The sequence below is a fragment of the Alligator mississippiensis genome, chromosome 12, assembly GCF_030867095.1.
Source record: "Alligator mississippiensis isolate rAllMis1 chromosome 12, rAllMis1, whole genome shotgun sequence".
Classification (NCBI taxonomy): Eukaryota; Metazoa; Chordata; order Crocodylia; family Alligatoridae; genus Alligator; species Alligator mississippiensis.
This window is the reverse complement of record NC_081835.1, coordinates 25958680-26060673: the sequence shown is the minus strand read 5'-3', so window position 1 is coordinate 26060673 and position 101994 is coordinate 25958680. Positions and strand designations below refer to the sequence as shown.

The 101994-nt window shown below is 45.6% G+C and overlaps 1 protein-coding gene across 5 annotated transcripts; it reads right to left on the bottom strand.

Annotated features, from left to right (window-relative positions):
• Positions 1 to 30844: 30844 nt before the first annotated feature.
• Positions 30845 to 100054, bottom strand: CARD19 (caspase recruitment domain family member 19). 5 transcript variants are annotated; one of them, XM_014596582.3, is made up of 6 exons: positions 99884 to 100026; positions 66521 to 66663; positions 50190 to 50343; positions 42962 to 43021; positions 41158 to 41229; positions 30845 to 37404 (listed from the first exon to the last, which is right to left on the bottom strand). In XM_014596582.3, the coding sequence occupies exons 1-6, from the start codon at positions 99900 to 99902 to the stop codon at positions 37289 to 37291; spliced, it is 564 nt and encodes a 187-aa protein (XP_014452068.1). In that variant the 5' UTR covers positions 99903 to 100026; the 3' UTR covers positions 30845 to 37288. The 5 variants fall into 5 exon arrangements, with proteins under 5 accessions (XP_014452068.1, XP_014452069.1, XP_059571383.1 ...); XM_014596583.3 differs by lacking the exon at positions 99884 to 100026 and adding an exon at positions 86694 to 86890; XM_059715400.1 differs by lacking the exon at positions 42962 to 43021 and having other exon boundaries at positions 99884 to 100031.
• Positions 100055 to 101994: the final 1940 nt, after the last annotated feature.

Here is a 101994-nt window from a genome sequence, read left to right as displayed (position 1 = left end):
AGTTATGGCCTATCAGGTCCCAGACTATTCTAGCCCTCACCAGAGCACAGGCGTGGCCTATGGGGTGGCAGGGTGGTGGTGTGACCCCTCTAACAAACCGCCCCACCACCCCCAACCAATTGGCGGGGGTTTCAGAGGCCTCAGACTTCCAAAGAACGACGCTGAACCAATTGGAATGAGTAGAGGGGGTGGGCTTTAGGCAGCAAACCCCACCAGGTTTATCTGCTTTCCCAAATGACCCCTCTGTTTATCTGAGACTGTGCTAAGGCAAGCAGGGGCAGATATGGATTCTTTCACCACGCCTGTAGGCCCACTCACTACAACCCCAAGACAGCCTTATAGAAAGCGTTACTGTAGAAATAGTTTTGAGGAGGAGACCCGGCTCCTTGCCCAAAGACTCTTTGAGATGCCTGACCCTGTTCGGGAAGACCCAGTGAACAGGCAAATGGAGGAGGCTCAGGCCCTCAAAGCAGACGTTGAGAATTTGGAAGATGGTATCTTTGTGCCAGAGCCTGCATGTGAAGTAGAGGTCATCGCAGAGGAGAGACCGGTAAGAGACTTGGAGCATGATTGTGGGGGCACTTGGGGTTTTGAGGGTAGTGGTGTGGGTTCACTTCATGGCACACGTGTGTTTGGAAGTAGCTAAGGACTGATTAAACAGCAGCTAACTAAGTCCTTTATTTGAACTCCTTTGCAGCTAGATGAGGCCTTTTTAATGACACCAGAAAACCTACTCACCAGTACACAAGAAGGAAGTGTATGCTTCTGCAGAGAATAAAGACCAGATGAGGCCGAAGAGTTCAGAAGACAGCTAGGCATTGAATCAGCACGGGCTGTTACAAGTCATGAACGTAAAGTTTTCATGAAGTCTCTTGTTCGCGTTTCCTTTTATGGCATAATGAAATACTGTTTGAGGAAGAGATTTTTTGACCTATGCTGGGGGTGCACATTTGACCTAGCGGGTCAAGAAGCCCATGAATGTATTACTTGATTAGATGAAGACATAAATCAAATAATTCAGGAACTTTGTCAGGAAATATGTCTTGATAGCATTTTCAATGCTGTTATAGCCATTGGGTTTGCCAGGAATATTCTCAGAATTACTGAGAAACATTTAATTCAGGTTAGAGAGCTTCTAAACACTGTGTATTCTGCAGAAGATCCTAATGCTGCCCTTCATGATTTGATCACTGAGGAAGCTAAAACATTCAAAGCCCATATTGAACGCTTAATTGGTACTAGAGATTATAAAACCCTGTTTAAGAGAAGGGATTAGCAAAAACAGTTTAAAATGGGTGGGGCTTATATCTTTTGCTGATCTTGGTGGGAGGCTGGGGAATGTGAGGTTGTAAAGCACATCAACAGTTTTCTACATCTAATGTATTTTAGCAGTTGCTTTTAGTGTCTTGGATCTCTAATCACATACATATATTGTTTTTTGTAAAGATAAAACAACGAGACTTCATGGTCACTAGAAATGATAAAAAACCCTTCTTAGGAGAAAGGGTAACAAAATAAACTAGAAAATATTGTAAAAGTTTTTAATGGAAATAAAGACTGAATTTAAAAATATATATTCTCACAGCTTTTGTAAGGTATGGAGGGGTGGTGGGGGGGGGGGGGGGGGTGTTATAAAGATAAACCAGACCACAAAAAAAAAAAGATGACCATTGTGTTCAGAGCTCTTCTTGTTTTAGAGACTGAAGGAGTTATCTTTTACCAAAAAGCCTGCTGTAAAGATAAGGCTGACAAGGCATAATGGTCACAGGAAATGTTAAAAAACACTTCTTAGAAGATTTAACAAAATAAATCAGTAAATATTATACAAGTTTTTGATGGAAATAAAGACTGAATTAAAAAAAAATATATTTTCACAGATTGTGTATGGTATGGGGTGGTGGGTGCATATCATAAAAATAAACCAGATCAAAAAAAAAAAAAGCAAAAAGCTGAGCAGTGTGTCCAGATCTCCACATATTTTAACACTAAAGGGGTGGAGTTGTCTTTTAGTGGTGACTATTTTAATACAGTTATATTTTAATTTATACATACACCATTTTCCTTAATCTATTATTTAATTTTTAATACAAAGGACTTACTTATTGTATCATTTCATTTATATTACAGAGAGCTTAACAGGTGGGGGAGCCCCATGCAATTTTACCACAGCAAGGTAAAAATTATTTTAAAATGGTGGGTTATTTGTGGCTGTGTTACTATAATCACACTAAATTATAACAACAGTTTGTAACTGTTTGTTTTCAAACAGAACCTCTTCCTCTAAAATAGAAAAGCAGAACAAGCACATACAGTCTTGTTTTTATCCAGTAGTAAAAGGTAATTTTTCTGAAATCAGCTTCTAAAACTTTGTGAGTTTCTTGTGGGAGGGGAAGCTGTGTGTAGGGGTTAAGCAAATTTTAAATTTGTAGTGTGTGAGAAAAGTGAATTCTCAATGCTGAGATGTAAATTTTATATTTCCTAAGTGATCACACGCACCACTCCCGAAGAAAAGCGGGGGCCTGGGCAGAAACCTCAAAAAGCACAAGCAAAAAACCCTAGAAATGCTCAGCCTGCAGATCATAACACCCAAGGATCAGAAGACCATTGGGACAGAACAGAAGGGTATGATTCCTCAGAGGAAAACAAGGTACATACCTCTGAGAAAACCATAGGTAAAAAGACAAGGATTCACACCCCCAAAACAGGTGATCTGGACCCCGTGAATAAGAAACCCAGGACTGATTGCTCACACCATTTACAAAAAGAGGAGAGTCTTCCTCCTTTTTTGAAAGATCATGATTATTGTGAAAAAAAGAGGGGGGTTTGGGGTGATACTGGCAGACGTATATATCTCAGAAAGAGTGTGCTGAGCACTTTGAAAGATCATGATTATTGTGAAAAAAAGAGGGGGGTTTGGGGTGATACTGGCAGACAAATACATCTCAGAAAGAGTATGCAGAGCACTTTGAAAGATCATGATTACTACCAGAGCAAAAGGGTAAATTTTACTCAGAGAGGAGGTAGTCTGTGTAATTTGGACAGAAGTTGTGGCCTGTATCATAAGAGGGGGAGCCATGGTAAATGTGGGGGTAACAATGGGTGGCAAACCAGCAAGTGGCTCACAGGGCGAAAAGTAAGGGCCTGGTTAAAGAGGAGCATGGGGAAGGCTAAACACCGGTTGAGAAAAAAAAAAAGAGATCCCCCTAGGGATCCCTCAAACACTTCTCCTCCTTCCAGTCCTGACCCTCCACCAGGACCCCTGGAGCCAGAGAGAGGGAGTGAAGAATATGATTTAGGAAGCCTTTTAGAGGGTCCCTCAAATGTACCCCAACCTCCCAGACCTGACCTTTCACCAGGACCCATAGAGTCAGAGAGGGGAGATGGTGACTATGATTTAGGAAGCCCTTTAGAGGGCCTCCCAGGCCTCCCCCACCACCAAGACCTGAAGGGTCAGAGGGTTGGGATAATGAATCTGGTGTAGGAGACAGTTTAGAGGACCCCTCAAGCACCCCCTGGTCTCCTGAGTCAGCAGAGGATGTTTTACTGGACGTACATATGGTGCGGGTGAGAAGGCAAGAGTGGTCTGTAGCCAGGTTTGGGGGCACGAGGTACACTGAGGAGTTCCGTTTTGCGAATCTGGAGCATGTGCCATTACACGTGGCATACGAAGCCATAGCCCAAGGGGTGGAAGAAAACGTAGCAGCACTCTGCCAGAGATTCACTGGCAATAACTATGCCCAGTTATGTATTCAAGCAGATAGCATGGCAAACTGTTTATACTCTCGAGCTATTAATTTAAACCAGATGACCCCAGAGCTGTTTTTAGAGTAATTCAGTAACCTGTTACAAAGCCAGAGAGAAATATTGCTCGATTTGACATTTTGGCTGGTTGTGGTCATTGTGAGAGGCCAGGGAGGTGGGAGCCGTAGAGTTATAAGCTCTATCCCCTATTCCCAGATCATTACTAAAAACAGGAAGTATTTAATCGACTTGAATACCTATGATACTAGCCTGTGCTTTGCAGGCAGTCTATTGGCTGTTACAAAAAGTAGAAGGGCCAGAGATGTTGAACTGCTAGATGGTGCCAAAGAACTGCATAGGAAATTAGGCATGTCTATATATCAAAAGGTTATGCTCTATTAAGTACCTTTGTTTGAAGACCTTGAACAGATTAACATTCACATAGTGATGCATAAGGAAAAAATTGAGTGGAGTTTATTTAAAACACAGGATGCACCCAGATACCCCGACATCTGTTTTCTCCTGCTACATGGTGAACATTATGATGGTATTTTGGATGTGAAAAAGGTGGTTGGCATGAGAAATTATTGCGATCTTTGTCAGACATTGTACAGCCATAGCCACATGTGCAGGTTCCGATGTCATCTTTGCCTGAGCCCAAGCTGCTCTGAAAATGTGGGCAAGACACAGAGGTGCCCTAATTGTAAGCTGTTCTGTCATTCCAAAGAGTGCTTAGAAAGGCACGTGGCCCTGGCCTCTGAAAATCGGATTGAATGTCTGACTAAAACTCTGTGCGATAAGTGTAAATCTTACGTGGACAAAAAGCATGAATGCAAAGGGTGGCAGTGCAAAGTGTTATGGGAAAATCATGGATGTAAACAAACACTGGTGCTTTATGCGCCAGATTAAAGAGCCTGAAGAAGGCGAGGGGTACATTTTTTATGATTTTGAATGTGTGCAGGAGACGGGGATGCATGTGCCCAACTACATTTTTGCAATGGAGCTAAAGACAGGGGAAAAAAACCCTCAGAAGGCCACAGGCAAAAACCCCCAAAAGGCTTGTAAAGCTAAGGCCAAAAAGCCAGAAAGCACTTGGGAGTTTAAGGGCGAAGAGTGTCTGTCTGATTTTATTAAGGTCTTTATGGATAAAAAATTCAAGGACTACACCTTCATAGCTCACAACGCCAAAGGCTACGATGGTTACTTTATTGTCAGCCAGTTATTGAAGGAAAAAATGGGCATGAAACTAATCACTCAGGGCGGTAAACTCATGTGCACTGAAGTGACTGGGCTAGGCATCCATTTCATAGATTTTTTAAACTTTTTACCAATGAAACTTAGCAGACTTCCACAGGCGATGGGGTTTGAAGGATGCAAAGGTTATTTCCCACATTTTTTTAACACGGCAGAAAACCAAAATTTTGTGGGGCCTCTCCCAAAGATGGAGTACTACGGCATTGAAAATATGATGTCCGGTGAGAAAGGACAGTTTTTAGAATGGTATCAGAATAACCTTTGACATGCAGAAGGAGCTGACCTATTATTGCCAGCAGGACGTAAAAATTTTGAAAGAGGCCTGCTGCCTCTACAGGGATGAGATTATGAAAATGACATGGCAGATAGACCAAGTGAAGGTAAATGGTGAACTCCAAAACATAGTACACTGCATAGATCCTTTCCAATACATCACGCTGGCCTCTGTCTGCATGGCCATGTACAGGTTTATATTTTTGGAACCACAGACCATAGCGCTTCTCCCCCTGGACAACTATCACAGACAGAAAAAGAGGTTTTCTACCCCATCTATTCAGTGGCTAATGTACATTTTGGAGAAAGAAAATATTAAAATTCGACATGCCTTACAGGGTGGGGAATTTCAGGTAGGCCCCTATTTTTCAGACGGCTATGCCAACATTGATGGGGAACCTACGGTTTTGAATTTAACGGATGCTTTTTCCACGGTTGTGTCACTTGCTACGATGAGAAAGACTAGAACCCGTTGATGGGGACCACCTTCGGGTTTCTGAACGATCAGACATTGCATAAGACAGATTATCTCAAGAGAGAGGGGTTTACTGTTAGGACCATTTGGGAGCACGAGTGGAGGGCTCTGTTAGAAATGGATAGGGAGCTGGCAGATTTTTTAAGCAGAACCCTGCTACATTCTCCACTGGTGCCTAGGGATGCTCTTTTTGGGGGGAGAACTAATGCCATCTAGCTATGTTACTAAACTAAACCCAGCGAACAAATACACTATTACGATTTTACCAGTCTTTACCCCTTTATAAACAAAACGAAAGAATACCCAACAGGACACCCTGAAATCATTTATGACAATTTCCAACCCCTGTCGAGCTATTTTGGAATAGCCAGGGTGAAACTGTACCCACCGCGAAGCCTTTTTTTCCCTGTGCTACCCACTAGGGTGAATGGGAAACTTATGTTCACGCTGTGCTGCCTCTGCATGGAAACAAGACAGCAAAAGTGTGACCACACTGATGAAGAGAGGGCCATCCTGGGCACATGGTGCACACCAGAACTGAATAAAGCTATTACCAAGGGGTACAGAGTAGCTCAAATCTATGAAGTCTGGCATTTTGCCGAGAAGTCTAGCACCCTTTTTTCACAGTACATAAAAATGCTCCTCCGACAGAAGCAGGAAGCCTCAGGCTACCCCGCCTGGTGTACTGACCAAGAAAAATAAGAGAGATACGTGGCCAATTTCTTGCAAAAAGAAGGTGTGACCTTACACCCAGAGCATATCAAACCCAACCCTGCAAAGCGCCAAATAGAAAAATTGTTTCTAAGTTCTTTGTGGGGTAAATTTGGTCAGAGAACCAACTTGCCCAACACCAGCATTGTTAGAGACCCCGAAGAACTCTTTGGCTACCTCTTTTCTCCCACCTATGAAATTTCATCTTGCGACTTTATTGATGATGAGGCAGCCTGCACGTCTTGGAAACACGCCAAAGAGCGTTACACGCTCTCTGGTAACACAAACATCTTTATAGCCTGTTTCACCACCGCTTATGCACGCTTAGAGTTGTACGAGCTGTTAGACAGCTTGCAAGAACGGTGTCTGTACCACGACACAGATTCTGTGATATTTGTGAGCCGCGAGGGAGACTGGAACCCCCCGCTAGGTGATTATTTAGGTGAGCTCACCAGCAAAATCCCACCAGATGAACACATCATAGAGTTTGTGTCAGCCAGTCCAAAAACCTATAGGTACAAGTTGTCTGGGGGAAAGGTTTGCTTGAAGGTCAAAGGGATTACCCTGAATGTGGCCAACAGTGAAAAAGTCAATTTTGAAACCTTGAGAGATCTTGTTCTAGATTATGGCGTAAACCCCGCTGGGGACACCCCTAAAACAACGCTCTATCGTCAGGAACAAAAGCAAGTGGACAATAGAAACCAAAACCTTGAGAAAAATGCAGAAAGTCGTTTATGATAAAAGGGTCATCACAGAAAACTTTAACAGCCTCCCCTATGGTTTTTAAGATGGATATGCGATGGAAGCACCCCTTTTCTGTGATTTTGGCAGGCCCTAGCAACTGTGGTAAAAGTTACTTTATAAAAAGCCTTTTGGATCACGCTGATAAAATGTTGTCTGTTATGCCTGAGAATATTGTGCGGTGCTATAGCTGTTGGCAGCCTTTGTATAAAGAAGTGTTTGTAAATATCCTTTTATCAAGTTTGTGGAGGGTCTACCAGACAGTCTCAACAATGATTGCTTGTTTCCTCCTAATAAAATAAATATGGTTGTGGTAGATGATTTGATGGACTCTGCCTGTGACAGCGGTGAAATCGAGAAAGCCTTTACCAAGTACGGAATCGTAGCATTATGTATATAGTTCAAAACATTTTCTATCAAGGGAAAAGGAGCCGCGCCAATGCCCTTAACACAAAATACATGGTTTTGTTTAAAAACTTCAGGGTTAAGCTACAGATAGTGGCCCTGGTGCAGCAGATTTACCCAGGTAAGGCCCAGTTCTTTCTAGAAGCTTTTGAGGATGCCACTAAAACACCTTATGGGTATCTGGTGGTTGATTTAAACACTTCTACCCCAGATGCTTTTAGATTAAGAACCCGGCTTTTTCTTCCCAACCAACCAGCTGCTTACACTTTTGAAAAAAAAGCAGGTGGGAATAAAAAGAGATGATGTAGTGGTGGCCTCTTCTTAGCTCTCGAGACAGTGGAAGGGAAACATGTCTAACCGTGTAAAAAGAAATTTGGCTTTCTTAAAACTGCTTCTTCAATCCTCCCCACAGCAGAGAAAAGCTAGACTCTGCTTGACCGCTGATGATTTGGTAGCGGCCATTTCAGAAGTTGCTCTGAACACCTTAAAAGGAAACATCCCTTTGACACCGCATCAAATTTGCATGCTAAAAAAGAGATGCGGGATCATAAAAAACCTAGGTAACAAAAGATTACCTCTTAAAAAAAAGAAACAGCTGGTAAAACAGTCTGGAGGATTTATTGGACCTCTGTTAAGTTTTGCTTTTCCTCTGATTACGGGGCTTTTGGCTAGCCGGTGATGGAGCACGCAGAAAAAAATGTACCTGGTGCCCAAACCTGAGCTGGAACAAGTAAGGGCTTCCCCACCGCTTCAGGTAAATATCAGAACCGAGGCAACCCACTTATTGGATGCTGAAATGGGGATATTCTCCAAAGAGTGGGGTTAGCAGAATATGATAAGGCTAAACTGTATGCATCCGTGCTTCAGAAATATCTGACCTACATAAAGCAAGGTGATCTGGATGGAGGGAAATTAACTGTTTCTGCTGGAACAGACCCCCCTAGAAGCTGAATACCCCCTAGAAACCCCCACAAACCCCGACACAGTCGTTCAGGAAGTACTGGATAACGTGCATGCCTGATACAGGAAAAATGCTAAAGTACTGCTCACTAAGCTGAGCCAGCACAAGAATATTTCTTCTTGGGATGATCAAGGGGGTTTCGTCTACAAAGGGATGCTAGTCAAGGGTTCTAACATGCTCGACTTGGTCCGGAGAACCCTTCAGACTCACGCCGGGACTACTAAACGTCCGCTTAAAGGCTGGGACATCTTTATGAAAGCCACGGCTGAGCTGAACGTACCATCTTCTGTTATAGGCAACGTCGTGAATTGTGATCATCTGGAACACCTGAAAGTATCTGCCTCAGACCAAGAAACACCAACAACGCCACCTAAGAAACAAAAAACTGTCTCTAAAAGCCATTGGCTCTCCCTGTCAAGTTTTACACTTTGAAATAAACTATTCTATACTGCTATAAAGTTTTTGTCTACAGCGGATTTTTTTGAATGAAAACACACATGCACACATTTAAATAACAACAGCTTTATTTACACAACATCAACTGAGTGTTTTATTTAGACAAAGCATTTGTGAAAATCATAGCAAGAAATACATGTCCGGGCATGTTGAAACATGTTTTGAGCAGGCTCGGCCACACAGACATTTTTATATTTACTTTTTACAAAATGCATCGCCACCCTATCATTTTGTGCTAAATCATCGGAATAATACAATTTTAAAATCTGTTCAAACGATAGCCCCTTGCTATGGTGGTGTAGGAAAAACACACAATGGTATCCGCAGGCGACAGACTGGGGGTCTTGTAACTGTTTCATCTGAAAAACAGTGTTGGTGGTGTTCTTGTTTAAAAACAACATAATGCTTTGAGGAAAGAGAGCGCTGTTTGGGGGGCGACGGTACGAGTCGAAAAATTCTCCGCGGTTCCGATCCTCCAGGTAAACAGCCAACCAGTGTTCTCCGGGTTGATTATGTGGGTGCGTGTTGACCACCAAGCTCAGGGGCCTTTTAGACAGTCGAGTCTTAGGAAGCCAGTCGCAGGGGAAAATGTCTAAGAAAGTTTCTTTGGCATAAGGATCTGAGGATAAAACCCTGACGATCTGTTCGGTGTCCATCTTCACATGTAGTCAGACAGGACATTTCTCCTCTGATTTATTTCTATGACATTGTCAAAGACCCCGTACACGCTCATGTTAACCATGGTGGGCAAAGCCACAACAAAGCGTATTTCTGCTCTCAGGTTCCCAGTTTTAATCAGTGAATAATGATCAGCACACTCTTTGTCAGGAGACAGGTCAAAGGCAAATAAGGTGTACCCCAGAGCAAACTCCTCATGGTTGATTATCAGGGCCTGGTCTTTCATATGTTTACCGGTTGTCTGTATCAGCTGCATGTATTCTCTCACGCAGTTACCGTTCTCAAAATCTGGTTGTAGGGGCTTTGTTGGGGTTTGTTTTCCATCGACGTAGAGGGCCACAAAATTAATATTGTAATGTTTGAAGTTAAAGGGGTCTTAGCATAATTCCCGCTACAGGCACCATTATCCACGAACCCGATGACGATGAGTTTGGGCAACTGCCCCAGAAACAGATTCTCCTGGTTGCTGACTCGGCTGCCAGCAGGAATGTGAAACACTTTCATACACGCGTGGTCTACAGGGTATTTGGCTTTGGCTGTAAACAAGGCCTCTGCATGGGACCCCTGGGACTACCTCAGACGCCTGGGACTACCTTCACTTTTTTCACAAAAAGTGAGGCAGATGTGATTTTTAGTTTACAGGGGCCAGCCGCTGCGGTGCCCATCAAGCAGAAGGCATCTTTGCTGCGTGTCAGCTTAATTTTCACATCCACACCATTCAGCAACAGTTTTTCTTGAAAAAAATCACTATGGAGATGACCAAGCAGCTCTATCTTTTCGCTCCGGTCTGTCAGGTTTGCCCATCTCTGAAATCCCTGATTATCGCCATCCTGTGCAACTGTTTCATGATCCCCGGGGGAATCTTTGTAAAACAGGCTGGCAGAAAATTGGGTGGTGAGGGTGTCATCACTGTAGTTGAGAACCAATTCGATGAAGGCTCGGTAAGGGTAACAGTTGTTGCTCTCTGGCTTATGAGATGATCTCCCAGAGTGACATCCAGCTGACTGAAGACAGAGGCTAGTGAGTAATTCACCAGCCCCACCACTGCCCCGGCATCAAGATCAGTTCCATCACCTTTTACAATCTTGCAGCAAAGGTACAGTAGCGTATTGTTCAAATCCATGTAATCTTCGCCATCCCCAGCTATGAAAAAGTCAAGGGGGCTGGACTCAGTAATAGCCGAGAATGGAGGGAACTCAACATACAGACTTTTCTCAAGGCAGGTCTGCGTAGGGGCTATTTGAAACGCATCCAGTTTGGATTTGGCACATTCTTCAGACCTGCAATGAACAAAGGCCATGGCGGTTAAAATATATTTTTGTTTCCTCCAGGAGAGCGCCCCTTCTTTCTCCCAGACTGCTTCTTGGTTTTTCGTGTCTGGCTGCCCTGTCGACTTACCCTCTTCTTTTTAAGGAGTTGAGGAGGTCCTGCACATTCGGAGTCTGGTGCGTCTCTCTTTCTTTTAAGGCTCTTTCTTTGAATATACATGAGGCTGGACCCCTCCTGCTTTGCCGGCTTGACCACCTTATCTAGGACAGCTCGGGAGATGTGACCAATCACATCTTTGGCTATGTTTTGTGCCACATTTTTAGCGTGGGGCTTAATAATCTCCAGACCCCTTCTCAAAAGCAGAACGGCTTTTCTAAAGAGGCTGCGAAATATGCCTCCCACAACAGCCCCATACATCACAGGCACCCCGTGATATCCAGGAAGACCATACCCAGCCTGGGCTTTATAATAATTTCTGTACAAATTAGGGTCCACATAGTTTTTTACCATCACCATTGTACTTTTACTTATTTTAAAATTTCAAAGTCTTCCAGGGGCATAGGTAAAGCTTAATGATCACCTTACCAAAGCGAAATGAGACGTGTTTGTTCTGATCTGTCTTTATTTCAATGCTGATTGTGTCGATGTGGTGCTGACTGATGGGGACATAATGCGAGTTGTCATATGTGATGGTGACAAACTCGTTATTGCTCCCACGGACAAGGACGCAGCATAGCAAAGGTACTGAAAACTCCCCAACAAGCTGATGTTCCACAATGTCCGTGTAGACATACAGTGAATTGAACCCACCAGTAATATCAGCTGGGAAGGGTGGTTTTTAAACAGAGACTCCGGGTAGCATTCCCAAAATATAGGCTAGCTCACCGTGCATACAAAAACCATAAGAGTTATCTTTGGATTTAAGTCTCACTTTCCCAAATTCTTGGTCATAGTACATAACTAATTTGGGTGGAGCAGGATTGGTGGTAATTGTATTGTTCATAAGATCCAGTAACTCTGTGATGGTTGTACAATAACCCCCGAGGCAGGTCGTACCCCCATTTTTTAGTCCCAGAAATGATTTTGAAAGGGGCGTCTTCATTGATGTTGTTCCAGCTGTGCGGGTATTGTATTTCTGCTAAACCTATCTCCCAGTTCCCCAGTAAATCCAGAGGTTTAACCAGCTGTATGGTAAAGCTCGAGCTGGTGTTCTGTGGAAAAATGCTGGCGCAAGTGTTGCTGGGCAAAGTGATGTAAAAGTAGCCATCACACATCTTGGCCTTCTGACTGAGGTACCCCTATATGTTACAAACATGGGAGGTTTCCACCCAGCTGTTAAATTTAGATGACCACCCCAACCATTTCACCAACAACCGCTTCTTTCTTCCCTTTTCTTTCATTGCTAGAACTTTTTCAACCCTGTAAACTCTGTCCTGTTTGGGGCTCACTTTTTGTAGTTCTTCAGGGTAGAAAGAACCCTTGATAGATTCGTCTTCATAATCTTTTAGGCGGTATACAGGCATCTGCATGCGTCTAAGGACTTGATCCACTATGAAAATCTCATCGGTGAATGTTTGTTCATAACCTTTTTCAGACCTCCCTTTGGTCCTAGACACCCTCGCATGATCTCCTTTTCTAAACACAGGTGCTGCTGGTTTTATTTTGAAATAGTCCCCGTACACGGCTTTCCACACCTGTTGAGAGTTTGAGAAGTTCACGTCAACATGCCTGGTGCGGATAGTTTTGTGAAAACTGTGGTTGTAGCTCTTTATAAAACTCTGATAACACATCAGTGTAGCAAAAGGTGTTGCAGGCTGTAAAATACCTCCACATCTTTGATTTTAATGTTCTGTTGAACTTCTCTACGACCGCTGCTTTCACTTCACTATTCTTCACACAATGGTGAATATTATACTGTTTTAACATCTTGCTTAAAGATTTATTTAAAAATTATTTTCCCCAATCAGTCTATAATTTTCAAGGCACACGGCCCTCTGTAAAAACGGTTTTAAAGGCCTGGGCTATTTCACTACCTGACTTGTCTTTTAGACCCACGGCCCAGGCATACTTTGATAATATGTCTATCGCTGTTAAGATGAACTTAACCCCAGCATTGTGCTTGGAAAACTGCTGCATATCCACCAAATCTGCCTGCCATTGCACATCAATATCTGAAACAACAGTCCTGTTTCTTGTAAAACATCTTCTTGCCAGTTTGTGCAGGGTGTAAGCATCCTGATCTGAAAGCCAGGCGGCCACCCCGCTTCTGTTCAGAATCTTATTCTGCCTTTTGGTGGCTTCAAAAAGCGTGTTCACCCCGCCAAAACTGCCAGCTTCACCAGGAGAGTAATAAACTTCCTTTAACATAGCCTCCTGTGTAGACTTGTCTGGTAACTGCTTCCCCCACACCCACCCCACGCTAACACCCATGTGGTGCATTCAAATGCTTGAGGACAAATTTAAACCATGGCACAAAAATACCATCTTTCAAATTCTCAGTGTCTGCTTTGGGGACCTGGGCAATAGGCCATAACTGTACCATGTGATCTAGGACGGTTCTTGCAGCATGAGGGGTTGGGCTTCGGGGGTCTGCATGGGCTGTCCTTCTGATGTCATGGACCATGTGGTGTTGGTGTCACACGCCACGTGACTGGGGATGGGGGGCAGAGTTGCTGATGTCACACACCATACAAGGAGAAAGGGGGTGTGGCTAAAGGGGTGGGACTTCTGTTCCCACCCACCTGTCACATTTGCATTGAAGAGCGGTGAGCCTATATACTACTAGCAATTGACAGGGCGCACACACATCTAAAGACTCAAATCACCCCATAGTCTCAAACCAATCAAAATCCCCTGATGGGGCATTGTCAATCAGCTGTCACTCAAACACTTCTGAAACAAAGTCACATACTTCTTGCTCATCAATGGTGAGATCACCTCAGGAGGTGAGTGACACCCTTTTGTGCCAAACACCCACTCTACTGAGCATGTGCAGATCTGGGCAATTTGGGCATCTCATCCCACTGAGTATGTTTGGACTTACCACTTAGGTTTAATACCTAGTAAAGGATGAAGAGTTCTCACCCTTCCCAAATGTTCTTAGCCTGAGACAGTTACGTATGCTCAAACTCATAACTAAGAACTCAAACTGGGGGGAATAAAAAAACACCAAAACTTTACCTACTAACACATACCAGAGATGTTAGGGTTCGTGCACTAGAAGATCCCTGTTTAAACTCCGCTAGGATCACCCGCCTTAACGGTGTGTTTCTTACCTAATACTTGAGAGTGAGATTGTACGACTTCCAAGGCTTTGTGGGATGATCTAAATACAAAGTGCCCTTGGTTACATATTTCTTGGCTCACCTTGGTACAAAACAACTGCAGCATAAATCCCTTGAAGTCTCATAGTTACTCCAGTTACACAGATGATTTTAGCCAAAACAAATGAGGACAGCATCAGGCATTATTCCAGAGGAGTCAGCTTCTGGCCAGGAGACTTACAATTCAAACACAGCAGAAGACAAAGTAACACGTCCCTTAGAATATTGTCCTTTCTTATGAGTCCTGGCAAGAGGCATCCTTTAGTTTCCACGTATCCAGTACAGTGCTGTTCAGTATGAAGGGCAGGTAAAGGACAGAAAAGTCAATGCAGGAGATGATGGGGGAGTTTCTTTTCCACACACTTCCAGACACTTCATAACTAGCATTGTTTCACAGCTCTATTTGGGTGCTATTTCAAAGACAACACTGAGGGTAGACCATTGTGTCATGACCCAAAGGTCTGATTTTTTTTGTGTGTGCTTCAGCACTAAGAATTATCCCCGTGGGTATACCGCTTCGTTGCACGGAGGAGTTCTGCTGCGCAGAGAACCCGCGTGCAGGGAAGTGTTCCCGCCACTTTGCAGCGATCTTTGCAGGGTGCATTTCCTTTGCAACACAGAAATGCACGGTGCAAAGGTTTCCCGCTCGTCGTATGCAAATTCGTGCCTCGCAATTGGTTAGTGCTAAATTATTCACACATGGCTGCTAGCGATTGGCCTGCTAGCCGTATAAGAGGCTTGAGCAGTTTCCGCCCAAGCTGAAGAGGACTCCGCATCCATCTCGTGGGGACTCTGGGTGTGCGCGGCAGGGTAATAGAAACCCTGTGTGTCGCTCAGAGGAGTTTGGCGGCCTGATCCACCGCCCACCTCTTCCCGTCTTCGAACGGAGCCTACTATAAGACGTAACGACGAGTTTTATGCGTGCTTGTCCTGGACATCCGGAGTTTGTCTGCGTGGAGCCTAGCAACCTCCACGTGATTGTTCGTGTTCTGTCTGCGTGGAGCCTTGCAACCTCCACGTGTGTTCGTGTTTTCTGTTGTAACCGTAACTCAAGCAAGTTCTCAGCCTACACCACGACCATCTCGGTGTAAGTAAAATAATCTTAAAATCAACCGTTACGTGTCTGTGCCTAATTCTAGCTCGGCGCCCGCCCTCTCCGATCCGGCCTGCCTGGGCTGCTGGCCACAGCCCGCGTGCAGAGCGACGAAAGCGACCCGGGGTTAGACCCGGTGCGCACACATTGAAATAGAAAATGGCACTCATGTCAGTTCAGTGAACCCCTGCCATAGGCAACACATGGAGGGAACATGGCAGGGTACATGCCTCCCTAGATTTATATGGCAATGACGGGGCACAGGGCTGCAGCTGAGCCGGAGCAAGCACCAACAGCAGCTGGGGCAGGGGCACAGAATTGTCCCCCCCCACTGTTAACACTTATGCATGATCAATGGCCTCTGTACTGTTAACATGGGAGCCCCAGGCTGCACTGCTGCTCTCATAGGGGGCAAGAGATCAGAGCTGGCATACCACTTATTTCTCATAATTTAACTGCCCTGAACAACATGCAGCCTTCTCTCCCATTTTCCCTCCGAGCACTGCTGTCTTTGACCTTGATAGTGGGATGCTTACCTCTCAGATGCAGCCTTCTCTCCCTCTGATCACTGGCTTATGTCTCACTGTCAGGGTCTGCCTGTGCCTTGTTTTTCCTCCAGATCTTGGGGAGGGGAGCACCCTGAATTCTCCTTTCCCAGGGTAACAAAAAACCCAGACAAAAGCACAGTACAAATCTTCTCCTCTCCATGCAGAGGTAACACTAGGTTCTTTCACCCTCTTAGGACCAAACACCTCTCAACAGTGCCTGCAAAACTTCTCCCCTTTCACTTCATTTCTCCTTCTTGCATTTGCACTTACAAGGGAAATCAGGCTATGACCTCCAGGTGGAGCAGCTGAGAGGTAAATGTAGAAGAGCCTGTGTTTTCCATCTGTCACTGCCTTTAGTCCCACACCTCTAGCTACTGAAGCAGCCACTTGCTTCTGAGTCACAGGGACATTTCCTGTCCCCACTCCTTGTGTAGAAGAACATCCTACTATGGTTTGCCTACCACCCATAATGGCAGCTCCACTGGCAATATTTATAAACTCAGCAGCAAATCACTACAGAGATTGCTGATCAGATCAGTGTTAATTACCCCATCATGTCATTAAACCCATACACATGAGAGAAAAGAGCATGCAGCTGAAGGTACAGAGCCAAGGAAAACTGGCAAGTGGGCTGCAAGAAACTACATCAAATGTCCAGGTCTACCAGGCTAGCACAGTTAAGGCACACCAGCTTCTGTAGCCAACAGCATACGATTGAGTGATGCGATTAGCATCACATCTTGCTGTCTTAGATTTCCCAGCCTGAAGCTATGGACAAATGTACTTTTGACTTCCTTAAAAGGAGAGAAGGAGCTGGCACTCAGGAACACTCATCAGCTGCTACATCTGCAAGAGCCTGTGAACAAATGAATTAAATCATCTGTTCCCAGAATAATTAGATACACATTTACTGCTGGGATAGCCTTTGGCACAAGACTTGAATTCAGGCCTTTGTTCACTGTAATCAGACACCATGGCTAGGGACAGACATTACACATAAACCAGTTTAAGTGATCAGAAACTTGTTTAAACCTGTAACAGAACATAAGTTCAGTGCATATAAACCAGTTTCAAAATGGCAAAAACTGGTTTAATATAAACCTGGCTGAATGCAGTATCAGACTTAACTGATTTGGGTCAAACCAGTTTATGCAACTTCTGTCCCAGACCCCTTCCTGGTTTAAGTTAAACCAGAGTCCTTCAGCATCCCAGAATGCTCTCTGGGCTGGGTTGGGCTCTTGGCTCCAGAGAGCAGGGCTGGCCCCCCCCCCCCCCTGCTCTCTAGCCTGAGTAGGGTGGGCAGGGAGGGAGTTAATTCTTCCCTCTTTGCCCTCCCCCTCCCTCCCCACTGGGGTCTGCCTGTCTGCTGGGAGTGAAACAACCCCCTCCCTGCCATCTTCACCTGAACGGGGCCATGCTGGGAGGTGTCTGGCCATGTCCCATTGCTGGAGCAGCAAGGGGACGGGAAGTGGTAGCAGCCTCTGTGTCAGAGTGCCCAGGAGGGGGCTTATTCCTCCTTTCACTGTCCCACCAGCAGGGACCACAGCCATCACAGCATGGCTCTATTAAGGATAAGAGGTTGGAGTGGGGGTTAACTGTCCCTCCTCTTCCTCTCCCGCCACAGGGGTCTGGCCAGGCTTCCTCTTCCCCCACCCTCAGAACCCTTCAGGCCAACGTGGGGGTTTAAACCCCTTCTTAGTCTTACTCAGGCCTGTCAGGGCCTGGCCCCCTTAGCTCAACATACCTGTGAAAGGGAAGTGAGCGCTGCTCCAGCACCCCTGGGTTTCTGGCTTAAGCCACTGCAGGCATGTGTCTGCACTTCTGGAATGAAAAGGGAATGTCTGTCCACTTGCAAACCAGTTCAATCTTTGCAGGTTAGACTAACCTACAAAGATTGAGTCAATTTAGGCTTGGGCTTTTTGAATGTCTGCCCCTAGCCCCTAACTGCTGTACTCTGGCCTGAAGCTATGCAATGACTAAATCCACGAGTGTGGATTTGCATGGGTTCTGATGTCAATTTCCCAGGACTTCTGACTTTCTGGCCTGGGAGAAAAGAGCCTTCTTGCTTAGTTGAGGAATAGATGTATGTAAGACTGTAGTGAACCTCAAGTTGTTTTCTGGTGTATTTTCTTTTCTTTGGGTCATCTGGGCCACGCACGTGTCAGAGAGAGACACAAGCTGGCTTTGTTAGCCTGTCATTCACATCCCATTGCACACTTGCCAGCAGTGATTAATAGGAACCAAATGGATCATGGGTCACTGCACGACTGAGAAGTTAGACCTGGGGCAGTAACTATCAGAAGCAATGTTTATAGGGGCTACACAAGTCAGAAAGGTGTGGTCCACTTGACTTTTGTATCATGGAGCACTGCTTTATGGAGTGCTGTCCAGTCGTGTGTACAGCAAAAGAACTTAACTATACGTGTAAGTATTTAATCCTACTCATCTGAAGGAGGCACGTCACATGGAGCCTAAGGGCAGACATTTGAGGGTATTAGGGGGAGATTAAATTGATTAAAAATGGCCCCAATATCAGGGAAATTAGGATGGTGAGGGGCTACCTGGGGGTTGGGAGTGGGGTGGGGGGTCAGATGTGACCCATGGTGGGGTAGGGGGAGCAGGTGCTACCTGCGAGGGGTGGGGAGGACAGGCATGGCCCATGGCTGGGGTGGGAAGGCAGGCACAACCCACAGGTGGGGGGTCCCCTCTAGGGAAACTATACCCCCATCCCTCCCCCACTCCCCCCACTGGAATGTACTTGCTTGGCCCCAGCAGTGGCGATAGAAGCAGCTGCACCCGGAGCGGTTTATGGGATGGGGGTTGAGGGGGCTATCTGGAAGGGAGCAAGGAGCTAGGGGCAAAAAATAGACCAGTGTGGGGGAAGGGAAGAGTGAAAAGAGCAGCCCTGGGGCTGGGGCCAGTGGCTGGATTTTCCTAGCCCCCCAGCTGCGCAGGAGAAGTGGGCAAAAGTTTCATGCACCAGTTTCACTTAAATTGAATGAACCTTATACTACATAGATCTAGGTTTATCTTAAACTGGGTTCTGCAATTTTTAAACCAGTTTGTGTGTGTGTAACTTCTGTTCTCTTAACAGGTTTAGACTGATTGCTGGTCTCTGAGGTCTGAAAGTGTAAGGTTGGCACTGGGACGAGCTAAGTTTAAATCAGGCAGCCATTTTGAACCTAATTTAATCTTTCAGATGTCTGTATTTAACTGAAGCCAAGCATTGTAGTACAGTAGTGTAGTGCAAATTCTGAAGCAAATCTTTTCCAAATTAAAACAGAATAAAAGCTCTGGTACTTGGGCCTCTCTATTTTTAAAATGGATGCATTAGGTATTGCAGACCCTTTTTTGACTAGGCAAGGGTTTAGTTATGCAAAAAAGGGTATTAGTTCAAAATCTTGAAATATGGTTCAAGCTATGTAGTGCTACTTACATATTCATTCATACTGTAGTAAATAATGGATTACAGAGAGTATGGTACTTTCTTAGAACAAATGCAAAACAAAATGTAGCCACCCCCAACCTGCTGATGTCCAGAAATGATTAAAAAAAAAATTCCCTCCTTGTTGGAGGCAGTGTGCAAAGATCAGATATATGTTCCTCTTTGGAGCCCTCAGTTTATTCAGAAGACATGAAAAGACTCAAAGTTTAGTTCTGGATTCTTTCATAATGGCAATAGTTTATCAATCAAACCTCTGGTCTCTTCCCCAGGGAACAATAGTGAGAGTATTGCAATAGCAACAGTACTGTATATTTCCAGAGGTGTGTTAAGCACAAAAATCTCCTGTTGCTATCTTGTCTGGCTACAGCAAGTTTCTCACAAAGATTACAATTCTGCAATATAGCCAAGACTATTAAAGAAAAAAGTCCAAGTAACCAAATGTTTTATTGGAAGATTTGTTCCAGGAGACATAAATGAGGGCATTTTTTGTTCTACAGTTACTGAGACTATTTACTTCTACATTTCTGCTCATCAGGCAAAAACAAACTGTCAGGAAACATGAATCATCAGGCATGTCATGGAAAGTATCATCCAGCCAAGAAAATGATTATATTTAATCACAGTCCTCTCTCTCTGTCAGAATTTCAATTTCCATGAGCACTGATGTGATGATAATGAAATCAAATTGTATTAAATGCATCAAATAGGGCAGTATAAGGTCTAACACAAAAGTGCTTGTGTTGGTCAACATTTTTGACTGTGTCAATACATAGTTTATAAAAGGATAGTTCCATAATGATTCAAAAAATGTGTGTGAAAATCTTAATCAAGTGCAGACTGTGACCTAACATGTATTAGTAGGGACCTACTTAATTTGTAGTTTCACAGATTTCACAAAAATCCACCAAAAAAAACCCTTAATAAAAATAAATTCCTGGGTCCCCAGTGGGAGCCAGAGGTCCTTGCTGCCAGGAGGGTAAGGTGCCAGCTGGTGGGGCGGCATGATGGGCAGCAGACAAGACCCATCACCCCTCCTCCTCCCACTGGGGCCTCTCTTCCTATCAGTACCAAGGGGCAAGGCATCATGAAGGGCAGCCAGCAATTAAGATGGCAGCCAGCCTCTCCCTGCCCAGGGCCTTTCCGCCAATCAGTGCTGAGGGATGGGGCCACCACAAACTGCCTGCAAAATGGGCTCTATGTGCGACAAGTGGGTCACGAAAAACCCCTTGTCTCACTGCAATTTAGGTAGGTCCCTACTTGTTAGATTTCTTCATACGCTGTCTTTGAAAAAATACAGTTAATAAACCAAGACCTAAAGGTCACCAAATGAAGCTATGGTGCTCTTTCAACAAAACATCTGTAATTTGTAACTTTGCTTAATTTGTGTGCACCTCACCATGTTTGGTGTTAAATGTAGTGTGGTAATAAACACAAAGTCTTCTCTTCGTTGCCAACATTGCCTGTACTAGACTAAACTAGTTTCAAGCCTATGTTTGATTCAGTACTACAACAAATGGTCCCTGCCTACCAATCTGGTTGCTCTGATTACTCAGTACTAGTCAAGACAAATTGGTCTCCTGCTTCCTACTGCTCTTTGCTGTGCTGACAGCCACATTCAGAACTCACTATATTCTGGTTTAAAGCCAGCATTTCGTGATTCCACTGAATCTAAATGAATTGGTCTGGTGTGAAAGAGCTATGAATTTGATCTCAAGTTCCAAAGCAGCACTAGCTAGACTTCACTGCCTGAAGAACCAATCCCAGAAACATAGCTACATTTAAAAATTGCTACAGGCGACAAAGTTATTTGGGTAAATCTGCTCTCTTTTACTAGACCAACTCAAATAGTTGGAAAAATTCTTCTTTGCAAGCTTTTGGGTATAAATACCCTTTGTCAGGCTGAGGAAGCGCAGTTGGTGTGTGCTCTTCCTGGATGAAATGAATAGTAAAGGAGCCAGAGGCTGGTATGCATGCAAGAAAGTCAGTCAGTGAAGATGTAAATTGAGGAGTCAGTGGGTGAGAGACAGGCTGGTGGAGGGAAAGGGGGGGGAGAAGGAATGTAGCTGGTAAATAATAGAGACCTCTCCACTGGTAGAGACCAGCCACATTTACTCCCCTTCCCCACCCGCAAAGCCTCTCTCTCACCCACTGACTCCTCAGTTTATATCTTCACTGACTGACTTTCTTGCATGAATACCAGCCTCTGGCTCCTTTACTATTCATTCCATCCAGGAAGCACAAACCAACTGCAGATGCTTCCTCAGCCTGATGAAGGGTATTTATACCCAAAAGCTTGCAAAGAAGAATTTTTCCAACAATTTGAGTTGTTCTAATAAAAGATAGCAGATTTACCCAAAGAATCTTGTCTGCCTATGTCCTTAGACCAGGGATAGGCAACCCCTGGCATGTGTGCCAGTGTGGCATCCGAAGGCATTTTGCTTGGCAAGCATGCTTTGGGGAAGGGGCTGGGGCTGCACTGCCACAACAAAAATCGGGCCCCTCGCAGCTCTGCCCCTGGCATGCCAACATTTTATAAGTTATAAGTCAAGGCTAAGGTGTTTTTGTCACTCTACTCAAAAACATTGCTGACCCCTGCCTTAGACCAACATGGCTACAACCTATACCCCTGTAACATACAAGCTACAGGAGAATACTTGGTAAATGTGTCTGGAAAAGTACAGGTACCTGCCTAAAAAACTTCTCCACCAATGTCCCAAGAGCAAGTGCACTCAAATATATTCTGTGGTTAGGTACAGAAATTCAAAAAGCCTGAGACAGAATAGACTTAAGTTACACTATTTCCTGTATGCAGTATAGTTTATATCAGTAGTGAACAGAACACATATATTCGCCCTTCAGTGCAGGGAGCAAATCTTAGACTGGGTTTCGCCATTTTTAAACCAGTATATGTGTGCTGAACTTCAGTTCTGTTATGGGTATAGACCAGTTTCTGCTCACTTATACCAGTACAAGTGTAATATACCAGGCGTAAATCTCTTCAGGACCTTTCATCCACCAAAGCACAGCCAATTTGTATGGGAAGAAGTAGAGTGGTATGTAGAGAGCAAAGGCTGCAGCACTGCACTGGGAAATAAGCCTGTTTAACAGTCACTGGGCACATTCCTAAAAAAACAATTTAGCCTTTAAAATGGCTGATGCACATCTGTGATTAAAAAGCATAGTGTGTTTAGCCCCCCAGTGCATAGCACCAGTGCTTGAGAGTCGGGTTGTGTAGATTACACTCAGCAAAACCTCTTTTGCCTCCAGCTGGAGCAAATGAGTTTCTGGCATCTTTGCAGTTGAGACAAGGGTGATGACAGCTCTTCAGTGAACACATGTTTGGTACCAGCTCTGGTATATACAAATACCTTTTTGTATAGTAACTATATTGTCCCACTGGAATAATAGAGACTGGCCAGGTAATCAGCAGTGACTCTTGAGAACTTTTGCTAGTGATCAGTGTGCCTGTGCAAGACTGCCAGGGGAGTCCACAGACTCCAACTGAGGATGTATTGTGTGTATGTGGAATAAGAAAGGCAGGAGGATTTAGGGGTCAGGGCAGTTGCCTAGAGCCCAGAAGACACGGATTCAAGTCCTTGCTGCACCACAGATTTTCAGTGCCATATGGGTGAGTCATTTAGTTTCTTGGTATTTCCAGTTCCCCAGTGGTGCAATGTGGAGTGGACAATCAGGGCACAAGCCCCAGAGGCGACGCCCAAACAGCAGCTTTCAGGAAGTCTGGGCCACCCCTGCAGCAGCAGCCTGTGTTCAGGGAGCTTGCACCAGGCAGCAGCAGTCCTTGTGTGAGGAAATAAGTGCTCTCCCCTTCCCCCCACCATGCCCGGGAAGCCAACATTTCAAGTTATACCTCTGCAATACCCATCTGTAAAAAGGGACATCATAGCACTTCCGATCTCACGGGGTAAGGGGACGGTGGAGAGGGGGAGTCTGAGGGCAAGTATGCTAAATAACGTTAAGGGGCTCAGATACTTGGTAATGGGAGATATAGAAATAGCTAGGAGAGCAGGGAAAGTGGACCCAAGGATGACAGTTCTGTTTTGTGACAACTTCTGAGGTTTGGTTTCCTTTCACACCTCAAAAACAGAATTGTGTCAAAACCTCTGCTAGGGGATGAATGGGGAGTTTTTATTTTGTGCACTCGCTCTTGCTCTCCCTTTCTCTCTCTCTCTCAATGCTAAAAAGTCCACCTGGGACCTTGAAACTCTCCCCATGTCTCCATGGAATATTTTGGCTTCAAGGAAATGGCATATATAGTTGAGAAAACATATTTAGTCAAACAGGTTCCATCTGGCTCTGAGAGATTGTGAGGAGCGAGGCATCTCGCTGCTCATGCTGAAAAAAGCCTACTCTGAGTTATAAAAGACAAAAGCCTACTGATCTCACTCTCCAACTTTCCTCATCTGTGAAGTGGGGTTCATCCCTCCCACGCTCTCCTAGAGGAACACTGCAACAACCAAACTACAACAACACACCATTTACATTCACCAGACGGAGCTAGACTATCACTACAGCTGGGGATATGAGGGTCTAAAGTCTTCATGTTCTTTGTACCCATGTCCTTTTCAAGGTGGTTTTTATTTTACCAGCAGAAAGTGGCTGAGAGGATCTAAACTAGCAACAGCCTTTTATAGTCAGGTAGGGGAAAAAACAGACTGAGATTTTAAAAGGTGTTACAGGGATTTAGATGCTCATTGTTCGTTATTTTCACTGAATATTGTATGTTGAAATCCCCCTGGCAGTTTTGGAAGTCTCAGCTGATTTTCTTTCTCTGTCTCTTCAGGACAGAAGCACAACCAGCCTGTCTGGAGCAATTAATGGAGAAGAAGAATAAAGAGGCCTAGATATGCTTACGTCCCTTCTCTACCTCTGCCATTAGGTACTATCCTGAAGCAGCATGTGCAGAGCCCCTCACATGGATCTCCTTTCATCAACAGTGAGACCTGAACCATTTCACAGGTCTCCTCTCCTGTGAAAGGGAACGGTACAACAAACAGGCAGAGAGGGAGAATTTAAACTTAAGATCTTTGCCCACAGCAGCAGAACAAGTGTGTACAAAACATCCACAAGATGGCGCTGAATATCTTTGAAAGCAAACCAGCCTCACCATCCAGCAGAAAATGGTTACCAAGCCTACCACCGTATTAAAAAAGCTCTTGTAAAAAGTGGATCAAGGATGTGTGCTCTGCGGCATGGTTATCGCAGTGTGACCTCTCTGAGCCTCTCTCCAGGCAACCCCAAATCTGAATGTGCTGTCACAGAGATTCAGGGACAAGGTTTCCAATTACCTCCAACTTTTCTTTGGGGAAATACTTTACAACTAAGCATTTACAAACCCATTTGTAAGAAATGGGGGCCTCATTTCCTCCCCTTTGGATCCAGCCAAGACAAATCCCACACACACACTCCTCCTTGCTTGGAGGAAGAAAGGATTTCTTTTCTGGACTGAGCAGAAAGTTCTGTCCTACCCCCTCTCCCCCAAGTCTCAAACAAGGTCAGAAATGTTGCTGTTGCCCCATCTCTCTCGGTGCCAATATGCATCCCTAATGACATTCCTCTATTCATGGCAAGGTTGTATTATCAGTGAATTTCTATACAGTCAGTTATCTCCTTTGAGTAGAGGCTCTTGCTCTGAAATGTAACTACTAAATTAATTTCCAACCATAGTATTTGAAGCTCTGAGACCTAGGGATGCCATTTGCTATAGTGAGACCTAAGGAAAAACAGACAGTCAAACAACAGGCTCAGCAGAGACTGCCAGGTATCATACCAGTCATTCATCCCACCATGGGGCGCAGTGTGGAAATTATTTATTCATAGCTTTTGGCTGCTGCGTATGACACTTTCCTCCTCTGAGCACACATGACTTCCGTTAGCAATAGCTATCAGCCAAAGGGCAGGATGATCCTGAAAGGCTATAACGAGCTTTGCTAAACACAACGTTATTAAAGATTTAGCAAATGTGAAATACAAGGAGGCGCTTTTTGCTCAAACCATTTGCAGTGTTCACATTCCAAAACAGACTGGATAGTCAGGCTTCATCTGCAAGGAGCTGCGTTTTCAGAGAGTAAAAATGAGTATTTCACACGTGGCAAGGCCAGCTCCACAGCTAATGCCTGCCCAAGGGGCACTGAGGTCAAGGGAACTACAGTGACTGACTTCAGCTGAGGAAGTAGCGCAGGGAGGGGAGCGTGGGCAGCTACTGCTTCCTTCTGTGCGTGGGGCTGGCTCACAATTTGCTAGTTACAATGCTGCCAAGTTAAAAAAAAAAAGACCAGCCTACAGTGAGGTAGCCCCCTCAAGCACTGGTCACAGAGATGAAGACCTTTCTTGTGACAAGGATTATGGGAAAACTCAAGGGTAGAAATACTGTAGCTCTGCATTACCTAAAGTTGTTTTCTACCCTGCATTTTTCTTTGTCCCATTTCTTTTACATCATCTCTTTCTCTCACACCCAGTTCTACTCACTCCAGATGCCATTACTATTTCCACCCCTCTCCCCAGATCAAAGCTTTGGTCAGAGACTCATGAATCAGAGACTGCAAATGTCTTGTCAGATGTTTTAAGCATCAGTGCCATCACTACTGCTGCCTTGTTGTGCCTGGTGGCATTGATGGCTTCTGCAAACGAATAGAGCTGGCTGAGATTTTGCCTTCCAGGGTTGGGGCTGCTTTATTAAGCTTTGCTGCCAAGCTGCAATTCTATTTTGTCTCATACCAAAATCCTTGAACATCTTGGTGACCTTCATCAGGAAATAGCTCAGTGCTACTCCCTCCCCATCACTAGGTATAAGGAGTGATTCCTCTGCTACATACAGAATCTAATTGGACACTCTCTCTGTAGTCAAGCATTTATTTGGAAACTTTCTCCTGCAACATGGACCTGTCCCACAAAGTGAACAATATATACTGTCATGTAAAAGGGGTAGTCCCTAGTTCTAGTATGGCAGGTAGAGAAGTCTCAGGGGAGGGCAAAGGATGTGTGAGGTGCTAGACTACAGATGGGAACTCCTATTTAGTTGCTTTTAATACGCCACAGGCAACTGCTTAGACACTATGGTGATGAGTACGGTGTAAAAACCAAATGTTAAAATAAGAAACATAGCAGAGGAAAGTTTCTCTGCTACACTGAACACTTAGCACGTTAATAATAAATATATGTGTGAATATTTTATGTTTATAATAACTTTCATCCAAACACATCCAAACAAGTTTCATATTCCTCCTCGTCAGGCAGACAATGCCATCTCCATGTCAAACCGAGGGAAACTAAGGCACAATGGGTTTGGGGTTATTGTTGTCTGCATGGCACAATCCAGTGCTGTTCAGATATCCGAGCTAGCTCACATCTCAGAAGCAGTAGTTACAGTAGCATGACACTTTCTCTGGGCTAATTAGTTCTGCTGAGAAATGGGTTATAATAGGTAGAGGAGAGTGCTGCAATAGTGCGGTTATACTGTTTCTGGTACCTGAGCTGCCTTGTTCAGAGCTAGCTTCGCATCTTCACACAACACTAGACTGCACTGTGTAGTACATGCTACAGGATTTAAGAAGACCATGCAAATTGGATGCCTTTGAATAAAATCCCTGCATGATTTATCCAAGTAAAGATGGAGAGTTAGTAGAAGCAATGAGAATGAAGCCTAGACTTTGGATCCTCACCTCCTGCTCTATCCTTTAAAGCCCCATTTTGTCACATAGGTTAGTCCCCTTGAAAAGCTTGGTCCTCGATACACTTTTCCATTCATTCTAGAATGTCCCACCTCAGCAAGCTAAGACCTGTCCAGGGGTTAACCAGGTCATTTAATAGAATCCCTGTTCTTTTGGGAACTACCTGAGAAACTGGTGTGTCAACATCTGTGTGCGTGTGATAGGAATTTGTCAGGCAAGTGTTTGTCAGGCAAGGTAAAGTGATGGGGCTAATTTTTTTTAAACTCATTTAAACCTGTGCAATCTCACAGGCAGCCAACAGAGCTGGCATGGGGCGTCCATGTGCAGAATTTGCTTCTTCCCTTCTATTTGTACGACCAATTTCTCAATTACATTTTAGTAGATGTATTTTAATTAAAATGTCAAACCTTCCAAACCTCACAGGCCCTTTCATTCAATAAGATCACTGAAACCTCCTTGAGAAGAGGAATGGTTAGCCCCCAGAGGGCAGCAAAACGGGTGGAAAACAGCAGAGTTCACAGGATGGTTTGGAAAAGGAGGGAATTTTTTTTTAGGCGGTGAGTTCTTGCTTCAACCGTTTCAAACTAATTTACTCAAAACAAGTTGATGGTGTAAAAGTCCATGCTTTGCTGGTGGCCTCATCTTCATTGGATCTTATCTAAAGAGATTTCTGCAAATGTATACAATATTATATGCAGCCAACAGGTGGCAATTAGAGGTAGGTAATGCAAGGCACTGAGAGCAGTTAGTCTATCAAGGCTGGATTAAGGCATTGATAGACCCTTGGGGGTATAGACACACCATAGTTTGAGGCACACATGACTCTAGTCTTGTGGTAGAGTAATAAGTGGGCCCCATCCATTCAGAGAGGAAGGCTAGAGACCTCCTTTTCTTTTCCCGCTGATAACAACAGGGATGTCCTGCCTCTTCAGGGACAGAGTTCAGGGTGTGTGTACTTGGTTGAGGGTGGGCTCACTGCACTCTTCTCCTGCTACACGGAGGGATCTTTGTTACTTGACTCACTCAAGGCACTAGACCAGACTTTTATGGTTAAGATCAGTTTTTGGAAGTTAAGGGCACCCCATGATCTACCGCATCCACCTGGTGGCCAGACAAACATGGTGTTGGGCCCCATCTTGGCCAGGTCTGGATGTCTCCATGGTCTAAGGGCACGTAAGCAGGGGCGGGGCAGCTCCTGCCACTGGGCACAGCCCAGTGGAGGCCCCAGGGGCCCGTGCCCTTCTCACCTATGCTCTGGGAGGAGGCTGCTGCAGGCTATCCACTGCACCCAGGGGTGAGGAGGGTACAGGCCCCCGAGGCCTCTCCTGGACTGTGCCCAGCAGCAAGAGCCCCCCCACCACGCACCCCTAGATTGTGGAGACTTCCAGACCTGGCTGGGACAGGGTCCAATGCCACATTTGTCTGGCTGCCATGGGACAGAAGTGGGATCAGGCCCTGGCTCAGCTGGGTCTGGGGCTCTCCACGGTCCAGGGGCATGTGTGTTTGGGGGGAAGGGAGGCTCCTGCCACTGGGTGCAGCCCAGCAGAGGCCCCTGTGGTCTATTCCCCTGCCCCACCTGTGCTCTGGGTGCAGCAGGCAGCTCACAGCAGCAGCCGCCACGTCCCATGTGTAGCAAAACCCCCAGTTTTTTTGTTGTTGTATTTATTTTAAAATGCATTCCCTCCCCTTCCCCAACCATTTCTGACCTTTTCTGTCCCTCTTTTCCCTATAGATAAGTATAAGTAAGCTAAGATGTAGGATAAGCTTTAAACATTTTTATTTTGGTAGCAAGTTTTTGGTTTTGGATAGCCACAGTTTTATATTGTATTATTATTAGGTTTGTATTGATTTTTACTGTTGTATAGTGTATTATTATCATTTTTGTATTGATTTTTGTTTCATATGGATATTGTATGGTTTAGGTCTGTGTTTGTAAGTGAACCAAAGTCATGTCAAGTTTCCATTTTATATGTCAAGCCTCCATCTTGTGTCCTTTGCCTGGGCATCCCATGTTGCAACTGTATGAGTCACGTACCCCTCCCATGTAAACTGGTTCCCCGATGAATGAGTGTGATTGGGAATGATTGAAATACAATGGTAGCAGGCCTCTACTGAATGGCCTGTAATGACTGGGTCATCACTTCACATTGATTCACCCAGGAACCATGGACCTCACCCAGGAACAGAGACAAGACCAGCATTTGAAAGACAAAGGACCCTGCAAAACCAGCAACTCTCACCATTACAGATACCTGAAACTGCACATCCCTGCATGGAGCACACATGCTCAGTACACCAGGGGCTGACCCTTGCCTGAGCATGCCTCCTGTCACTAGGGTCACACAAGGTCTGCCACTATAAAAAGGGGCAGTGAAAACAGACTCAGTGGGAACACCATCTCCATCTGGACCAGCACCATGCCACACCACCTATCCACCCAGAGGCCCTGCTGGTGACCCTCACTCTGGACAACACCTACTGGACAAGGACCCCTTCCAGCCTGGATAGGTAGATATTACTTGCACACCTCCTCCAATTTGGACTCTCTCTCTCTCTCTCTCTCCCTCCTCCTGGACTTCAGTGGACTTCAGCCCCTGCACCAAGCCTCTCTAACCCCTGCTGCCATTTTGTGTTTGTGTGTGTGTGTGGGGGGGGGGGGGGTGCAAGGGAACCAATTTGGCATTGTGTCACTATCTCCCCTGTTCAATAAAACCACTGTCATTTGCAACCCCAAGTTGGGTCATGTTTTACTGAATCCCAGTCCCTTCCCTATCTTAAATTCCAGCCTCATTCTCTCTCTCAGCTCCAGTTCCCACCCTCTCTGCTAGTTTCCTGATCTCCTCCCAATTCCATCTCCCCTTTTCTGCCACCTCTCAGCCTCTCCGTGCTTTCCTGCTGGCCCTGCTGCCTGCTGCTTTTCCTGTGATTTTCTGCTGTCTGTCTCTGTTTTCAGGCTTCTCCCGCACCTTCTGTAATCCCTCCCCCCCAGCTTCCCAGCTCCACTTAGCTGTCTTGCAGTTTGCTCCAGCTTCCAGGACCTACTACTTCTCTAGCTGTCCCAGAGCCATCCTCTGGCTCCCCACACCCAGAGCCCCTCTTTAACACCCACACTTTTCCTGAGTCCCATTTTTCCCTCTCCCCATCTACCTTTTCAGCTTCCCCATAGCTCTGGCTCCAGACCCAGCCTCTGTGCCCGCATGCTTCCCCTGCATGCACCCCCTGTGCCCCTGGAGGAGCCCCTTAGGCTCCATTCCTCCCACCACCTGCCGGGCTGGGTGCCCACTTATCTTTCCCTGCTCCTGGCTGGGCTGCGCAGTCTATCGCTCACTGTGGGGGCCTTGATCTGGCCCCCTGTCCCTTCCCTCCCCCACAGATTGACCTGCTGGGGCTGAGGTGGGGTGGGGGGTGGATGTGCGCATGCGTGCGTGTCCAGCTCTCTCCCAGCCCAGGATTGACCAGAAGAGGCTCTGGGATTGATGGGCTGGTGACCACTGCATGACCCTTACCAGCCCACTGGAGATGGGACAGTTCATCTCTCAGAGCAAAAAGTCTGGGACAGGATCATACTGCACTGGAGGTTGCTTGGAACTTGTGCCCTTTTATCACGGCCAAATCAAACCTTGAGAGTATCATGTCAAGAAAATGAAGGAGCTTTTCAAATGTGATAATTTAAGTGTTGTGTTACTATAGGTCTAGGCAAAGAGTCACTCCACAAACACACAAAGAGTCACCATAAAAATGATCAACTATACAAAGCTAGTGTTTAACAAAGATACACCCATATTTGAACCAGGATTTCAAGTTTAATTTATGATTATGAATTGGTTAACAAGAAAAATGTATATTTATTTTAAATCAAAATAATGAAGTTAAAAATTCTGTCATAATTAGCTGTCAGAGACAAAACACTCAAATTGTGCAGGGGCAACTTCAGTACAGCTCCTGTCAGCAACAGCCACCAGTAGGCAACATCAGACATAGTACAGCACTTCTGAAATTCCATATAAAGCGCTTAACACACAAGGAACATCTTCCTCCCAGTACCCAGATTCAGTCTAGCTTCTTGACATTTAATTTAAATTAACATCTTTGTTGAACTGCCTGATAACTTTTCTTTGGCTCATGTTATACAGTACAAATGTTATGTAAGAAAACATGCACAATGGCACATGACTATAACTGTTGAACCCATGCAGAATACCAAATAGCTTGTATTTTGTAACGTAACAGTAGCAGTGGGAAAACAGTTATGAAGTCTAGAATTTTTTAGAACAATTACTATGTATACAACCTACCAATGATAATAGATCCAAGATTGCAAGAGCTATTCTTAAGATACTTTAGAATTTTTTTTATTGTAAATGAAACACCAAGAAAGTGGAGTCTTACGTACATATAATACTACAAACATGACACAAACACTGAGATTTTCAAAGCTGCTAAGTCTCGGTGAAAGTAATGGGAGTTGAATTTCCAAGCCTAGAAAAGCCCAGCCAAAACAACCCAGCATGTCCCTGAGTGAATCTCTACTTCAATACAGTTCTTGCTTACAGACAGGTTGCACTTTGCTGAAGTACTTCAAATGGTGCAAAGTTATCCTTCAAATGGAGCTGTGCAAATCCAGTGTGAGACCCACCATTTTGCTTCTCATTTCTTGTGGATGCAGATGGTCCATTTTGCCTATTATTTAACTATGATACAGGATCATACAGGACTGCTATAGTGTGCCTACTTACTTCAGTTTACAGACTTACAACACAGGCCATTTCCTTTGACTCTGAGAAGTTTGACATTGTGAGACTAAGGCGATTTGAGGCAGTTCAGTTTTAATCTAAATCAAATGGCCTGATCACAAATGAACTAAGGAAGGAAGAGTTTTTTGCTGGCTAGTGTCAGAATTCATTTGGCTTGGATTATCTATACTCCACTGGCAAAATCTGCCTCCCTTCCCTGTGCACATGCACAACTCTGAAAGCAGCTGAAAAGGAGCAGCTTAGTGGAGACAAGCAGCAGGAAAGCTGTGCACAATGCACAGATCTCCTGCAGGCTGCACCAATGGGCTCTGCAAAGCCTCCACAATGTTATACAAGGGAGCAGAGACTTTGAGGAGATGCTATGTAACAGTAATGCTGGCCAATGACCTCGTATTCCACAATGCCATGGCAACCTGATGTTAGGGTGTCAGGTAAGGGAGGGGCAGAAGATCCTCTGTAAAGCAGCTCTTGGAATGGGTGAGGAGATGCTGAAGATATGGCCAACCTATGTTCAGTCATCAGCAGACACACAGGAGCAATTTCCACACATGTATTAACTGTGCCTGGCTTATTAAGTATGATCTCCACCCTGCAAATGCTTAACTGCAAATAGCTGCTACCACTCACACAACCCTTGGGGATCAGGCCTAGATGTCAGGATAGTTTGGACAATAAATAAATGGTCTATTCTGGACTTGCAGTGGGGAGTGGGGCTCTGGACAGATGACAAGAGTAATCCAAGACATCAAAAATCAGAAAGTCTGCACAAGCACAGTTAAAGTATACCCAGTTTCTGTGGCCAAGTGCACAAAAGGGAGTGATATGTTTAGCATTACATCTAGCTGCCTTGGACTCCCTAGCCAGGCACCCACTCACAGCTGGGTTAACCAGGGGCAGCCTTCAGCCGCTATGCAGTACATGGCTCAAACCCCTGGTGCCAGAACAAAATACCTTAATCTCTCTGTCACCATGCCACCTTAGCCCAAGCCATAGCTTTATTTCATGATAAATGGTAACATTCAGCTGGAAAAAACACCAAACAATTAAGGATATTCAAAGAACCAACCTATCTGCCTCCTACAGACACTGGACATGGGGGGGAAAACTATACATGTTACAGGCTTGCCATATATACCCACTGTGTGAAGAGGTGTGAAAAAGCCTAGAATCCCTTCCTGAATTACAACCTTCAGGAATCCATCCTGGGACGACCACATACAGACTTGGATCCTTCTGTTCTAAAATGAGAGAACTACAAGAGTCTTTTACTCCTTTTCTCAAACTCTCATTAAGAGACTTGAGAAGAGCCAGGGGGAAAGGAGGGGGAGGAGGGAAGATGGGGCCAAAAAAACTTCTAATTGTGCAACGCATTGTACAAAAAATGATACACTGAGTGTGTATAAATACACAGGCAATTTTAGAATCTGTCTCTCTGCTTTTCTTATCAATGCAAGCTACCAACAGTGAACTGATAAGCTGTTTTCTCCTATGTGCTGTCATGGTCCTTTAAGTAACCAAACTGGGTCAAAAACAAGCTTGCCCTGTAAACAGAATCATGAGAAAGATTTTACCTTTCATTTGGAGATTTGCAGCCAAATCCTGCTCTCAGCTGATCTAGTTCTCATTCCAGCCTTTCTCCCTACTAATCTAGTGCTAATTTTCCACATGACATTTTATTCTTCAAAGGCATCCTCATGCTGGAAGAGCTCAGAACCCCAGCAAGTACGGAATGGTCTCGTCATATATGGTTCCAAAGGATCATCACAATCATTTGCCTTAAGGCGCCTGCAGGACCACATTCTGCCATCTTCCATTACGTTGGCTTTGCTCCCTGGAGAGCCATTGATCTCAATGGGAGTGCCAGCAGGGTGAGTTATGCTTCAGTGGATAAGTGAAGAAGAATTTCATCTTCAAAGTATATACTGCACTGGTGATTCCTGCAGGATTTCAACAAGAGCCCACAAAAAGTAACAGTCTGTTATAACAGGAACACAGAGATGGAGAATCTAAACACAGGGAAGCTGCTTAAAAGTAACAGGATCTCTGTGTTTGCACTAAAATGAGAGGTGGCTGACTGAGATTACCCTGTTTTGAATACTACAGGAAGCACTCTATAAACACTGTCACAGTTGCCTCTATAAGATTACCCGTGGGTAATAGGGTGAAAGATGAATGATAGATGATGGGGCAGAAGAAAGGGAAAAATTCCAACCTACAGTGCTGTGTGGGGCCTGGACGAACAATGCTCTTATTTCATTTGCACAGAATCTTCATGAGTTCCCATCTTATGAGATGCTGATCTCTATTAAATAGGTTTACTATATCTCCTGGCCCAATCTTGACCTCGCTATAACTGAGAAGCACCTCTATTCTGTAATAATGCTATACTACAGAAGCCAGTAAGGGTATGTTTACATTGTAGTTACAGTGATGTGGCTATTGCTTCTGTAAACATATGAATTAGCCCTAGTTAGCAGGGTACAGCTATCAGGGTAGCTGCGGTAGCACAGAGCTCTTTGTGGACTGCAAAATCTGCCTGAGACTTTGGGTAAACCAAAGCACTAAGGCCTATAGTGCTGCAACTAGCTGTACTGTTAAATTTGAGAGGATTATTCTCAAGAGTGTTCACAGGGCTGGCTTCTACTCCCATTCATTGCAACTGCAAAACTCCCATTGACTTTAGTAATGAGAGAAGGAATGGCGGCCCCTTTTGGCCCTATTTCAGCCCTTCCTTACCCTGTCACATACTCCAGCAGGTATGTTGTTAGTATAAAAAAAGCAGTCTGTTATTCAGATACTTGGCCCTAAATTACAATCTCCTTTTCCCTTCCAGGTATGCTTTGGCTGCTGGTGAAATCTTTCTTGGAAGGAAACAAGACATTCAGAGACACAGATAAACTAGACAGATCAGAGTAATCTTGGAGTACAGTGGGTTATTTTCTTTGGAGTATTACATCATTTTTATTGTGTAAAAAGTACATGGTAATTTGAAGCTGGTAAATACTTTTTCAGTCTGATTGTTTGCTTCTATGATCAAATGAGGCATAGACTGAGGTCAACATTTCATATGTGTCCATTATCTCCATCCTGCAAAGCTCTAAGACCAGCAAAAAGTGACAGATTTTCTGAGATAAAGTTCCATGACATACTTAAACATGTCAGTATCCCCAACAATGGCAAAGGGAATATTCGCAAGCTTAAAGTTAGGTATAGGCTCCCCCTTTAATGGGGCCATCTTTCCACCTATGGGCACAAGTCCTGCGAATGTTGATTATTGTATGTGACAAAATTAATATCCTAAGTTGCTAGGTTTGGTTGGGTGCTTTTCTACTCCTCCTCTGTTCTGGGTCTAGTTTATAGATTTTGGTGATTATAGCTTAGAATCCGATGAACTCAAAGATGGAAAACAGTTATCATTCTCAAGGACACTAATGACTGCTGTAGGTGAGCCTGTTAAGGCAACAAGCAATTGTAGAAACAGAACAAAGAGTAAACCAGAGAATCACCAAAAAGGATGGCAGTAGCCAACAGGTACTATCTGGGACCTGGCTAGTCAAAACCCTAATGCTGCAGCCCCTGGCATGCATTCTAGTTGTTCAAAGGGATTTTTTTTTCAGCATCAAAATAATGGGATTGGGAAAAAACTGTGCTATAAATGTGGAGAACCAGAAGATGATCTAAGGTTCTGCACTAAGTTGCAGTTCTCTTAGTAATTGTTAACCACTGTGAGCTGGTGATTTCACATGCAAAGGCTTGATTATGCAGCTAACTGTTATTATACCTGTGTAGTTAAATTGTTGCAACTCCCCAGTAGTCACCCCTAGTCCAGAATGAGAGAGGTGGGCCTTTTGTTTGCTTGTCAGCTTAGCTTAAGCCCATTCCAATGCAACATGAACTGAACAAAGAAGTCACTCCAGAGTAAGTGTCCATATGACTGGGTATACCAGTATAACATATCGCAGTTTGCAATATGTTTGTGAAGTGCCCATATGACAGGTCCATATGATGGGTTATAGCAGCATAACGTCTGCAGTATCAGTTAATATTCTTATATAGTTCCTGCAGTATTTGTGATTGAGGCTCCATTTTGCCCCAGGAGTCAGCCTCTAGTCGCAGAGTAGCTCATGAAAGACAGGAAGAGAATGCCTTACCAAGCATCTCAGTTTTTTTTCACCCATAAGCAGATCATGAGAGAACATCTTCATTATAGATGCCAGTATTTGTAGCCAGGTTCAGGAACAGTAACACCTCTAACCAGAATGAGAAAAACCACTTAGAAGAGAAAGAGAAGGACCTACCTGAGAGCTCAATGGTAGAAGGCTGGGCCACAAAATTAAAAATCCCCAAGCACCTCATTTCCAGTCCTGAGTCCCTGTATTTCCTACATGTCTTAATGCTATCTGGGTTTATGAACACAGGAAAGTCTTTTTGCAGGTTCTCAGAAGAAAACCCACAGAAGAAAAGCATAATGTATGATCAAATTACATTATAAAGAAAGTTGAAATGCAAGTTAAAATGCATCTTTTTGGCCATAAACAAAAGCACATTGTGCAGCTTTGATGACTGTTTCTAAAGTTCCTGCCAAATATTTTGGGCTACTATAGTTTCCTGGCAACATAAAACTGAACATAACTTCAACTAAAATGAAAAAACAATACAAATTTGAAAAATCTACTTCATATTCTTGCTAGTTCTGTCATCCTGATTGCAAAGAAAATCAAACAGCCATAGGCTGAAATCTACATTAGCTCAATACATGCTAACAAAGATGAACAGTGTCCAGAACCTGAACATGGGCAGGCTAAGCTGAGGCATAAGAGAAGGCAGTCAGAAAATACTGCAAGAAACCAGCAACTGGTGAGCCCTGTATGGATTAATGCCCATTTGAACACATGCAGTACAAAGAATACAGACAGAAGAGACAACCCTGAAATAAAGGATCCAGTCCATTTCTTACTAAGGCTTTGGGTTGACTTGCTTAGGTATCACCCTTAGATTAACTATTAAAAAAAGACAGAATTATATATCCTTTAAACTGTCCTGTTTCTCTACTCCAGTATAAAACACAAGGTACACAAAGATGGCTTAAGTTCTGTCATCAGTCATCACTTAAGATAACATGTCAAGGTTTGTATTAAAAACATTATCCAAATGATAAATATTTTAAAATAAGCATTTACAAAAATAAATGGTCCATTCCTTTAAGAAAGGAGATATATACACCTATATGTGTGTGTGTGTGTATATAATATATATATATATATATATATATATATAGCTAAGCTTTAGAATGAACCTTGAGGCAGCATATTTACTGCTAAAGTAAGTTAATTAACTCTTTGGTATAAGAATATAGTGCATGTGTGTGTGTATATATATATATATATATATATATATGTATATATATATATGTGCATTGCAGGTTTTCTTTTGGCAGGTATACTTTACAGATGACTGAAGAAACAGCTTTTCTTCATTTGTTCCTTGATGTGTCTTCCAGGTACAACATACAAATATTTCTAACATGTCTTCCTATGATAATAGGAGAAAATCCCAATATTTTCCGGGCTCCTCCTGCAACTTTTGTACCTAAAACAAAAACAAAGGTGGAGAAAAAAGAAAAGTGAGTTGACTGGTAAGTCCAGTTGTAGTCAACTGCACTTATGTTTGCAAACCTTCTGTACAAAAATGCCTTTTGTAAATTAACTGAAATTACAGTGTGATAGTCATGTAAAAAAGGCCAACTGTAATCCTTGGATGCAGACAGAGAGGAACAGCAGGTAGAAAGAAAAGGGTGGTTTTACCACAGCATATGCCACTGGTGAGATAAATATTGGAAAGGTGCATATATAGCTTTGGTGCCCACATTTTAAAAGGACATTTAAAAATTAATAAGGGTTCAGAAAGAAGCCACAAAAATGATGAGCACTGGAGAAAATGCCTTATAGGGAGAAACTTACAGAACTCAATTAGTTTCACAGAACAAAAATAAAGACTGAAGGTGACTTGTTTATTGTGTGCAAAAACCTCCAGTAAGTACTAATAAGGTAAGGGAACTTGGTATTGGAGGGCTCTCTAATCTAGAGGAGAAAGGGCTAACAAGAAACAATATCTAGAACAAAAAATAAAGTATATTCAAATTGACAATAAAGCATAAATATCCAACAAATTACCAATCGAAGCAGTGGGGGCTGGGTGATCTTTTGGAATATCTGCTTTAACCAAACAAAAGTTATTGGTCCCAACACGTGGGTAACGGTGAAATTTAAGACCCTGTTATATAGAAATCACACCAGGTGTTCCAATGGTCCCTTCCTGACATTGTTCATTAATAAGGCTGGGTTATGAAGCACAATAAGTTATCAATGATAATGCAACGATCAAGGACCACTGACAACATAGGAGAGATCATCACATTTGCTTCTCAGGAAGTGGGGTGCTGCAACAGGCAATCAGTGTTAGCCTAGAGGAATAAGCAGTGTTACAAACACCCCCATTTCCTATAAAAGAAAAAGATTAATACCCTCATAAAATTAAATTACAAAATAATTTACCAACACATTTATGGCCCAAACAACATCTTCACCAGGAGAAGCAATTAAGGCTGGAACACTCTAGGCAGGATTCACAAGCCCTGTATTAGCCCTTTTGCCTGAGTAGTTTGAAGGGCCACAATCCACACAGATCCCCAGCAGAGAATATCTGGTATAGATATCAGTGTCACTGTCAGATATTGTGCCACTACTCCCTACCAATATAAAGGACTGAGAGGGGCTATGGTAGAACTCAATTTTGTACCCTACTTTCACAGGCCCTGTTAAGATGGCTTTCGATAATGTTGAAGCTTAACTTTAGAAGAAGGGAACTGTTACCAGCTCCCGAATGTTCCCTGTTCCTTCCATACTGATATGGAGAAAAATTCAGGGCCAGGTGAGACTCTGTCTCTCACTGTCTTTGCAGTTAAATTGTGAAAAGCAAGAAGCACTCAGATAACATGTTGGGGGACTCAATTAGGTCACAGACCAAGATATTTAATTAATATTAATTTAATCAGTAATAGCTATTTAATAGTAATTCATATGTAGTTGATTTCCATAACAATCTATCAACATTTATAGCTGATTCTCTTTCTCAAATATTGATGTACTGTATCCACTTCATTACAGTGCAAGGATAAAAGGTTATATCAACTATTAAATAAAAGCCTTGTTCTTCAATCCCTAATCTACAGACACACGAATGGAAAAACAAACTTTGAGGCATAAACCCCATGCCAGATGTGCACAAACAAGCAGAGCTTATAGTGGGCTGCACCAAAATGAAAGCTTTTGAAAGTATAAAAAGTAATATTCAATTCACTTCAGAGTACATTTGCAGCTACCAAGGCAAAATGGAACCACTCTTAACCCTTTAAAAAAAAAAATCAGGTCAATTCAACATGGCAGAGGTTAACTTCTTCCATGTATCCATGACTTTACTGGTGTTCCCCTGAAGCCAGTGGAGTACTCATATTAGCAGTGAAGCCTTTTTCCCTTAATAGGTAGGCTTACTGGTGACTACAGCTTGCATATTTACAGGATATTCAATACCAACTAGAGCCAGGTAAAATTTGTTTCACTAATATTAGGTTTGCCCGAAAAGGTTTTTGGAGGGATGCAAACTGAAACTATTTGCAAATTCAGATGAAATTTAGTATTGTTTCATCTGAAAAAATGGGGGAAATAATGGAAAATGTTGTCGGTAATTTTTAAATGATATTTTTGTTTCAGAAATGCCAAAATGTTCTGTTTCAACATGATCAGAATGAAAGTTATTATTTGGAAAATGGCATTATTTCCTTAGACGCTTACCCAAATTAAAAGAAGGGTAAAAGGTTCATACACATTCAAAAGATTTAATTTTAAATTAAGTTAAATGTTTTGGGTTAACCTAAAAATGAAATTTTTTTTTCTCCTCTTTTTCTTTTTGGTTTTTCAGTAAAGTCAAAAATTCAACCTTTGTTTTACTTGAACAAAATTTCTTTCTTTACCTTTGTCACCAAACTAAAAAAGTCTCTTCTTTTCCCAGGTGTGTTCCTAATGTTTATTCATAAATCATGAAAAGGTATGTGGGGACAGGGAGAATACCTCAGAAACCTACTTTTCTGTGCAAATGTTTGCAGACCACTAAATTAAAAAAGACTCTTGTTTCTCTATATAATTGAGGTATAGGTATTGATCAGCTGCTGGAAGGTCTGAGGCAGAGGACATCCATTAATCATTTAAGTAGTCCATTGATTACCATTGCACTATCCATGTAAGAAACAGCTTGAGGATCAGCCCTGAAAATACATCCCTTTGCTCTTTCAACTGTGGTCCAGATCTTGCCTGTATCCCTCATGCATAATTCCCTTTGATAGAAATGGGTTACATCTGTGTGTGAAGGGAGTGCAGGACCCAGGCCTACATTCTCACAGCATCTAGCTATTTTTGCATCCTACACCAACTGTACAGATCTGACCACCCTGTAGTTTATTTTGGAGTAACATTGTTTTAATGGTTATTTTGAGAAGACAATTTTCATAGATTATTAAGAATAAGTTGAAATAAGGGTTGTTTCACATACTACCACCTCAATCATTTATGGCTGGCTTGAGCCTAGAAAGCCCATCAGGGGAGCGTGTGGTAAAGGTACACCAGCTCCTATAGCCAAAAGCACACAGGGAGTGCTGTGCTTGGCATTTTACATTTGGTTGTTTCTAATGCCCCAGCTCAAATATTATCATACAAGATGTACAGTTATCCACAAAGAGTGCCTTTCATGCAAAAGGCTCCCAAAGTGTAATTCACACCCACTACACATGCACCACCTCCTGCCTACAATGGAACCTCTTTCACAGTGAAGCACAGGAACTACTTAATAGTGAATATTTTAGGAACAGAAATGAAAAGAATATCTTTGCTTCTCATGATCAGTCACTGAAAGTACCAGCACCAGATAGACTGCTATTAGCATCTTAAAGCATTTAAAAAAATGTTCCACTTTGGAGCCAGAAGACTTTGGATCTGTTCTGGCATTGCCCTTCTGCTCACAGAGAGAAATTCACATGACAATGGTTTAGATAAAATAAAAAGTGCCCCTATTTCTGGGATCTTCTGTAAGTGATCCATGAGCTTTTTATTACTTATACCCTAGCATTCTTGAAGTGCAGGTTGTATCCCAACCTCATTAAAGAATGATGACCCCTTAGACTAACTCTGTTATATAAGCAGCCTTTGTTCATGTTACACAGGGAGCTCTCCAAAATGCATTTGGTGACTGAAAATAAAAACACCCACTGCAAACAGCTCCAGAGCAGATTACCTGAGTTACAGCAATTCATGAATAATGCGAATCCTGCAGCAACACTAAAACAGGCGAGGAAGAACATGGGACCTAGTGAAGACAAAGGAAAAGAGACTGTATTAAAACAGAACAGAGGATTGAAAGTTTAACTCATCAGAATTAATGAATCATTGTTATTAACATGCATGGCTAAGATTATTCAAATGAAGTTAGTACAATCATAATTATGCATATTCTGTACCTAATGTACTGTAAAATACCATTACTATACTCTATTATAATTAATTTGTATTTCATTTACTCTGACATCACTGCTGTTAGAGCTCCTCATCTTCTAATTAGGTCCCTCATTTTAAGTTCTTATTAAGCTGTAAGTGAGGTTTCTTTAGAGCGTTTTATACTCATAAAAGGTCTACTCTGCAACAATATCCTGAAAGATGTATAAAAGCAAAAGTGAGAACCAGAATGTGATACCTTCCCATGCAGTCAGTAACACTTAACTCTATAAGTAGTTCCACTGATGTTCATGAGCTACCTGTAGGTAAGGCACTATTCAATAAGAACAATTATGCCCCAAATAAGTAGTATTTTCCACAACATTTCGTTTTCATTTCTACACTTTGTATTCTTTGTCATACTTTTCTCCTTGCTCCCCACCAAAGCGTACTGCTCATTACAGGTCCTGTCCTGCTGTGCTCTAGTCAAAAAGCTTACTTTGACTTCAGTTACCATGACTTTTTAAAGATTTTTTTCTATGTGAGGACCGTGTGATTAAACCTGGTAACAATAATTCAGCCAAGAATGCAGAACAAACATCAGCTATTAGTTAAATCATTCAGATTCAGAGCACAGGAACAGGGACATTAATTAGGCAGCAGGGGAGCCAATTGGGTGCTGAGCTGGGCTGATGATTCTGCATAGTCTTGATCCAACCCTAAATTTTAAGCTTTTTAAAAAATAGTTAACCTAGTTACATTTCTAAACGAAATGTAACTTCAAAAAGAAAAAGTTAAAGGTTTCATTTGAACTTTACTGAATTTTTCCTCACTTTTTTCAGCTAAACCTGTTCACAAATTTGTGAATATTTACCCTTTCTCCCAACACTACCATTTTCAGCAAATAAATTAAAAATCATGCCTTGTTCAGGTATAGGCATGGAGGGCCTGAATACACTGAGCACCCACCAGGCCAAGCAGGAGTGCACTGATCCATGTTGCGCTGTTTTGAGTATATGACCTCCAGAATTAAAACTTGTGCAGCTGCCTTGGCATGTTGCTACAAGCAGGATAAGCGGCTCTGCCTTTCAGCAGTACTAATTCACCTATTACAGCACTGTATTAACATGGCTACATTACTTGCTGGTCAGGAAACAGTGCATATGGAGCAGTGCTGCAGCCTGGTGTGGTGAATTTGAAGGGTAGATATGTCCCAAGTGAGGCAAATGAAAGGATTTTAATAGTCCTCAATAAACAATGTTAAAGTTCTCAATTACTTATTTACTGCCAGGAACTCAGTGAAGGTCTGCCAAGAATCCAAGCAACATTTGTAAAAGCATAGAAAGTGAAGGTGAAAAGAGGAGCATGCAGGAAATTAAAGACTAATTAAAAAAAATATGGCAATCAAAAATTTTTTTAAATAAATATTGCCTAAACTCTACCATCTCTTGAATGTTATGGCACTAGTCTGATTGGCTGAATAAGATCTCCCCCACTAAACCACTTATATTTACAATAAGGATATGAGAGAACATAAATTAACTTATAAAACAGACTTCATCTGAAAGTGTCATTCCATCCAATGGTAGTGTATGTATTTTATTTACCCCTGTCATTTAGAATATATTGCTCCTTGTCAGTGTCTATCCCTGTGGAATCTGTGGTTTCTAGGAATAAAAGTAACACACCAAGAGTTAGTAGGAAACTCAAGCCAACACACTTCTGTATCAATCATGCAAAATTAAGAGAAAACCATGTAATAGTATGAGAAATACTCAGTTTCCCATGAAAAATCCCTGCCCCCTTTCTCCCCCAAAGCTGTGTCATTGCTGCAGTTCAATTAGGGAGAGTATTAAAGACATACTTCACAATTATCATTTGAACACAGCCAAAAAGATTTGTGACTATACACTGTTCATCCAGCTAGGCTCTCAATCATGTGCATAGATTTAAGCATCTATTAGGACTTTAGAGGTTACTGTCAAAACAATACATGTTTAAATTTACACATGGAAAATGCCTTGCTGGATTGAGGCCAAAAAAAAGAACCCAGCCAGATTGTCCTGTACTCTCTCCTGTCCAATATGTGGAGTAGATCTGTTGATGCCCACAGATGTGCTTTATACAAGAAAGAATGGCCCTACATTACAACGGCTTTCATACTGGGACAAACTTTAAATCACAAAAGCTTTTGGGAACTATGAAACCTTTTAGTGTTTGAACAAGGACTAACTCCTATCCTGCTTCTTGCCCTACAGTTGAAGCATCAAGTTCTGCTTGTGTGTCAAACACAAAAAAACCCATCTCCCAGGTAAAACACTATGCTCCAAAACATCAGACACCAAACGGTGCTGTCACATACAGACAAATGCAACTATCACTGAAGTCAATGAGCACTGTGTTAAAATTTGGTGCAGGCGATTTGTCCATAGAACAGTATTTTCTGTAAAAAAAAAGCTTGCAGGCTGGATTTCCTTTCTACCCCATGCCCAATAATTAGGGACCTACCAAATTTGAGGGAGCTGCCCCCTGATTTTGTGGGCAGAACATGGGGCCTGGCAGCCATTTTGTGGGGGGAGTGCATCACCCCCTCCCATACCTCTGATTGGCTGGGGCAGTGGCCCCACCCCTTATAACTGATTGGCTGTGAGAGATGTCTGTCCTGCAGCCCTGCCCCTTGTTGCCAAATGATGGAGAGGGTGGGGCCACATGACAGGCAGCCCTCAAGCCAATCAACAGCAAAGGGTGGGAGCGGCAGCCCCAGTTACCCCTCTGGGAAGCCAGCATTTTATGTTACTTAAGTTTGCTTTTTATTCCACAGATTTCATGAGCAATGTCAGATTTCTTGGAATACATGAAATCTGGGAAATAGTGAATTCAGCAGGTCCCTACAAATAATTAGCAAAGGAAGAGCCATTTGCTTAATTTACAGAACTTCTCAGTTGCCACAGTATGAAAGCCACTTTCTGGCACCAGTCGGAGAATCTCTATTTAACATGCATGTCTCAGAATCTAACAACTAACATGGGAAATCCAGTGTTACCCTTTGCAAATTTCACTTTCAGGATGGACATTTTCAAGGCTGTTCATTTGGACCCAGCAGTTGGGAAAGGATGGGGCAGGAGACAAGGGCATCAGGAAGCCAGTCACCTGGCTAGGTACCCAGTTTCACTAGAACTGGCCAGGCCTCTATTTCTACATTGGACATGTGGTTACCTTCTCAGCTGTCAATATGTCATTACCCAGAACACAAGTGGTTGCAGAGTTCACAACTCTGTACCTGGGCAGAAGGCAATATAGCTGCCTTGGGAAGGGGATACTCCTTCAAGGCAAACCTAGACCCCAGTGGATGCTCAGATCCAGCAGGCTCCTTATTGCAAAGGCACTAGGCCCAATGAATATAGCTCTTAATATTTGATCTACAGGGGAAACTGCTTTACTGAAAATATTTTATTATCCCGGAAAGTAACTTTTTAATCAAAAGAATTTTTTCTTTCACTTTTTTGTGAGTTCCACATTTGGCTACATTGCAGGACTTTATATGAGAGGAGTTGAAACTTTTATTTTATTGATTTTCCTTTCTTATGCTCTGCTAATTCTGAGCCACATTACCCTATTCTCTGGGAAGATGAGCGAGTACTCTCTTCCACACTGAGCCCCCATAGGGGATCCTGTTAGTTCTGTCTTCATTGATCCTAGCTTGAGGATGATTGTCTTCCACAGTGAGGTGTCTTTTTGCCTGGAATGACAGAAGCACCAACTGAAATATGGAACCCCATACAGCACTGACTGAACTGAACCATTTTGCTAAGGAACAGGAGAGGGGCTGAGGAGAGCACTGGAAACCCTCTGTCAATCCCTTAATAACTGGAGAGGCTGGTTGCCTGCTAGCTACACATGTAGCACTCCCCGCACGTTCCCTCACCTCCTGCCCCAGAAAAGATACAAGGAGCACTCCACAAGAAGAACCCTAAAGAATTTTGGATCCCAAAATCCCCTTTGAGGAGGACCTGGCTCTATATTCTTCTACTCTGGTCAGCATTAAGAAGAATGCAAATGTAGCATTCTGTGATAGTGTTCCCATTCTCAGACTCAGACAATTATGTCATGTATCTTAGCACCCTCTAGTGGGAACTGACACAACCACATATTTAGCTTCAAATTAATTTAGTGGAACAGGAAGAATTTATCTTTAAAAATTGCAAGAATGCTTTCCATTTGGAGGCTTGTCTAAGTCTACACAACCATGCACTTGGTCTAATAAGAGACAAAACCTACAAAATGCCTTGCCTCTCATAAAATACCTCTGAAATTTAAACCAGTTTTTCTTTAAAAGCTTAATTTTAAGAAAATATTTTACCACACAGAAACCTGTGAATGCACTGCAGGTTGCAGTTCTGCCTTGTTACCCTACTGCTTCTGTCAATGCTGTCACTACACTCTTTCTTATTTGATTTCAGGTCCATCTGAATTTAGAGAAAAATTCTTATGTTGGGAATTCCATTTCTTTCTTCATATTTGCAAAGCCAGAACTCAAATCTGCAAACCCTCAGCATGTGCTACTTTTTAGAGGACAATTATTTCAGAATAAAGTTACATGCGTGTTTAAAGGCATGAAGTATCAGGTGTATCGCATTTAAATAATTTATGTTTACTTCAATGAGGAATAAAAAGAATATGCTTATTTTAGCATATTATAGCTTATTTAGCTTAAATAGCTTATTTAGCTTAAATAGCTTATTTTTAGCTGCTTTAATTTAAAAAGGAGCTTGTTTTAAAGAATATAACCTTTTTCTGACCTATTACAGTAAAAGCTTTGTTATCTGGCATGAGTGGGCTAAGGGGGCACCAGTTATATAAAAATTCCAGTTACCTGAGGGCAGGGGGCCAGGTTCGGCCAGATGCAGAGCGGGGGAGAAGGGGTTTTCAGCTGGATGCAAGGGGGGGCGGGGGGGAAGGCAGGCACGCAGAGCAGCAGCAGTGCTAGGTGGTGGGTGGCAGCAGTGAGCTTCCCTCACCACCATCCCTGCGTCCGGCCATCTAGCCAGAAATTCCAGTTAATAGGGTGTCCCAGTTACTTACATGCTGGTTAACACAGCTTTTACTGCAGTTACAATAAAAAAAGAAGTATGTAGTATGTAGTAAGTATGTAGTATTTCACAAATACTCATCAATTAATCCTAAATGATGAATAGTCACTTCAACTATCTTACTCACTGGTTCTCAACTTTTTTAGAGTCAAATCACCCCTGAATAATCTTGAGGCACCCCTAGATAGACTCAAGAAACCCCCAAGACAAATGCCAGCTCTTAGTTTTCACTCTTTTTTTCACTACAGAAAAATAATAGAGCAGCTTTTCTGTTGCAAACAACCTCAGAAAGACTACAACTATGGATTACTATTTGAAATCTCTGGATTCATCTTGTGAATCTTGGTTATAAACCTAACAGTGCACCCCACAGCACCCTTGAAAGGATCTTGTGGCACCCTAGTTGAGAATCACTGATCTAACTGCTAAGCAGCAGCGTATACATAAACACTCTTGCTGCTTTCACTGTAAATTACTTCCTCGTTGGGTTAGAACAAAGAAACTGCAGTAAATGAATGCATAGTTATTAATTAACCCAGAGATCTTAATCATACTAAGCATTTCAATGACAGAACAGAGTCTGCAATAGAACAGAAATATAACACTTTGTGACTTGCTAGGAGTCCCTTTGGATCACACACATCTGACTAAAGCTGCCTTGGGATTGTTTTGCATAGCATTAGCCATGCAGAGTGCTATCTCTTTAGTCCCCTGGATGCATCAGCATCATTATGTTTTACTTTCTTCAAAATTTTTACAGCTCAACCCACTATGCTCAGATTTCATGTGAGACAGTCTGACTGCACTACATCTATGTCTGAGAAATGTCAGGGTAAACTTTCACAAAGCTCCTTAAGGCACATCTATCCTTCTGTCACTGTTCTAACCTGTAGCTTGTGTAGAATGATGTAAGCTAGTAATAAATGAAATAGCTCAAGTACTGATAGCCACAGAGCTGTGCCATCATGGAGCTGTGTGGGCTGATGACCCGAGTGTTTATTCAGCCACTCAGGCTGGTGCCATAGGATTTGCTAAACTCTTTGCAGCTGTGGCTATACTTTATTGGTATCCCAACTTAAACCTTAAAGCTAGCTCAGGTTTCTCTACTCAAACTGAAGTTGGGCAGTATAGACAAAGCCTAGGTCCCATTTTCAGAACTGCTTAGGGGTGCTTGTACATGCCACAGGGGTTTAATTTGGTTTAGTTCTCCCTAAATTGAAAAACCCACTGTTTCCACCATTTCAGTTTAGGAAGAATTAAACCAAACTAAACCCCCTTGGCATGTACACAAGGGTGGAGGCCTGATCCTTACCTGCCTCTCTGGCAGTGGGGGGGGAAGGAGGAGGCGAATTGCTGCCAGCAGGCTGAGCGGTCCCTGTGCTGTGCGGGGGCCTGGTGCTTCCCTCTGTGGCGGGGGGAGGGGGGGGGGCATGGGGCTTCTCTCCAAGGTGGCAGCGGCGCCCCCCAGGCAGCACCCGCCCACTGGTATCTGGCCTGGGTGGTCCCGGGGGGCACCACAGCCACAGAGGGAAGCATTGGCACCCCTGCAGCCGTGGAGGGAAGCACCAGACCCCTGTGCAGCTCAGGCAGGCAGGCAGGGAAAAAAAAAAAATCCTCAGGCTCCTTGCTGCTTTTTTTTCCCTTCAGTTGAGCCTGCCTGCCTGCACGGCCTGCTGTGGCTGGGTGTGCTGACAGTGGGAGAAGGCAGCGGGGACTGTGCACGGGGCTCTGGAAGCCTGCCAAGCTCTGAGCACGTTGGATTCCAGTGACCCAGTAGCAAACTCAAACACTACGGAAGTGTTTTATCTTGCTATGTTCCAAAATCATTTAAAATGGAATACACCGCTGAGTGTGCAAACAGCAATGCCATTAAAGTGGTGCAAAAGGGCATTTAAGCTGCTTTAAAGGTCAATTTTGTGGCATGTACAAAAGCCCTAAGGTACTTAAAAACCATCTAATTGAAGTCAAAGGGACTTGGTCCCCAAATCATTACCGCAGCCTGGACAGGTAAGTCCATGTTACTTTTCCTGATGCGCTTTCAGCAAAAGTGATAGATTTTTTTGAGATCCAAATTTGATTCAAGTGCCTACCCAGCAGGGACAGCTTCTACAAGGTGCATATCATATCAAAGGCACTGACTCAAAGCTGGAGAGATGACTACTGATGTGTTGAATTGGGACTGAAGTAAGCCTGGGCCCAAGCCAAAGCTCACATCCAAACACTCCAACTGTGCGTGGAGCTTCATCTAACTCTGCAGTTCAGGTATTTCCACAGAGATGGCAGTCTGGGGTTACTGAGATGAGGCTCTTTTCAAATCAATATGGGCTCATAGTTCAGTGTGTATGGATATTCTATTGAATAATGAGATGCTACCTGAAGACTGAGGGTGTGATAGTTTGAAATAACTTATCCATATCATTCTATCTCTACAACAGTGATGTTTACCGCCCACCCCACAGGCCAGATCCAGCCTGCAGAGCTGTCATCCAGCCCATGGGGCTGAAATTTGGCGGTGGGAGACTGGTGGCAGCATTAATTGCTGCTGCTCTGCTGCCAGATTTCTGGCCCTGTAGGGTACCCTGCAGGTAACATAACTCTACATGCTAGTTTGGGTGGGCACTCGGTGAAGCCAGCATATGGCTCATAGACCGATCCTACACCGGCATGACTGGAAGGATGGGCACCACTACTCTAGAACATTTTTCATTACATTTCCATTACAAACAGAAAGTCTGATTTTTTTTGCCTATTATTCTGATGTTTGACTTTAATGATGTGTCTCAGGGATCTGACCACAGAGAATTAATGATGTCAAAATCAGGAACCTGACCAAAAGCCTTGCTGGGGTGCTACTCAAAACTACATGGCAGATGAACAGAGCAGCATCAATATTGTCAGGTGCTTTATGATGGCTTTTTAATATTCAGGCCCTTTGAAGCTCTATTAATCTAATTACAAAAGTCTGCCCTCAAGTTACGCAAATGGTTTCAATGTACTGAACAGATTTCATATCCCTTTTGGAACATACTCTCTCCTTTTCCCCATTCACTGGACACAGTGAATATTATTATTCTAGACTGTCAAATCAGATGGCATATTTTTCCTTTTAGAAGAGAGCTGCTTTACAATATTGAAAATTAAAGTAGCTAAGGTCTTGACCCCACAAAAACACTTGTGTGTAACTGCCTCTCTCAGAAGGGTGTGAACCAAAGTAATTAACACTGCAGTTTGCCATTGCAAGTGCCTGTGAAATAGGCATCATCTAATATTTGTGTTGAGTAAAGTAAAAAGCCAAATTTCAGAAAAGCCCTGATTTTTTTGGTTGTGCAACAAATTTGATATGAATTAACAATATGTCTCTTATTTACTGCAAGTAAAAATAAATGCTGAGAAAATACACATGCTATTAAAGCAAATTCATGAAGGAAATGGTGCAGTTCTCAAAAAGAAAACAAATCAGATTTAGAGTTATTTAAATGCATTGCGTATTTTGGGCATGAATTACATTATAAGCACAGAAACTGAAGTTTCAAAGCTGTCAAAGATTTGGACATCTGATTCCAACCACAAGTAGTGAGAACTGTGCACCCAAATACATGTGGTGGCTCTAAAAACAACAGTCTGCAAGAAGAGACCTTCCATCCCAAAAAGGGCATTTAATTCCTCAAAAAAAGCTAACAGAGTACCTGCAAAATCAGATTTTGCAGTGCACTGATTCAGAGACGCCAAAATCATCCCAACTTACTTATGATTTTCCTGCTTGGCAAGTCATTATACACCTGCTCAGCATTGATCTGTAAAGCTCTGTAAAACTCTTGACAATGCCTGTCTCCTTTATTTTGCAAGTGCTTTATCAGGTCTGACAAACGAGTATGAAGTAACGTCTTTGGATTTCTGAACTGGAAGAGAAAAAGCACTTATTAAAACCAAGATTACAATGGCAATAATGTAGCATTCTAGTACTTACTACAAGACTTTTACAGTATATAAGAGTGAAAGTATCTGTCAGTACTTGACCATTCTAGGAAACAAAAATAATCCAGACCTGAAATATCAACATCCACATTTTGAACCTGCTGATTTAAACTGAGTTCAAGTACATATAGTTCTGATATCTGATCAATCACACTGTAAGAAAAATAGCTGATGTTCAGCATTTCCCAAGAGTCTGTGATAGCAAGGAACTAATCTACTGTAAAGGACTAAATAGAAATATTTTTGGTGCCACTGGTCAATAAATATTTATCTTCTTACAATGTCTTACTAAACTGAACAGCTCAGAATAAGGACCAATATGTTAAGTAACAGCCAACTGCCCATCAAGAATGACGGGGGGCAGGGGGACAGTCCCGCCACCACCACCCCATGCCACCGCCATCTCCCAGGAGCTGGGGGAGGTGCGGAGCTTGCCTCTGTCCCCTCTGCCCCCCTCCACCAGCACCCCATGCCGCCACTGCCTCCAGCGCTGCTTGCCTCGCCCCCCACCGGCCCCTGCTCCACCACCTGTGAGGTGCAGGGCTGGTGGGGTGAGGCCAGCAGCACTGGTCTCGCCCCCCTGCTCTGTCATCTCAGTCCCTGCCATCATGGTGGCACTCTGCCATGCTGCTGCTGCCTTCTGTCCATAATGCTCTTGGAGCACTCTTACTGGTTCTTGCAGTAACCAATCAGAGTGCTCCAACAGCATTATGGACAGACAGACAGACAGGCTATGCCCTTTATTATATTAGAATTTTCTCACATTTTTTACAATTTTGATGTGCTTAGGTAGAAATTCACTTAAATTCATTATTTATACTGCTTTTGTTTTCCTCAGAGACTTTTTGGTAGCTTGCTCACTTAGGGCATGTCCCCATGAGTGGAAACATGCATTTCCCCAGGGACAAACAGCAGCAGCACAATATGTCTTGCTGCTACTTGTCTCCAGGAAACTCCCGTGCACACACGCTCTGGTGTGCGGCATGTTGCCCAGTGTGGGGTACGCTGAGGCCAGCAGGGAAACAGCCTTACCTGGATCCTGGGGTGTTCCAGGGGCTGCAGCCACAGTGATCCTGCAACAGGGAGCCCAGTGCTGCCGCCATGTGCACCCCCTCATTTTTTTTTTTACGCAAGGGGGTTTTTGACACTGGGATCTCCCAGTGTAAAATCCCTCCCCCCCACCCATCCCCCGCACTGCAAATTAGCAGCACCTACATATGTGGCAAGTACAATGTGTGGCACCACAGACAAGTCTGCGGTGCCACATACTGCAAGTGCATGTTTGTCTGGACATACCCTTAGGAGGTATGCTATCAAGATAAAAACATTTCTAGCAGTTTGTCCCTGGCTCCGGTGAGAGACGCACAGGCGGACTGTGTGCCCGTTGAGCCCAGGGACCCCCAAGACCTCCCTGCGGGACCCCAACCTAGACCTCCAGCACAGCTAGAGGTAGGTGGTGCCCGCAGCAGGGAGGGAGAAACCCCAACCTCAGATAGCTGCGGGGCAGCTGAGTCTGAGCTGGGGAGGGACATGCCCCCTACCCCGCCGGCTCCTACTTGGCCCAGCCCCCAGGGAGCAACGCGACCGGTCCCGCCTGGTGCGTGAGATAGGGGAAGGGAGGGCACTCCCTGTCCCCTTCTTCCGTGGGACAGGGACCCCCAAGCCGCTAGAGCAGCACAGCCCTGTCGGCAAGCCCTTCAGCGCATGCGCGCAGTTTAAAAAGGGCCCGCTAATGGTTTAGCCGCAGTTTGTCCCTGGCTCCAGTGAGACACACACGCGGACGCCTGTTGCGCCCCCATTGAGCCCAGGGACCCCCAGGCTCCCCCAGCGGAACCCCAACCTGGACCTCCACCACAGCTAGAGGTAGTTGGGCCTGTGGCAGGGAGGGAGGGACCCCAACCCTAGACAGCTGCAGGGCAGTTGAATCCAAGCCGGGGAGGGACATGCACCCTCCCCCGCCAGCTCCTACTTCGCCCAGCCCCCAGGGAGCTGCGCGACCGGAGCCTCACGAACAGGTCGCACAAATAGGCGCGCTTGTCTGCCTGGCATGTGAGTTAGCGTGGAAGTTTGCAAAAGAGGGTGAGCGGGAGGGCCTGCGGCCCTGCCTGTGAGCCCCTACAGTAGGTAGTCACAGTAGCCAGGCTACCGTCAGTAAAATGCGGATGGGCACGTGCCGCAACCCGAGGGTCTCCTCGAGGTCTGCGGCCCCCCACTCTGGCACCTCAGAGGCCTCTACCCAGACAGAGCCCATGGTTCCGGGCTCCACGTAGACAGAGCCCCTGGCTCTCGGCTGCGGGGGCTGCCTGTCACTTTTTCAGGCTCTGGGGTCTGGGAGAATGGCCACCTCCCCTTGTGAGGTCTGCTCCCTTCTGGGGTCTCTGGCACGCCAGCTGGAGGAGCTCCAGGCCACAGTCCAGAAACTGCGTGCCATCAGGGATGGCAAGCGGGAGACAAGACTCCTATTACCAGGCGCTTCACCCCCTAGAGGCGGAGAGTAGACCACGGTCGCCTTCCAGGACAAGGGAGGACTTGGGGACCTCCCATGCTGTCCAGCCAAGGAGTTGGACCAAGGTGGTCAAGGGCCCCAAAGTCTGCCGCACCAAGGTCCCCACCCCACTGGAGCTCTGCAACAGGTACAAACCTCTTGCAGCCCCAGTAGAGCCTGCTAAGCTGCCAGCTCTGGTAGACAGCACAGGCTCAACTATAGCTACCTCCCCTGCTCTCCCTAAGACAAAAGGCAAAGTGTTTGTCATGAGAGACTCTATCCTGAGGGGGGCTGAGGGGGCAATCTGCCGCCCTGACCCCTTAGCCTGGGATGTCTGCTGTTTCCTGGGAGCCCGAATCCAAGACATTGCAGAGAAGATCCCTAAACTCCTCCAGCCCACTACCCTATGCTCCTATCCATGTGGGCACGAATGACACGACTCGGAGTGCTCCCAGCTGGGTCATGAAGTGCTATAGGGATTTGGGAGCGGGGCTTAAGGGTCTGGGAGCGCAGGTGGTATTTTCTTCGATCCTCCCAGTTTCAGGCTACGGATGGAGGAGGGAGAGCAGGATTGAGGTAGTGAACCAAAGCCTGTGACGCTGGTGTCATCAGGAAGGCTTTGGCCATGACCACAGTCCGCTCTTTGGCGAGAGAGGCATTGAGCTCCTGGGAAGGGACAGCCTCCACCTCTCTCCACTGGGAAGGAGGCTCTTCTCAGCCAGACTGGCTGACCTGCTCCACTGGGCTTTAAACTGAGCCCACTGGGGGTGGGGGGACTACTGCCACTGCTAGCCCACTGAGCAACCCTTGCAAAGCCAGCAGGTCAAGGCACTTAAGGGACCCTATCCCTGCCCCAGCCCTGGAGTGAGCAGTGGGCAAGGCAAGGGCCCCTAAAGGGTCACTTGCCTGCCTGTACACAAATGCCAGGAGCTTGGGAAATAAACACGAGAAACTTGTCCTTCTGCTTAACACAAATAATTACGATGTCATAGGGATAACGGAGACCTGGTGGGACTCTATCCATGACTGGGCCATAGGTATAGACGGCTATACCCTGTACAGGAGAGATCGAGTGGACAAAAGGGGCGGGGGTGTAGCTCTCTATGTCAAGGAAAGCTACGCATCCCTACAAGCTGACATTGGTGCTCAGGGTGGACAATTGGAGACCCTCCAAGATAAAATCCATGGGGAACACAACACAGGGGACACAATGGTGGGAGTCTATTACAGACCTCCTACCCAGGATCAAGAGCTTGACCAGGAGTTCACCAGGGAATTGACTGAAGCTGTGCGCTCCCAGTGCATGGTTGTCATGGGAGACTTCAACTACCCTGTCATCTCATGGGAAGAGTGCTCGGCCAAATAAGAGCGGTCGCAAAGCTTTCTCTTATGCATGGATGAGCTCTACCTGACACAAGAAGTCAGTGGACCGACGAGAGGTAAAGCACTGCTTGACCTGGTACTGGCTACGGGGGTCTACCTAATCGGCAACCTAACGATCGAAGGGAAGCTGGGTGACAGTGATCATGAGCTAATCACCTTCACCATCCACTGTAAAGCTGGCAAGTCAGTCAGCAATACAGAAGCCCTCAACTTCAGGAAAGCTGACTTCACCAAGCTCAGGAGGCTTCTCAGAGAGGCCCTAAGGGACCACGGCCCAAAAGGGAGGGGAGTTCAGGATGAGTGGTTGTTCCTCAAGGGAGTGATCCTGGATGCACAAGCTAAGTCTATTCTGTCTCAGAGGAAAGGCAGCAAAAGGGCACAGCAGCCCCCTTGGCTCTGCAGGGAACTAGCAGACCTCCTGAGTCTAAAAAGAAACACCTACAAAAGATGGAGGACTGGATCCACCTCCAAGGAGGAATATTCTGCACTGGTCTGAACCTGAAGGGAGCAAACCAGGAAAGTCAAGGCTGCGACTGAACTTCAACTAGCTACAAGTATTAAGGACAATAAAAAGTCCTTTTTTAGATATGTGGGGAGCAAGAGGAAAAGCAAGGGCAACATCGGACCCCTGCTAAACCAGACGGGACAACTGACAACTGATGCCCAGGACAAAGCTAACTTGCTAAATGGGTACTTTGCATCAGTTTTTCACCAGTCCCAAGGGGCACCCCTGCCCATTACAGGACAGGAACGGCTGGGTGAGGGTGATTCCTTACCCTTCATCAATGCTGACCTCGTGAAGGAACACCTTGAGAGGCTGGACACCTTCAAGTCAGCTGGCCCTGACAGCTTACACCCCAGGTATTACTCAAGGAGTTGGCTAGCATCATAGTCCAGCCCCTGGCATGGATCTTTGAGAGCTCCTGGCGCTCTGAAGTGCCCAAGGACTAGAAGAAGGCCTATGTGGTGCCTATCTTCAAGAAAGGGCGGAAAGTGGATCCGGCAAACTACAGGCCCTGACCTCTATTCTGTGGAAGGTCTTAGAAAAGATTATCAAAGAGGCCATTCGTAACAGACTGGCCAATGGCAGCATCCTGAAGGATAGCCAGCATGGGTTTGTTGCAGGTTGGTCTTGCTTAACCAATCTTATCTCCTTTTACAACCAGGTGACCTATCACATGGACAAGGGAGAAGAGATTGATGTTGTATATCTTGACATTAAAAAAGCCTTTGATCTGGTATCCCATGATCATCTCTTGGCAAAACTGGCCAACTGCGGCCTCAGGTCTGTGCGCACCGAGTCTGACTCCGGGTCGCTTTCGTCGCTCTGCATGCGGGCTGTGGCCAGCAGCCCAGGCAGGCCGGGTCGGAGAGGGCGGGCGCCGAGCTAGAATTAGGCACAGACACGTAATGGTTGATTTTAAGATTATTTTACTTACACCGAGATGGTCGCGGTGTAGGCTGAGAACTTGCTTGAGTTGCGGTTACAACAAAAAACACGAACACACGTGGAGGTTGCAAGGCTCCAAGCAGACAAACTCCGGATGTCCAGGACAAGCGCGCATTAAACTCGTTGTTACGTCTTACAGTAGGCTCCGTCTGAAGACGGGAAGAGGTGGGCGGTGGATCAGGCCGCCAAACCCCTCTGAGCGACACACAGGGTTTCTGTTACCCTGCCGCGCACACCAAGAGTCCCCACGAGATGGATGCGGAGTCCTCTTCGGCTTGGGCGGAAACTGCTCAAGCCTCTTATACGGCTAGCAGGCCAATCGCTAGCTGCCATGTGTGAATAATTTAGAACTAGCCAACTGCGGGACGCAAATTTGCATACGACGAGCAGGAAACCTTTGCACCGTGCATTTCTGTGTTGCAAAGGAAATGCACCCTGCAAAGATCGCTGCAAAGTGGCGGGAACACTTCCCTGCACGCGGGTTCTCTGCGCAGCCGAACTCCACCGCGCAACGAAGTGGTAAACCCACGGGGATAATTCTTAGTGCTGAAGCACACACACACACAAAAAAAAAAAAAAAAAATCAGACCTTTGGGTCATGACATCCCCCCTTGCTGAAGGCACAATAGAATTATACTTCAAACCTATCATCCGGGTTATTCATAGCTCTGTCAATGGTTCGCGAAACTAAATTAGCAAAAACAAAATCAGTCAACAATAAAAGTTCGTCCTCAAGGGATCGAATCAAATAATAGCCGGCAAACACACATATACATAAAATCACATTCATAACAAAAAACTGAACGATCATGACTTCGGTGGGCGTCATGGTGGAATCGCGCGTCAGGCCTTTGTTCCTCTCGCTGATGTTGTCCCTCTCGGGGCCTCTCTCCACCACGCGCTCCGAATCCCAGATCTGTAAAAGAACTCTCTTAAAATGGTTATTCAATACTATCTATAAAATCACACAGGACCGCACGATAATGCAGTCAATTAAACTTATCATCACTATTAAATACAAATACCTAAACACGATTTTATACTGGACAGCTCTCTTTCTTTTCCGACTCAGCAACTCGATGAAATCGTCGATGAGTCATCGTCGCCTTCTTCTAGATAATGAAAACCTAACTCGTAGGCTAGCTGCCATTGTCCCGCGTCTCCTAAAATCCAAAGCTGTCTCTTATTAAGTCCAGAACGCTGCAGGAGGTATCCAAACATATATCTCTCCTCCTGTGTTCTCTGGCGTAATACTGGACGCTCGGATTCGCGGTGTTTTGTGTTCTGAGCCTCAGTCGGGCGTTGACACTCCCGATCACTGGATAGTCTTGCCTCCATTAGGATGCGCAGTCTTGACAACTGATGAAGGAGACTACTCACAGGATGATCGACCAGTGGGTTCAGCACAATTCGCAGAACCACGATGTTTCTTTGCCCGTAAACCTTAAGACAACTATCTATGCTGTCGAGGGTCACTGGAACGGTTCCAGGGTCTCGCAGGTGATGATGAGGCCACGGTCGCATTCGTTGGAGCGGTGTTAGTCCCAACGTGCATTCTCTTGGATTCCAGGCGCAGTATGAAACTCCGATAATAGCCAGTACAAGCTGTTCTGCACCGGTGTGCTCTGGTCGGTTGTCGTGCCATGCGTGGGCCTTCTGTTCAATCACTCCTGCCACAAGCGCTGGAATCGGAATAGGCCAACGGACACTAAACGCCACCATGTCGATGTCGGTGACATGTCCCCTACTCCATGAAGCTTGTGTCACCAAGAAGCTTGCTTCTTCCTGGTCCAGGAGGTCGGACCCAAGTTCCACGACCAGACGTCCTAACCACACAGCCAGAGTTTCGTCGGATCGGATCCTGGATTCTCTACACAAATTCTGCAGTTCGGCTCTGGAACGAGCGTAATAGGTGGTAGCTTGAACTGCATTCTGCGGACCGATGACTGGGCTGCTTGATACTGCAGGCTGATCAATTTCCTCATGAGTTGTCGTTGCTGTTGCTGTTTCTGTCGGAGCTGCAGTCATTATTACAGTGGGAGTCGTTGCTGTCTCAGGCGGGAGGGGCGGATGCACTCCTCCGCTTGACTCCCCCTCCCTTCGGCAAAGGGGCGTGGTCGGCGGAACCGACGCTGCGTCGCTGGGCGGAGTTACCGGCCGAACCCTCGCGGGCTCTCCTGAAGCTCCATTCCTCACTTCCGGCTCCTCCACGCTGTCTTCCCTCTGCTCGGCGCCATCTTGTTGCGGCTTTTCAAGATCCCCTTTCTCAGCTGCTTCTCTGACCGCTCGAACGGCCATATGCATCTGGGTCTTTAAACTTAAAGTTTCAGTCATTAAATCAGCCATAGTTTGAAAGGCTGCATTCAGTTTTCCCCCCTTGTCGCACCGTAGGACCATTCTCTCATTTACAGTGCGGTCCTCCGTCTCCGGGTCTTCGCGGAGCTCGGACGGACGCTCACGACCCCTCAGTCTAGGCACCACCATACACAGGGAAAACCAGCCGATTGGCATCGTCTCTCCCATCTCTCGGGCACACCGTGAGCAACAGACACACTCCCGGGTGGGTGTCGGGCTTACTGCGCTCGCCGGATCGACTTCGGCAAGGGTCACAGCCTCGAGGGGCCTGTACAGGACCCGCTCATCGCCCATGATACACCCGAACGCCGTGGGGTGAAGATATATCTCTTTCCCTTCCAGGGCTCCGACTTCTGGAGTTCCCTCTTCTCCCCTTAACAAAAGGTGTCCACGGACACATCTCCGGCCCGTTCTGCCCGCCTGGTGGTACGCGAGGTGTGCCTCCAGTTCTCCAACGCTTGCTACGCTGCGTCTCCCACTTCTCCAAGGGCAGTTCTCAACTAATTCTAACTCTAGCGAGCCCTCTCCTGATCCCATCGGCGTGTGCCGCGGTGATCCTGATCCCATCATGGGTCGCGGTGATCCCGATCCCATCCTCGTCGCCATGTGCGCGCCAGGTCTGACCCCGGGTCGCTTTCGTCGCTCTGCATGCGGGCTGTGGCCAGCAGCCCAGGCAGGCCGGATCAGAGAGGGCGGGCGCCGAGCTAGAATTAGGCACAGACACGTAACGGTTGATTTTAAGATTATTTTACTTACACCGAGATGGTCGTGGTGTAGGCTGAGAACTTGCTTGAGTTGCGGTTACAACAAAAAACACGAACACACGTGGAGGTTGCAAGGCTCCACGCAGACAGAACACGAACAATCACGTGGAGGTTGCTAGGCTCCACGCAGACAAACTCCGGATGTCCAGGACAAGCGCGCATTAAACTCATCGTTACGTCTTACAGTAGGCTCCGTTCAAAGACGGGAAGAGGTGGGCGGTGGATCAGGCCGCCAAACCCCTCTGAGCGACACACAGGGTTTCTATTACCCTGCCGCGCACACCCAGAGTCCCCACGAGATGGATGCGGAGTCCTCTTCGGCTTGGGCGGAAACTGCTCAAGCCTCTTACACGGCTAGCAGGCCAATTGCTAGCCACCACGTGTGAATAATTTAGAACTAGCCAACTGCGGGACGCAAATTTGCATATGACGAGCAGGAAACCTTTGCACCGTGCATTTCTGTGCTGCAAAGGAAATGCACCCTGCAAAGATCGCTGCAAAGTGGCGGGAACACTTCCCTGCGCGCAGGTTCTCTGTGCAGCTGAACTCCACCGCGCAACGAAGCTGTATACCCACGGGGATAATTCTTAGTGCCGAAGCACACACACAAAAAAATCAGACCTTTGGGTCATGACAAGGTCCACCATAATCTGCTGGCTGGAGAATTGGCTCCGTGGTCAGACCCAGAGGGTGGTGGTTGATGTAAGTCAACTTGCCAGCCTGCCTAGGTCCGCCTGTATTTGTAGCCTATCTTCATGCATGACCACGCTTCCTCATAACTTGGTGGCATCCGCAAACTTGGCCAGTGAGCTCTTCACCCCCGCATCCAAATCGTTAATAAAGATGTTGAAAAGTACCAGAACAAGCACGAACCCCTGCGGGACACTGTTGCCCACATCTCACCAGGATGACACCTGTTCTATGGGTCCTATCCTGCATCCAGTTTCTCACCCACCTGTCTGTCTCGGAGATAAGCCCACAATCCTCCAATTTTCTTGCAAGGATATTGTGGGATACTAGATTAAAGGTCTTTTGGAAGTCTAGGTATACAATGTCAACCTGCTCACTCATGTCCAGGTGACAAGTTACCTGGTCACAGAAGGAGATGAGGTTGGTAAGGCATGACCTGTCCGCAACAAAGCCACGCTGGCTGTCATTCATAATCTTACCTTCTGCAAGCTTATTGCAGATAGACTCCTTGATGAACTTTTCCAGGATTTTTCCTAGGATGGAAGTTAAGCCTATAGTTACCCATGTCCTCCCTCCTGCCCTTCTTGTGGATGGGCACAACGTTGGCCCTCTTCCAGTCCTCAGGGACTTCTCCAGAGCACCACGAGTTGTGGAAGAGTTTTGCCAGGGGTTCCACAATGACTTTGGCCAGCTCCTTCAGCACTCTCGGATGAAGATCATCTGATCCCGCTGACCTGTATATGTCTAATTTTTTTAATTGGTCATACACCAATTCTAAGGTAACAGTAGGAAGGCAATTATTCCTACCATGCTCATTCTGTACTCTACCTGGCGTTGTTTTCCATTTGTTCCAGTGAAAGACCAAGGCGAAGTAGTCATTCAGGAGTTCAGCTTTTTCCTGGGTGCCGGTAACCAGCTCTCCTGAGTTACTGAGCAATGGCCCCACACTCCCGATTATGTTTGTCAACCGACTGTGATAAAAACCACAGAAAAAAGCGGGAAATGGCAGGTTTCCCCTTGCAGGCTGGCAGAGTTTCAGGGGCTGTTTGGGACTGGGGAAGTGGGAGGAGGGAGATCAGGCAGGGGGCACCATGTACATGTGCATGCACACACATGCACACACTGCCTTGCTGCCACAGAAAGCATCTCCCACAACTCCCTTCAGGTAAGTCTAAGGCTGGCAGAAGGGCAGATTGAGGCCCCAACAATGAGGGGAGGGAGGGAGTAGCTGGGGCTGGGAACACTGCCCAGCTGGGCATGGGGCCCAGGGTTAGGGTGGGAGTGCGGGGCCCAGCTGGGGGAGCAGGATGGAGCCACAGATGGACACAGTGCACACTGCCCGAGTGTATACTGCTTTGGGTGTTTTTTCCATATTTTGTTTGACCCCTGGATATCCACGGGTCAAAAAAAACAAAAAAACAAAAAACCATGGGGAAAAAAAAAAAGGGAGCAGTGCTTGCTTGGGCAGCATGCCCTTGCAGCACAGAGAACTCCGGACTGTGCGGTATGTGGCACTGCAAATGTGTTTCCAGCACCACATCCAAATGAGCACAGCTGTGCAGTATGTGCCCATTGTGTGCTTTAAAGAATTCTGCAAGGCTTCGGGTTAACAGTGAATCTGTCCTTGAGTGTCTACTTCCCCTCCAGCCCCAAACCTTTGCAAATTAGGATACGTATCACTGAAAGGAGTGGAGTTATTACAGCATAAAATAGTGTCAGTCAGTGCTGAATCTGGACCACAGGATCCACATAATTACGTAAGGTGGCTTAATTTACAGAGTGAGATTTTCACAGGTAAAGGAAGGCTCAATCATTTAGGAGCTTCAGAGTAAATTACAATCTGTTTTCTTCTGAAAGTGCATGTGTAGGGAAACTAACCATTTTCCCCTGAACTCACTGAAATGTATATTATTGCTAGTCTGTATTTACAAAACTGGCCACCCCAATTATCCATCTTCAGGGAAATCTGCACTCCTTATACTGCCAAACCCCCACAGGTGTCAGTGAGATATTTGCCTGTGGAAGGAATGTAAGATCAGCTCTATTGTAATTATTCTCCTCCAAAGTAAGGAATTGATCCTCAGTGTATTGCTAGCACAACCTACTCTGCTTTTGTATCTTGGCTATGGAAGTGTCTCGATACCTTCTGTGGCGGTCGAGTGGTAGGCCGGGCTGTGGCCAGTAGCCCCAAAACGGCAGGTGGGTACTTTTGACCGATGGAGCAGAATTGTCACAACCCAGTTAATCAGTGCCCATGTCACTAGCAAGAGATACCATTCAAGTAGTCAACTAAGGGTTAAAAGAAATCCTTACCAGAAACTCCTGAAACAAAATCCTGGCGGAGAGCTGTATATAATTTATGCCCACGTCACAAACAAGAAACGAAACTTAAGACTGGTCAGGGTGAAAGGGGATAGCCCTGCCATAAATCCCTGCAATTGGTCAAGAAACAAGCGTAAGCCCCTCATCATAACCTCATATGTAACAGGCAGAAAACCTAACCCACTACCTTGTAACCTGATAGCAACCTGAGAGCACAAAGAACTGCTGCTTGCCAGAAAATTAAAGATTCCACATAACGGTTCATCATTGGGTATCTCCGTCAGACACCTCTGTCTATAAATAGTTTAGCAGTTTCCGCCCAAGGCGGAGAACCCCGAAGAAATCTCTGAGGAGAGACCTGAGTCCATCACCAGAGTAGCTTGACGGTCTGATCAGCTGTCAATCACTCCCCGTCATCGTTAATTTTGACGTAATAAAGCCCTGCAGGCTCGATAGTCTGTTCTCGGCGCGCTTCATTCGTCATCGCTTGATATCGTAACCCAACCTTGTTCGCTCAACTGTAATCGATGCAACTGCAACAGAAACAAAGGCTCAGCCTGCGTCGCACGTCACTATCTGGGCGACGTAAGTAAACAATCTCCTGTAACCAACACGTGTCTGTGCCTGGTTAATTTCACCCCATCCATCACTACCCGCCTGTCAGGTGAAAGTTTTACTGCTCCGGTGGGGGGGGGGGGTCAGAAAGCAGCTGCTGGACGGCTGCTCTGATTCCCAACAAATATTAGGCACGGAAGCGTATCGGTTAAACAAAGAGATTGCTTTATTTACACAGTCGAGGAATACAGCGTAGGCAGAAAGTTAGCTTCAGTTACAACCGGATGAGAGCTCTTTAAACCAAGGTGAATTGTCCGTGACAATTCAACGAGCATGCAGAACACGGAGTACAATAATTCAACGAGCATGCAGGGTAAGGGGTACGTCGGGAAAGTCGATGATGGGGAGTCGTTGGTGGGTGATCAGTCCGCCACGTTCACTCTGAGATGGGCGCGGAGCTCTCCAACTTGGGCGGAAACTGCTCTAACTTTTATATGGCTAGTGAGCCAATTGCTAGTCGCCACATAGGAATAATTTAGAACTGGCCAATAATGGTGTGCGTATTTACATAGGGATGGTGGGAGCTTTTTCTGCATCAGGGTTCTCCACCGCAGCGGAAATTTCACTGTGCCGAAAAGCTTCATCGTGCTAGAAAATTCCACTGTGCCAAGGCACTTAACTACTAAGTTCTGACCCCTTCCAAATATACATGCATCAAAATGATTTTAGCTAAGGTTAAGTATAATGCATTTTCATTTTCTCTGTGAGATCTACTACTGTTCAGGACTTTTTCAGACCATAGGAAAAATCATTTCTTCCTTTCCTGCTTTCTGTGTTGCTTGAGTAAAAGCAGTTTATATCTGGGGTTTTTTAACTGGAATAGAGCTGCCCATTATTTCCAATTGAGAACAATATATGGTCCTTATATGATTAACTCTTTGGTATTTGGAGTTGATAAGCGCATGATGCAAGGTGCTTCATTCCTATTGTTCACTGTTTGTAAATTGATATGAAAAAAAGCCTGAACACATTCCCTGTGATATTTACTAGTATACACACTTTGTTTTAGGAGATGCTCCCAACTCTAACCCCATCCTGGAGAGCAAGTTTTACAGCCCAAATGCCTAGGTGCCCAAGAACCAGTGCTGAACACCTTGATTCCCTGAACACTCCCTCCTAGTGCTCCAGTGCTGTGAGTACTCTGGAACCTTTTCAGGGTACATGTAACGGTGGAAGTACACAGACATTCAGGTTTTGCAAAGGTTCCAAAAACTAATCACTCTTTATGTTACCTACCACAAGAAATATGCTGATCTAGATCAGAGCTGACCAACCAGCATGAAGCCCATGATGGAACAGCATGCAGCCCATGGGCTCCCAGTTTCCCACACAACTGCCAGTCCTGCCATAGCAGTCAGCTTCTTTGGGCTCTGCTTCCTTTCTCCAACTTCTACTTGCTGCCTCCACTCCTGGAGGCAAGGCAGTGCAGTGGGAGGGGGCTGAAGTGCCCATCCTGCACACATACTGGGAAAAGAGGGTAAGCTGTTCGCACAGTGTGTGTGTATGGCAAAACAGGGGCCAGACTGCCCACTCTGTAGATGGGTGGCACGTGTGGATGGGGGAAGTGGGGAGGGGAGGGTGGGGGAAACTGAAGTATGCCTGTGCTGCAGGGAGAGGGGGTAAGGCAGTGCTTCCTGATCATTTCCTCAGCATGACCTCATTTATACATTGGAAATTTTTTGCGATCCCAAGAAGATGCAGATAAGATCAACATCCCCCTCCCTCGTGGGAGGCATGGTCAGAGCAGAGTGGGGGACGCCACTTCTAGTCCCTGGGGAACCAAAAGTCCACACATGTCTGGACATGCCCAATGGGTGCATCTACCCGTGCACTTTCCTGCTGAGTAGACTAACTAACTGCAGTAAAGCATCACAGTCTACAAGTGCACCAAAATTAGGGCACAATAAACTAATTAACTCTGTCATAAGATGGTGGCTCAGGGATGGGGCTGGGCAAGCCCCTTCCCTTTCAGGCTAGTCTCCCCTTGCACAGGGTAGTCTAGAAGGGGAGGGGGGCTCTAAGCACGGGTCTGGTGGCTGCTTCTACCTTAAGTGTCCCCCTACCCCTCCCCCTCATCTCTCCCATCCCTGCTGCGACCCCCAGCCCATCACATACACGCATAAACCACACTGCCACCTCAGTCCCCACCCCACCCATCGCCAACCCCTGCTGCCACTTCTACTCCTCTCCAACCCATCACATCCCCCAAGTGGTTCCTGGGACCAGAACGTTGCCCCCTCCCCCCCAGGCCAAGGCTAAGTGTCTGGCACCGGTGCAGGCACAGGGAAGGGCTCCAGTGTGGCAGCTGCCCATGCAGCCACAGCTCCCACCAGCTGGTCCTGTCCCATTCAACAGCTGAGCCTGCAGGGTGTGGGATTTGTGGCAGGCATGTGTGTGTGGGTGTAGGATTTATGGTGGGGGAGTGTAAAGGGGTGTGGGTGGGTATGGGAGAGTGTAAGGTATGTTGGAAGTGTGTGGGTGTGGGGTTTATGGTTAGGTGTGGGATTTGTGAGGGGGTGGTGTGATTTGTGTGGGGGGGCCCAGCCACATGCCCTCCTCCCCCCACATGGTGCACAGCCCCCGCCACCAGTGGCAGCAGCTGCAGCACAGCAACAGGCGGTGGGTCCTCAGGATGCACATGGCCTGTGGCAGGGAGAGTCCCCCAGAAGCAAGCAGCTCCAGCTGAGTTCCAGGGATAGATGTGGCGGCACAGAGCTAGCCCAGCCCAGCCTGCTGGTGCACGCCTTCACACCAGACCAGTTTGGCTCTGTGCCAGCATGTGGGGCTCCTGGCAGTGCAGGTGGGAGTTAGGTGCTGCCAAGGGGCTCTGCCTGCTACGGGCCATGAGTGCCCTGAGGGCCCACCTCCTACTGCTGCTCCTAGCAAGGACTGTGCACCATGGAGGGGCATGTGGTAGGGGGCCCCACCCCGCACATACCCTACACTTCCTCCCCCACACACACACACCCCCCACAAACCCCACACATGTGCAACTCCCAGGACTCAGCTGGAGCTGCGTGACACTGGGGGGCTCTGCCTGCTGTGGCCATGAGTGTCCCAAGGGCCCACCACCTGCAGCTGCAAGCCATGACCTGCTTTTGTTTTCTCCAGCACACTGAGGCAGCAATCCAGAGCAGCAGGGGAGCACAGCAGCCACAGAGACGCTCTGGCCGGCTGTCAGAGTGTCTCCTTTGAAGACCCAACCTCCAGTTGCTTGCAAGCATACTCTGAGAGTGCACCCCATGCAACCTTTTTCTGGCACATTTTTTTTAATACCGGGATTCCCCAGTATCAAATTTAGAACCCATGCTGCACATTTTCTTATGCAGAAGTGTGCCTTCTGCATCATCTCAAGGTCGTCCGAGAAGTAACAACACATATACGCACAGTAGTATAGACACAGCCAATAAGAACAGACTGTTACCAATTTGATTTGCTGGCTTTTAAAATCCACATTTCACTTATTAGGTACTGACTTCAATGATTTTGCATCCAAAACCAGTAAGCACTTTCAAAAATTTTGGCTCTCTCTCAAGCCGGGTCTCTCTTCTAAGTTGCACAGGTTTAACTAGAGGTCTATTTTTAAACTGACTTACCTACAGAAATTTTGGGATAGTCAATTTAAATCTGGCTTATTCTGATTTAACCCAGGAGTTCATGCTGGTTTAAAAAAGAAAAAAAATCACACCATTCATCAAAATTATACAACCAATACTGAAGACAATACCTCATTTTCTCATCACTAAAATGGACATCATCATATTTCCTTACCATGCAGGTATCTTACCAGGATGAATTCCTTAGTTCTCATGAGGCACTCAAATACCGCATCACTGACTGCAAACTTTAACTACTTTGTAACTTTTACTACTTTTGGTAGTAAAAAAAGAAAATGGGACAAGTGGTCAGATATTTAGGAATTTGTCTCCTGAGTTTAATATGTGGCAGGTCTACCAGTTGTTGAATTAAACTAGATGCATGGCAGTCAGAATAATATGCTACGTTCAGACATGCTGCAGTAAAACTCATTTAATTACCTTTTCTGCTTCTTTATTAGTGAGAATTTGGGGGTAGACTCTGTTCAACTGAAGAATAATTTTATCAACCAGGAGCTCACTCAGTCGGCCATTGCTTGTAAGAAAGTACATGTCCTGTCGTAGCCGATCACAGTATGACTGATCTAGGAACAGAATGCCATACAAACAACCGTTATTATCAGATGGCAAAACCACGTTTAATTTTAATCTTCAAATTACACAGTAGTAAAAAAGGTAGAGCAGAATAGTTTCCGTAACACAACTTTTGAGAGTGGAGCCATTTGTCAGGAAAATGCAATCAATTGTGCCCTTTCTCTTGTGTCAGAACTTTGCAGTATGTTCTTAAAAAAATCACCCATCTCAAATTATTTATCTCTAAACCCAGGGCTAGTCTTCTGCACTGCTCCTCTCCCTCCTGAAAAAACATTCTCTATGCTTTGGGAAATGCTGATCTAAAATATTTATAATGTAGCAAGCACTGATGGATGTCTTATCTCTGCATCTGCTTGTCTTAAAGGTGTAAAACTGCTGGATCTGCCTAGGCAGAAAATACATCTCCTATCATTTGTGAATATTAAATCAAATTATAATGTTTAAACTTATCTGATAAAATTTTAAATGTGAATCTTCAGTATCTTGCAGAGAAATATCCTCGATCACATAGAATGCTAAAACATAACTGGCTTCAAAGAGATATGGTATATCCATTATTCACTACTCCCACCACTGAAATGCAACAATGTCTGGTATTTGACAGCTACGTAGGAGCTGAGGCCAACAGTACACAACAGTTTAAGACAGGAAGTGAAGAAGCCTGTGATAGCCGATCAAAACTGCTGGGACATTTTAATAAGACTGGATGCAAATCTTACAGCCCTGACTCATTGCTTATACCTACACAAACTTATATACAAATACCACTGACTTTGGTCTATGCAAGGACTGCAAAATTTGGCACAGTGTAAATTCCTAAAACTGAAATGCAATCAGGACACTAAGAATAACATCTCTGCTTCAGTGCTGTGAAATCTTTTATGGCAAACAGTCAGGACTTTTACTTTGTACTTTGTGTAGAAAAAGGGAACCTCCAACAGCAACAAATGCCCTCAGTGTAGGTGTATAAAACTACATGTTACAGGGGTGTAGGTTGTAGCCATGTTGGTCTAAGGCAGGCTTGTCCAACATACGGCCTGCAGGCCACCATGCAGCCCACCAAGCCATTTTATCTGGCCCAAGGCGACGGTGGCGGCGGCAGTGCTGCCACTGCCGCCACAGAGCGCAGAGCCATGGTGGTGTGGAGCCGCTGCGGCGGTGGCGGAGCCACGGCAGGGGCAGCGGAGCGCGGAGCCACTGCGGCGGCGGCGGCAGAGCACGAAGCTGCAGCAGCAGTGCCACTGCCACAAAGCACGAAGCCACGGCGAGGCGGGCAGGGCTGGCCTGCAGGCCCCAGCCAGCAGCAAGGGGAGGGGAGGGGAGCTGCTTACCCTCGCGGGGACTGGGAAAACGGCCCTGTGTGGGAGGCCAAGCAGCGGCCGCTGGCACTGCCGGCCCGTGCCTGCCTCCTCACCTGCCCACTTCAAGCCAGCCCCGCTGCCCTGCCCTGCCCTACAGCAAGGCAGAGCCTACTCCCCCTGGGCACTGAGGCTCTCTGGGCCTGGCCGCCCGTGTGCAAGGCCCTGAGGGGGCCACTTCTCATGTGCTGCTGGGGACAGGAGGAGCCCGGCCGGGTCTGCACTGGCCAGCAGAAGCGGCAGTGGAGCCGTGTGCTGCTCAGGACGGGACGAGCCTGCACCAGTTAGTCCTGAGCGGCACACGACTCCACCACCACGTTTGCTGGCCGGTGCAGACCTGGCTGGCCTCCTCCCATTCCCAGCAGCACAGAGGAAGCTGGCTTCAGCTGCATGCTGCTTTTCCTGGCTGGTGCTGACCCGGTTCTGCCCAGGTGGGTCCTGCAGCACCATGTCAACCTGGGCATGGCACCAGCAGGCCAGGCAGGTGAGCCCCAGGTTAACCCCAACCTGGCCCCGCAGCTTCTCCAGCACCAGGTCAACCCGGTTGTAGCCAAGCAGCTCCTGCAGCACCATGTCAACCTGGGCATGCGTGCCAAGTCAACCAGCACCATGTCAACCCCTGCAACTTCACTGGTGTCAAAGGTCACGTGACATCACTTCCTGATATGATACCACTTTCTGTGATGTCTTTGAATATAGCTTGCTGGCCCACTGGGTGATAAAAAGTTTGTGATCCGGCCCCGCGTTCAAAAAGGTTGGACACCCCTGTCTAAGGACATAGGCAGACAAGGTTCTTTGGGTGAATCTGATATCTTTTATTAGACCAACTTAAATAATTGGGAAACAATTATTAAGCAAGCTTTTGGGTTCAAAAACCCATTGTCAGGCTAAGGAAGTTTCAGCAGTTGGTATGTGCTCTTCCTGGATGGAATGAAAAGTAAAGAAGCCAGAGGCTGGTCTGGTATGCATACAAGACAGGTAGACTTTCACTGACTATCTCTCTTGCATGTATACCAGATCAGCCTGCAGGAAGCTTTAACCTGCTGCTCTTTGTGTAAGCATAGTGCTTGACATTTCTGTATCATAGGCTGTGTATTATATCTCCTTTTTTACCACTAGTGCAGTATTAAAAAAAGAACTGAAAAAGAGTCAGAAAAATCTCCGTGTGATCATAACTCAGTAACAGCTCTTCTAGTGCCAGAGTCACTTCCATTAACACAAAAAGGTTCATTGATATCACAGACGGTTTACAATTCTAAAGACACAACTGGATTTCCATTATACTATTATTTGTTCAATATAGTAAACCCCTCTACAAACACTATAATCTACAAGCGTTTCTAATGCTTACATTTTGAATTATGCACCTCAGAATAGCTTTTATTTAACAATGCTGTCCTGACAATGTCATAAAACCTTTTCAAGTTTCAAGGAAGCTTCAGGTTATAAAGGGCAGGATCAAAAATGGATCTCCTCACCGGAGAACTCCAACTCAGCTCAGCTAGATGTACATAGGGCCTAGGCATGGCCAGGGAGATAGATACCTGTTAGCATGGCCATGCACAATAGATGAAGAGAGGCTAATGAACTGAAGCCTGACACATCTGATTCTGCATCTTCAAAGGATTATTTTGCAAGAGGGCACAATAGAGGCAGAGACACAGGAGTTATATACTCAAGAACGATTAGGTTTGCAATGGACATCTCCAGATTCAGTTAAATTTAAACTAAAATGCTACCAAGAATTGCTATAATGACTAACAACAACAACTAGCAAAATAAAAATTAGGAAGTCTGAAACACCAAGTAATCTCACCCCTCTTTTTTTCTCCTTTCTTAGTGATTGCTGTATACCACACAGACAATATGCAGTAGTGTATTAACAGTGAATCTACCAGTCAAACGAGGTCACATCAATGGAAGGTCACATTTAAGTTAAGATCACATTCTGAGCAGACTAAAATACTCCCTACCATCAGAGTCCTTATCAGTAAGTCAATAAACAATCACTATCCTCAGCCAGGGCTTTCTGCTGACATTTGAAAATCCCACATTTTGTGCAGCATAGATTATATTATGTGGTGTAAGCATCTCTGGGATCTCCAGAGCAGCTCTGCTTTCTCCTCCTCTAAGTAAAGGCAGACAAAAGATGTTTCAGATTGTGTTTCTAGGCTCTTTTGCCTCTGAGAACTCAGAACTCTCTGAGTGTGACTGAACTATCCTTACCAGAGATCAATGTTATCCCTAGCTCAGACTCATATATTTATGAAGGGATTTTGGTTGCTTTGTTTTTTGTCTGTGACGTGCGTCAAAAGGACCATTTTAAAATGGTGTCTGTAGTCGTAGTTTGTAGGGGTGTGCAAAGCTTTGGTTGCCGATTCAATTCGGAGAAGATTCGGCCCAATTCAGAGGCCGAATCACCGAATCTGAATTGAATCAGGAGACCAAAAAACCCCCTCTGAATCGATTCGGAAAAGATTTGGAAATTCAGAAGGCGGTCTTTCAGGGTAACAAACTGAGAAGAGGGAGGGAGAGCGGGGGGGGAAAGACTGACATTTATAGCTGGCCAATGACTGTGATCTTTCCCTGAGTCCCCTTCCAATCACAGTGCTCTGGGGGAGAAACATAGAAACAGCATATAAGCTTCTGTCTGCAGCCTTTCTGTCCCTTTTGTGAGCTGTTTCTGTCTGACCACTGGGAAGGCCCCCCGTTACAGGCTACCATCCCTGCTGTTTGTACCCTGCTGTGCCTTAAAACACACATACACAAAGTCATACGTGTCACAAGTTTTGCTTTTCAGCATTTTGAGGTGCAGTTTCCCAGAAAACCCTTGAAACTTGGCAGACCTCATGCTCTCAGAAGGGGCTAACGTCCCTGCTGTTTTCATCCATATCTGTCAAAAAATGACAAAGTTATAGGTATTTCAGTGATTCCCCATTATAGTTTATGGCTGAATTAACAAATCTGACTCAGAGCCAAATCTTCCGAAGCAGATTCAGCTAAATTATTTCAGGACAGCAATCTGAATCAAATCACCGTCCTCCAAATCAAGAATTCAAATCGAATACTTCCCTATTCGCACAGGCTTAGGTTCCCTGTTCTCCCACTACTCTTCTACCTAGCCACACTCCACACTCCCTTACAAATCCCTCTATTTTTTAGGTTGAGATTGGGCACAATATTTCAAACATGCTAGATAGGCATCATTCATTTAAATTCTAGTCATTAAAAGAATAATGCAGAAGTAGTGGCTGATCTCATTCCTGTCTCTTCAAGTGTTTTTCTGCCCCCACTATTCCTCTGGGAAAGCTCCACAAACACCACAAGGAAAATGACCCCATGAAGGCCCCAAGTTTTCTAGGGCAATGGGATCCACCTGCTGAGACACAATTGAGCTCCACTTACTCCCCACAAGGAGTGATAAGCATGAATCTGGGAGATACAGGGTGTATCTACAGGAGATGCTTAATGCACAGCAGACTAATTCTACTGTGCATTAGCACATCATGGCAAAAGTTGTGCTAATGCGCAGTAGAATTAGTCTACTACACATTCACATCACTAAAAAAAGTGCACTGGTTCTACTGTTCAGTAGCACCGGTTACTGCACATTGAGTTAATACCTATTATTACAGGTACTAAACACTATGCGCTGTAACAACCCCCCCATGCTTCCTGCCTCTGTTTGCAGCTGCATTTCCCTCCCTTTCCCCCATTTTCCTGCTTTTTCATGGGGACCAAGCTTTTTCAAGGGGGACCTACCGAATCTATTGTTTCCATGAAAATTGTGAAATCGTTAATTTGGAATTTGGCAGGTCCCTACATATAACATTTATAATAGTTTAATAGTTTAAATGTAAGCCTTAAGCAGATAGACATGCACCCCTGTTAAAGTGGTTCAAATTTATTTAGAATGGTTAAAAAAAAATGTGTACCTGGAAAATCAAGTACTATTTTGAACCAGTTCATTGTGAACCAGTTAGTTCAGTGTTATGTGTGGACCCCAAATGTTCTGTGATGCACGTCTGGTCAGTCCTCCAGGCATCCCACACTGCATTGCTCCTCATCTCCCACCCCCCACATGCTGCTGCAACTGACCACTCTGTTATATACAGCCAGAACTCTCCTGCACCCCCCTCCCCCTTTTTTCTCTTTTTGTGGGCACTTTTAAAATCAATAAACAACCTTGCACTACTTTTCAGTGAAACCTATCTTTTAACAACTAGCTCAGTTGTGGAACCTCAGCCCCATGGATCCTCCATTCACCATACCACAAAGTCTGGCAAGTGCATTGCTGAATTCAGTCAGTTGTAGGCTTACTGAAGTTTATTAAACTCATATTTAGGAAACAGTTGTGAAATCTCCACCCTTGGAGGTTTTTAAAACCTAGCTAGACAAAGCCTTTGCTGGGATGATCTGATTGGGGCTGGTCCTGCCTTTAGCAGGGTGTTGGACTAGATGACCTCCTGAGGTCCCTTCCAGCCCTAATTTTCTATGATTCTAAGGGAAAACAGAAAAGTGACAATGCCCTCAGCCACAGTTCAGACCCCTGTAGGATTCCCAAAGCATGAGAGCAAGCACTCCCTCACTCACCCACTACCAGGCAAACTCCCACCCCTTGGGTGGAGCCTCAGCACTTCACATTATTATGAACCAGTTCCCAATCAGTGACATTTTTTGAATGGTTCAAATGTTCCATGCGTCTGTACCCGCAGCCTTCATCAAGGGAAGTTTAGAAGCTAGGTCAGCAACCCAGTTGGAAGGCGATATTAATTTAAGGTACAATATTATCTTGGCATTACCCAAGCTATTTTAAATAGCTTTACAGCAGTTTCACTACTTAGTCCATGAAGGCTCTGATGCTTCTCCCCAGCAGAAAAGAACAATTTTTAAATTATAGATGCACAGAAAAAGAAATTAGTACTTACTTGTTACAAATTATGCAATATCTGCTCTAAACCTTACTCATGTGAGTGACCCTATCAAATAAGTGGGGCCAACTTGAGCGAGCAAAAGTTTAATACACTAAACTCTGTTTTTGTATACTTCCTTTTTGTTATAAACAGTGATCCAGGTTTTCCGTTTCCCTTTTACCCAAGAAAAGCATGGATTTTTTTATTTGAACAGAAAAACATGTGGCTCCTGCTCTTTTGCAAAGAGCTCTCTGGAGGCTGGCAGAGTTCCAGCGTGTAAGGGGCTGGGGGGAGCGGGAAGAGAGCGTGCCTGCATGTACAGGCACATGGCTGCTAGGATAATAGGTTCCACAGGCAAGGTGTGTGGGGGGGGGGGGGAGGGGAGAAAGTTGAGTGGGCTGGGGTTGCTGCCCAGCAGTGTAGTGCATGGGACTTAGGGCCCAGTGTCACAACATGTGGCCACAGGGCCTCAGCAGGGAGAGGAACAGGGCCATGGGCAGCTCGCCCAGGGGGCGGACAGGTGGGTGGCTCCCCATCGCTGTGCATGCTCCTGAAGGGGCAGGAGGGACCAGTGCCCACCAGATCTGTATGTGGGGTTGGGGCGGGCTGTCCACTGCAGGCTCTGGCTCCCCACCCTGCTGCTCTCCTCTGGGGCCTCTGCAGCCTGGCAGCAGGGCAGAGTGGGGTCAGGCAAGTAAGCTCACTGCACCCACTGTGAGTCCTCCACTGCCCTGGCGAGGTGCCCCCTGCCTACCCTGGAGCAGCAAGGGGCACAACCCCATGCTACCCATGAGGGAGGGGGAACTGAGCTTCCCACTCAGGCTGCAGCAGCTGCTGTCTCCCAGGGGTGGCAGCTGGGGCTTGGGCACTACTGCGAGGGGCAGGGGTCTGTAGACCCAGGTCCCTGGCCATAGCCCTGGCAACTGGGGGCTCCTCCATCAGGGCTGGGGAGGCAGGGGGATATGGGTAGAGGGCGAGGGGCACCAGCAGGGCTGGGGGGGAAGTGAAAGGCACCAGCAGGGCCAACAGACTGTGGGTGAGGAGTGAGGGGCACCAACAGGGCCAGGGGGCTGTGGGTGGGGAGTGAGAGGCCTGGACCTGAGACCTGGTGAGCTAAGGGAACACGGGGAGCTCTGATTTCCTATGATAAAAACTCAAAATCAAATACCAAAATGTATAGGTATTTAGAATTTATTTTACTATAGTGATTCCTTTTCCAAATCACTTTAAAATTGTAAAAGTATCAGTAAAAAGTTGTGTTCAATTGATACCGATACATATAGTGACATTTCATTTTAATTGCAGATTTGGGGGGGGTTTATCATAGAATTTGCAAGTTGTTTTTTTTTTTAAATCAGGGAAAACAAGGATCCCTGGTTATAGCATTTAGGAAAATAAGTTCCATGTTGATGGCATCTTTACAAGCTTTTGCCTGATGGGACTGTTTTGCTATGGCTGACCCCTGCCCGCACCAGCTCCTGGCGTTTTTAAAAAAAGCCCCAGTGTTCACCGGGTGCTGCCAGGCAGGGGCGTGATCCCTGCTGCCCTCCACTGCCCCATGCTGCATGGGGGGCTCTGCATGAGCCCTCTGACCCCCCTCCACTCACCCAGCCCCACCACAGGTGCCCCTCCTGCTGCGGCTTTGGCTCTTTAAGAAAAAAAATAAAACAGAGAAAAGCCCAGGGACTCACCGCTCCTGCAGCAGCCTTGGAGCTTTGGGAGGTTCATGCAGAGCCCCCCACATGGTGTGGGGCAGAGGGGGGAAGTGGGGATTGCCCCCCGCTGGCAGGAACAGTGAGTTGGGGGTTTTCTCAGGTTTGTTTTTTTTTCTTAAAGGGCTGGAGCCATGGTAGGCAGAGCAGCCATGGGGGGGCTGGGACAGGTGGGAGGTTGGGGGGCTCGTGGCAGAGCCCCCCCCCATGCAGTGTGGGGCAGCGGGGATTGCCCCCCTGCCTGGCAGCACCATGTCGGGGGGCGGGTATTTAACAAGTGCCAGGAGCTGGGGCAGGAGGGGCAGCCATTGCCCGGCTGGGGGGGATGGGCCTGGCTGATTCAGGGATTTGGAGATTCAGCCGAATCAATTCGGGACAGTGATTTGAATCACTGAATCGGCTGAATCTGAAGCAAATACTAGCAGCTTCACACAGCCTAGTGGCAACAGGTTTAAACTGCATCAAACCTGATTTAGATTGAATCCAAGAAAGAAACTCAAGGAAGGAACTTCTACCCTGTAAGAATATTAGGACAATAGACCAAGATGCCTAGGCTCAGAATTTTTCAAGAGGAGGCTGGGAAGGCACCTGTCTGGGATGGTTTAAGAAAAGTGCACAGTTCACTAGGGTGCCCCAGGGGAGGACAAGAAGCAATAGCCATAAACTGTTAGAGGATGCTTTCAGGGTGGATGTCAGGAAGAACTTTTTTTTGGTAAGGGTGACCAGAATCTGAAGCAGACTTCCCAAGGAGGTGGTGCAGTCCCCAACCTTGTAAGTCTTCAAGAGGAGACTGGTCAGTCACCTTGCTGGGTTCATTTGATCTCAGCAGTATTCCTGCCCAGAGTGGGGGCGTTGGACTCAATAATCTTTTGAGGTCCCTTCCAGCCTTTAATTTCTATGAGTCATCTATGCAGGGGTTGTACTAGAACAAGGGTGAGCAACATTTTGAAAAGAGGAACTGCTTTAACAGATGTTAGCTCCAAGTGCAGGTTGCTTTCAGCCTGTTCCACATTGCCAGAGCCATAACTGCAAGTTGTCACTCCCCTCATCCCGCAGTGCTGTCACTTCCACTTCTCCTCACTGCTCCAGCAAAGCCCCCCATTGCAAAAACACCATAGCCTCCCCCCCAACCCCCAAGTTCCATAGGCTAGATAAAATGGCTCTGAAGGCTGGATTTGGCCAGTAAACCATCAGTTGCAAACCCCTGAAGCAGATGACCTCTATGATCCCTTCAACCCCTATGGTTCTATCTTTGGTTAAACATTATTTCAGTGTAGTGATTGAGAGAAGAGTCAAACAAAGATTGATATTTTTCTTAAACCAAATTAAAACATGTTATAGAGCAGACACAAAGAATAATCAGGAATTGTCTTTAGTAGTTATAAACCAAGAGTGACCAAGATCCAGTTTGTGAAGCTATGTCATCCAGTATGCATGGCTCCCCATGGATCCAAAAATTGGTGAAGGGAAAGAGGTGAATACATTAATTTACAAGCAATTAATGATGCCGCTGCTCATCCCACTACCAAATTTTCAGACTCATAGAGCGCCCTGCAGACCAGATGATCATAAGGTCATCTAGTCCAGCCCCCTGCTCAAAGCGCTATCATCTCGGACTAAACCAACTCAGCCAAGTGTCTGTCTAACCTTCTCTTGAAAGCTTCCATGGATGGAGATTCCACAACTTCTCTAGGTAACATGTTTCAATGCCTGACCACCCTCATAGTCAGAAAGTTCCTCCTAATCTCCAATCTAAATTTCCTCTACTGCAGCTTGAGGCTGCTGCTCCTACTTCTATCCCCTACAGTCATAGAGAAAAACCTATCTCTATCTGCAGTATAATCACACTTCAGGTATTTGAAGACTGTTACCAAATACCCCTCAGCCTTCTCTTCTCCAAGCTAAATAACCCTAGTTCCTTCACCCTTTGTCTCCCAGGCTCCTAATCATTTTTGTTGCCCTGTGGAGCCCCATGTGCCAGAACAGGGCCATAGACTGGCCCTGGTCCACTCAACTAGCCTGTGGGCTTGGATAAGCTGGTCACCACTGCTGTAAACAATGGGGATGAAAACAAAGTAATTTAATTTCAAGCTACTGATTTGTGCACAGGGATCACACAACACACTTCAAACAGGCCCCTGACAACAAGTTGTGCCATCCCCAACATCTGAAGGCCATATGTACACATTCAATGCATGTTACATTTCTAGCTAGAATCTGAATCTTGGGCAAAGAGGAAAAAACAATTAAAAGTACATTTCCAAAAATAATTAAGACAGATCAGAGAGAAGAGAGATATCATCAGGTGTTTATTTCCACTAGCTCCTAAAATAAAGAAAAAATGCATGTCAGTTGCTATACACTAACAAAGGAATCAATGGCCCTTTACAGTGCATCATGCTCATAATTTTTAGCCTTCAGGCAAAACATTCTTTCCACCATAACTTTTCACACAATGGCAAATATCTATTCCTCTTTCAAAACAGGCAATTATATTTCTAACAACAACAGCTGTATTTCTGCACTTGAGGCACAGCTGGGACCCAGAGCCCTGCAGTCTCTTGGGGACCCCCACAGCTAGAAGCCCCCTCAGCAAAGCAATGGGTGCCTGCTTCTTACCAATGCAAGGGAAGCCCAGGATTGGGTTCCCGCTACACTGGCAATAAGACACAATTGGATCTAATGTACAATCCCACAATTGCACCTCCTGCCATCCACATGTGGCATTCAATCATGCCTTTATCTGCACATCTAGAGGGGGCCCCTGGGTCAAACTGTTCTCTTCTGTATGGCCTGCAAGAAGGATGTCACAATGGGGAGAAGGAGATGATTCCAAAGTACCCCTTGGCAGTGTTCTTGCAAAATTGTTCTATTATGGGAACATGAGCTGAACTACTAGGATTTTTTGTTCTCCAAACCTGCATGCCGTAGGGGATTTACAGGATATCGGAGCTATATAGCTCACACCAACACATCCTTCTTCCCCTGTGATACTATATTTTGAGAGCTGAGCATGTCCTTTGAGATGCTAGGATCCTCAGCTCCCATTAATACGAATAGGAAATGAGAGCACTCAGTACCTTAGTGCAGTACTGCGCAACTGGAAGCCTGTGAGAGGTTACAACTGTGGCCCCCACACTATGCCCAACAGACTCTCTCCACGTTGTCCCAACTGCAACGGTAGCTGGAGTCTTCAGCCTCCCTCTCTCCCTCGGGTTTTGCTGCCTGGCCCTGCCCAAAGATGGTATGGCAGTGCCCACAGCACAACTCGAGAAGCTGAGTGACAGCCTTGGGGCATGCTAGTGCGTGGTACAATAGGGTGGGGGAGCATACAGTATAGTGGTGTAAAGGGAGTGCAGAGAAGTGCTAAGGGTGAAGAGGGCCTGTGCAGGCATGCAGTGTAGAGGGGGTGAAACAGGTGTTGACATAGCATGCAGCTGGGACTCTGTGGCTCACCACTTGTTTGGGGACAGATGGCAGGATTTAGTCAAGTTCAGAATAAAAGTCTTTTGTCTTGTCATCTCCATCAAGAGTCAGGGCATATGCACTGATGACTACTGTCTGTCTGTTGGTCAGCTGAACACAAAAGGCCATGAGCCACTCTTTGATGCCAACTGGACATTCTGGCATCTGAGGAAAAATCTTGCTCTTGATAGACATATCCACAGCACTGGTTTTGCTACCTTTTTCATCTTTTCCTTCTTCCCAAAAGAAGGCGTAGCCTCCACCATGCTCTGTGAGCTACCCCTTTTCTGCATGTTTAGTCTCACTAAGTGCAGAAATGTCTCTACCAAATCATACAAGTTCTCTGGCCACAAATGTGGTCCTTTACTCCCATCAGTTACTGTTAGGATTGTCCATCATAGTACAGACATTCCAGGTTGCAAACTTCATGATTTGGTTTGCACTGCAAATATAGAGTTCCCACTGGATGCCATCTTCCAGTTAGGTGAAATAAGACAGACCTTTTGGGTCACTTTTTCTAGCCCCCTCCCAATACGATCATGATTGTACCTGCCAAATTGCATACCTGTCTCAGTTTCAAGTACGTTACCCTCATGTATGTTAGTTACAAGGAGTTTCCACTAATCACTAGCACCCATACCCCATCACCCCTCACTGTAGGATGCCATAGGACTTGCTATTGAGGGAAGACATCTGCACGTGTTTTCTTCTCATGGGGATGCTGATGGCACATCAGCAACCACTCAGTACTTCAAAGGAAGGAAGCCTTTATGCAATGTCTACGAAAACCTAGGCAACCAAAGGTTTCTAGTCTGCTGCAGCCTTCATCTATCTCTGCAGCCAACATGAAGTGTTCTTGCCTCATTTGCTTGCTCCACCACTGAAGACTCTTATTTTCATTTGTAGAATACTATTCATCTGGAAACCTCGCTCTCAACCTTGCCAACATTGGTAACCCTGCCAGGAGTACAAAACTTCAGGCAGTATCATTCTCAAGGTCATTGATAGTGCACAACCATAGTAACAACAAGGTTACAATCATGGGAGTTAAAAAAATTAGTGAGAAAACCTACATTTCCACATCTCCAACTTTTCAATGCTGCTCTTGATATCCTATCTGGCCTTGCAACTCTGATTTTTCATTTCAAGGACATACACTACTTCTTTCTTAATTATCCATTTGACCAGAATCTGTTTGATTTACCAGAATTACTCTGCATCCCTGCCTTGGATTATCTTCTACCCGTGAGTCAGATTTTGTCCCTTCTTGTTATAGGTGAGAGTTTGAAATGGCTATGTGGGGGATTCCTTTGCTTAACAAATGTCTGTGAATGCAGGGGACCAGATCTGATGGCCCAGGAAGCTCCTTCCATGTTCTTACCATATTTGCTCAAATAGAAAATAACCCTCATTATAAGATGACACCCCCAATAATTAGATTCTATATATGGAAAATTTATAAAATTTGTTATAATTCTCCAGATATAGAATTATTGGAGGTTTCCCTTGGATTTGTTAGTCCAAAGCCAAAAGTCTCATGGTTTACCATGTAGTTCATTCAGCTGGACCCTGGCAGTGACAACAGCATTTCAAGCCATGGTGACCCTACAGCTCAGCACTGCTCGGTATATGTATATACTGCAGATACCCCCCCCCCCCCCCCCCACAAAGGAGGGATGTTAATTAGCCCCGCCCCCCAATTCAGACTGGAACTGGTTTTCCTAGTCACAAGTCCTGGGATCCTCCAAAACTGTATATGGAGATGAGGCACAGGGCAACCTGGTCTGGCTCCATCTCAGAGTGTGGGGCCACACTAATCATATGTGACAGGCTGAGAGAGGAGGCAACAGAGGGAATTGGGGCAAGCTCATTGGGGCCATTTGGTGATGTCTGCCAGCTATTTAAGGCTGTTGAAAAAAAACAGGAATAATTGAAAATGGGAAAGAAAGGTGCAGCTCATCTGTTGGAATGAAGCAGCTAAAATATATTCAATGTAGTGGCTCACCATGATTTGAAAAAAGAGTTAGTGCTGAGGGAGACTCAGTGCAATGGGCACTACCACCAAAGCTGACCCAAGCAGGGTGCGGGGCCCAGGGCAAATAAGCCCATGCAGGGCCCTCCCTTGCTCCAATCTGGGCCCTGGATCTGAAGAAGCTGCCGCTGCCATGGGTGGCGGCGGCATTGTTGGCAGGGGGGTGGTGAGCGGCTGGATGTGGAGCTGCTGCTGCTCTGCTCCATTCCGTGGGGCCCCGCAAAGCACAGTATGTTTGCCTCACACAGGCCATATTTTATAGTCATGCTCAGCTGGCTGCCTTAATCATCTTTTTAGTTGGTTCCCATTACTGAGAACATGCTGCTTTTGACAGCAGTTTAATGACAGACAATGTATTTAGTGAGGTTTCCTTGTATACAAATGTAAGACTAGGGGCTTCCCCCACTCCCATGTTCATTGGAGGGAAAAACCTTGTCTTATATATGATTAAATATGGTATTAGTCTCAAAATAATTGTTCCACTTGTCCTTTATCTTTCCTGTCTCTGTCAGTATCTTGTCTTCCTTGTCTTATGCACTGCACTTCCCCAAGGTCTCTGATTTGCCCCTTCTGATCCCTTACCAGTCAGTCAGTCAGCAGACATCTTTTTCACCTTTGTTTATGGTCTATTACACAAATCTTACAAAGCTTGGTCTTGGGTTCTGCCATTCCTTTCTTGGCCTCTTTCTCAGCTATTTTAATTTCTTTTCAATCTCTGCCTTTCTGCCATACTTTGGATTTCCCCTGGCCAGCGCCTGTATCTCATTGTATCACCACCACAGCTTTGTCTGAATACATGGCTCCTGGTGAAAGATGCCACAACCTCTTTTGAGCATTTGTTAATGCATTCAGACATATTTTCCCACAATTCACCGGTAACTTTTTCCTTCCTTAACCTTTTCAGAATTCTGTATTTGAACTCTTAGCTGTTTTTCTCTTACAGATTCCACCATTTGATTGATTTGGTCTTCAGCTACTCTGTGTCCATACATATATTTCCATAACTACCAATCTGTACTGTTTGGTAAGATGCTTTCCAGAAACAGCCCTACAGTCCTTTTACTTCTTTCCCCACCCCAAGTCATTATGAAACCAGGAAATAGTCAGTCAGATACACACTGTACCTTCACTTTCATAGGATTTAATTGTCTTCTTCCCCTGCTTGTCCTGCCTAAACAGGGTTGCTGCTGCAGATCCTGACTCTCCACTGGCTTCAAGCATATGTATCTTTTTCTTCCAACTCCTTCCCTTTCATGTCCCTCTCCATCTCATCTTCAGTCTTCCTCTTCCCCTTCTCCCTGGTAGTGCCATTCCCCTTCTCCCTGGTAGTGCCATTCTGGTAACTTCTTTTCCCACATATTCTTCTGGACTTCTCTGAACATGCCCATTCCAACGTAGGATTTAATATGTCCATCTTTCTTAATGAAGAAATTATTCACAATAGCAAAATAATTCACTCCTACCACCTGATAGTCTCATCTTCATCATTCTTAACACAAAACCCATGTATACCCTGGTAGCAACTACAAATGTCCCAATCCCTCCCACGTGGCCATTAAGGTCTACTCCAATGACAACCCTCTCATTCTTAGTAAACTTTTGCAGCATGCTACTGATCACCTCCCAGAACTTGACCTTTTTTGTTTTATTAGTCAGGTTGGAGTGCAAATGCACTACTAGAAGTCTGTGTACAGATATGTACAGAGGCTCAACAACACAACTTGGAAATGCGCTTGTTAGATACACTCATTAAGGCCATTCAGAAGGATGCCCCCGATGCACGTGTTCACAGATGGTGAGGTCTTGATTTGAGAAAGCAGAAAACAGGCAGAACAACTTGGACAGGTGAAGCCACATGCTGAAATACATAATCTACATATCAGGAGGGAAAAAAGTATATGCCAGGGGCAATAATGAGGAGTGCACACCTGTGGCATAAGACAGCCAGTATATAATTATCTGGCACTATTTTAAGTATCTGTGGTCCAGCACGCAACAAAGTGGAGAAAGAGAGGAGTAAATTAAGAATAGTACAAACAAACCAGACAAGATGGAGGGAAGTAATTTGAGTGTTTCTGGGATAGGAAGATACCAATTCATCTAAAGATAAAATCTAAAAGACAGTGACAAGGCCACTGCTATCATATAGATCACAGTAGTAGGCAATGCAGAGACAGTTGTCCAAGCCATGGATGACACAGATGAGGATGCTAAGGTCAGTAAGAAAGATCATTTAAGAACTGAACAACAGGCCAAAGTGACATAAAGGAGAAATTAGGCAGGGACGGACAGAGATAGTTGAGGTAAATAACCAGATAGCTGAAGACTCTGTGTGAAAGATAGTTCAGGCACTGAACACTGGGGAGAGGCAAAGACCCCAGAAGTGGCATGAATGTGTAATGTGACAGGCAGCATTTCAGAAGAGAAGGTGATAGACAGGAGTTTAAGGAGAATGAAGGCATAACAACAGAGGATACCTAGTGGGAAACATACCTGGAAGAAGCAGATAAGATGAGGTGCATATTACATACCCCCAAATAACTCAGAAATCTTCCTTCTCTTTAATAATACGCAAACACCAATTCACTAGATTTTAATGATAACCACTATACCTAATGATCCCTAAAACACTTATTCTAAATCTCCTCCAATTATTACTGTAATAAAGTGCTTAGTAAATTACATAATCTCTTTAAACAAGCAATTAGAAATTAAAGGCATGTGGTTAACCATAAGCATACAACGATGCAAGCCCTTCACTACCCTTCCTCGGGATAAAGCTGAAAAAATCCTAAGGATGAAAAATGAATTTTTGTTCTCATTTAATCCTTGACCTTTCTGCTTAGATTTCTGAGCTTTTATTTAAAAAAAAAAAAAAAAAAAAGGTAGACATCTGTCCACATCAAATGGTCTGAAACTACCGAAGTTATCAGCCAAACAACTGACAGATTCTCATTTAAGTTTTCTGCAGCAAAACTACTAACCAATCTTTACCTGAAATAACAATTTAAACATTAAAGTTGGTTGGAATTGCACTAAAAATAATATAAAAGCATTTGATCCTTAAATGTGGTATCTATTGTTATACATGTGTTATCAGTTCCAGAGCCCTCATATCAAGGGCACAATGATTATTTATCCCCATCAAGGAAACAGGAAATGTTTTGATGTGCACCCTCAGTGGGTCAAGGACTCAGATTGGATTGGCACAGATATGCTGAAAAGACTAATTATGCTAAGCAATAAAAATCAGAGTGTAACATTAACAGGCTCGCAGAAGTCTCCTGTCTACATACTTACCAGTTCCTGGCTGGTTTCTGTGGGATTACACGAGTGCTATACAGTACAGTACAGAAACCCTAACCTTGACCGCTACATTGACTGCTTCAGGGAAAGAATGAACAACGAAATAATCAGCAACACACGCCACCACCACAACCTCTCTCTACCAGAGAAAAAGGCCATAGAATCTCTAAGATCTAACCACCAAGTAGTAATAAAACCAGCAGATAAAGGAGGAGCCATAGTCATCCTAAACTGTGAGGATTACATAAAGGAAGCCAAGAGACAGCTCTCTGACACCACCTACTACAAAGAACTACAAGAAGATCCTACTTCCCTTTTCACCAAAAAACTCAACAATACCATCAAATCATTTCCATCAAGACTACAAGAAAAACTACAGACCTTGATCCCCCCGCTACCTAACCCGGGGACTTTTTACATGTTCCCTAAAATCCACAAACAAGGGAACCCTGGCAGACCTATCATATCCAACCATGGGACCCTAACTGAGGAAATATCAGGTTTCGTTGAATCAATCCTAAAACCGCTTGTCACCCACAGAGCAAGTTTTGTACAAGACACTACAGACTTCCTATGGACACTTAAAAACATAGACCACTTTCCCAGCAACACACTCCTAGCCACCATGGACATTACCAGCCTATATACCAACATCCCACACCAGGATGGCATCCAAGCCTGCCTTACATATCTACAGGAACAAGATTACAACTCAGAATACAGACCCAAAGATATTACTGACCTTATACACTTCATCCTTACACACAACAATTTCACTTTTAATAATCAACACTTCCTCCAGATGATGGGAACAGCTATGGGCACTAAAATGGCCCCACAGTATGCCAACCTTTTTATGAACCACCTGGAAGAAGACTTCCTCAAGAACTGCACCATCAAACCCTTGCTATTCTTAAGATACATCGATGACATCTTCACCATTTGGACTGAGAACCTGCAATCTCTGATTGAATTCCATCAGAAATTCAACAATCACCATCCCTCCATCCGACTTTCTTTAGAATACTCCAGCACCAACATCTCCTTTTTAGACACAAGGATCAGTATCCAGAAGGGTAAAATACAGACCACAGTATACAAGAAACCCACAGACCAACATACATATCTGCACAGAATCAGCAATCACCCTAAACACGCCAAAAAAGCTGTGATATACAGCCAAGCCCTCAGATACCACTGCATCTGTACTGAAGAGAACACCTGGGATCGCCACCTCACCAATCTTAAAAAGGCTTTCACCCAACAAGGACACTCGTCCAGAGAGATAGGTCGCACGTTTGAAAAAGCCACCCGGATACCACGTGAAGAACTGTTGCAGTACAGAAGAAAACCCCACCACAAATCACACACTGCTGGTTATGACATAGCACCCCTCCCTTGAACCTGTACAGAAAATCCTCAAAAAATTGCAACCCATACTAGAAAGAGACCCTATTATTAAAAAGATCTTCCCAGAGCCACCCATCCTAGCCTTCAAACAAGCACCGAACCTCGCCAACCTCATCACCAGAAGCAAACTTTCTCAACCCCAGAACACACCAAAAGGATCCAGACCGTGCCAGGACAAGAAATACAAAACCTGCCAACACATCTCCACCACCCCCACTATTACTACACCCCACAACAGAGCCATCAGCATCCCTGGATCTTACAGCTGCACCTCCAGAAATGTAATATACCTCATCCAATGCACCAAATGAAATATACGTAGGAGAGACCAAACAACAACTGCGCACCAGAATGAACGCACACCGGAAATCCATCAAAGACAGAAATACCCAATTACTAGCGGGGGCACATTTCTCACAGGAGGGCCACTCTCTCTCCAATCTCTCAGTCCTGATCCTCGACGGAAACTTACACAACACTTCCCAGAGACGAGCCTATGAGCTCCATTTCATCGACCTCCTGGATGCTATAGATCAGGGACTAAACATAGACAGTGGGTTTTTGATACATTACAATCTGCCTGGCAACTGACTCCCCAGCCCAGCCCCTGGCTTCTTGACTTTTCATTCCATCCAGGAAGAGCACGCACCAACTGCTGACACTTCCTTAGCCTGACGAAGGGATTTTGAACCCGAAAGCTTGCTTAATAACTATTCTCCAACCATTTGGGTTGGTCTAATAAAAGATATCAAATTCACCCAAGGAACCTTGTCTGCCTCATACAGTACTTCAGGCTCACGACTAGATGTTAGGACTGAAGCTGTGGAACCTATTGCTCTATGTAGCCAGGCAAAGGCCTGTATGCTGCTGTGCCCGACTGTATGACTACAGTGTTTTATTATTCAGATTTGAGTGTAGTTTAAAAAGCGTATCTTAAGGCAGCATAAAGCAGTTCTAATTAGCATTCAGGATCTCCTTTACAAAAGTATTTTGTGTTATGCAGTACTTCCGCTCTACAAATTTCAACATAAATACTGGTTTTACATAAAATCTGATGATGACTCAGAAGCAGGCTATGACTCACAACCTAATTAATCCCAACTTTAAGGTTTCTGCACTTAAGGTGGCCCGTTTTTGCAGTTAGTAAAAGTTTTTTATACACCCCATAAGCAAATGAGCACCTCTAGTAAATGAATGCAAGCCCCACTTGATCCACGAAATAACACGACCAGACTAAAGCGGGGAACGGCGCTGGCGCTGTGCACCATTCCTCGCAACCCGGTGATTTTTCAACTGAAAAATCTCTCGACGCCGCCGGTCCTGACACTGTCTCACAGGCAAAACCTTGCGCTGCCATCCCTGGGGAAGCCCGGACGGACTCAGCCCGAGACTAACTTTAGGATTAGAAAAAAGAAAAGAAAACGGGGAGCCCCGTGTCTCGGATGTCTGGGGAAAAAACACTAATGCGCAGCGCCAAGGGCTCCGAGCGGAAAGCCGGGGTGGGCTGGGATCGGCGGCCCCGGGGCAGGAGCCGCCCAGGGCGGGCCAGACCGCGACCGGGACCGGGACCGCGTCTAGGACCAGGAGGAACCAAGTCTGTGCTCCCGGGACGCGCCGGGACAGGCCCAACCGGGCCGCGCCGCCAGCGCCATTGTCCGCGCGCTCCTGGCGGCTCCCGGTTCCGGCAGCGCCCAGCTCCCTCCCTCCCTCCCTCCCTCCCGCGCCGAGCCCCGGCCCGCGCGCGGCCCCCCCGAGCCGGGCAGGCGCAGGCGGGGCCGGGCGCCATCCCCTCAGGAGGCGGCGGCGGGGGAGCGGCCCACTGACCTGGCATGATGGCGGCCCGCGCGGGATCTCCCTGGCTGTGCGGCCGCCCTGCCCTTCCCTGCCCGCGCGGGCTCGGCTTGGCTCGGCTCGGCTCCGCTCCGCTCTGCTCGCAGCCTGGCGCCGCCCGCCGCTCCCGCCCCGAGCGGCCCAGGGCGAGGGGAGGCCGCGGGTCGGGGCCGGGCCGTGCAGGGCGTTACCGGCCCCGGGCCCAGAGCCCGTGATGGCAGCGCACACACCTGAAGCCCCAGGTCCGGGCGGGCACGGCGACAGCGCCGTCCTGCAGCCCCGGGTGAAACCCACGCGGGCCCCTGTTGGGCTTCAAGCCTGATTAACCGGCCATAACCTGTGACCAGCCGCACGGTCGGTTGAGCGATCGCTCCTTTTATCGTGCCAGAAGCCACAAGATTATTCCACAAAAACGTGGAATAACTTTGGCCCTGGTCCCTAGCATGGGGGCACCAGCGGTCGATCGCCAACCTGGTGGGGTCTCCCCGTGGCAGATCACCCATCCCAGAAGCGCCAGCAGCAAACCTGCAAGTGCTGCCAGTGCTTCTCTTGGCGCCCCACGCCCTGGCCGGAAAGGGCCAATCTTGGGGGTGGCGGCAAGTGCCCCCCTATGCATCGCCTATGTGTATGCGGCAGCCTTGGTGGTGGGGAGTAGTGACTGCAACCACAGATGCCGGCAGGTGTGGAGGGTGGGGGTGGCAAGTAACAATCAGTGACCAAGCACACACCACCCGCGGGGGTTGGAGGGCAATTGGCGACTGCCTGCAGGCGCCGGCAGCAGTATCGACAGCAGCCAACTTCGGGGTGCATATACACCCATGTGCACCCCTATGCGCTGCCAATGGTCCCTAGCACACCATTAACTGACCAGGTGGCGACATGCGCCCCACAGCTGGGAGCCCCGGTCAGCTGACAGGAGCTTGCTCCTTATGGGTGTAGAGGGAGGCAGGGATCATGATCCCCCTGCACCAGCAAGGTTGTAATGGGATCTGATGTGGGATCAGATGCAAGCACATCTGGAGAGGCGCAAATAGTCCTGCTGACTTCATGAGACTCCCCATGCCAGTAAGCCATACTCACTGGGAGAAGCACATCTTGAATCAAATGACCATTAAGGTGCATGGACCAGCAGCTTGTCCACCTTCTCCCTAGGATGCAGGGTGCCCTAGAAAGATTCCCATGGCAGAGAACTGCCTGCATATTTCCTATCCCTATCCAACTCAAGCAGCAATATTTTAGGTGACCCAAAAGCTTCTCAAGCAACTCCCAGCTATGAAGTTGGTGTAATAAAAAAATATTACCAAATAAATCTTGCTTCTTGCTTTCTCCTGCAGCATAATGGTTACAACAGTAAAACACTATAATACTATTCAGGACAACACCTAGAGATGCACTAATCTTTTCAAAATCTAAGGATTTCACAAATGCATTGCTCATTTATATTTTGCATTGATCTCAGTTGGAAAAATGAAAATATGCAATGGTTGCCCTTCCAAGGTTCCCGTTGTGCCTTTGGTCATTCTGACTAGCTCAGAGTGTTTGCTGAATCATTCTCGCTGCTTATGGTGCCCGCCCTGAGGTGAGTGAGTTCTAGCACACAGACAGCAATGCCATACCCCTCCTACCACACAGACGATCACCGAAACTACCTTCAGGATGTACCAATCCTGCAAACAATGAATATAAGACTTCCAAAAGTGCTGAGCATCTCATTGTGACAAACAAGGTTAACATTTTAACAACTCAAATCTCAACATGCTCAACTCCTGAAAATGTGGCCCTTATACATGGTCATTCGGATGAGCTGACCTTCCTAGAAACTTGATTACCAGGAAAATAATCTGGCAAACTTCTTCCAACAGCATAATTTGCTGTTTTGCCTGTTTAGTTGTGTGTATAGCAATTTCTTGGTCTCAGGGTTTAATCATTAACTTACTTGCTAATCAACATCAGTAACACTTTATTTTTTGAGATAAATTAATCTACAGTTCTTGGTATTTGCACTGTACCTCTGGCATGGACATATGATGCCAATCCTACTATTTCACCTTAAGGACTACTGACATTTATTTTGGAGCTAGCCTCAACCAAAGGCATTCTGTGTGGGAAGCTGATCTGCTTATAGTCTTGAGTTGTGAAACACAAAACAAAGATCTATTTTGTGTGTGTGTATACATACAAGAGATACAAAGCACTGATTATCTTCACTGGTGCTGAGGAGAACTGGTGGCTGTTTCAGTTAGAACTGTCTTTAGAGAACAAGCATAAGCATGAAGTTTCTTGTTTTGTAGCCTATTGCAGGAGTGGCCAACCTGTGGCACAGGCATAGGCGGAGGGAGAGAAATTTGGGGGCTAAGTGCTGGGAGGGAGGGTTGGGAGGCTATGGCAAATTTTGGGGTGGCTACCCCTGGGAAGAGCCAAGCGCTGCCCTGGCCAAAGCCGGAAGCAGCAGCCCGCCCTGCCCGGTGCAGATCTGTGGGCACATGGCCCCTGTGCCTCCTAGGGTGCGCATAGCAGCAGGAGCCATCCCACCCCCCAGATGAGACACTTGCGGCTCAGTCCCATGCCCTGCCGGCTGTGCAGCGCCTGCGCCAGCTCCACATCCACTCCCTCCCCACCCCTTCTGCAGCTGCTAGAAGCCCATGGCTGGGCTGCCTTCTGGTCCTACTGCTGCCCCACGTTAACCCCCCCTTCTGCACACCTCGCTCACGCCCTCGTGCGCAGGAGGGCGTCGCAGCCAGCACACACAGTTTCCAGGCAGGACCACTGCTGCCATTCTACAGCCACCAAGGGACCTGCTTGGCTGCCCCAGCCTCCAGCGGCTCCTCCTCCTGTCCCTGCTGCAGCGCTCGCTCGGGGTTCAGGTAGGGAATGGCAGCGGTGGGAGGAAAACTGAAGCTGGGCAGGAGTGCGGAGCGTGGGGCTGGGAGGAGTGGGGAGCCCAAGACCTTCACCCAAAGGGCCAGAGGAAGCGTGGAGCTTGGGTGGGCAGAGTGTGGATATGAGGGAGGGTAGAGGGAGGTGTGGACCCCCCCCCCACACACACACACTCTCTCCATGGTGCACAGCCCTGCTGCTGGCAGTGGGCCCTTGGGGAGCTCATGGCCCTCACAGGCACTGGCACCCAGCAGTATGTGGCACCAGCCAGTTCTTGGAGCTGCACATAGCAGCAAGGAGTAGGTCCAGGCCAGCCCGCCTGGATCATGCGGAGCTCACGTGCAGCTCCGAGGACTGGGGGGAAGCCCCGTGTGATGAAGCTGGCAGCCTTCCCTGCTCCCTGCCACCATGTGCCACTCACGGGACTCCACCAGAAGTGGAGGGGAGCTCTGTCCCCTGCTTCCCAGTGGAGTCCTGGCAACTGCACGTGGCAGCAGGGAGCAGGGAAGGCAGGTGGGGGTCATAGGTGGACTAATGTACAAGCCAGCTGGGCCTGGGCCCAGGGGCCTCTGCCTGAGTGCAGACAAAACCGACAGCCAGGCCAGGCCAGGCATGCGTAATGTGGTGAACCCTGGTTGCTGGGCGCAAACACAAATTAATCAGGATAAAAATATTCTTGAAGTAAAATTAAAATCTATTATAGTAGATGTTTGACGTCTAGTATATGATTTGGTGTTTTTCTGGTTCCAAGAAGGCAACTCCCTGTCCCAAAAGGAGTACTTCAGGGGGTAAGGGGAAGGACTTCCAGCAGCAAAGGTCAGGGGTTAGGGACAGGACTTCTGGTCCCAAGATGCCAACGAGGGGCAGGGCACCTGTCGAGGGGAGGGGCTACCCTTGCAGCCCTCAACAGCTCGCCTAAACTCATTAAGCAGCCCTCCAGGCAAAATAATTGCCTGTCCCGTTGTCTAGTTCCATTGTCTTTGGAGCCCCCCTTCAGGAAGTTGAATCCTTGCTATTAAATCCCTCCTCAGTCTTCTCTTTTCCAGAGTAAATAAACCCGGTTCCCTCAGCCTCTCCTCAGAAGTCATGTGCCCCAGTCCCATAACCATGTGTGTTGCCCTCTGCTGGACTCTCTCCAATTTGCCCACATCCTTTCTGTACTGGGGAGCCCCAAACTGGACACAGGACTCCAGATGTGGCCTCATCAGTGCCAAATAGACGGGAATAATCACTTTCCTTGATCTGCTGGCAACGCTCCTACCAGTGCAGCTCAGTATGCCATCTTGGCAACAAGGGCACACTGTTGGCTCATATTCAACTTATTGTCCACTGTAACCAGGTCCTTTTCTGCAGAGCTGCTGCCTAACCAGTCAGCCCCCAGCCTGTACTCATGCATGGGATTGTTCCATCCTAAATGTAGGATTTTGCACTTCTCCTTATTGAACCTCATGAGATTTCTTTGGGTCCACAGGATAGGTAAAATTCACAGATAGGTAGAATGGGGTTATCAGAGATACAGTATACTGTAGCATACTGCCACAGCCAGAGTTCACATTTGTAAGCATAGAAGGATTTCAGATCTCCCAGCTTTTAAGGCATAGACCACAACTGTGGGAGTTAAAGAATTAACTCCACTAGCAATGGTCATATTCACACTATTTTATAGCACGTACTTCCAGAGATCCCATACTCTACCTTGTAGGAGGCAAAATACACATTAGCCAATGCTAGATTTGTACTACTTCTTCCCTTCAGAGCTTCCCTACAAAAAGTAAATTGGGAAGCAGTGAGATGGCTTTTGTTCACTATCTTCATTAATGGCCTGGAAGATGGCGCACAGCACACCCTCAGCAAGTTTGCAGATGGCACCAAGCCAAGGGAAGTAGTAGATACGCTGGAGGGTAGGACTAGGCTTCAGAGAGAGCTAAACAAGGATGACACCAACTAATGTAGCTTAACTTTGAAAACAGCACTTGCCATGTCTACAGAGGGAAATCTGATGGCTTGCCACTCTGTTGGAGAGAGCGCACAAACCTTTACAAAGGCATAATGTCAGAGCAATCTAAAGGACTGGCACGTAGAAGACTAATTTGCCAAGTAATTAATTATTTAGGTTGTTTAAGTAGAATTTTCTCTCTGCATCTGACATACGTTTTCAGTTCTCTTTACGGTAGTGAAAAGTTAAATCTTTAAATTTATATATAAATAAGTTTTACGGGCCATTTAATTTGTTCATTTAGAGTATAAATTCTGTATTGCAAAATTAATCACCATTTTAAGCAATTAATTGTGCAATTTGTAATAAATTATGTGTGGAAAGGAAAATAATGTTAAGTGTTCAGAACACAATTTCTGTATTTTTCTATTTTGCATGCGTAATTTATATTTGAATGCACAATTTGTTTTAATCATGCAGTTAGGAAAGTGGCTTTATTTATGTGCAACAAGGACACACAAGACAAATCTGACAGCTATATTTTTCAAAACTAAGAAGAAAGGACTAACATCTCTAAATTAAAAGAATGAGGTTCAAATGAAGCTCCTAATTAAATATGGATATATTAGCTTTATGAAGCAGCAAGCATGAGGAAATCTGTGTCATTTAAAAGTTCCCTTTAGCACAAAATACCAGGAGCATTTAATTAATCAGCAAAGTGGAAAGGAAAAACTGACATACTTAAAAACAAGTTTTGCAAAAAAGCAATGCCAGAGCTCAGGTTTACTCTGTGATCAAGAATGAGCTACATTGCTTACTGCTGTGTATTTCTAATTGCCAAACCTAGGTCAAGAAAATGTAATATTTTGAAAATGAAGATTTCCAGCGTGCTTTACAGGAAAGCTTTTAAAGTGATGGCTTGTGTTAAAAACAGAAAAATAAAATATTGATATATAAAGAAAGGAGTTAAAACAGGCAGATATGGCCACAGACTTCTTCCTTTATGCCTCAAGACATCTAGTCCATCATGTTAAATAACATAAAGGTCTGAGGGGCACCCAATGATATCTGCAAGTTATCTCAGTATTCTGCGAGGCTCTAAAATCTGTTTTTCACATAATTTACCCTTTACAAATAACAATTTAATAACATTTATTTTTATAATCAACCGGCTTTCTTAAATAACATACCTGCAAAAAATCTAGTGGCAAGATGCCCTTAAAGGAAAACTACAGCATGGGTTAACACTAGTTAACATGACAGAAATTTTACAGTATCTGAAGAATGGACAACTTTACCCAGAACGGTTGAGAAGACTATACCATTGTAATGGCAAAACTAGATATAATAAAATGTTCGCTCGCATACTCTGAGAGATCAGGACCTGGCAGTTGTCTGGGAAGCTTATATTTGTGTCTGCCCATTAAGAGAGAACCCAAGAAACAGCCAAGAAGTATTCTCTCTGTGGTCCTGTCACCATCTTTTTTTCCCCTCACACTTCCAATCTGCTGTCTGGTGACATGAAAGTAAAATGGGTTGTGCTGCTTATGGCCTTCCTAACTGATGCATTTAATAGCATTTGACCTATTTACTAGAGCTGTGCGAAGCTTTGGTCCCTGATTCGATTTGGTGGCTGAATCTCTGAATCTGAATTGAATCAGAGGACCCTTTAATCTCTCCGAAACAAACTGGAACCCTCCAAATTGATTTGGAGAAATTCAGAAAGATTTGACAGTTTGGACATAGACACAGCTTTAAATGTTTTTTCTACATACCTCTAGGTACCAGGTGGGTTGTCAGTGCCGTGATGCTGAGGCAGATGGAGCATCCCACAGGAGTGAGGGGGGCTCCCCAGCGTGCTCGGCAGCAAACCCAGAAGTGGATCTGAAGCACTTCTGGTCCACTTCTGGGTCCTCTGGGGAGCACACGGGGGACCCCCCCACCTGTCACACCCCCTCCCCCCCCCACCTCCCTAGCTCAGTGACTGGTGCTTCCTGGGTCAGGGGGGGCACCCAGAATCGCCCCACAGCTTATCGCTGAGCTGGAGGGGACGCGGAGGGGCCCCACTGCGCACTCTCCGGTGGAAGTGAACTGCCACTGAGCACATGGAGGGCCCCGCCGCACTCCTGTGGGATGCTCCATCCATCCCACCATCATAGCATTCATGAGCCACGCTAGTACATCGAGGTACATAGAAAAAACATTTAAAGCTGTGCCTATGGCCAACAGTTGAATCACTGTCCCTGATTTGGGCCGAATCCAAATCCAAATGGAATAGGGCTCACGTCGCGCTCCCCGAATATTTACATGCTAAAAGTAATATGACCATCAGGACCTGAATACAAACTATGCTTGTGGCATTGTATCAGCAGACCTCCCTCTTTCTATGGGGAGCTGAAAGATCCAAATACCACTGGAATAAATGAAACTCAGTGGCCTTGGATTGGTCCCATTGCTTTATGCAGTACATTTTGTTTGCACTACTACGTGCAGTTTTAAGCAGTTGCAGTCCACAGCTAAATACAGGAGTGGCCAACTTGAGAATTCATAGTTGTTAGGGGCTAGAAGGGGCCTTATAGATCATTGGGTCCAGCTCCCCTGCACATGGGCAGGAAAGACTGCTGGGATCAAATGATCCCAGCAAGATGGGCATCAAGATTTTTTTTTGAAGATTGCCAGGGTTGGTGATTGTACCACTTCTGGGGGAAGGCTGTTCCAAACCCTCGGCATTCAGCTTGTAAAGAAGTTTTTCCTTATGTCTAGCCTGAAATGATTTTCAATCAGTTTGTGCCTGTTATTTTTGTCCTCCCCTGGGGGCCTTGGTGAATAGATGCTCCCCCAAACCCTGATGTAGACCCATAATATACTTACGTTCTTCAGGCTACCGGGGTCCAAACTGCTTATACGTGACCAAAAGAAATATTTTTACTAAAGCTAGGTACCTCCATGATTAGGTTGCTACATATTAAAGAATGATACATATTTAGGTACCTATTTTCATACATTCAGATAGGGGTGTCCTTTGGCACCTCAAAAAACAATGATGGTGGATGGCAGGGAGGGTTTGACAGAGGATAGATGACGCTAGACCTGCCCTATACATATACGTTCCCTCTAAAGCATCCACTCCAGCCACTGTTGGGTACAGGCTCCTGGACCACTGGTCTGACCCACTATAGCATTTCTTATGTCTTTATGTATACTTATAAAAATAAAAGGCCTTCTCTGCACTATACAAGTTGTGAACAAGAATCCCATGGTCCTGAATCACCTACATGAAGAGGTTTAGCTGAATTTTGTCTCATCTGTAGTTTTGCAAAATATTTAAACAACTTGCTTAACAAGGGGCTTTCTTCTGGTTCCGTCATAGATGACTGGCATTGTTTTTATTTTTATATTTCCTCTTTCAAGATTGCCAGACGATTGAAAAATACCAGCTATGCCGATTTGTATGTCTGATACATTGGTATTTTTTATACTTCCACTTTTAAGAAAAGTAGATTTGGGTTACCCGAATCCCATGAACCTGTATATTGCAAACAAGTCAGACAAAGAGGGATATATGAAATGATATGCAGAGCTTGTTCCATTTCAATTGCTGTAGCACTACAATAGACCAAGGAGTATATGTCAGTATAACTTATGCTACCATTGGTTACAGTCTGTATAGTCCTTAATCAGTAAACTAAATGAACTACATCAGGTTTGTCTTCCAGGCCTTTCTTTGCATTAGAAACAACTCATGGTCAACACAACTCAAAGTTGCAAACTATACATTCCTCAGCGTTTGGGATGTTTATATTGGAGAATAAGATTCATACCCATCTTCCCTTCTGAACTGCCCATTTTGAGAGATTCTTCCTGGATAGAAGGACACCTATAAGGAAGGACAAAATTCTGGATCTGGTTACGCATCTCTAGTAGAACAAGGGAAGTGATAATTCCCCTCTATTCAGCACTGGTGAGGGCACATCTGGAGTACTGTATTCAATTTTGGGCCCTCACTACAGAAAGAAAAAGAACAAATTAGAGGGCAACAAAAATGGTTATGGGGCTGGGACATATGAGGGTGGTTCCAAAGAGGATGGAGCTACACTGATCTCAGTAGTGACAGATGACAGAACAAGGAGCAATGGTCTCAAGTTGCAGCAAGGGAAGTTTAGATTATATATTACGAAAAACTTTATCACTAGGAAGATAGTAAAGTACTGGAACAGGTTACCCAGAAAGGTTGTGGAATCTTCATCCTTGGAGGTTTTTAAGACCCAGCTAGACAAAGCTTTGGCTGGGATGATCTAGTTAGGGATGGTCATGCTTTGCGCAGATGGTTGGACTAAATGACCTCCTGAATTTCCTTCCAACCCGAATTTTGAGCTACAGAGTTCACATTCCACTTACACTGCCATGGAGCTGGGAAGAACTTCACCACTATAAGGATCCCTCTATGAAGTTACCTGCAGGTACCTCTAGGTCTGCACCTGGCCTGAGAATGGAGTAGTCACTGTGAATGGCTTTACTGATGTTTCATGGTCTTGTAAGAAAAATAAGTACTCCCCCAACAGATCCTAACTCAGCTCCTAAAGGGATGCCCGATGCCCAGACTAGCTGCTTGTGCTATAGGGGCAAGATTTGGGCAATGGAAGCAGGACTATCGGCAGAGCTGGTCCAAGGGTAATTAGCGCCCTAGGCGTACTATATGCCTCGGCACCCCCACCACTTCCAGAATATCTTTTAGAATGACATTGCCAGCGCTATGCTCTTGTCATAAGTCCGCGTGAGAGTTGAAAAGGTTGGAGCTGCAAGGACAGCACGAGAGAGCCATGAGGTGCACTTAAAGCCATGTCTAATCCCTTGATGTAGCTATGTGGAGGTAACCAGGAGTTCTAGCTGTGATGGTGGTCTATTCTAGTGATCTTTCCTTCGAGGTCTTTTCAGAGGTCTTACTCCCCTTACCAAACCAAAGGTCTTAGACCAAGCTGGAGCTGTAGCCAGCCAAGTCTGTTATTTAGAATGATGTTCCTGTTATTTTGTTCTGCATATAATTTGGCGCTCCCCAAATTTTGGTACCCTAGGCAACCACCTAGTTCACCTAATGGTTGGACTGGCCCCGATTATTGGAAGATTGTTTCAGGATCACTTTCCAGCTTTTCATTTTCTCGCTCTCACTCTCTAATGTGACTTTGCTTCTCAGGTGAGAAAGGAGCTTTTTATTGTGGCACACACTTCTACCAGAAAGGGGAGTTGCAATTCAATGTACCAGACACTTCTACCTGCTTTTCTGAGTAAATGATTTTCAGAGTGAATGACAGCACTTCTGCAAGTCAAGTCCTCATAAAGTGTCAACAGTAGAAAAATTGAAACATACAAAACAAAACAAAAAAAATCACTAAGCACTTCTGAAAAAGTCTTGTTCCTTACCTCAACATCTTTGTATTATAAATGTATAATACAGCATTTGCTAAACTATTTCTGTTTCTTTTTGTTTTAGAAATGCAACATTGTAGAGAAGTTTCATTTAAATATTTTTATATTGAAAACATTGTGAAATATTATAAAGTAGTTGATGAGTTTGTTTGGGTAGGCAAACAGAAGTGTAGATGTCATGAATATACAGCATCTAACTAAAGAAATCCTTATTTTTAATTGTATAAACATGGATTTGAAAAATCCAGATTTCATTTTGCTCTTAATTATGACTGCGCACATTGGCATTGATCCTGTCTGGATCAAATGCAGGTTTTGATGCTGATTTTAGTAGCAGCATAAATAAATTCTGACTAGAAGGAAGTGATTTCATGGTCCCTGTAGAGTAATTTTTAGGAGGGATTGCATGTATATGTTCAAACGTTATGGCTTTAGGTGCTGCATAGTAGGCCTGTGTAAAGTGGCTAGTATTTGCTTCGGATTTGGCCAATTCAGGGGACAGCGATTCGATTCAGCGATTTGAATCACTGTCCTGAATCGATTCAGCCAAATCTGATTTGGAGATTTGGCTGCTGCTGAATCAGCTGAATCACACAGGCCCCATCCCCTACCTGTTCTTCCAGCTCGCCCGGCCCCAGCTAGCTCCCGGCTCTTTGAAAAACAGCAAAAAAGCTTGGTACTTACCGGGTGCTGCCAGGTGGGGGGCGATCCCTGCTGCCCCCCACTGCCCCAGGCTGCCACAAGCCCCCCATCCTTCGCCTGCTTTTCCAGCCCCTGCATGGATGCCCCACCCACCCCAGCTCCTGGCCCTTTAAAAAAACAAAAGACCCCACTCACTAGCTCCTGCCAGGTGGGGGGGGTGGGGTGGTAATCTCTGCCATCCCGCACTGCCCCACACTGTGTAAGGAGCTCTGTCACAAACCTCCAGAAGCCCTGAGGCTGCTGCAGCAGCCGGCAAGTTTGGGGTTTTTTGTGCTTTTTTTTTAAAGGGCTGAGAGCTGGGGTGGGAGGGGCAGCCATGGCAGGAGGGGGAGGGGGGGGCTGGGAGAGCATGTGGGGGATGGGGGTTCATGGCAGAGCCTCCCCATGCAGTGTGGGGCAGCAGGGATCACCTCCCCCGCCTGCCAGCAGCTGATGAGTGGGGGCTTTTTTTTAAACACCCAGGAACTGGGGCAAGTGGGGCAGCCATGGGAGGGGCCTGGGGGAAGTGGGCAGGGGTCAAGGTGCTCAGGGGGGCTGCAAGAGCAGGCAGGTGTCTCCTCCCCCCTCCTCCAACCTCTCCTCCCCCATCCCCTACTTACAAGCTTGAAGTCCGGTTCCAGCTCCCTGCTGCAGCCAGCGGGGACTTCCCGAATCACTGAAGCTCTCTGAATCTTTTCCGAATCGATTCAGAGAGCTTCAAGTTGATTTGGACCTTTTAATTGGCCCCCTGATTCAATTTGGATTTGAGATTCAGCTGCCGAATTGGGCCAAATCTCCCCCTAATCAAATCAGCACCCGAAGCTTCGCACAGCCCTACTGCATAGTATCATAACATAATCGCAGGCTTTGATTTTATTATGGTTTCACACAATTAAAAGCCTGCCACAATGTTTTGTATTCATAACACTAAGTCTGCTAAAAGCAGGATTAAAAAAATATCACTAATAGAATTCAAACTGCAAATATGCCAACTTCAGTGTGCACATAGAAGTTTCCAAATCAGTTTGAAATATCCTTCAAAATTTCAAAACAACCTGGATGAAATGGAAAGAACAGAACTTTTTAAAATATAAGCAGCATCTATTGCTATAATATTGCAAGACCCGGTTACAGGTATTTTGACTGCCATGCCAACAAAAAGGATGACAGTATTGAAGGTGAATACATCCTTTCTTCCCATCCTGCATATAGTACATTCTCCATGCTGTTTACAGTCTGCCATTTCAGCTTAGAAGCACGCATGAGTTTTTGTATAGCTAAGCACAGCTACTAAAATGTAAAATGTTAGTGAGCTATATTAGGGATGTAGTTTGCATTGGTCAGTCAAAATGAGTCATACGCCAGATAGAGACAAGCCTAGATACAGATGGGTGGAACTGTGATATGGCACATATTTGGCAGAAGCAAGGCACTGTTAACCCCTCCCAGAGCCAGATCTATGACATTCAAAGAGCATAAGCAGATATGGAGTATGCATTTGCAGTATTAGTGCAAGTGCCACTACAAAGCCATTAGAGCCTATGAAGTGAATAATGCTTATTTTCAAAACTTATCAAGAGCTGCAATTTCCAAATCACTTGCTCCCTGCTGATGGCAGGCAGTGAAGGGAAGTCCAATTATTTTCCAGGGCTGTGATTCATCTTCAATTTTTATTTCTTAATTCGGCAAACAATCCAAATGACCTGCCAAACAACATGCTCTATTTTCCATAGTATCTGTTTAAAGGACAAGCAGACCCATTTTCCAACTAGCTATTCTGGACAGATTACTATTTTCCCCCTTCCAGTGATGCAGGCATGCTTCTTGAATTTGATTATTTTATTTAATTTTGCCCCTGTCACCTGGAATCAGAATGAGAACATGCTTCAAACTATCTGGTAAGTATTAAGCAACAACTGCAAGATTTCCTTCTTTTTTTCCTCCCAGGCTGTGAAGCGCTAGATCACGTTAGGAATAAACTAAATCCCTGCAGCGCAGGAAGTTTCTTTAATGTAATTTTTCTTTCTGCTAGGAAAACAGAATAAGCACTACAGCTGTTTAAAGGAGAGTATCACATGAAAACTCCCTGCTAGAAGTTTTAGCTAGCAATTTGTAAAACCGACTCCAAGAAGAAATCTCAGACTTCATCAAGCAACAAACCATTCCTTAGTCCAAGCCCTTGCCGCTCCTTTATTTATTCAGGACTTTGTGTTGCTGCATCAGTGATCTAATGAAATATACCCCCACTTAAATGCGTATCACTTACATGTCCTGTAGAGCATCATCCATAGGTTTCACAATGTTTTTGTTTTGTCCAAAGTATGTAAAACAGACGGCTGAAAAAGTTGCCACCCAGCTTCGATGAACAAAGGTCACGAAGTTAATAAAGTGAAAGTAAAATCAGCAGGAGCCACGTATGGTTTTGTGTGACCAGCAGAGGCCTCTCTTGTGTGCTGAGATGAGAAAATGCCAGTGGAGGAAATTACTTCAAGGGGAGAAGTCTATCAGAGTTTTGCCATTGATTTTAACAGGCTCACAGCAAGAAAGCAAGGATCCCAAGATCCTTTATATTGGGAGTACTTGGGACTGGATTTTATATGGATCATGCCATTACTATTATGATCTTCCTTCACTGTTTATTTACAAGAGATGAGCCAAAATAAAATCTTGATCCAAACACTTTCAGATTCTGAAGTTTTGTTTCAGATTCAAATTTGATCCTGGTACATTTCTCTGTTAAAAGCAAACCAGGCTCCGAGGTGAACACTTCAGACTTGGGAAAGGCTGCATGTGGACCTTAAATCTGTCATCAATAATCCTTCCATTCAAGGATGATCCCTAACACAGTTCATTGATAGGGCTTGAGGCAATTTAAGAGTCCAATCCTTGAGCCACAGATCCCTCGACAGAACTTGCAGATCTTTCCTGAGGGAGGAGCAGAAGTCCCCTTAACTCTGCACCAATCTCTGTTTTGCAGCCATGTATTATTATATATGCCAATGATATAAAGTGCTCTGGTTCTGCCAAAGTTGCTAAACAGCAATATTTTCCCTCGTGATTCAACTTTACCCACGCTGTCCAAGTTTGCTGATGACACTAAGATGTGGGGCGAGGTGGACACACTTGAAGGGAGAGAGAGGCTGCAACTAGAGTTAGACAGACTACAAAAGTGGGCAGACGAGAATAGGATGGCGTTCAACGTAGACAAATGCAGGGTGCTGCACCTTGGGAGAAGGAATCCACAGCATACATATGGGCTGGGGAGTTCCCCTCTTGAAAGCACAGAGGCGGAAAGGGATCTTGAAGTCATTATTGGCTCCAAGATGAACATGAGCCGCCAATGCCAGACCGCAGCCAGCAAGGCCAGCCAACCTTGTCATGCATCCAAAGACGCATCTCAAGCTGGTCCAGAGAAGTGATACTCCCCCTCTATGCAACTTTGGTCAGGCCACAGTTGGAGTACTGCGTCCGGTACTGGGCGCCACACTTCAAAAGGGATGTGGCCAGCCTGGAGAGAGTTCAGGGGAGGGCCACCCATTTGATGAGAGGGCAGCAGGACAGGCCCTATTAGAAGAGACTGAGGGACCTGAACCTGTTCAGCCTCAGCAAGAGGAGGCTGAGGGGGGAGCTGGTGGCTGCCTACAACCGAATCAGGGGAGATCAATGGCAAACAAGCAGAGCCCTTTCCTCCCCAGGACCACCTGGGGTGACGAGGAACAATGTTCATAAGCTGATGGAGAATAGGTTTAGGTTAGAGATCAGAAGGCAATATTTTACAGTTAGGGTGGCCAAAATCTGGAACCAGCTTCCCAGGGAAGTGGTCCTCGCCCTACCTTGGGCAAATTCAAGAGGAGGTTGGATGATCACCTGTCTGGGGTCTTGTGAACCCAGCATTCATTCCTGCCTGTGGCAAGGGGTCAGGCTAAATGATCTGTTCAGGTCCTTCCTGACCCTAGCTACTATGAAACTATGAAACTACCCAATTATCATTCTGCTTTAGTGTATCCCTGGGGGAAAACTGGACAACATCTTGTTCTGATCATACTGATAGATGTAACAAGCTTAACAGCTTGCTTCTTGTAGCTCCCAAGTGGTCATTTCTAGGGCTCCCTGGTTGCATAAACTGGTTAGTGACCAGTCCTTCAGATATACCCACAGATATACCTACAACAAATTTACTTGTCCTTCCTGGTCTGAGCTAATTTACCCTCTTTTATTCTTGTTCCTCTAGGCCTAGCACTGGATACAGGGGTAGCAAGACCATTCAAGAGGTCTTCTTTTACTTGTTCTGTATCAGGGAAAAGCCACTCTGCTCAACCTGTGAATCATAAAACAGCCTGATAAACAATGGCTCTTGTCATATTGTTTATTTACTAC

What these genes read in the sequence shown, in the direction of transcription:
- CARD19 (XM_059715399.1), bottom strand. Translation starts at nt 58,698, where the DNA reads ATGGCGACGAGGATGGGATCGGGATCACCGCGACCCATGATGGGATCA.